Source organism: Prionailurus bengalensis, chromosome D1 (genome assembly GCF_016509475.1).
Source record: "Prionailurus bengalensis isolate Pbe53 chromosome D1, Fcat_Pben_1.1_paternal_pri, whole genome shotgun sequence".
Classification (NCBI taxonomy): Eukaryota; Metazoa; Chordata; class Mammalia; order Carnivora; family Felidae; genus Prionailurus; species Prionailurus bengalensis.
The window spans coordinates 115982342-116104466 of NC_057346.1; the positions used below are offsets into that span (position 1 = coordinate 115982342).

At 49.0% G+C, this 122125-nt stretch overlaps 6 protein-coding genes and 1 long non-coding RNA gene across 14 annotated transcripts; 3 read left to right on the forward strand and 4 right to left on the reverse strand.

Annotated features, from left to right (window-relative positions):
- The first annotated feature begins 7122 nt into the window (after nucleotides 1-7122).
- On the forward strand, nucleotides 7123-12341 carry LOC122484198. The gene is made up of 2 exons (XR_006297558.1): nucleotides 7123-10893; nucleotides 12180-12341. It is a non-coding gene; the product is annotated as an uncharacterized LOC122484198 (long non-coding RNA).
- Nucleotides 12342-12699: 358 nt separating this feature from the next.
- PSMD13 (proteasome 26S subunit, non-ATPase 13) lies at nucleotides 12700-25753 on the reverse strand. Its single transcript, XM_043582188.1, has 13 exons — nucleotides 25645-25753; nucleotides 23507-23585; nucleotides 20197-20231; nucleotides 20056-20111; nucleotides 19775-19818; nucleotides 19499-19585; nucleotides 17156-17327; nucleotides 16078-16157; nucleotides 15874-15999; nucleotides 14325-14387; nucleotides 14032-14112; nucleotides 13728-13844; nucleotides 12700-13160 (listed from the first exon to the last, which is right to left on the reverse strand). The coding sequence occupies exons 1-13, from the start codon at nucleotides 25737-25739 to the stop codon at nucleotides 13065-13067; spliced, it is 1131 nt and encodes a 376-aa protein (XP_043438123.1). The 5' UTR covers nucleotides 25740-25753; the 3' UTR covers nucleotides 12700-13064.
- A 301-nt stretch (nucleotides 25754-26054) lies between these two features.
- Nucleotides 26055-45337, forward strand: SIRT3 (sirtuin 3). Of its 7 annotated transcripts, XM_043582189.1 has the most exons (8): nucleotides 26298-26404; nucleotides 30400-30547; nucleotides 31797-31985; nucleotides 32081-32313; nucleotides 33879-33979; nucleotides 39159-39320; nucleotides 43155-43364; nucleotides 44806-45337. In XM_043582189.1, the coding sequence occupies exons 1-8, from the start codon at nucleotides 26350-26352 to the stop codon at nucleotides 44824-44826; spliced, it is 1119 nt and encodes a 372-aa protein (XP_043438124.1). In that variant the 5' UTR covers nucleotides 26298-26349; the 3' UTR covers nucleotides 44827-45337. The 7 variants fall into 7 exon arrangements, with proteins under 7 accessions (XP_043438129.1, XP_043438128.1, XP_043438130.1 ...); XM_043582190.1 differs by lacking the exon at nucleotides 31797-31985; XM_043582193.1 differs by lacking the exons at nucleotides 26298-26404; nucleotides 31797-31985; nucleotides 32081-32313 and adding an exon at nucleotides 26056-26168.
- Nucleotides 45338-45912: 575 nt separating this feature from the next.
- RIC8A (RIC8 guanine nucleotide exchange factor A) lies at nucleotides 45913-53118 on the reverse strand. The gene is made up of 10 exons (XM_043582186.1): nucleotides 51533-53118; nucleotides 51260-51307; nucleotides 50585-51172; nucleotides 50044-50135; nucleotides 49133-49283; nucleotides 47968-48063; nucleotides 47738-47882; nucleotides 47519-47663; nucleotides 47052-47171; nucleotides 45913-46700 (listed from the first exon to the last, which is right to left on the reverse strand). The coding sequence occupies exons 1-10, from the start codon at nucleotides 51848-51850 to the stop codon at nucleotides 46580-46582; spliced, it is 1824 nt and encodes a 607-aa protein (XP_043438121.1). The 5' UTR covers nucleotides 51851-53118; the 3' UTR covers nucleotides 45913-46579.
- Nucleotides 53119-53238: 120 nt separating this feature from the next.
- On the forward strand, nucleotides 53239-57542 carry BET1L (Bet1 golgi vesicular membrane trafficking protein like). Of its 2 annotated transcripts, XM_043582198.1 has the most exons (5): nucleotides 53280-53411; nucleotides 54551-54642; nucleotides 54922-54978; nucleotides 55122-55221; nucleotides 55675-57542. In XM_043582198.1, the coding sequence occupies exons 1-5, from the start codon at nucleotides 53393-53395 to the stop codon at nucleotides 55695-55697; spliced, it is 291 nt and encodes a 96-aa protein (XP_043438133.1). In that variant the 5' UTR covers nucleotides 53280-53392; the 3' UTR covers nucleotides 55698-57542. The 2 variants fall into 2 exon arrangements, with proteins under 2 accessions (XP_043438131.1, XP_043438133.1); XM_043582196.1 differs by having other exon boundaries at nucleotides 53239-53411; nucleotides 55122-57542.
- A 1204-nt stretch (nucleotides 57543-58746) lies between these two features.
- On the reverse strand, nucleotides 58747-62689 carry ODF3 (outer dense fiber of sperm tails 3). The gene is made up of 7 exons (XM_043582199.1): nucleotides 62498-62689; nucleotides 61980-62096; nucleotides 61379-61579; nucleotides 60932-61033; nucleotides 60631-60752; nucleotides 59696-59836; nucleotides 58747-59093 (listed from the first exon to the last, which is right to left on the reverse strand). The coding sequence occupies exons 2-7, from the start codon at nucleotides 62086-62088 to the stop codon at nucleotides 58998-59000; spliced, it is 771 nt and encodes a 256-aa protein (XP_043438134.1). The 5' UTR covers nucleotides 62089-62096; nucleotides 62498-62689; the 3' UTR covers nucleotides 58747-58997.
- Nucleotides 62690-63920: 1231 nt separating this feature from the next.
- SCGB1C1 (secretoglobin family 1C member 1) lies at nucleotides 63921-67152 on the reverse strand. The gene is made up of 2 exons (XM_043582200.1): nucleotides 65119-67152; nucleotides 63921-64512 (listed from the first exon to the last, which is right to left on the reverse strand). Exons 1-2 carry the CDS (start codon nucleotides 65171-65173, stop codon nucleotides 64268-64270), a joined length of 300 nt encoding a protein of 99 aa, XP_043438135.1. The 5' UTR covers nucleotides 65174-67152; the 3' UTR covers nucleotides 63921-64267.
- Nucleotides 67153-122125: the final 54973 nt, after the last annotated feature.

A 122125-nucleotide genomic window follows, 5' to 3' on the forward strand; every position in this document is an offset into this window, starting at 1 on the left:
TTTTTCATTATGGAAATTGATTATTTGTGTCTTCTTTTGTCTTGAATAGTTATACCTGAATTGTTTTTGGCTTTGTTAACCCTCTCTTGTCCATTTATTTTTTTAGTCTTATATATTTCTTTATCCCTTTTACTTTCTTGGAGCTTAATTTGCTATTTTTCCACCTAAATTGTTGAGAGGAATTCTTAGATCATTGGTTTTCAGTTTTTCTCCTTTTCTTTTTTTATTTAAAAGTTTTTTTTTAATGTTTACTTATTTTAGAGACAGTGAGACAGAGCACAAGTGGGGGAGGGGCAGAGAGAGCCGGAGACAGAACTGGAAGCCGGCTGCAGGCTCTGAATTTTCAGCACAGAGCCTGACGTGGGGCTCGAACCCACGAACCATGAGATCGTGACCTGAGCTGAAGTTGGACACTCAACCAGCTGAGCCACCCAGGCGCCCCAGTTTTTCTCCCTTTCTAATGTATATATTTAAAACCATAAATTTCCTTCAAGGCATGAGTTAGCTACATCTCACAAGTTTTCATATACTCTATTTTCATTATATTTTATTTTTCATTATTTTTTATTTATTTTTTTTTTTATTTATTTTTTTCAACGTTTACTTATTTTTGGGACAGAGAGAGACAGAGCATGAACGGGGGAGGGGCAGAGAGACAGGGAGACACAGAATCGGAAACAGGCTCCAGGCTCTGAGCCATCAGCCCAGAGCCTGACGCGGGGCTCGAACTCCCGGACCGCGAGATCGTGACCTGGCTGAAGTCGGACGCTTAACCGACTGCGCCACCCGGGCGCCCCCATTATTTTTTATTTTTAAATGTGTTTTTCATATATCCTTTTTCTTTTCTTTATGTTCACTTTTTTATTTTTGACAGAGAGAGAGACAGAGCATGAGTGTGGGAGGGGCAGAGAGAGAGAGAGGGAGACCCAGAATTCAAAGCAGGCTCCAGGCTCCAAGCTGTCAGCACAGAGCCCGACGCAGGACTCGAACTCACGGACCGTGAGATCATGACCTGAGCTAAAGTCGGAGGCTTAACTAACTGAGCCACCAAGGTGTCCCTCTTTTCCCCTCCCCTCCCCTCCCCTCCCTTTTCCCTTTTCCGTCTTCCCTTTTCCCTTTTCCCTTTCCTTTCAACCATTTAAAAATGTAAATAAACATTCTTTACTCACAGGAGATACCAGAATAAGATGTGGGCTGAGTTTTCTCAGGCCGTACATTGTTTGTCAGCCCTTGAGATGGCATGCAGTTTATGGCGCCCAGCTGGGCTCCTTTCCTCAGTGCGTGAGACTCGTCCATGCGGTAATGCGGCTTGGTAGTTTGTTCCTTTTCTGTTGCTGAGTAGTATCCCATTGTGATGTGATATGGTGTATGCTTTTTAACTTGCTTTGTTCATTTAATAACCAATGTGTTTTGGACATCTTTCCATGCTGGTGTATGTAAATATAGTTCATTCTTTTCACTGTCATCATTGTAGAGATGACCACAAGTTATCTAACCAGTGCCCTGCTAATGAAAACTGGATTATTCCCATCTTCCCCTACTATGACATTGCTCTACGAAACAACCCGATGCATGAAAATGTGTACAGTCAGGTCAAGAGCTTATTCATGTCACTTCCACTCAGAATCCTGTGGCCAACCCTAACAGCAGGAAGGGGTGGGAAATGTGCCGGGAGCCGATCCATCCAGCCTTCCTGATGGCACAGCCCGGGCAGCCGGCAGAAGGGCAACGCACAGCGACCCTCCGAATGGGAAGCTACTGGTATCCCTCCTCTTACTCATCATGGCCATCCCCATGGTCCAATTGGCACTGATGATTCAAAAGAAACCCGTGGGGGCAAACTCGGGGATATTTTCTGGGGATGACCCCCAGGACAAAAAAGAAACCTTATATCCAGCCGGTGCCACCCCCGCCTGCCCGTCCCCTACCCAAAGGAAGGATAGCCCCATATGTTTCCCAGCCAGGGAGGGGGGCAAACGGGTTCGAAAGCCCCACTCCGGCAACAAAGCAATGTCTCTATGGCTACGAGTTGCTCCAACCCCTAGGCCCACTTGGCCCCCAGGAGGCATTCCAGATGGTAACTGGACCCGGTGGGTTAAGGTACAGAATGGTTCATTAGTTCCCAGGTATACGTTGTCTCTCTGGGAGCGCATAAGGCGTGGGTTCCCAGCCCTCTTGGCTCCCTCCAGGCACCCCAGACCAAAGCGAATACTTTTGTTCCTTCTACCGCAAACAGTTCAAAGGAACAATTAAGAAGTCATGTCCCTGTAAACGTTCCACTCGTTCCACTCGAGGTGCTGAGAGCTAGATGACCTTTCACGAAAATAGCAAAGCAAATGCTTTATAGACTATAAATAAACGTAGATACATAATGAAAATAATATGAAGAAATTACTCGATAAGCAAAGGCCAGGAGGGAACGTTACAAGAAAATAACCATGAGGTTCCTTGATGGGCGATTACACAAAGGAACGTTTTTAGAATTAGATAAAGCCGAGAAGCGTAGGTGACGCACGCTACAAGGAAATCGCTAACAAATATAATGCCAGGCTTGCCACAGTAAAGCGGCCAGTCGGACACACTGCTGTCGTGTCCATTTGTTATTCTCGCCGATGCCGTTCATCCTTCGGGAACCCCTGGACCTGCTGGGGCTGGACTCCGGCAGAAATGCAGTCCAGCCGCGTACCCAGGAAGGCAGTTTGCTACGTTACTCATTAGAATTTTCTGTTGAGTTGGCTTTCTATTGCTATATACTTTGGGGATATACATCTGTCTCCCATGCACCCCTCTGAGGAACTACTTTTCCAGCTAGAGCACCATGCTGTTTGCAGTTTCTTTGCCTTTATTCTTACAGACTCTACTGGGGTCAGTGCCTTTTCCACACTCCCTTCAGTGAGATTGTTTCATATATGTAGAATATGATTAGATTCTTCTGTCACATACTGCATTCCGTCCTGGGAGTCCCTGACATCCTAATGATACTTTAAAATTTGCGTACGTTAGGGGCACCTGGGTGGCTCAGTTAGTTAAGCATCCGACTCTTAATCTCTGCTCAGGTCATGATCTCATGGTTCGTGAGTTTGAGCCCTGTGTCAGGCTCTGCACTGACCTGCGTAGAATTCTCTCTCCCTCTCTCTCTGCCTCTACCCTACTCATGCTCTCTCCCTGAAAATAAATAAATAAATAAGCTTAAAAAAATAAAATTTGCATACATTAATGTTCACTCTGTACTGTGAAGTTCTGTGAATTTTGACAAGTACATGTCATGTGTCCACTGACTGCCCAGGTCTTGGTTTCCAGTGCTAGTCAACCAATAAAAGGGATCAGGGCTCTCGGCTTATTTCAGGACTGGGGCAGAAAGTATGCAAGATGAGCCTGGAGCATTTTATCATGCGAGCAAGTAAGGAAGTATCCAGAACAAACAAATTGAAAAAAAACGAGCAAGCGCCATACTGATAAGGCTATGTATGCTAAAAGGACACAGGAGCCAAAAGAAGGAACTCTCAATGCCAAACCTGGAAAAATTTGAGCAACATAATAAAGTAGTATTGATTATAATCCAACACATAAAACAAAGCCCATGAGTTCATACTGATATAAATAACCGAATAAACAATAACAAGTGAATAAAAATAAAAAGTAATAATAAGTGGGAGACAATATCCCAGGCAAAAGAATTTAAAATAACTTCTGCAGATACTCCACCCTCAGGAGGTGGCGCTCTTTACGTGCAGGCTGTGCAGAGGGACCTCCTTCCAAAGAAAGCACAGGATGGGAGGGGGACACTGAGCAAACCGCGGTAGAGAAACCGACAAGCACACTGCAGCCCAGCACTCCGGGTCAGCATCACGGTGGCAAGTCAGGTGGATCTTGTGTACCTCTGACATGATGTGATGAAAATGGAACTTTGCCTCTGTGGTCATCCTCCCAGACCCCGTAGCCCCAGCCTAACCACGAGGAAAACAGACAAATTCCAATACTGGGGCATCCTACAATATGCCTGACCAGTCCTCCAATCTGTCAAGGTCATCAAAAACAAAGAAAGTCTGAGAAGATGTCACAGCCCCGAGGGGCCACAGGAGACATGACGACTGAATGTCATGGGGGTCCTGGGTAGGGTCCAGGGTGAAGTCCTGGAACAGGAAAAGGACATTAGAGGGAAACTGAGTAGATCTGAATAAAGTGTGGACTTTACTTAGTTTCTGATGATGCACCAATCGTGTCAGGGTTCTCCAGGGAAACAGAATTAACAGGGTATAGATGGTTATAGATATAGATTTATTATAAAGAACCGGCTCACATGATTGTGGAAACAGAATCCCCAAGATCTGTAGCCGACAAGCGGGAGACCCAGGAGACCTGGTGGTGAAGTTCCATTCTGAAAGCGGCAGGCTTGTAACCCTAAGAGAGCTGATGTTTCAGTTTGTATCTGAAGGCAAGAAAAGACCCATGTCCCAGATCAAACAGTCAGGCAGGAGGAGGGAAGGGACAGCATTAATAAGAAACCCACAGGGGGCCCTGGGTGGCTCAGTCGGTGAAGTGTTCTGGGCTCTGTGCTGACAGCTCAGAGCCTGGAGCCTGCTTTGTATTCTGTGTCTCCCTCTCTCTTGGCTTCCGCTGCTCACCTGCTCGCGCGCTCTCTCTCTGTCTCTCAAAAAAGAAAACAAAACAAACAAACCGGCACAAACAGCAAAACAAGGCTTCAACTGATTGGATGAGGCCCACCCACACTGGGAAGAGTTATCTTCATTCAGTCCACTGATTCACATGTCAATCTCATCTAGAAACACCCTCAGAGACACATTTGGAAAAACCTTTGATTGAATGTCTGGTCACTGTACTGCTCATTCAAGTTGAGACATAAAAGTAACCATCATGTAAGATGTTAATAATAGGGGGACTTGGATGTGGGTTATATGGGAACTCTGTACTATCTTCAGAATTTTTCTGTAAATCTAAAACTGTTCTTAAAAAATTACTTTTAAAACGCCAGAACAATTTGAGGGGTTCCTGGGTGGCTCAGCCAGGTAAGCATCTGACTCTTGATTTCGGCCCAGGTCATGATCTCACGGTTCTTGAGTTTGAGCCCCACTTGGGCTCTGTGCTGACAGTGTGGAGCCTGCTTGGGACTCAATCTCTCTCTCTCTCTCTCTCTCTCTGCCTCTCATCCACTTGTTCTCTCTTTCTCAAAAGTAAATAAATATTTTAAAAAAATAAATAAAATGCCAGAAAATTTTGAAATGAGAGATTCTCTTGCTGACCTTGAAGTAGCAAACAGGATGTTGTGAAGTACTTACAGAGGGAGTCATGTGGCAAGGATCTGAGGGAGGCCTCTAGGCGGTGAGGACAGTCTCCGGCCGGCAGCCGGCCAGCAGTCAGGACCTCAGCCCTACCCCGGCAAGGATCTGGATGCTGCCAACAAGCGGTGACCCCGGCGGAGGACCCTGGGCCTCAGACGGGAATTGTGGCCCTGTGACCCCTTGATGTCAGCTGGTGAGACCTGCACGAAGGACCAGCAACCCACACCTGGACAGCTGGCCCCGCAAACACGGAGACAGTGAGCGCCCTGTCCTGAGCTGCCAGGTTGGTGACGATTCGTTACACGGCAAGAGAAACTTACATGTCAGGGAACGATGGTATGAAATGTTCCTGCTGTTATCATCAATGACGTGTCTGGGCTGCATTAGGCATCGCTTAATATGGTGTGCATTAGAGAAAAGAAAGTGTAATAAAGTTTTATTTTCGCTGCCAAAGGTGAAAGGACAAAACACCTAAAGGGCTTCTCTTCTGGCACAGTTTTGCCCACTGTGTTAGTCAGGGTTCTACCTGAGAATCAGGACCAACAGGGTTTGTGTGTGTGTAGGGGGAGAGATGGGGTGGGGAGGATTTACTTTAAGAAATTGGCTCCTGTGATTGTGGAGACTTGGTAAGTCCAAACGGTGCAGGTGGGCTGGCAGTTTGAGTCCAAAGGCCATCTGCTGGCAGTTCCTTCTTGCTTGGGAAGGTCAGTTTTTGTTGTTATGGCCTTAAGTTGATTGGATGAGGCCCACCCACACCACGGAGAGTAATCTGCTTTACGTAAAGTCCACCCATTTAAATGTTAATCTCGCCCAAAAATCACCTTCACGGGGACATCCGGAATAATGTTGGACCAGGTATCTGGGCGTCATGGCCCACTTGAGCTGACACATAAAATGAGCGATCACACCAAGGACTGTGGGGGTGTGAGCTGCTGACTGCTGAGCACCAGTGTCTCTGTGCGTGTATCCCGCATTGGGTGGGCCTGAGAGCTGAGCTTCCGGGGAGTGAGTGCAAGAGTGGGATGTAGGAAGAGGCAGCTGCCCCCCCCCCCCCCCCCCCCCGGCAAGATTCTCTACCCCTGAACTACAAGTTTTCAGCAAATCCTGCTCTACTTAGTGGAAGTGTGTTTTTGTAGATAAAAGGAAAGGGCTGAGTTTTGCAGCCTGGGTGAGATTTATTTTAAAAAGTCTTTAATGTTTGTTTATTTTTGAGAGACAGAGCATGAGCAGGGGAGGGGCAGAGAGAGAGGGAGACACAGAATCTGAAGCAGGCTCCAGGCTCCGAGCTGTCAGCACAGAGCCCGACGCGGGGCTGGAACTCACAGACTGTGAGATCATGACCTGAGCCAAAGTCGAATGGTTATCCCACTGAGCCCTCTCAGGCGGCGGGGTGTACATTTAGTTTCGAATGAATAGCATGAAGCGTCCAGTTTTTATATAACATAAAATGGTTCTCAAACTTGTCTGTGCATCAGAATTTCCTGGGAAGATTATTGTAACAGGCCACTGGGACCATCACAGAATTTTTTTTTTTTTATGTTTATTTTTGAAAGAGACACAGAGAGAGAGAGAGCAAGTGGGGGAGAGGCAGAGAGAGAGGGGGGGACACTGAATCGGAAGCGGGCTCCAGGCTCTGAGCTGTCAGCACAGAGCCTGACAGGGGGCCTGAACCCATGAATCGTGAGATCGTGACCTGAGCCGAAGTCGGACGCTCAACCAACTGAGCCACCCAGGTGCCCCTAGAATTTCTAACAAGTTCCCAGGTGATGCTGCTGCTGCTGGTCCAGGGACCTTACTTTGAGAACCACTGTTTTATGTGATGAAATAGATTTCCAATGCAAGAAAAACAATATGCAAATGTTTGCGTGCATGTGCATTTTTTTTCTGGGTCCCTGAGGCTAAGAACCTTTGTCTCGCTGTCAGTGCCTCTCTGGTTTCTCCAGCAGCTGCTGTGGTTCCGAGTATGGACACAGGGTGGTGCCATGCGCCCACAGTGTCTACCCCAGACCTTGCAGGTGGCCTGGCAGCTTTGAGAGGGAGGGTGTGCACGGGTGTCCCCGGGGCAGCAGGGACAGGTGGAGGGCAGAGATAGGTACATGCTGGATGTGGCTGGATGAAGGACACGAGGCTGAGGATTCGGGAGACAGAGGTACTTCTGTGTTGCCTTCGGGAGCTCTTCCTGATGCTACTTCTGTCCAGGACAGGCCAGGGACAGGCCTGGCTTGTCCCGAACCCTGGGCCCGCTCCCTCTTCAAGCCATGGTTTCTCCTGCTGTTACAGGGGATTCATCCAACCCTCCAGCCCTCAGAGCCTTTTACTTTGTTGTTCAATACGACCCCCAACTTGGCCACCACGCCCTTCTCCACGGGTTGTCTCATTTCCTTCCAGGTGGAAGAAGGCAGCCCAGGACACAGGGCAGTGCTCTGCAGAAGCACTGTGGCCACAGAGCAATGAAGGTAGAGGCCATGCCAGGCTCCCCACCTCTGGTAGCATCTGTGTGGGGTCGGGGCGGCAGGGATCTGTGCAGGGTTTGTTTTGAACAGGTGGTTCTTGGGACTAAAAACCCAGTAAGGTTGAGGCCTGAAGCCCACCACTGCAGGTGGCGGAATCCCCGGAAGCTGTGTGAACACAGAAGCGAGGGAGGCAGGTTTGTGCTCCGGAAGGCTGGGAAGGTTAGGCATGGAGGGTATGGATGGAAAGGAGCTGAAGGCGAAAGCTGGCGTAGCATAAAAGTTTGAGGACATCTCTCTCCCTTGGAGGGCAGCCCCAGCTCCCCTGTCCCAGCCCTCACCAGGGCCTTTCTCATCTGGTGCTGGGCTGCCGTCCTGCAGCACAGTAGCACACGCCCCACCCCCCCACCCCCCCACCCCCGCCCTTACACCCCTGCCTCCTGAGCTGGGAAGGACGGAGAAGGCCTTCCTTACAACCACGCCTGGATGGTTGGGGACAGCAGGTCTTTTCTGTGAAAAAAGAAACACCGTAGGCTGGATGATTGATCATCTGACCCGCAGCCTTATTCCTGACTGGACCTATAATTAAAGGTTTAGGTGGAAGGGATTACTCTAGAGGAGGGGCAGAGCCCCCCACGGCCTAAGGCTGACATCGGGACCCAGCTGCTGGAGATAACATTCAGGACACACGCCCGCCTCCGGCTTCCAGGGACTTGGCTCCTCACTGGAAACCAAGGCACAGGGAGACAGTGGGAGGCGGGGTGGGGCGCCCAGAAAAGAGCCCCACAGTTGGAACGAGGGTGGTTTCCAGGGAAGGACAAAAGCGAAACTAGGATCCTCATGCGATGTATTCGGATCATCAACCCACCGCTTGTAGACAAGCGGATTGGGGTGTCATCATACCTGGTGAGGACGGTGACCGCAGCCGAGTCTGGGGGCTGAGGGACCGATGTGGTCAGATGGCCTGCTGCTTCTCGGCGACTGGCCTGTGCCCACACTGATCAGGTCTGGGCTGTGACCTTTACTGCCGTCCACAGTAATCAAGGTCCTGCTGACAGTAGAGTAAAGCCCTGCAGTTTCCTCTCTCAATCCAAGCTGATGCCGGCTGTGACATGAGAACTACACCTGTCCTCCCGACCCCATCCATCCAGGCCCCGCTCCCATCCCTCCTTTCCACACCCCAACCTATCCTTCCAACATTGACTGGAAATCTGCCAGGCCCCAACAGTTCTGTGATGAGCCCAACAATAGTCCTTGCCCTTATCGGGCTTGTATTCCAGCTACATAAGCAGACCACCAACCAATAAGATGTGTCTGAGGAGAGGTCGTTTGAACAGGGCCTGACTAATTTGGAAACATGAGGCTGAGGCACCAGTGTGGGTGGGAGTGAGGTGTGGCTGGGACCAGGCAGGCAGTGGTCAGACCCTTTAGGCCTTGGAGGCCATGAGAAGGAAGTGGGTAGAGTCTCTGGGGGGGGGGGGGGCTGCGCTGAGCAGTGACAGTGGCAGGCCCTGGTTGTTCCTGAAGGGCTGTCCTGGCCACTGTGTGGGACAGTCTCAGAGGACACATTCAAGGTTGTACGGGGGGAGGGTGGGGTGTGGTGATGTTGGTGACCTGGTGGAAGCGTGAGCACCCGAGGGAAACAAGGGTGGTGCTCAGACATTTGGGCTGAGCAGCTGGGAAGGGACAGGGTGGGGCACTCACTGTAGAGCCTCAGGAACCCCACCAAAGAGGGGGTAAGGGTTGGCGTCGGTACATCCTAAATATCGTGACTGATAAGCCGCCGGGGTACAAGGCCAGATGAGGCGTGAAGGTGGGTGAAGAGACAGTGAAAGTCCTGGGGCTGTCAGGGGTCACGCAAGATCCGGACAAGGCGGAAGGAAGAGCAGAGGCTCAGCATCCAGCAACCTAGGAGAGAAGGGCTGGAGAGGCCGCTGGGGACTTGACCTTGGCATGTGACCCCCTGGGGCTCAGGGCCACGGCACTCCTGGGCAACGGGAAGTGGGGTTGAGCAGCGGGTCGTATCTGGTCACTTCTGTTCTCTCGGAATCAGCAGCAGGGTCTCCAGTGAGGCGGAAGGGTTTGTACAGAGAGGAGGTGTGAAACAATCTCTCAGTAGAACAGATTTGCCAGGAGATGTTTGCTGTGGGAAGAAACGAGTGACCCATTCTCTGTAGAAGGGAAGAGAGGCAGGGAGGCTCTGAGCTCACACAGGGCTTGTGGGTGGGTTACAGGCCCACTACCCCAGGGTTGGTGGGCAGCGCGGACCCAGGACATTTGGCCCTGGGAGCCTTTACCTGCATGTGGGCCAGGAGGCAAGGGCCTGAGTGTTGCCCACCCCCCACCCCCACGCCACCTCCCTGTCCCCGAACTGGCGTGCACAAAGTATCTGCTGATCTACCGTGTGCCACGACTAGTGCAACGATGGTGCAATGGTGACTGTCTAGTCTCGGGACAAAGCTGTCAGCATTAGTGACAACGCCACTGAAATCAGCAGCCAGGCTGCTCTGACCCACCAGTGCCGCGCGCAGGTGGAGTGGGGCTGCATCGGTCACGGACGAGGAGGCTGGGCAGCTCCGCCGGGAACTCCCAAGTTAAGAGAACTTAAAAATAGCTCTATGCACCGTCCTGCCAGCTGACACCCCAGATATTTAAGGCTCACTCTGAAATGATGTCACTTTTCCATTCTTGCGCTCCCAAATTCCCTGACTTCCCTGGCCCTGCTTCTCCGAGCGCCTTTCTCAGAGGAATGAAGGCCTTCTCCAGGTGATGTCTGCCTGCGCTACACAGGGCCCGAAGACCTCGGGGGCCACGGCAGGGGCAGTGCTGGCAGCTGCCGGTCTGCGCGCTGGCTCTCCCCACTTCTGAGCGGGCGTGCTTTCTGCCAAAGCACCACGACGGGAGGGGACAGCTGCAGTGCTCCCTGCCCCCTCCCCCGGAGCTATAAAAAGCCCCAACACCCAAGTGAGCAGAGGACACGCCGAGCAGAAGTGCAGAACTTTGCTGGGCACGAGGAGCTCGGCTCAACGGCCATGCTGAGGTTAGCCTCCGCCAGCAGGCTGCTGCCAGCCCCCCGGAGCGGCTGGGTGCTTCCCAAGGCACACGTCTCCGCCAAGCCAGCCAGAACACCCACTTCTCCCATGGTAAGAACCTCCAGGGCAGCAGGGGGGCTGACCCGAGCAGGTGGAGTGGGCAGTCCTGCGCTGTTGTGAAAATGAGATAGGTTTGGGGGCAGGGCACAGAAGGCCAGGCTGGTAAAGGAGAGGGGGAATGTCCTCTCAGGGGTGCAGCTTCTGGAGGTAATCCTGGTGCTAGAACTCAGTCCGTGTCTGGGACAGTGTCCCCACTCCAGGAAGGGTCCTTGCGGTCACTACCTGAAGGCCAGGCTCCCAAAGCAGTCGGCGGAGTTAGTTAGGGGAGGGTTTGTTCTCAGGCCCCGACTCGCCTCCTGTCAAATGAGGGGTGCTAACCGCTGAGCTTGAAGGGCGCTCAGTGTCTACTCTGGCTTCACCACTACTGAAGGGGAAGAGTGGGCTGCCTGGAGGGTCAGGAAGCACAAGGGGAAACATGCACCCCAGTCACCCTGGGGCTGCAGGAGAGCAGACAACGACCTGTTTTCAGCGTCAATAAACCAAGGTCTAGAAGGTCATCTGCCCAAGGTCAGACCGTGGGTGTAGCCTAAGGGCCCAGCTCTGGGCTAGCGTCGCTGAGGCTGCTGGGAGTGAAGCGAAGAGGAAGAGTCCAGCCCGGCATCTGACTCTGTTTTAGGAACAGGGAGTGATGACTGGACCCAGGCTCTCCTTCCGGAGGAAACCAAGTGAAGGGGACCTATGGTTCTCCAGAACCTGGCTCCAGGTGTCCGTGCACACACCTGCACACAGAGCGGAAGGGGTCCCCTCTCCTCCATCCAGGCTTCTGAGCAGGACCACCATTTAGGGAAAAGGGCCCTGCAGTTGTTTACACAATCCGAACCTCTTCCATCCTGCACAGCACCGGACATGCTCTTGTCTCCTGGTAACTGGAAGTGAGGGTGCTTGTCACGCAAGGTCAGAAGGAGTTCAAGGTCGAGGGACACATGGCCTGGCCAGGGAGGCTCTTGGTGGGGGGGAAGGGGGCTAAGATGAGAGGTCCCGCTCCAGAGACTGGAGCCCAGGGCTGCTAGCCTGGTCTCCGCAGCAGCTGTCCAAACTGATGACTACGGTGGTCACTGCTGGCACCCGGCAGGCTTTTTCCATCTGACGCACAGGAAGTCTGGGGCTGGGCCAAGGGTCCCACCGGAGCAGAGGGGGTGGGGCAGGATGCCTGTAACTCTGGACCTGCTGCTCTGGTTAGGACCCGGGCACAGAGGGGCAGGTAATGGCCTTCCTCGATGCCCTGGGAACGACCCTGGTAACGGCCCAGTGCACTCACCCGTGCTTCCCTCACCCAGGAGCAAGCCATCGGGCTCTCGGTGATGTTCCTCAGCTTCCTGATTCCTGCAGGCTGGGTCTTACACCACCTGGAGAGCTACAAGAGAAGCTCGGCAGCATGAAGGCTCTGTGGTTCCAGCTCCAGGCACAGGATGATAGATCGCATTAAACCCTTCCCTTCACCTAGTGGCCACTGGTGATTCTTCTTTGTGAACGAGCACCCCCGCCCCCCGCACACTCAGCACGGGGCTGAGGGCTGGCTGGGTGGGCATCCAGCCCTGGCTGGGTGGGCATCGGGTGAACACCATGTCTGAGCCACAGCAGACAGGACTTGCTCTCTTGGCCACGGGGCCCACGGCCCTCTGCACCTGGCTCTGCCCTGTGCCCTGTGTGTGCAGAGACGCCCCTTGCCCAGGGCAGGAGTGGGGGGGCCGAGGCCCACTCCCCACCGAGCCCTATCTCCCATCTCCCGCGTTTTAATCTCTCCAGGCCCAGGCTTGACATCAAAGCTAAGACCGAGGAAAAGAGAACCACAAAAAGGACAAAACAAGTGCGTTTATTACAGGAACATTCTCAAACGACACCAGAGATATTCACACAGGTGGATGGGATGGAGACGAACTTCTGAGTGGTGTCCCCACGCACTCAGGGTGGCGCCTTCTCGCTCCTCGGGGCACGTGCAGGCTCGCGCCTGCCTGGTCACCAGAGACTGGTGACCCCTCCCCACTGCGGGCTACAGGAGACCTCTACAAAGGAGGCTTCTATCTGTGGCCGTGCACCCCATCGGTGACAGTCCTGTTCTCACGGCAGGAAGAACAGTTCCCGTTCCACAAACACAACCCCACCCCCCCACCCCCATTAAATGCAGATGGCCTCAGCTGCCACACACGGGCCAGGTGGGGGCGCTAGGTGAGGATGTCGTGGGCCTGGTGCTCCACCAGCATCTCCATGCTCCTGACGTCGGTGCACCAGAACTCCAGGCGGTCCTTCATGCCCGCGATCTGAGGCAAACCAGGACCACAGGGTGTTAGGACACTTGGGAATCACAGCACCCGACGGGGCGGCTGTACGTTTCCAGCCAGTTCTTTAGGGCAGCACTAATAAACAGGGCATCGGAGCTGGGGGAGTGGGCTACGTGAGACGGGCTTATCCCAGTCAATTCTTATCACCAGGACATTAAAAAAAACTTGCATGAAAGAAAACAGGCAAGAATAGAGGAAATCCACAGGATTAAATTTAAAGCAAATACGAACAAGATGGATCTGAGCTCAAACCACAGAACTAGGAACGCATTTGATCAGAGCACCAATTTGAGGATTAAAAGGCAGCACCAGCACAACCAGCCCTGTTATTATGATAAGCTTTTAAGTGCAGGGTTCAAACCCCAGGCTTGCACTAAATTAGGTTCTTTGAAAAACCCTCAGTCCCTACAGCAGTAAGATATTCTCTGAAATCCCTTTGTCAATACCGCTTTCTTCCTAAATGGCTGCCATCCAAGCGAAACTAAGACAGCACAGACACAATCCAAAACACCCACAAAGGTGAACTATGTATTCCAGTCACATTACCTGTTGCAAATCCAACACGCGGGGCTGCACCCAGGTCATGTGAACCCGCTTATCCACTTCATCAATACTGCCTTTCACCAGCCCCACCGAGAGCGCCTTCATCACCAGCAACTCCACCTGTGCAGAGAGGGGCTCGTGTAAGACACCCCGAGGCCTGCGAGTACACACCAGCTGGCCCTGAAATATGGGGGAACAAGACACTGTCTTTTGTGGTCTGGAGTCTAGGGAGCCGTGCTCACAGGAGCCCTGACCCGTCCAGGTAGCAGCTGTACCACTGGACCATCCTGAGTCCAACAACCTGTACCTCGTTCACGGTGATTTTAGCACTTTTGGCAATTTCTTCAAAAGTGAGTTGTCTGTGATTGGCAGGTCGTGTGAAAGTCATCTGAAAAAAAATTTTTGCTTGTTAACTACTTTTCCAAATAGAAATTGTCAGAGAACTGACTGATAGGAACGTTTTTGTCAATACTTGCTCTGAAAACCTAGATCTTATTAGTGAACCACACACTAAACTCTTCCTTTATGTAAGTCGTGTATCTCATTAAGAACACGCTTTCCACACTTAGCTTACGGCAGTCGTTCACACAGCCTGCTTACCTCCATGAGGCACAACAGCTGAATTTTCCTCAGAAGCTGGGCTTCATTGGCTGCCAAGTCAGGCTGTAAAGTAGAAAGCATCAGTTACCCAACCTGGGCTTTGAAATTCTACAACAGAGCGAACACAAAGAATCTTTGCAGGTCCAAACACCTTACGCTGAAGATCACGGAGGGTCACTTTTCTTAGGAAACCATTAGAAGGTGCACCCCGGAAATGTCATGCTCCCACACAAGGCATTTACGAGGTTTACAGACACCAGGGGGCACCTGGTTTACAGACACCAGGTGACTTGGCACAAAGAAAGGCAGGGAAGGACCCATCCTGTGCCTGAGCAAGTCCAAGTGTACTGCCTGCTCCGTCAGCTCTGTGTAAGGGGAGCCTCTGAGGAACACACTCCTTACGCTCCAGGGGCTTGTTCTGAACTGAAAGAGCAGGTTATTAATTTATAATGAAAACCGGCCTTATCATGAGAACCATGCCCTCTGCATGACCTGTAGTCACCCTACAGGTAGGTCACAGGTCACTGCTGAGCACAGAGACAAGAAAGGAGAAGGGGTTACCGGATTCAAACATTTAGGAACTCACACCCCAACACAGGCAGAGCCAGCAGGGAACTGGACAGGTCAGGCTCTTCAGAAAGAGCCCACTCGCCCCAGATGGGCTCTTGCTGCCTAGACAGGTGCCGCAGGCACACGGCTCTAGTTTTCTTAACTTTCTACGGCTAGCCATCTTTCTTTCCAAGCGGCACAATTTTTTCTTTCAGAGATCAAAATACAGACTACAGTTAGGATCGACTGGACTTGCTTTCTGCCTCTTCACAGTCCGTTTGTATCTACTCGGCTCTGTTATGTGTGAATTCTACAAGTTTATTTTGAACTTTGAGAAAACTGAAGCTTTAGAAAAGTACGAAACAGTAATACAACCATGATCCCTATCACTATGAACATTTTAGTGATTTTGCTTCTCACAGTTTCATTTGAAAAAGAATAAACTTACTATTAAAGCTCAGGTCCTTGTTAAACACCTCTCCTCCCTAATTCACACCTCCCAGAGGCTCCACTCCTTGCCCGGCGCCCTCTCCCCTGCTACCTCTTTTCCTCTGCATTGACTGCCCCGCCATCCCCTGCACTGACCCCTTCCTCCCGTCAACTGCTTCTGCCCTGCGCAGACCGTCCTGCCTTCCCTCACCCTGGGCTCTCCCCGACTCTCATCATTCACTCACTTGAGCCTCACATACCCTACTGCAATTCAGCAACATGCTAAAAGCTTCCTTTTCCTCTGCTGAATATACTCTTCTCATATTCTTCCCTTGGCTAAATTCCACTCACACCTAAGGTCAGAGACACTCCCCTATTCTATCAGAGTAGCTGAGTTACTACTCTAATTAGCCACTTAACCATCTGCTTAATCATCTGGCTCGTCTTAGTCTCCTGTCTCCCCAGCAGCTGGCGTGTAGAAGGTGCAAGTCAACATCTGTTAAATAAACAGACGCAAGGAAGGAGAGCCAGGAGCATGTAGGAGTGCTCAGCCGTCTTTCCCATGGCTGACCTGCTGGCCCCAGGAGGTCTTCAGGGTCTGGAATCTCTCTACGTTGCCACTGTTAAAGGCATAAAGGGTGTCAATCAGCCACTGGCGGTCGGTGTTCCTCAGTGATTCCAGCACGGGGTGCATGAGCTGTGAGGACGAGACAGTTAGCTGGCAAAGAAATCAGTCTCCCCCTTGTTAAGAAATCTGTGACCAGGGTCCACTTACGAGTTCTCCAAAGTTAAAAACTCCCTCGCCAAGAAGTCCTGCTAGTCCCAGCGTGAAAGCTCTCTCCTGCTGCTCAGACACTACGGCAACAACACATCTCCAGTGACACCCCAGTTACAAGAATCAGTCCTGCTTGGCTTTAAAACTCTCATGAAAAAGTAAAGAAACCATTCCCTGTAATGGTTATATCACAAAGCCTTAACGTTAGTCGTCTCTTTTAAAGTACCATATCAACTCAAGTTATACCTGGAACCGCATACACAGGTTTTGTGGGAAAGACATTCATTCACTTATTTCTACCTAAATAAGTGAATCGATTTACATTTTCAGCTCATCTACTTCCCGGAGTAGCAGGTTCCTTATGCCTCTGGTTTCCTATGGAAGTGATACCTCTCATTTATCTTAAAGTCCCCTCATTCAGCCTCTTTTCAGACTACAATCTTCCTTTCCCATACAACAACTCCCTATTCTCTTGACCACATTAGCTGTGCTTTCCAATATATTTTTCTTGAGCTGCAGGAACTGCATCTAAAAACTGCACTAACATCTTTAGGCGTCGCTGGTCTCCACGGCTTCAATGGTGTACTGTGAGAAACACCCAATGGTGTACTGTGAGAAACACCCAAGAGGCTCAAATTTCTTCTTTAAACACATACTCCTCGCACTTTCCCCAAAACTCATTGTTCATTTTGCTTTGAGAGTGATTTTCGTAAGTAAGTTATTCCCCTGGGTCTTGTGCGGTTTTTGGAACACGACTCTCAGGTATAGGGTGGCGGCGCGCCCTTCGTGCTGTAGGGGTCGAGGGACTTGCATTGCTGCGCTTCTCACCAAGGCCTCTGACTCAGAGAGCCGGGAAGACTGGGGAAGGGACGGTGAAGGGCTATAGGGTGCAGGCTCATCTCAACTCAACGCTGAAGGCAGACACCTGTAAAAACTAAGGCTCTCATGGCTCTTTCCAGCCTATCACCACGTGGGCTTTCCTCAACGAGGGATAGATACACTGGAGGAATTTCTGAGGCCTGCTACCACGCCCCGAGAGTGAGCTCCCACGACACGGACCCTAACGGCCCCATGTTACCTGGAAGATCCTTGATGTCGACACAGCCTAGAAACCGCAGAGCATCTTTGTAGTAGGATGCGTGGTTTCCGATTGTTTGATAGTATTTACTAGAGAGATCGTAGAAACGACTGTGAACTGATGTCACGCCAGGGAGGTTGTTGAGCATCTCTTCAACGTCTTCAATTGTCTCCTACGTGCAGGAAACAAGATCACCTTTCTTTGTAACTTAAGACATTTTTAAAGAAATGTATGACGAGATGAAAAGCATAAGCCACAAAGATTGATAGATTTGAGTACATTAAAATGGAAAACTTCAGTTCACCTAAAACACAGAAAAAAGAACGAAGACAAGCTATAGACTGGGAAAAGATATTTACTGCACGTGAAACCCACGAGGGCATATGGCCAAAGTTATATAAAGAACTCTTACGAAACAACAAGTGGCAAGCAACACAGAAAAAATGAGCAAAAGAAAAGATGTTAATGGCAATTTACAGAAGTGGAGACATGAATGGAGTGGTCAATAAACTACCAGCAATCAAGAAATGCAAATTAAACCCCCAATGAGATGGCATTTCACCTCCATCAGATCGCCAAGAATTAAGTGGTCTGAAAATACCAAGTGTCGAAGATACGGAGCTCTGCAAGTGCTCGTACGGTGCTAGGGGAGTGCGAGCTATCTTGGAGAAAAGTTTGGCAACATCTAGTAAAAGTGGAGGGTATACACCTTATACCTGTAGCCTCACCTCCAGGCATATGTCCCGGTGAGATTCTGCCCATGTACACAAGGAACCAGGCATAGAAATGCTGATAATTAACATCACTATTCGCAGTAGAAAAGAGAACCTTGAATCCCTTCCATAGGAAGGAGACTGGATATGCAGGCTATGAGACAGTTACACAGTGAGATACCAAACAGTAAAAACGAATTGGTCCCAGGCACCAACACGATGACTCAAACCTCACACTGAGCCACCAACTGGAAACAATACTACACATCACTTAGACCTGCACATCCCCATCTAGTGAGCATCAGGAAACACACAAGTACGAGGAACACCAAGCACGTGTGCGGGAGCACTGCTGGTGCAGGAGCGTGCACGGGGGCCCAGCAGCTCCATTCCCAGGTTGCTTCACTCCCTGGCTGGGCAGGGCACGTGGATGCCCACGACAGCATTCTTTATAGTACTTTATGGATTTCAACACGCCTTAAATATTTCCAAGCAAAATGTAGTAAGTATGAATGCAGGCTAGGACTGGGCAGGAATAAGAAAAAGTACAGGGACATCTGGGTGGCTCAGTCGGTTAAGCCTCCGACTTCGGCTCAGGTCACAATCAGGCTCGTGGGTTCAAGCCCTGCATCAGGCTCTGTGCTGACAGCTCAGAGCCTGGAACCTGCTTCAGATTCTGTGTCTCTCTCTCTCTCTGCCCCTCCCCTGCTCACTCTCTGTCTCTCAATAATAAATAAACATTGAAAAAAAATTAAAAAAAAAAAAAAAGAAACAATAAGTAGTATTATTTTAGGGCAATGAGAACATTAACACTTACCCTGATATTTTCTTTAATATTATGGTTACCAAAAAACCCCAAACCAAGACCAAAATAAACACATGTAGTCTCTGGTTCAACAAAGAGGACTGACAGCATAAGTTGGTCTCACTGCCACTCCTATCCACATCTGTCTCCCAAATTGCACTAAAATTAAAATAAAAAAGAGACGGGAAACTTAACAATGATGAGGAGGCAGAGAGGGCGGAGGAGCAGCGTACGATATGACCTGTCATGGTAAGTGGGCCGACACCCGGATAGTGAGAACCTGGGTGCCGGGGACAGTCTGAGGCTGTCTGGATGCGTCCTGCTGACGGCTGTGCTCACCCAGGACAGTGCTCTTTCAAGGGGAACAGGCCTCGTACCAGCAAGTTACCCTCAATAGTTTTGAAAAACAAAAACTACACACACAGAGTAATAGGGCAAAGAAGTGAAATGTCCACAATGGGAGTGTGAGGGAGGGGTATAGGAAAGTTCTTTGTGCTATTTTTGCAACTTTTCTAGAATTTAAAGTTACTTTAAAAGTTAAAATGGAAAAAAAGGATTTTTCTCCTACAGCTCCAAACAACTTTTTATTTATTTATTTTAAATGTTTATTAATTTTTGAGAGAAGGTGAGCACAGCAGGGACAGAAAGAGAGGGAGACAGAGGATCCAAAGCAGGCTCCGTGCTTTTAGCAGACAGCCCGATGCGGGGCTCAGACTCACGAACCATGAGACCTGAGCCCAAGTCGGACGCTCAACCGACTGAGCCACCCTGGTGCCCTTCTAAACAACTTTTTAAACCCAAGGGAATCTCTTATGGCAACCTTACCTTTGTAACCTGTAGGTCCCCGATGTTTAATTTCAGAGCTCCGATTGCGGTTTTACACAGGATCACTGCCTCATCACTGCTTTTCACCTGAAGACGTCAGAAACAAAAGAACCTGAGAAGTGTGGGCAGGAGACTAACAAAGCAAGGCCATCTGCGTACTGGCTTAACTGACATGATCAGAGACACAGTAGTCTCTAAAAGGTGTGCACAGCGACCACAGACACAAGCTGTAAGTCACACGTATTCTAAAAGTCTTGGCCCAGGCTTCACATTTACCTTTTCACGAGTCTTTTCCAGAAAAGTAAGAGCCACGTTGGGATCTAGAAAAGGCAGAACAATGTCAGAAGAACCACCATCATAGTATCTTTAGAGACCGGTTCCTACCAGTGAGGACACTTAGGTAGGATAACCTTTAGGGTTAGACCATAAATATAATAAAAACCTAACTTAGAATCTGGTATTTTCTATCAAAATGTAAAAGTTCAATTAACTTACATTTCAAAATAATTTGAATTACCACTTGGATCTGCTTCTTTATGAAATAAAGTCAGACTCACCAGTCATCTGTCTAACTACATGAAGAATGATTTCTACCAGGGACAAAGGATTCACCCTGAAATAAAAACCACCGGTTTTTTGAGTGTCAGTAGTATCAATGTTTCCATGTTCAAAGTCAAAAACTGACAAAGGTATTTTACCTGTGTTCAAATTCACTGATGAAGTTTTCATAAAGCTGTGGAACCAAAACATGCAAAGTAATTACAGGATGTCTTTCATTCTGCAAAATCAAACAACCAAAATGCCCACCATATAGCAGGTGTTGAAGAAATGTTTGCGAGTTGATAGGAGACCCATATTTGGGCTTATTAATTACGAATGGATTACTGAAGACAGCTGTGCTTTTTTTTTGGAATTAGATACCTGACCTATAAGGATCTCATAAAGACCAATTCCTATATTCTTTCTCCAAAGTACTCTAAGCAAAACTATCTGTTTAAAAGATTCACTAACTTTCAGATTTTAGAAGATTTTAGGCTATATTGCCAAATTTACAAGCCATTCAGCAAACACTTGATCACTTACTCAGACCTTTTGCCAGGTACTGCAGACACAGAATATGTAAAATAAAAGACAGGCTTTCAAGGATTTCTGGCTGAGGAGAGCAGACTCGTAAACAAAGAACTGGCAATATTGTGAGTTTACAAGCGAGGAAAAAAACAGCACACAGGTGGACCAACCCAAAGGAGAGGTTCCAAAAGTTATTCCAGAAATGGTGATAACTGAGTTTTAGGGAAGGAAGAGCAGTTAGACAGGCGAACAGATTTGGTACGGGGGAGGAGGCAGTTGGGAGAACATTCCAGCAGGAACAAACGTGTAGAAGCACTGAAGAAAACACTGCGCATGTGTTAGCAGCACTCTGATGGACACAGAATGGAAGGCACTGGGGCTTGTCCTTGCCCTGAGGTCAAACCTGAACCAGTGGAAACACATGATCACATTTCTGCTTTATAACAAGACTGGGGGGAAGGCGGGGGGAGGGAGGGAACAGAGTGAGGGAGCAACGGCAGTTAGGGTGGACAGAGGGTCTGAGAGGTTTGCTGGTCACAGGGAAGGGGAGCTAAATGACTTCTGAGCTATCTATGGCTGGGTAACTGGGCAAACGGAGCACCCCATGTGGGCAAAGTGGGAAGAGGGAGCCTCAAGATGAGGTCAACTTGGATAAGTAGAGTCCACAGTTCCTCTGGGTTATGAAGACAGAAAGATGGAAATGTCCCCGTGAAAGAAAATGTGGGTATATGCCCACACACTGTGGGATATTATTCAGCCATAAAAAGAAGGAAATCCTGCCATTTGTGACAACATGAATGAAACTGGAGGGTGTTTTGCTTAGTGAAATAAATTAGAGACAAATACTGTATGACCCACTTCTAAGTGGAATATTAAAAAAACTGACCTCATAGATAAAGAGAACAGATTGGTGGTTGACAGAGGCAGGGGGTCGGGGGGTGCAAGAAATGGGTGTGAAGGTGGTGAAAAGGTACAAACTTCCAGTCATAAGAGAATTCCTGGGGATGTAACTTATAGTATTGTAACTATAGTTAACAACACTGTGTTGTACGTTTGAAAGTTACTAAGAAAAGCAGATCGTAACAGTAGCCCTCACATGGGGTGCCTGGGTGGCTCAGCAGGTTGAGCATCTAACTCTCGATTTTGGCTTAGGTCTTGATCTCACAGTTTGTGGAATCGAGCCCCGTGTCAGGCTGTGTGCTGATAGCATGCAGCCTGCATGGGGTTCTCTCCCTCTTTCTGCCCCTTCCTCGCTTGTGCTCTCTCACTCTCAAAGTAAATAAACTTAAAAAAATGTCATCACAAGGAGAAAAAAAGTGTGAGATGGATGTTTAGTAGACTCACTGTGGTTATTTTCCATATAAACATATACCAAATCATTACGTTCTATACCTTAATAATAAAGAGAAATATGCCAATTATTTCTCAATAAAACCTGGTGCGGGGGGTATGTGTGTGTGGGTGGGAAATGTCCCTGAAGCAGCCAGTGAGTTATTTAAATCTGGCACCCAGCAAAGAGCCATCTAAATAAAATGGCTTTTTCATTACAAAGGACTATTTTAAAGATATCTTCTCCAATAAGAGAGTATTTTCAACTTTTCTGATACCCATTTTAATTTATGGAATTACCTAAACCACAAACCCCTCCAAAGAAAAAAGAAACTCAAAATTACTACTGGTGACTGCAAATTCATGAATACTATCTCTCTGAAAGTTAGCTGGGCTGGGTCCCAACAATTTTTAAAGGTTTACTTGCCCACTGAAATAGTAAACTCAAATCTGCTGACCTAAGTGCTACGTTACCATGGGGTTGAGGAAATATTTTGCTCCGGGTAGAAAGTGATTTAAAGACAAGAAAGCAAAGGTTGGAGAGGAATAATCATGAATGTCCATTGCTATGATATAGAACCTTAGGAAACAAATTGTAAGATAGCTCTAATTTATCATTTTTTCCACATAATCCAGAAGACAGAATGCCAAGCAAAATCTAGGTTTGCAGATGAATATAAGTTCCTTTGAGTAGTAAAATGTCCAATTGGCAGACATAAAACACAGGAAAATCTTTAGATCCCCAGTCGTGGAGTAAGAAGGTGGTAAGCTTCACTGTAAACACATATAAAGTAATGTATCCAGGGCCAATAACTCAAGTTATCACGAACTACCTTTTGGTTTCCATGCGGGCATAAATCTCGGATTCTTTCAGAATCCAAGAGAAAGGCATCAAAGAGAAAGATGTCAGCGAGAGATTTCCAAGAGGAAGAAACTACCAGTGAACAACTGGTGGGGGTTTGTCAGGGAGTGTGGGGAAGGCTGGGGCAGAGAATATTTTTCTTTCCTTTTTCTGTTGTCAAATGCTAAAAGTGCTACACTACAGAGGATTCCCCCCAAACCTCCCCACCTCCAAGTGAAGCAGGAAAGGGGCTCGATCTTCCACACTACCCAAGAGAAAGCCTCTGGGCAAGCAAGCAGAATCAGTGGGAGTGGAGGAAGAGGTGCGATCAACCGTTACCCGTAAGATTCCTGTGGTTATCTTCCACTACGTCCTACCCTACCCCCCAAACGATTCTGAACTTTCTATTTCTGAATAAGTTTCCAAAAGCACAGTAAGATACAGGGCATGCTATGCTATAAGACGGCATTTTAAGCTGGGATTTCAGAAGAAGTGAGACTGCGTTTGAAGCCTCTTCTACCACTTGTTAGCTGTGATATCTGGCAAATTACTCAATCCCTTAGTGTTAGCTTCTACATCAAGTAAGTAGGATTATCTCCCAAGTTGTCACGAGGAATAAACGAGTAAACGTACAAAGTCCTTATGAGACTACCCGACGTACAGTGACTGCTGAATAGTTACAGTGTGTTATTACTACAAAGCCCACCTATTATTTTTAAAAGTCCTTGAGCAAGTTTATATAGTCTGACCTAGCATGGCAGATCATTTACCTTAATGAGGCCATCTCCTTGGGCAAAGCATGGGTCCTGCACAAAATCAAGCACCTGAAGTGTCAGTTGATGCCACAACCTGAAAAACATAAGGCTCTTAAGACCTATGAACCAATATCCAGTCACAGACACCTTCAGCCTTGATGGTCCTATCACATAACACATATTAACTGGTTTCTATTTGAAACAGGAAGACAGCTAACACAGATGCTACTAAACCTGAGTTCCTCTCTTGGTTCTGCTGTTCAATGGTGATGTCACCCTGGAGAATATCTTAGATTACCTCAAAGAGTTATTGTGAGCTTTGACTGAAAACAAGAATTTGGGATCACACATATATAAGCTGAAATCCTGGCTCTTCTACTAAGTAGTTGAGCATCTCAGGGAAGGAGTTTAGGTGAAATTGTTTCCTCCCCTGTAAATGGGATGAATGAAGGATTAAATGGGCAACTGAAGGGCACCTGGGTGGCTCAGCTGATTAAGCATCCGACTCTGGATTTCGGCTCAGGTCATGATCTCAGGGTTCGTGAGTTCAAGCATCACATTGGGCTCTGTGCTGACAATGCAGAGCCTGCTGGGGATTCTCTCTCTTTCCTTCTCCCTCTGTTCCTCCCCCGCTTGTGTTCTCTCTCTCTCTCAAAATAAATAAACTTAAAAAAAATTAAAAAAGCAAATGGGAAAATCAATAAACCCTCTGGAAAAACGACAGTACATTCGAAACCAAACTCTAATTTAAAAAAAAAAATTTTTTTTTTTTTTACATTTATTTATTTTTGAGACAGAGAGGGACAGAGCATGAACGGGGGAGGGTCAGAGAGAGGGAGACACAGAATCTGAAACAGGCTCCAGGCTCTGAGCTGTCAGCACAGAGCCCGATGCGGGGCTCGAACTCACGGACCGTGAGATCATGACCTGAGCCGAAGTCGGTTGCCCAACCGACTGAGCCACCCAGGCGCCCCCCAAACTCTAATTTTTAAGAATGCACAAAAAAAAGAAAAAAGGAAAAAAAAAAAAGCTTTGAAAAATACAAAGTGCAATTATTTGCCAAACACTAAGAATTTTCTCTCAAAAACGCTAATAGCAGAAGGCCACTGAACATCATGCAAACATGTATTCATTTTCTTTTTTTTTTAATTTTTTTTAACATTTATTTATTTTTGAGACAGAGAGACACAGAGCATGAGCAGGGGAGGGTCAGAGAGAGAGGGAGACACAGAATCCGAAACAGGCTCCAGGCTCTGAGCTGTCAGCCCAGTGCCCGACGCGGGGCTCGAACTCATGGACTGCGAGATCATGACCTGAGCCGAAGTCGGATGCCCAACCAAGTGAGCCACCCAGGCGCCCCATGTATTCATTTTCTACGTAAAAGGCATTATGCTCAACGCTAGGGTTCTTAACAGGGAAGTTACCACAGCAAGTGTGCTCTCCTGTGGAACAATGCTAGCAAATTATTCTAGCCACTTAACAGGTCAGTGCTGAGCAACAGAGAATTTGTCATAAAACTCATCTCGTTATAAAACTCAAACTCAGAGCTCTTCTTAGGGCACAAAGCCCAAGATGAAGTGCAATGGCAAGTAGGAACCCGGAGTGGGGAGAAGCGGCTGAAAGCAGAGTGTAACCACTTGCAGAATCAAAAGGGGAAAAAACTAAAAGTGCACTTGTTTCTGGTTTATCCGCTGCAGACCGCTGAGAAACGGCACGGACGCCGTCGACTATACGGGCCAAGTGCAAGACACCAGGATCTGTTATTCGGCACGGATGGCAGCCTGACCCTGAAACGGTGTTTGCTTGTTTGACTGGAATCAAGGGCGGAAAGCCTTCAAAGCCCTGAACCCTTTTCATAAGAGCAGGGGAAGGGAGTTCAGAAACCCAAGTCCCAGCCCCTGGGTCAGGAAGGCAGGGAACCCTAGGCCCCAACACTGTGCCTATGGCTCTGCTCCTCAGTCCTCGGGGGCTGTCACCCCGTCTTCCTCCACAGCCTTGCCGCCCCGGGCTCCTCGGCGCACCTCCCCGGCCTAGCCTGCCCCCACTCTCCCCACACGGGTCTGGGCACCCTCAGTCCACAAGGTCCCGCCCCTCCCCGGCAGCCCCTCGCTCTCCCAGCACTGGGGCCCGGGGCCCCTCGGCTGGGCGCTCACTTCTTCGTGTAGAGCTCCTCCAGACGGTGCCACACGGCGGCCTGGCCGGGCCCGGAGCTCTGGCTCTGCTGCAGAAAGCCAGGTACGTCCTTCATGACGGCAGGAAGACCCTGGGACAGCCGCACTTCGGAGGTGTCAGCGCCGCGGGGATGGCCACCGGAAATGCTCACTCACTTCCGGCGCCGCGTCGCGCGAGGCAGGCCGGGAGCGTCCCCGCGGCCTGCGGCGCCCGCTGGTTGTCAGGGTAACCGCGCCCTTGCTTTGGAAGAAATTCTCTGCAGGGTTTATACCGGATTTCCCGCGCAGCTGGCTGTGCCCTTGAGTACGAGGGCCTGGTGGCTCTGTGATGGAGGGCCATCGACAGGCTTTGTGGCCTCGGCCTTTGTGACCAGCAGTTTCTCGTCCCAAACGGGGACCATAATAACAGTAACTTCCTGGACTAAGTGTAAATGTAACTCCTGGCGGTAGTAAGCGCTCGCCAAGTGTTACCATCACTCTCCTGATTGAAAACGGCGGGACAGCAGGTTAGAGAAATGCAGGCTCCTGGTTCGGTGTCCTGGGCCAGAGGCGGGAGCTCAGCAGGCTAGGAAGCCGCCCCCACCTGGCGTCCATCCCAACCGGGGCTCGCGGGGAGGGGCGCGCGGCGGAGGCGGACACGTGGCCCTCGGGGACAAGGTCGCGAGCGGGCGGCGGAGCAGCTGGGACATGGCACGGTGGGTTCGGCCTGCTCTTTGCGCGCTCAGGCTCTGGGGCCCGGCAGGTGAGTGGGCCTCGGTCGGTGGGCGCGGGCCGGCAGCCTCTGGGGTGGGGCGCGGCGGGCAGGGCCCAGGGTGGGGACGAGCACCTCCGCGCAGGCGAGTGGCTGCGGTTCAGTGCCCGGCGAGCGCGGGCGTCGTGCTTTCCTTGCGTGCGCGGCGGGGCACTGCAGAACCTGAAATGTCAAGTGTCTGTTCACGCAGCTCAGTGGATATTCCAGAGGCCGCCGTGGCATGTTTCTTGTTTCTTCTCACGGGATTAAAAAAATTTTTTAATGTTTATTTTTGAGAGAGGGAGAGAGAGAGAGAGAGAGAGAGAGAGCGAGAGAGAGAGCGCGCGAGCGCGTGCGATTAGGGGAGGGGCAGAGATAGAGACACAGAATCCGAAGCAGACGCCAGGCTCGGAGCTGTCAGCACAGAGCCTGATGCCGGGCTCGAACTCACCAATGGCAAGACCATGACCTGAGCCAAAGTCAGATGCTTAACCAACTGAACCACCCAGGCGCCCCTTCTCCTGGGTAGTTTTGATGTGTATAAGCAACACTTGTATGTTCATAGTTGACACTTTGTACCTTGCCTTTTATATTTAGCAATATGTCTTGGGAGTTACTTTCATCTCACACATAAACGCTTTCTCAGTCTTTTGTACTGATCTGTAGAATTCCTTTTTTTAATTTGTTTTTGTTTCTGTTTTTTTGTATGACTTTTTATTGGAACCACCAGATCTGCCCCAACGAAGAGCTCCCCAGGCCCTGTCGCGCCTTACAAGAAAGGGCTTTAGGGTCAAGGAGGAGGGAACTGTTGCTCCTGTCCCCACAGAGGGAGGTCAAGATCTAGCCTCCGCTTCTTGGTGACCATTCAGATTCCTCCCACTGCCTGTCCCTGCTGGGGAAACTGAGGATGCACCGCCCTGCCCTAGGTTGGGGGTGGGATCTGTAGAATTCCATTCTATTGATGCTTCATAATGTATTTAATAATTTTCTTATTTAAGTAGTTTGTAATATTTAGTTATTAGGAATAATGCCGAGGTTCATTGTACTCACTTTTTGGATAAACTCCTAGTAGTGGAAATCCGTCTAAAGATATATACATTTTTATTGTTCCCCATGCAGTAATTGTACATTTTGGGATCTTTGCTGTTAACCTTAAAAATAAAATGTTAGTTATTGCCAGCAAAATGGATTTATTCAGGAATAGCAGAGAACTCCAAATGAAGACTAGAAAGCTATGGCAAAACCATAGGCAAGTCCTAGGCACAGAGGAGAGAAATGGTGTTTTACAGAGGAAGGGGGATGGGGCTTGGGAAGTCCGTTACAAGCAAAAAGTCCTCCGAAATAAACTGGGGGGGGGGGGGGGCTGGAGTGTAGTGCTTCTCATTGGCTGGGCTGGGTTGGCCTCTCATTGGCTGGGTTGTTGGGGGAGAGGGAGGGGAGAAAACCCTCCTTCCTCACCCGGGGCTGTGAAGCCCAGGTTTTTTTCCCCATTGGGAATGCAAAGGGCTGCGGGGAGTGAGGGGGTGGGGTGGGGTGGGGGGAGTGAGGGGGTGGGGAGGGGGGAAGTGAGGGGTGCGTGTGAGAGCTCCTCCTGTTGGTCTCCACCGCGTGTCAGTCAGGTTTCCTTTACATCATTGCCTAGAAATTGAATATACATATGGGAATGTCTTAAAGGCCCACAGTTGTTAAGAAACTAACTTAAATGCCCAATAATGAATTAATACTTAAGTAATGGTACATCTACTTGATGCAACCTTACACAGCTACTAAATGTTGGTGAGGAGTTTAATAGATACCCAGGGGTTTTTAATTTATCCAAGAAACCTTTATTGTACTGGCCAGGTGTCCCACCAAAGTAACTCAGTTCTGACTCTACCTGCCTGAAGGAAGCACCACAGGTGAAGGACTCAGTCCCACAAGCCCGCCCCCAGTTCAGACGCCAATCCAGGTTGTCTCCTGTGCTTCTGACTCACCAGCTATTAATTGGTTTCCTTGACCCCCTCCTCTGGTTCTGTTAATTTGCTAGAGCAGCTCACAGAACTTGGAAGACAAGTTGACTTACTAGATTGCAGGTCTATTACAAAGAATATTAAAGGATATGAATGAACGGCCAGATGTAGAGATATATAGGGTGAGGTGTGCAAGGGTCCCTGGACCCTTCTGCACGTGAGTCACCAACCTGGAAGCCCTCAGGACCCCCTCCTTTTGCGTTTTGACGGAGGCTCCAAACCCTCTAATCATAGTTGGCTCCCCCTGGCACCCAGCCCCCATCCTTAGGGCTCTTCCAAAAGTCTCCTCATGGACACAAACCCAGTTGTGTAAAGGGGCTGTTTATGCGGAACAAGACACCCACTTCACCCTCATGGCTCCGAAGGGACTTCAGGAACTGAGGATGGGAGACCAACTGTTGTAACAAAAGATGTTCCCTTTTCTCTTAGAGACTCCAAGGGTTTGGGGATGAAGACCAAAAACATATTTATTATAAATCACAATGTTACAACTTTAAAAAAATTTTTTTAACGTTTATTTATTATTGAGAGACAGAGAGAGACAGAGCACGAGCATGGGAGGGGCAGAGAGAGGAGGAGACACAGAACCTGAAGGAGGCTCCAGGCTCTGAGCTGTTAGCACAGAGCCCGACGTGGGTCTCGAAGCTACAAACCCAGCGAGATCATGACCTGAGCCAAAGTCAGATGCCCAACTGACTGAGCCACCCAGGCGCCCCATATTACAACTTTTTAAATTCCTTTTGTATTTCTTATAATAAGCTGCATTTGGGAGGAATGTAGTAAATTTTTTGAAGGAAGACTGTAGGGGAAGAATTGTTTTAGATGCTGTGTAAAGTGGGGTGTTTAATAGGTAGAGCTTGAGCCAGATGATTTTCTTTTCTTCCCGACCATCTGGCCAGTTTTCTTTAGAAAATTTCCTTTGGAAACCTCCTCAACTTGCACTCAGAAGAACTGCTTGACAGGTGCTTTCATGCAAGTCTCCGATGCAGCAGACCGTCCTTTAGGGTCTGTGGGCATCTCTGCAGGAGTGTGGGGAGGAGGGGAAGCACTGTTCTCTACTGTATTTTCTGTACTTTCTGCTGGGAAAGATCTGCTATAGATCTTCTTAATAAGCAAGATTGTAAAGAATCATTTCCTGCTCTTGACTTGAGCCTCTGAGGCTCAGGGTGTTTGAGTGATGATGGGACATCAGAGCCAGGGCTCTGATTCTCCTTTGGGTGCCCTCAGCTCTGCACGCTTTCCTTTGTCATGTTCCTCGTTCCCTTTACTTACCTTTTAGAAATCTGTTCTTTTGAAAACCAAGATGATGCTTTGTATGCTGGGAGAGGCAACGACACAGAGGCAAGTGGACCGTGAGCAGCAAGCAAACCCCTGACCCCAGAGTGGAGTGTGCAAGGCAGCACAGGGTCACTGCAGGAGAGGAAGGGGTGTCAGTCTCCCTAAAAGGAGCAGGAGCCCGACGAGGGCAAAGTGATTGCTCACTGGGGTTCAGCAGTGGCTTCATGAAGGAGCCTGACATTTGGTCCTGGCCTTGCTGTGGGAGATTTGAACATGCTGAGGTGGAGAAAGGTCATTCAGGCAGGAGCTGATTTTAGGGCATATACAAGAGCTAGGGAGTCGGTTGTTTGGCTGAAACGGGGGGGGGGGGGTGGTATATAAGAGGGCATAGTGGGGGCTGAAAGTGTCACTGGGGTGGGTATGCTGTGCTAGGGTGGGGAACAGCTTCAGGGGAGACCTGAACTGGTTTCGTAAGGGGCAAAAGAACACAAAGACAACATGCAGGAGAGTAAGTTAGGGCCACACTCCTAGAAGATACACTCTGCATTGTCCTGATGTGTATCTGAGATGTGCTTTTAGGGTGCTTATTTCTTGCCTGTATCACAAAAGAGTAAAAGAAACACTCTCAGTTTCCTGTTTTTATGTCTGTATTCACTTTAGACTCATCACTCGTTTGGGGAGGGTTGTCGGTTCCATCTGTTGAATCTCTTTTCCCATCAGGGTGGAGGAGTCTCTATACGGAAGTCAGAGATGTCCCGGGGAAGGGTCATCAAGGGCCTTCCCCTGGAAGAACAGACGCGGTGGCCGCCAGCCTTTGGGGTGTGAGAAAGGCGTCCTGTGCAGTGGGGCTGGCAGCCCTGAACTCTGGGTGAGTTGCCAGGAGATGTAGGAGTCATGCAGCTCGGTTAGACGCCAAGCAGGGGCCTGAGCGGCAGATCAGTAAACCCGGGAGGCCTTACCAGGCCCATGTGAGGTGCGGCTCTGGTGCCCCATATTTCCCACAGCTGCAGCCTCGCCTCAGTGGGATGTGTTCAGACCGTGCTACCGGCTTTGTGTTAGTTGTATTGCTTTTTTTTTTCCTTCCTGTTGCTTTCTGAGCGTCCAAGTCCTGAGGCCTCGCTGGAGCCTGTGATTTGTTTATTGTGTCTGGCTCTTTTTTCCTATGGCAGACCATCTCCTATTCCTGATACTTAGCCCTGTGGGTGTTTTGGCTCCTGGCTTCTGCGGGTGACTTGAGAAGTCTTCCGGTGCTTTGCAGAGAGAGCCTGGGCTGAGTGTGCCCACCCCCTTACCTTGGTTGTGGGGTTCCTTTGGCAGCTGCATAATATGAGCAGCTTCCTGAACAGCTGCAGACGTTGAAGATCAAGTCTCTGTGGCAGTGTGAATCCCTAGCTGCCAGGGCATGTTTCTTTCTGGAATGGTCTCTAGAACCACTTTTCCTCCTGATAAGATTCGTTGTAAAGCCTGGGACATTTAGCTTTCTTTAAAGGTCACTGCCTGTTTGTCACATCTCGGGTATGCTACAGTGTATGGCTCTGCAGAGAGCATGTCCAGAGCCCCCCCCAGAGCCCCCACACCTCTGGTGAGCAACCCTCTTCTTTTCGCACTGGCATTGGGTAACAGGAGTTAAGACGTGACGCATTCCTTGTTTGCACAGGTCTGACCTGATTTTTTTTGCTCCCAAAGAAGTTTTGATTTTTTTTTTTTTTTTTTTGTTTTTTTTTTTTTTTTCAACGTTTATTTATTTTGGGGACAGAGAGAGACAGAGCATGAACGGGGGAGGGGCAGAGAGAGAGGGAGACACAGAATCGGAAGCAGGCTCCAGGCTCTGAGCCATCAGCCCAGAGCCTGACGCGGGGCTCGAACTCACGGAGCGCGAGATCGTGACCTGGCTGAAGTCGGACGCTTAACCGACTGCGCCACCCAGGCGCCCCAGAAGTTTTGATTTTTAAGTTGAGACTTCTTTCTCTTTCAGCCCAGTAGTCCTCGATGATGAGGAAGTGATCATCTGGGGGGACAGGAGGGAAGTGTATGGTCATTCTCCATGGTGGGGGTCATGGCAGGGCTAGCATGAGCTTGACTGTCACAGTCACCTGGCCACTCTCCTTTTCTGTCAGCATTACAGGTGGAAGAAGACCTATATCTTCTTCTGCTAGTGCCTCAAGCATCTTTGGAAGCGGAGGCAACGGCAAGGAGAAGCTTTTTCTCCAGGACATAGCTGAGCTGATTCGAGCCGGAGCCTGCCAGAAGGCAGTGGTCATGGTGGGGGCCGGCGTCAGCACGCCCAGCGGCATTCCGGACTTCAGGTGCCCTGCAGTGCCTAGCTAGATCCTCCCTCACCACCCTGGTCTGCTGCACGGCCCGCCTCACGGGGCTCAGGGCGTCTTGCCCCTCCTTGCAGGTCTCCAAGGAGCGGCCTGTACAGCAACCTGCAGCGGTACGACCTCCCATACCCTGAGGCCATTTTCGAGCTCACTTTCTTCCATCACAACCCCAAGCCCTTTTTCGCTCTGGCCAAGGAGCTGCACCCCGGGAGCTACAGGCCCAATGTCATACACTATTTCCTCCGCCTGCTCCACGACAAGGGGCTGCTTCTGCGGCTCTACACACAGAACATCGATGGGCTCGAGAGAGGTGAGCTCTCCACCTGTCCACGCCTCTTCTGCAGGGACCGCTTCTCCCCTCCCCTGTGACTCATTTCAAGCCGGCTTGTTTTGCTTCATCCCTGACAGAAATGTCCACTGTGTGTTTAAGGGCCACTGTCGGGACCTCGTTGGTGGACCTGATGTCTTGGCATACTTGTTGGGCTATGAGTTTTGGACAGAGCTAAAGGTGACAATTGAGAGCTTTAGTTTGCTAATCTGATATGACGATTTCTTTTTTTTTTAATTAAAAAATTTTTGTTAATGTTTATTTATTTTTGAGACAGAGACAGAGCGTGAGTGGGGGAGGGGGAGAGAGAGAGGGAGACACAGAATCCGAAGTGAGCTCCAGGCTCCGAGCTGGCAGCACAGAGCCCGACGCGGGGCTCGAACTCACGAGCCCCGAGATCGTGACCTGAGCCGAAGTCGGACGCTCAACCGACTGAGCCACCCAGGAGCTCCAGTGATGATTTATTTTTCAAGAAATTTATTGTGAAATGTTTTGAGCACAGAAAAGTAGAGAGAACGTAACGAGCCCTCACGTCCTCCTCACAGCCAGTCCTCACTTCATCTGTGTCTTCTTTCCCCCACCTTTTCTCTCACCCCGTTATTTTGAGCAGATCCCTCACATCATAAACTTAATCTGTAAACAATCTGTAAGTACTTCAGTGGGTAACTCTAGAAAATAAAGATTTAAAAATCATAACTACAATATCAAAGAAATCACTATTCATGCCTTAGAATTACCAAACTCTGTGTGTAATGATTTCCTGACTGTCCCGAGGGCGGCCACAACCAGTGATTCACAGATCGTACTGGCTGCTGACCGCATCTTAGAGAAGCATGGCTGAGCCTTTCTCTTATGGGCAGATTCCAACGAGTGCTGACTCTTAGTGAGCCAGCATCCGCTCAGCCAGGCTGCAGACATCTGGTGATTTGAAGAAAGTAGTCTCCTCAGCTCCAGGAAAATAATTCCTTGCCAGAAGGATTCTGCAGCTTGCAGCCCCATAGGCAGCAGTGGAACCCCTGTGGGGGCGACCTCTTCTTCTGGAGTTGCAGCAGGCAGGCCCGTGCGAAGGCGCGAGCTCTGGCTTGTGGGCTGTAGCGTATGGAGATTTATGACCATGGCGGGGATAGCGGAAGCCACTTGCAGCTGGGACTGTCTGTCCACCCACAGCCCAGAAGCTGACAGTGGGAACAGACAACTGTCATAATAAGTTACCTCTGTTTTTCTATAGTTTTTTGGAAACTGTCTTTGTACTGTTTTTTCACTTTTACTGGGTATCTGTAGAATAGAAAATGTTTTCCTAGTTATTAAATATAATTTTATCTGAACTTACATCAAACTTGTTGACAGGCCTCATTTTCACCTTGGTTTGGCTCCACCGGTGCTCATTCTGGTCAGTGGGGCGTCATCTGGAGGTGGTGGAGGCAGGGACACCAGGCTTGCACGAGGGCTGTGACTGCCTCTGGGGACCTGCCAGGCTCGGAGCCATGCTTGGGGGCCTGTGCACCCACCCCAGAGCCAGCAGCACTTTGCTTTGGCTTGAATTTCAGTGGCTGGCATCCCTGCCTCCAAGCTGGTTGAAGCTCACGGATCCTTTGCCTCTGCCACGTGCACTGTCTGCCGAAGGCCCTTCCCAGGGAAGGACGTTTGGGTGAGTTGTCATGCTGGCAGTTCTCTCCCTTCTGCACTCTGCGGTGGGAGTGATCTGGAGAAGTGACGTTTTATAAGCATTGTATTAGAAGAACAACAGAACAGTAATGGTGTGAAATGTTTTTCTTTATTTTTAAACTGGAAAAGTAATATATGCCTGTCAAAAATTAAGAGATATGTGGGGAGATAAGGCATATGTAGGGAAATGGGGAAAATGTATTTCCCTTCAGCCGATTCCTATAGCCCACTTTAACAGTTTGGTATGTAATGTTACAAGCCTTTAAAAAAAAGGGGAGGGGCGTGGCACCTGGGTGGCTCAGTCGATGAAGAGACTGACTCTTGATTTGGGCTTAGGCCATGATCTCATGGTTCATGAGTTCAAGCCCCTTGTCAGGCTCCGTGTGGAGCCTCCTTGGGATTCTCTCTCCCCCTTTCTCTCTGCCCCTCCCCCACTCCTCTCTCTCCCTCTTTCTCTCTCACAAAATAAATAAATAAGCTTTAAAAAAATAAAAAAAAAGGTATATATAAACATACATGACCATATCTATGTACCTACAACACACAGTGACAATTTTTTTTTTTTTTTTAGCTACAGGATTATTAACCTTAATCTACAACCTGCTCTGTTACAGAACAAAATTTCATGGGTTTATCGTGTCAATAACCACAGCTCCGCTTACTGTTTTTAGTAACTAGAGTAATACATTTAGCCATTCACCTACTGTGGGACATTTTTTGATGTTTGTGATTTTTACTATTAAAAATAATGCATCAGTGACACTGATGCTTATACCCTTGTGTACTTCTGGCAATATTTCTGTAGGATGGGTTTCTCAAAGTGCAATAGGACAAGCTGGAAAATTTTAAATAAAGATGAAGGTCTGAAATATTGATAAGGTATAGGGCCTTGTCTTTTCAATGATGTGAAATTCACATAACCGTAAAATTAAACATTTTTAAACCTGTTTTTTTTTTTAAGTTTATTTCTTTTTAAGAGAGAGAGAGAGAGAGAGAGCAAGAACAGGGGAGGGGCAGAGGGAGAGGGAGACACAGAATCCAAAGCAGGCTCCAGGCTCTGAGTTGTGTGCACAGAACCTGATGTGGGGCTCGAACTCACAAACTGTGAGATCATGACCTGAGCTGAAGTTGGATGTTTAACCAACTGAGCCACCCAGGCGCCCCCGTAAAATTAAACATTTTAAAGTATGTAATTCATTGGCATTTAATATATTCACAGTGTCGTGCAGACACCACCTCTGATTCCAGAACATTTTCATCACCGTAAAGGAAAACCCTTTACCCACTACTCAGTCAATGCTTCCCAGCACAATCCCTGGCAACCACTGATCCGTTTATCGTCTCCATGGTTTTGCCTTTTCCAGAATGTCAGAGTTGGACTCATACAGTGAGCAGCCTTTTCAGACTGACTTCCTGCACTTACTAAGATGCATTTACATTTCCTCCTTGTCTTTTCATGGCTTCATAGCTCATTTCTTTTTAGTGCTGAATAATATTCCCTTGTCTAGATGGACCACAGTTTATCCATTTATGTACTGAAGGGCACTTTGGTTGTTCCTAGGTTTTGGCATTTATTAATAAAGCTGCTATAAACATCTGTGTGCAGGTTTTTGTGTGGATATAAGTTTTTCAACTCATGTGGGTAAATACCAAGGAATCTGATTGCTGGCTTGTATTGTAAGAGCATGTTAGCTTAGTGCCTTCCAGTGTGGCTGTACCATTTTGCATTTCCACCAGCAATGATGAGAGCAGCATCTGGTGTTGTCAGAGTTCTAGAGTTTAGCTGTTGAGATAGGTGTGCGATGATATCATCTTATGCAATTCCATGATGACGTAAGTAATGGAATATCTTCTTTAAAAAAAAATTGTTTTTGTTTTGGAGAGAGAGCATGAAGTGAGGAGAGGGGCAGAGCGAATGTTAAGCAGACTGCGTGCTCAGCAGTGTGGAGCTTGATGTGGGGCTTGATCCCACGACCCTGGGATCATGACCTGAGCCGAAATCAAGAGTCTGATGCTCAATCGACTGAGTCACGTAGGCGCCCCATGGAATATTTTTTCAAATGCTCATTTGCTACCTGTATATCGTCTTTGGCGAGCTGTGTATTTAGTTCTTTGGCCCATGTTTTAATTAGGTTGCTGATTTTCTTATTGTTGAGTTTTAAGAATTTTTTGTGTATTTTGTATAGCAGTCCTTTATCAGAGAAGGATATCTGTGGAGGACAGGGAGAGACCAAAGAGGTGGCCACTCTAGGTGGCAGTTTAGTAAGTAAGAGAACTTATGTGCGAGGCTCCTCCTGGGCAGCAGCAAGACAACCAGATCCCTGCACCCACCTCCACATCTGACAGGTTTATAATGAGGCCTTAACTGGGCTCGGTCACGTCTACTGTGCACATCACCACCTCCAGGCTGTGTCCTCGAGCAGTCTCTGGGACGGGGAAGGCAAGTGGAACCCACGTTCCAAGGACGGGGGAGGGGGGAGTGAGGAGCTCCCAGGTGCCGGGTCCAGGCCACAGGTCAACTAGCAGTTTCGTCTTTTGATGACCTTCCCCAATACTCAGTGGTGATTTCTTGCAAGTATTCTAGCATCTTGCCAAAACTTAGGCATCTGTTTCTTTAAATCCCTTCCAGGATGTTCCTATTAGGATGCTTTCATCCAGTGTTTGGCCCGACCCTCACCAACACACATGTGGACCCATTGATATAAATCTGAGCACTCATATTAGTAAATTTGAATAACTATGTTAAATTCTTCAGCAAATTTATGGGGTCTCAGTCATTTTAGGAAACTCTTTCACTATGGCTCAAAACTCAGCCTTAATCCAGGCAACGTAAGCAATGTGGTGTTCTTCGGGACCCCCAGCAGAGTTTACTGTAGAGGGGTAGGTATTAATAGGCTTGGGAGAGGAGGGGTGAGGAGAAGTTTGGAGGGAAAAGGAAGCTCAGCAAAAGGGTTAGAATGAGAGATAGGTAGAGGGGGGTTGGGGACAGTGAGGAGAGAAGAGAGGGAAACTGTGCCAGAGGTGGGGCCTGAGCACAAGGCCACCCCACCTGTCAAGAGACAAAGAAGATGGGGAGGGGACAAGGCCTCAGAAGCCATGTGGACATCTTTCAATTGTTTGCCTGCCTCGGTTAGTTTACAAATAGTACTTTGCAAAAAGGCAGACTTTGAATCCAAAAACTGTTTGGAAGCCTCAAGGTATCAATGAAAATAAGCATCCAATTCAGTTTTGACAATTTTAGAGCCCATGGCTGTCCGATTGAGTTGTGAGGAAGGGAATTTTGGGGAGCTCGAAAGTTCCCCATAATGGCCATTGAAGTTGTAAATTGTTTTTTGTTAAGTTAGTCCATATAAGAATGCACATGAGGAGGGAGCACAGTTTTTAATCATGGAACCGGCAGGGCTCCCAGAAGAGTGGGGGCAGGGGCACCCTCAAAGCATTTTGATCACTGGGATCCCATTTCCCAGAGGCTTTTCTCCAGAGCCAAGAGGAAAATTCCTGAACAGCACAGCCCCAGTAGGAATAGCCGGGCTCTAGAAAGGAGTCAGACAAAGGCCACATGAGTACTCTCTGAAAGGATGAAGCCTTAGAGCAGGTCCTGAATAAAGCCTGGAGAGCTCAAAACAGAGAGTGAAGCACAAATCCGGGCAAAAACTCACATTCAAACCCCAGGGTTGGCTAGGAAGCAGTGAGCCCAGCTGGCGCTGAGGGTGCTGGCACCTGTTTGTTTGCTCACCAGCCTCAGTCGCTGGGTGGGGTTGGGGATGTGTGTGTGGGTCCTTCCTGCATCCCACTTCTGACACCTAGTAATGTTTTCCTTAAAAATAGCCCTTTCAGTTATTTTACCAGGGAAATGGGTTTATTCAGGAAGAGTAGAAAATTGCTATTTGGGACAAGCAAGCTATGACAAAACTGTAGGCGAGTCCAGCCAACAAAGGAGAGGGACATTATTTGATGGAGAGGAGGGAGGGAGTTTGGAGGGGCTGGAGAACCAGGTCATGGGGTTGATGTTGTCTTGCTCGCTGAGTCACTGGAGTGGTTGATTAGATGTAGGGGAGGTGGTGCATTTCTTCCCTGGTTGGGCCTGTCATTGGTGGTTCTCTCCTGTTGAGGGTTCTTCTGTTGGGTCTACAGTTGACACTTCTTTGTGTGATTGATGGTGAGTGGTATGGCTTCTTCCAGCCTCCTGAGTCCACATTAGCAAGGTCTCCCTGTATTAATTTTCATAATGCTCAGCTGTTTGTTGAAGAGGAGAAATTTGGTTGACTGTGCTTATGTGAGTCTGCTTCTAGGGTTTCTGGTCTGGTCCTTCACTAGTGCCACAGTCTTGATTCCTTTTTTTTTTTTTTTTTTTAAGTTTTTATTTAAATCCAGGTTAGGTAACACACAGAGTTATATTAGTTTCAGGTGTGCAATATAGTGATGAAACACTTCAATACATCGCCTGTTGCTCAACACGAATGTCCTTAATTCCCATCCCCTATTTAGCCCATCTCTCAAACCCCTCCCCTCTGGTAACCATCAGTGTGTTCTCTGTAGTCAAGAGTCTGTTTCTTGGCTTGCTCCCCCCCCTTTCTCCCTTTATTAAGAGCCATCTTTTATTTATTTGTTTTAAATTTATTTATTTATTTTGAGAGAGCACACATGACTGGGGGAGAGGCAGAGAGAGGGAGGGAGGCAGGCAGAGAGAGAGAGACAGACAGACAGACAGACAGACCCAAGCAGGCTCCACGCTGTCAGCATAGAGCCCAATGTGGGGCTCAAACTCACAAACTGTGAGATCATGACCTGAGCTGAAAACAGGAGTCAGATGCTTAACCAACTGAGCCACCCAGACACCCTAAGAGCCATCTTTTATTTATTTATTTATTTATTTATTTGTTTGTTTGTTTGTTTATTTATTTATAATTTATTTATTTTGGAGACAGAGCATGAGCAGGGGAGGGGCAGAGACAGAGGGAGACACAGAATCAGAAGCAGGCTCCAGGCTCTGAGCTGTCAGCACAGAGCCTGACGTGGGGCTTGAACTCACGGACTGTGAGATCATGACCTGAGCTGAAGTCAGACGCTCAACCGACGGAGCCACCCAGGTGTTCCAAGAGCCATCTCTTAAAGTGTGTTGTGATATCTTCCTTGGTTCATTTTCTATTTGTGTTACACAGGATGAAGTGATGGTGGACAGGATCCCCCGCTGTCCAGTCTGCACTGGCATCGTGAAGCCCGACATCGTGTTCTTTGGGGAGACACTGCCCCAGAGGTTCTTGCTACATGTGGTTGATTTCCCCATGGCAGATGTGCTGCTTATCCTCGGGACCTCCCTGGAGGTTTGTCCACAGGCCCAGTGGTGGGCTGAGTGTGTGGGGAGGAGGCTAGGAAGATAGGGTGGAAAAGGTGGGGCTGATGGGCCAGCTCCAGATGCTCTCAGAGCCCCCTGGTGTCCCAGATTCAGAAGATGAATGGGTTCATCTGGTGCGGAAGCAGAGGTATTCCCGGCCTAGGGAGTGGCAGCCTGGGCAGAATGGGGAGGAGGGAGGATGCTCAGCTTTGGAGGTGCTGTCAGTGTGGGTGGGGCACAGCATGTGAAGGGAAGGGAGAAGGGAGGGGTGTGGACAGATAGAGAGGGACAGACTTCCCAGGCCACATCACAGAGGCCAATTTTGTGCTAGAAGCAGTGATAGACTTGAAAGGATTGGACCAGGGACATAGCTTGTGCCTCTTGGGTCAGAGAGAGATTGTTGATGAGTGGGATGGGGATTGAAGCAAGATGTCCAGGAGGGCTAGTCCTCAAGAAGGCAGGGCTGTGGCTCAGAGCCTGGAGCCTGTTTCAGATTGTGTCTTCCTCTCTCTCTGACCCTCCCCCATTCATGCTCTGTCTCTCTCTGTCCCAAAAATAAATAAACTTTCAAAAAAAAAAAAAAAGTTAAAAAAAAAAAAGAAGGCAGGGCTGTGGGCACAGTCCGACCACGTGACTGAGAGAGGGCAGGGAGAGGGACTGGCTGCACCAGGGACAGGGGAGGGAGTGGTCTGGCTGTCTGTGGGTCCTCAGGGCATTTGTTGGTAAGGAGGAATTTAGAGGGAGGGTGCTGAGCTCAGTTCTGCACATGTGTGTTTGAGGTGCCTGGGAGAGACTCATGGACACATTCCAGAAGCTATTCTGCATCTGGATCTGGGGCTCAGGAACTTTGTAAAGGAATCAAGAGCAAAAATGAGACCCTGCAATGAGCTCCGCCTAATTGGATGTAGGCAGCAAGGGCCAGAAGGGCCAGAAAGGCCTGTATTCAGGGCCCGGGCAGCCACGGAGGCCTAGAGTGGTGTGCCCGCTGTTCCAGTGCTTTGGACAGACACAGTAAGATGGTGTAAGCAAGTGACACAGTTTTAGATGACAGCAGCTGGAGAAGTAACAAATGGGACAGGAAGGCTGGGAAGGGTTGTGAACTGGTCGTGATATCAACGTGGTTGGTTTGCACGGCCGAGTCAGGAAGGTGACCTTGGAGCTGAGGCCAGGGAGATGCAGGTGTCAGCTGAGGGTGTCTGGCGGTGGAAACTGCCCGTGACCAGCAGTGACAAAGGTCTGACCTCCCGACCCTGTGGGTGCTGTGTCGTGAGTGTGCCATGGCGCACGGTGAGGTGGTGGGAGAGCCAGTAGAGGCCTTGCAGGTGGTGTCCAGGTGGCGACAGTGGTTGGCCAGGTGACGCTGCAGAGGGCATTGGTGCCCAGGTGTTTAAAGGAACACTGGGTGGGAGAGTGTGGACCCCTGCAGGGCTCCGGGCTTGTGACCTGAGTGACCACAAGGATGGAGCTGGTTTCCTGAGACTGAGAAGCCTAGTGGGCAGGTTGGGGGATCTTGGCCTCCGGCACACCGATTCGAGGGCTGTTTTGGGCTGTCGAGTGGATGAGGGCGGTGGGCGGGTGGATTGCTGCATCTGGAGTCCAGGAAGGAGCAGAGGTATGACCTGGGGTGGCTCAGTGAGCAGCCGGATGCCCACCCTGGGCCTGGTTGGAGGGCTGGGCCTAGGGGACAGGCAGAGGGCCAGGGCCATGGTGCCAGCGGCATGTGGTGCTGAGTCTGGCTGCCCTGTGCTGGCTACTGGCGATGGACATTGGGGCCACCAGCCCTCTCGTAATTTTTTAAGTGAAATGAAAATAGCCTTTCTCTTTGATTCTAAAAGTACCACATGCTCGTTTTTAAAAATTTACACATTAGGTAGAGATGCAGAGTGAATTAAAGAATCTCTTCGGTTCTACCAGCACCGTGAGTGTTTTGCTGTGTCCTCACAGGCTTCTGCGCTGCACAGATGTGGTGATCTTAACCAGAAGTGCAGAGAGACCTAGCTTGTCAGCACCCCTAGTGTTCCTGACAAAAGCCGATACAAGGTTCCAGTCGGGAGCCCCAAAGCAGAGTGCTTGTCTGTAAGCACTGAGCGATCTGCAGTGTGGCTTAGACTTTATCTCATATGCCGCGTGGAGGAAATATTAATGCACTTGGTTATGGATCACCCCTCTGGATGTCACTGAGGTGTGACATAATATATGGTATATAAATCATGTGACGTTTTCTAAAATGTGAAATATTCTGAATTCTGGAACACACCCAGATCCAAGAGGTTTTCTTTTTTTTTTTTTTTACTTTAGGGAGAGAGAGTGCACACAAGTGGGAGAGGGGCAGAGGGAGAGAGGGAGAGAGAGAGAGAGAGAGAGAGAGAGAGTCTCAAACAGGTTCCATGCTCAGTGCAGATCCTGACGTGAGGCTCGATCCCATGAACTGGGAGATCGTGACCTGAGCCGAAATTAAGAGTTAGATGCTCAACTGACTGAGCCACCCAGGTGCCCCTGAGCCCTGAGAGTTTTAAGATAGGGATGACAGATGTATGACAAAATTTATTGTTGATGGGCAACAAAAATAGTAGATTTTATATTAAGAATGATGTAGTGAATAACCACATGTATACACATTTGCACATTCATGTGAGTACTTTTGTAGCAAAGAAATATTGAGAAGTTGCTTTCCAGAAAGATACACTAATTACATTGCCACCAACAGATGTGGGCCATTTTCCCACATCCTCACTGACAGCAAACATTACCTGTCTTTAATTTTTCATCCATGTGATTGGCTAGAAAGAAATAAGTGTGTATGTGAGAGAGAGAGAAAGGGAGGGGATATTTAACATGTCTGTAATTAAGAGTGAAGTTCGTCTTTTCATGTTTATTGATGACCGTGTTCTCGTGGGATTGCATATTTGTATCTCTTGTCCATTTTTCAATAAATTATTTTCTTAGTTGGTCTATAAATTAGCAATATAAATTCATTAAATAAAATGTTCATAAATTAGTTTAGCAATTAGAAATATAAACTATTTGTCACATGTTGTAAATATTTTTGCAGTTTGTTTACGATGATAAAGTTTAAAAAATTATTTTTCTGCATAGTATTTTTATGTAGATGATAATGTGACAGTATTACATAGTTAGGTCTGTCATGAGTTTCCTTTGTCTGATCTGACTTCACTATCAGGCCTGAAAAGTCCTTCCCTACCTTTACTTATGAACCCTAAACTTTCTTTAAGAACTATTTTGTTTACATTTAAACCTTTCACTCATTTGAAATTTTTTCAATGAAGGCAGGAGTTGAGCATTTTCGTCCCAGATAATGATCCAGTCTCAATACCATTTAATAATCTGTTTCTAATTTCTAATGGAAATTTCACTTGGAAGCAGCATGAAGAAGCCCAGAGTCACCGAGTTAGGACTCTCTGGAGGTCTGGATGGTGAGGGCTGTGGAAAAGTGGGGCACCCTCTCTGCTGGGCATGTCAGGAGCCCTCTGTGGGGCCAGATCCTTGCTCCCAGGGAGCGTGGGTGGCCCAACCAGATGCTGCTGGGAGGAGGGTAAGGTGGAGCATAGTTGCTGGAGCTCAGATGTGCCTGGGCAGAGAGACCCACAGAGGCCAAGACATGTGGGAGGCAGAAAGAGGGACGCGGGCAGGAGGGAGGCTCGGAAAGGGAGGAACCCGAGCATGGAGACTAAGCTGACAGTGTGACGGGAAGAAATGAAATAGGTGGTGAGTTTTCCCTGTACCCGAGGTCTTACTGTCAGTCTGTGTCCCGAGGGGCTCAGAGGGTGGGCACTGTGCTCCTCACTTTTGGGCAATTTTTCAGGTAGAACCTTTTGCCAGCTTGTCTGAGGCCGTGCGGAGCTCGGTGCCCCGACTGCTCATCAACCGGGACCTGGTGGGGCCCTTTGCTTGGCGTCCTCGCAGCAGGGACGTGGTCCAGCTGGGGGATATGGTTCACAGCGTGGAAAGGCTGGTGGAACTTCTAGGCTGGACAGAAGAGTTGCGGGACCTCATGCGGCAGGAAGCCGAGAAGGTACGGGGTGTGAGAGGGTCATCTCCAGGGCTGCCTTCCTCACTGCTTGGGGGTCTGGGCCCACCTGGTGTGGAACCCTGTCTGGCTAAAACAGAACTAGCAAATACTGGCTGTTCATCCCGTACCGGCCGCTGCCCAGGGCCACCTCCATGTGGACATGAAGAAGGGATGCTAGATGCCTGCTCTCCACTGGCAGAGCCGTGACTTGGTCCCGGCGGACTGGGGTTGTCCTCGCATCACAGAGCAGCATTGCCTTTTGTCCCTAAAATAAAGCGGCACCAAACAGCTCCAGGCCACGGTGTGGCTCTGAGCCCAAGTTTGAGGAGCTGAAGTCTGTGCCTGTGTGGTGTGGGATGAAGCCCGCCTCGGGGAGGCTTTCGGGAGATCATCAGTGTGAGAGCCGTTGGCCTGACAATGTGCTGAGGGTAGAAAGCCAAAGACCCTTGGTACCTTCCAGGTTTCAGACCTGTAACAAGTGAACTTTCAGAAAATGCAGTTTCCCATAAGAATCAGCATGTGTAGCCTTGATGTGAGAGGTTGTTTTCTAAAGGAGGCAGCATTAAGCATTTGAAGTCCGTTTGTCTCACAGAGACAATCATGTGACAGTGCCCAAAGGGGACGGGGCAGAGGTCTGGGGACAGCCTTACTCTTCAGCTGTGACTGCCTCAGGGCTCAGGGCCGTGGGTCAGGCCTTCCCCTCACCTCCACTGGCAATAGACCCAAGCAGCTGGTTTCTTACCAAGTTGAACCCAAGAGAGAAGAATAAGGCTTATTAAGGATAGGAGACTTCACACTTTGTTTCCACACGCAGTCGACATCATGGCCACGGTTTTTTCTAGCCTTCCACTCCAGAGTTTGGCTCAATGGCTAACATGTAGGCTGGCGTCACTCGTCATCTCAATTGAAATACCAGTTATGCTGCTCGGTCGTTTGAGGGAAGCAGAGAGTGCAGGTAGCGCTGAAGCGTGTACCTCACACGCTGAGAGGAGGGTAGATGCCCTGGTCAGACCCGCCTGGCCGCTTCCTGGCTCTGGCGCCCCACTTCCATACAGGAACAACACTAAGTCACGTGGCCCCGGGGATTTGACCTGTGCATTTTCTGGTCTTACAGAAATCTATGTAAAGTGGGTCCTGGTCTTAGGGGTTTATGTATTTAAAAAGAGGTGCCATCCAAGAGTAAACGTCAAGGGACGGGCTGCAGTCCAGTTTGGGTTGCTTTGTCAAATAGTGCATAATCTTGAGCACGTGAGCTCCAGAACATTTCACATGGTTACTTAAATGAAGCCCTCCATTTAGCCACCCACTTTTGCCCAGCCCTGCTGGCATCATGTTACTTTGGCTCAACAGCAGCACAGGCAGAGGCAGAAAAGCTTTTGTTTTATGATAGTTCAAACCCAGGCCCTGAGATCTGCAGGACTGATTTCCCTTCTTCGTGTTCCAGCTCAATGGACGGGACAGATAGGGTGATGGCTGGTCCCCCCACCACTCCCGGGACCAGAAATGGTTCCATGGAGTCACTGCCCACCGCTAAGGAAACAGTTTTGGCTGGACTGGAACCTGCGGCCTAAGGAAGAATGAGGCTGCCCAGGTCATGAGCTCTGTGCCGACCGGTCGTGTTGTGCTCACATCACAGGCCACCCGTCACACTGGCACCTTTCTGCTGTTCGGACTCTTCAGTCTGCTGAGGCTGACTGCAAAAGCTTTGACAGCTTGAACTCAAACAGACCAACGGAAAGCCCCGACTGGATCAGCCATGTGTCCAGGTCTCCATCTGAAGGGCTCGGCATCTCTGTCTGTTAGAAGGACCCAGTCTCTGGCTGAGTGGCCTTAGTCACTCCCAAGGCATGGTCCTGGGTCCCAAGTAATAGAATAGGGTCCTTTAGTATGTTGGTCTCCTTGGTAATGTTATTTTTAATTAAAGAAACTTTATTCATTTCTGGCATGAAATAAACTCTTTCGTCTCCTTAAGGGAATACAGGTGTTAACAGTGGCTGTAGAAAGGGGACCTTGAGGGGTATGTGGGCATTCCTCCCACTAGAATAACCCAAGGATGGAGAACGTGCCCCTGGATTCACCCTGGAGGTGAGCCCAGTGCCACTTCCCACGGAGCACCAGCACCCCTCGTGGAAGGGCGTCAGGCCATGTTCACTCTGCTCCGGCATCTAACCACCCCGTCCCCACTCTCCACCAGGCCTTCCCAATAATGCCTCTAGGATTGACATCTAAGTTATGGAAGGCCTTAAGTCATTTAGAAACCTTGGCTGGTCCCCAGCCAGACATGTTCTCAGGCCATACTTCCTGCGCCTGCACAGGCCCCTTCTGCTGGGGTTGCCCCAAGGCCCAGCATGGATAGCACCGCCAGGCACATCATCCTGACCCCTGGCTCCCACCCTGCGTGTGCTCCCTTGGGCGCTGTTTCACCACCTGCCACGCGTTTAAGAGAGTCCTCAGAGAGGGTCTGGTGGCCTCCACAAGAACAAAAGACATGAATGATGATCTAGGAAAAGGACTGAATTCTGAGAACAATGAAATTAATTCCTCACACACATTCTTGCTCGAAACTCTTTATTCCAAGATATTTCAGTGATGCTTTGTGGTACACGACAGAAATCCAGAGTTGTGGTTTTACGAGGTGCGTTTCCCTTCGTGTATTTGTCTACGCCAGTGGGAAGGCCAGGATTCCACTGTCACAACCAGTGAGAGCTTGGCTGCTGTGGACACTTATAGTAGAGTGCTGAGCGAGGACCAAGAACGCACAGGAGGCTCCCAGTCCTGAGCTCAGGGGGGACAGAAATAGAGCATACCTTGAAAGTATGTTTCTGACATTAGGATACAGGGTCCTAGCAAGTTCTTTTCCTGTCAGCTGCAGCGCCTGCCTGACACAGAAGCTCTGGGCCGGTATGCCAGCCCTGGACATGCTTGCCTGTGCATGTGCCCATGCTCAGCTCCTGCCCCCAGGCAGCAGCCTCTGCACACATCCTCTTGGCACACAAGACCACCTCATCTGTGGAGATCATGGTGGAGTTCCCAGAGTTGCAGCAGGACAAGGCCCTCACAGTCCTAAAGATAAAAAATTGGACCAGAGACAAACCATTAACAGAACTTTGGAAGTAAAGAGAAAAGGGTCTCCAAGCATGGCTTCCCTGGGTCACAGTCCCAAGGCCATCTCTGGAAGCAGCACCAGTTCTGAAGGGGGAACAGAAGAGTGGGTGTCCTCAGTCGGGGTCTGAGTCGGGTTCCGAGGAGAGCTGCCCTTCCATGGTCTCACAAATGGCATCCTGCAGGGATGTGAGCTGACCCCGGGGACTCATCCCCATAGGCTGGATGACTCTGTGCCTGTGGGGGAAAAGCATGGTGGGGAAGGGGCACGGCATGTGGGGCAGAAGTCGGGTTCACCCCTGGCCAAACAGGCCTGAATCCAAACTGCTACCCAGTGGCTTTGAGACCTTATGCACTCTAGAATTCTTATTTCTCCAGGTCTCAATTTTTGTCATCTACGAAACAAATGTAATACCAACCTCAAGTCTAATCCTTTCCTGGGGCATTTCCTGTTTCCGACCTTAGTAACACAGCCTTGCTAAGCCCAACTTTAACCCCACTTCCTGGCGCTCACAGGACCGGACATGGGTCCTGGGCTTCTGTTCTCCCTTCTCCCAGCTGTGGGCCCCTCCTTGACACAACACGTACCTGGAGAGCTTGTCAAACATGTTCACCAGCTTCATGGCCTCATGTTCCTTCTGCTCCTCTGTCATGCCCTCCATGGGGTTGGGCGGTTCTTCCTCCACCCTCCCGGTCACTGGGTTTATGCTGCTTCCCAGGGGAGGGATTGTGGGGAATGCATTAGCGACTCTCTAGGACAGGAGGCGGCTGCATGGGGTGGGTGGAAGCAGGGCAGCCACAAGAGGGCTCTTTCCAGGAGCAGCAAGGACCCAGCCCCTGCTCGGGGGATATCCTGGTCCCCCGACTGCCTGGCCCCACTCAGCCCACACTCACAAAACATCCTGACATCAAGACAGGTTACTTATGCGACCAGTGCCTGACTCCCAAAAAGTTCAGCCATCTGTCATCTTGTCCCACCCACCCTGCGAGTCCATATGGGTGTGGGAACAGGGACCAGGGTGAGTGAGAGGAGCCGAAGGTGTAGGGGCACACACCTGGCCTTGGCTTCTTTGTACTCCTCTGTGTCCGTGTCCTCGTCCTCCGAATACTGGCCCTCAGGCCGGCCCCCAGCCATGAGGCCCCTGGCAGCCAGGAGGCCAGCAGCGTTCCCGTAGCCCGTGTACTTGATGAATCGGGGCACTGAGAAGCAGGGCAGAGATCAGTGTGTGAGGTGGCTGGGAGGGATAGGCGCTGGGCCAGATCCTGCCACTCACCACTCTCCGAGCACAGGACAAACAGGAACTCAGCTGCCACTCTCTTCACGTCAGTATCCAGGTGCGTCATGAGGCGAACAAGCTTGTTCCGCAACAGCTCCCCGACCTCGGGCCGTGTCCTCACGTCCCGCAGTGGGGGCAGCACCTGGGGAGGCAGCCGTCCCTCAGCCTGGGCCTGCAGCAGCTGGGGTCTGTAAGCAGGGTCCCGCCCCGTCCCCTGTGCCCCATACCTGGGCCTTCAGGAACTTCCTTGCAGGGCGGTGCATGCGGGCACACTCCGTCAGCACGCTCAGCACGGGGGCCACGCTCTCTTTCAGCCTGTGCGTCTGCAGAGGAGCCTCTGTCACCGGGGCTGTGCCCCCACCTGACTTGAAGTGGGGGGGGGGGGGGCAAACACACACACACCAGACTGTCCTGGCAGGAGGCGCTCAGGAAGAGGTCTTGCCCTGGTTAGTCAGCTGAGGGGCCAAGACTGGGCACATTCTTGTGAATTTGTGTGAATTTCAAGAGGGCCACAAATGGAACTTAACGTAGGATGCACTCACATGCTCTGTGACCTGGGGCAAATAACTCATCTGCTCTCACTTCCTCGCCTACATACCAAGGTCGCACGGGAAATACAGAGCATTCAGTTATTAGCACACCACTGGCACATGACCTGTCCTCAGAAAACAACAGCCAAAACACAAAAAGAAAATCTCTACTCTGTGGGCTTCATGGATCCAGAGAGCTCCTGTCCTTCCCCGGCCTTCTCCCGAGTTATCTCCCTGGACCCCAACCCCAGCAGCAGCAGTGGTAGGGACAGTCACAGCCATCACATCCAATGCCAGGCGTTTGTACTCCAGCTCACAGCATATGTGTGCGATGTGGATTCTGGAGGTGTTCATCTAATCCCACTCCCTTGCACTCTGTAGCTTGTGTGATGTCTGTAAGCTCCCAGAGAAGCTGGTCAGAGGTCTGGCCAATGTCCTGTGTGCAGGCCCAAGAACCAGGGAGCCTCTGGCTCAAGATGCCTGTGGGTCCCTGCAGGGATGCTTGTTCCCACGGGCCACCTGTGTGCAGCAACACTGAAGTTCTACAGTCACAAGCAAGGGCTGGGGACTTCTCAGATCACTCAAAAGAGATCCACAAAGAGATCTAAAAGGTAAGTACTTTGTTTTAAAACTCGTGATAACCAACGAAATGAAAACCTTCAAATATGTGTGTGAGGGTCCCCATATTTCTCAGGGAGGAGGAGTCTGGTGGCTGGACCACAGAGCAGATGGAGAAATTGCCTGACTCACACTGTCAGTCTGATCTCCACTTACCAGTGGGTACCGTGAAAAAGCACGGACCACAGCTGCTGGGGAAAGTCAGAGCCACTGAGGTACCCACACGGTAGGTCCCTCTGCCCACCTGGTGCAGACGCTTTTCTAGGAAGCTGAGGAGGACATGAATCACATCCATGTTTGCTCCCAGGAACTCCAGGGAACCTTCGTGTGGCTCCAGGGTAAGAAGGACGTCCAGACACTTGAGGGGCAAATTTCCCAAGAGATTCACTGTGTGGCTGAAGACAGATGGGGGAGAGGGGCTTGGTAAGTCTGGTCCCCCTGCACAAGTACAACCCTTGGTGCCCCCTGCAGAGGCCACATGTGATGTGAACTAGCGTCCAGGGACTTAATGGCCAGCAAGAGGCCAGAACTTAGAGTAGGACTAACCTCAGAGGCTCATCCCACTCAGTGGGGTGAGTTCCCAAAGAAAGGGGCACCCTCTGTCTGGGTTGAAGCACCACAGACACTCTTGAAAGCCAGAACCTGAGGGTGCCTGGGTGGCTCAGTCAGTCAAGCGTCCGGCTTCAGCTCAGGTCATGATCTCACAGTTCGTGAGTTCAAGCCCCACATCGGGCTCTGTGCTGACAGCTCGGAGCCTGGAGCCTGCTTCAGATACTGTGTCTCCCTCTCGCTCTCACCTCCCCTGCTCATGCTCTGTCTCTCAAAGATAAATAAACATTAGAAAAAAATTAAAAAAAAAAAAGCAAGCCAGAACCTGCCTAAACACAGGTCATGGAGAAGAGGGGTGAGTAACCACGTTGCCCTGTAGATACCACACTGCCTGTTGCTACCACCCATGTTCCAGGGACACGTTCCTGTCCGCAGATCCAGACACTTGTCCTGATCACGTAGTACTGTAGAGACACACTGATGTCTGCTCCCAGCCAGACAGATGAAGACTCTCTAGGGTGGAGCCTAGCCCACAGCCAGAGCCGGGAAGCACTGTTCAGACACGCGAACACACTTCCCTTCCATCTCGAGAGGCCGCACCCTCACCCGTGAAACTCTTCTGTGCGGTCTCCAGCAGCAGCGACCATCATACAGTGCCGCAGGATAGTCCCCAGGTGCCGATAAAGGGCAGCATCTTCCTGACCAAAAAGAAAGGTGTTCTTGTGAGAGGAAGCACTGCTCCAGGATCATGTGCAGAGACCATGCATCTCCTCTACTTGCCCTCTTCTACTCTACCTTCAGAGTGTTTCTGTGACCAAGAACGTCACTAAGTCCTCTTGGGATGAAGTCACAGAGTAGCCACATGGTCACGGCCTCATGGTGGGAAATCTCCTACAGCCTCCCCACGCACCAAAAGCCCTCCTGCTAGGCTGGAAGAGCCAGACATGCCCTCCACCTCTCTCAGAAATCTTCTCCAAGGCTCCCTGCCCAAAATGTGCATCTCCTTGCCTCCTCCCGATAAGCTAAGAGCTCCACCTGCCCTCTCCCCATCTGATGCCCAGAAACTTGCCAGTATTCCTACAGGCAGACAGATCCAGGAAACGTCCACACCGCTAAGCTCTACCCACTGACTCAGGTCAGCCCTCACCTCATCCACTTCCCTCTTAATGGAGTCAAAGGTGATGTTGAAGAGCACTTTGAGGATCTCCATGGCCCGCTCAGTCTCCTGGGGAGGAAGGAGCTCAGGAGGGCCCCCATCAGGGGTCATTCCCAGTGTCAGCTCCAAGGCAGCAGTCAGCAGGCGCACCCCCTGCAACTCCTGAAACAGCTGCTGGCGCGCATCAGTGCGAAGTGCCGTGAGCAAGAAGAGGAGGCGCAAGTCAAAAAACTGGACTTCGTGTGGGAAGCTGCTCTTGTGATACAGCCCCACACGCTCTGCGAGCCTCACCACTAGGCGGGCTTCTGCGGCCAGCACCTGTGCCACCGGGCTGCTGAGCACGAGGTTGCACAGGCACTTAAGGGACTCGAGTACAACGTCCATGTCCAAAGGCTCAGGGACGGACCCCTCCAAGGCGATGCCAGCATAGGAGGCAAGTGCCTGCAGGCTCTGGCGGCTGGTGAAAGGCTCCAGGCAGCTGCGGTCTCTGGTCAGGATGCGGATGCTCTGCAGCCAGGTGACGCGGCGGGACGGTGGCAAGCCCCGCTCCAGAACCGCGACCAGCAGCTCCGCCAGTCTCTGTGGGCAGGAAGAAGAGCGGCTCCACCAGGCCCCTTTTCCCGGGACCTCCCATCCCTTCCCCTTTACCCCTCGGTCAGCACCCACCTTCCTGTCCTCCTGTTGGGCATCATCAAACGTGAAACTCTGGGAGTTCTGCAGAGAGACCCAGGGGCTCAGGGGCACAGATCCACACCAGGCAGGACCCGCGCTCCGTGGATGGGAAACAAACGGCGCCCCGCCCCACCCGCCCAGCGGCGAGCGCACCCGGACTCTCTCCCGGTAGCAACTCCTCACCGACTCGGCGCCCCGCCCGCCGCGCTCGCGCCCCACCCTGCCCCACCTCTTCTTTCGTGTACCACGTTCACGGCTCTCGCTCACCTCCCGGTTGTACGTGCGCAGAGCCTCCATAATCACATCCTCCTCTCCCGTCTCCACAGCATCCGCAACCACCCGGGGCTCCATGGCGCCCCCGGGATACCGCGCCGGGCGGGTGGGAGAGGCTTGGCTTTCCGACTCCAGGATGAGCCCGCTCGCTCCGCCCTGACTCGCCGCGCGGGGGAAGCCGGGATAGGGGTGCGCGGCGCCGCGGGGCGGGGCCAGGACTGCGCGCGGGGGAAGCCGGGACCGGCGTACGCGGCGCCGCGGGGCGAGGCCTGGGTTGTGCGCCGGGGAGGTCGGGACCGGCGTGCACGGCATCTCCCTCGGGGCTGTATTAGGGCTGCGCGCGGAGGAATCTGGGACGGGCACGCGCGGGGCTGTGGGGCGGGGCCGGGGCTGCCCTGGGAGAGGCCGGGATGGGCGTGCGCTGCGGCTCTGGGGTGTGTCAGGGCTGCGAGCTCCTTAAGGAGGTGAGACCTGGACCAGCTGACTGGAGCTTGAAGATTTTGCCCGGAGTTAGCTGGGGTTTCAAAGATCCTACTCGGTGATCGTCCGACTTTGGGGCCGAGTAGCCTCCGAACCCTACAGGGACCCCTGCTTCTCGGACTGGAATTCCCAGCAGGCGAGGACCTCAGCCCGCCCTACCAACCCCTCCCATCCACGCCCCTCTTGATGGACCGAACGAGTGGAAGTCGAGGGGAAAGTCCAGGTGGAAAAGAAAGGACTTTGCAGCCCGGAGACCACCTGATGTAGTAAACAGGGGTTTGAGTGCCTACTGCATGCAAGGTCCCTGCTTTCGTAGAGGTTGTGTTCCAAAGGTGAACACAAGGAAACACGGACAAATAAGACGCCGATAGGCAGCCATAGTCCTGTGATTTAAGAAAAAAGGCGGAGAGCCTGGTGGGCCGCAAAGGGATCTGATGAAATGCCACTTTTGGAGACTGGACGATAAGAAGTGATCTGGGGGAAGGTCATGCAAAACAAAAAGAGCAGATGGGAATGGTCGTGGTGGGAGAGAAGCAGGCCTCCTTGAAGCTTAAAGAAAGGGGAAAGTGGGGAGGGGTCAGGATGAAGGCAAAGCATTATCTTGTGCAGCAACTTCCTGGGTGTGTAACCCAGACACAGTCTGGCCTCGACTCAGCTTCCTCTATTGAAAAGCAGAGATGGTAGAAATTCTCGTTTCAGTGTGTTGTTAGGAGGACGAAATGACACAGAGCAAACGCTCCAGTAGGGTGGGGAGGTATCCACTGTGCAACAAGCCTATGTTGACTATCTCCTTCGCACTGCGCCCTCAGCGCCCGGGTGCAAAGGCAAGCGCCCGGTTCCTACTGTCCCCACTACCCCCACACTCTGACCCTTCGTCTGGTTCATTTTCCTTCAGAGTGCTTTCACCCCTGCATCTTCTGCAGCGCCCGCTCGCCCCAGGCCTTGATCTCCACTGTCCTACCGTCAGTAACCGGGGCCGGGACTCCCACCGCAGCCTGGCGGAGGCGGATGCCCATTGAGACCCCTTGCAGCCTATCTCGCCTGATAAAAGGCCTGGGAGCGCTGCCTACGGAGGACCTGGCCCCGCCTTCGGCGCGGTTGGCTGGTAGAAGTGTCTGTCAACGCAGTAATTGGCAGAGGAAAGCACCAACCAGCAAGCCGTCCCCAGAGCCGACGGCCCGTCCCCTCCCCTTGTCCGGCGGCGGAACAGACCTCAGGCGGGTTCGGCTCGTCACCCCGGCGGCCGGACCTCGGCCGGAAGTCGGCGTGCCCGGGCGGAAGGGGCAGGGCCGGAGGGCCCTTCCCGCTGCTGCGCCACGTCCGCGGAGGCTGTGGCCGTGCCGTTGACGGAGACCCCGGCCGGGGCCGGGAGCGATGGCTGACTGGGCGCGGGGTGAGCGCGGGGGAGCGAGCCGGATGGCGGCGCGGCCGGCCGTGGACGATGCGGCTGCCCGCTGGAGCCGCCTCCGCCCGCCCCTGCCCCGCTGAGTGGCCGCGGCGGGGAGAACTGCCGGCGGGCGGAGCCAGGCTGCGCGCGGGGGGAGGGGTCTCCGGGGCCCTGCAGGTGCTCCTGACCCTGCGAGGTCGTTCTGCCTGGGGCCTCTGGCGGGCCACGGGCCACAGGTCCCGGAAGCTGGCGTGGGAGAGGAGGCTTTTGCGTGGTGGGGTGGCCTAGGCTGGCCCGTTTGCCCTCGGGGAAGCCCCTGTTCTCATCTGGGATTGGGATGCTGATGGCCTGTGTCGCTGGGCTCTTGTAACTGTTAAGGGGTTAACGAACATGAAGTGGTTGGCAGGACGTTAACAGCCTTTCTTTTGGGGTTTGTATTCATCAGTGATTCCTAAGGCTGTGCCTCGGTGGCATATTAAGGCATCCTGGCCGCCGCAAAATTGCACTCCGAACTTGGGGGGAGATGGTTCCCACCCACCTGATGTGACAGATTCAGCATCACTAGTCATGGGTCAGGGCGTCCTGTAAGGTGTGGGGTGTAGAGGTGAGCAGACCTAGGGCCTGCACTCAGGATCGACCTCAGCCCCCACTTTTGGGTGTTGGGAGCTTTGCGAATTTGTTTCCTCTTTGGTCACTTGTCATCTCTTCAGAACCCAGTTCATGGGCCACCCCTGCCAGGGCCTTTCTGCTTCCCTCCTGGGTGCTCTTCCTGCCAGAAATAACTATCCTATCTATCCTTATGATGCCATCTGTGGAGGGATCGTGCAGGTTCTGTGACAATATCAGGAAGTGCTAGTAGGACTGTACCCCTTTGGGGTGCCTAGATATGTTTACAGGACGTGTGCTCACATGACAGGTGCTCACACGCACTATCCTTTACACAGCCCGTCATGTGTGACGTCCATGCACTGGATCCCGGGTTAGGGTTGGGCCCGCTCAACAGATGTGAGCTCAGTCCTCTGAGACTTCCAGCATGGCTGGGTGGGATTGGAGTGAGAGCCCTGAGGCCACAAAGGGCTGACATGCAGGGGTCAAGGGCAGTGCTCACAGGTGGATGCTCCCCCTCAGACTCTCCCTTCTCGCAGCTCAGAGCCCCGCCGCTGTGGAGGAGATTCTAGACCGGGAGAATAAGCGGATGGCCGACAACTTGGCTTCCAAGGTCACCAGGCTCAAATCGGTCAGTGGTGGTTGTCCCTTCACCTCCGCCTAGCACCCTGGAGTGGGGACCAGAGGGAGGGTAGAGGCTGGGAAGGGTTTCACGCAGTTCCCATCTTCCTTGTCGCATCCATGGCAGCATTCATCCGTGTGAGGTCCGGGTGACACCTGAATCCTGATCTCTGCTGGTGGTACTGTGTCTGGCAGAGTTGTTGGCAGGGTCTGCTGGTCTTACGGGGGGTCAGGCGCCATCCAGTGTCCCTTCTCTGGCCTGACCTTGCCCCCTCTGTGTCCTGACCAGCTGGCCCTGGACATCGATAGGGACGCAGAAGACCAGAACCGGTACCTGGACAGCATGGTAAGGGTCTGCAGTGTGCGCGGGCATCGCGGTCAGCTCTGCCCCACACCGCCTGCTGTGCAGGCTCCCAGCGTGCCTGCAGCACCTGCGTGTCGGTCGTGGAGATGCCCCCCTGTGTGACTGTGCTGGGATTCCTCCCTCAGGACTCGGATTTCACAAGCATGACAGGCCTGCTCACAGGGAGTGTGAAGCGCTTTTCCACAATGGCGAGGTCTGGGCGAGACAACCGGAAGCTTCTATGTGGTATGGCCGCAGGCCTGATCGTGGCCTTCTTCATCCTCTCGTATCTCCTGTCAAGGGCAAGGACATGAGCCACTAGGAACTGGCTTCTGTGAGTGCCCGGGGCAACCAGGGTCTCCCCCTGCCTGGTGTCCTGGGCTCCAGAAGACCTACGTACAAAATACTCCTTTGAAACGATGATCGTGGCTTGGGAATCTTTTTCCTGTGTGACTGGGAGTTCGTGGCTTCCTCTGACCCCGTGAGCTCATGTTGGCCGGTCCCATGTGTGTGAGGGTCTCTTTCCCTTGGAGAAGCCAAGGCCCAGCTCTCTGTACTGTTCCGGGTGTTAGAGGCTCTGGCAGAGCAGGTCTGACCTGAGCAGCTGGGAATCCTGGACATGGCTACCTGTGGCTAGCAGCCTTCCCCGGTTCCTTGGGGCTTTGGTGTTTTAAGGCTCTGTCCCGTCCTTGTCTCTAGGTGAGGTCACATCTGAGATCTGAGGTGCCTGGAGCTGACACAGGAAGGGGGTGTGGCTGTGAACTTTGAGCACCATTTCTACTCAGAGATGGCAGATACTCTTGGCTAGGGCTGCTGGGCATGGGTAGATCAATGTTGAGGGTTCCGCCCTGAGGCCTTGCCTGCCCTCCGGACCGTCGGGAAAGGGCAAGGGGCCGTGGATGAAGGAGTGGACTGCAACCTTGGCTGGTGGCCCTGGGCCCTCCCAGTCCTTCTGGATCTCACAGTCTTGTATCCAGGAGAAGAAACTCCCCGTTTTCTCAGGATTCGAGAGCTACCCAACACCAAAAGTGTATTTCCGCGAGACCAGACCTTTAGAAGCAGTTCTGTCTGGCATTTCAGAGTCAGGCAGTGTGTGTGTTGAGGGGGGCACCTTCTGTGGGTCAGGACAGGAGGCTTCCCTACAAGGACTCTCTTCGTAGGACCTGTGGGTCGCTTCTGGAGTGTCAGCAGGCAGCTTCCCATCCACCAAGCGAGGCCCTTTGACAGTGACTACCACCTTACTGTGGGGACACTTAGTTATTCTCGCATCCCTCTGCAGACTGCCCTCCATGCCCACCCACCGTTTGTTCCCTGGGCCCTCACGGCCCACTTGGCCAGCCCCATGTTCACACAAACCGAACCACAGGCCCAACTGGACCAGCGGCATCTCACCCGCTGGTGAGATGTGGTGAGGTGTCGGCACCCTTGCTTGTGCACAAATACATGTAAGAAACGACTCATGGGTTCTGTGTCCTTCCCTGTCTTCTGTCATCCCAGTTACTCCCCTTACTCCCTGAAGACTGTTGGCGCCCTGTCCACCTCCTTGCCCGGGTCACACACATTGACCACACATCAACTCTCTTGGCCCTACCTTGCTCTGGTCTCCAGCCCTGGGCCCTGCCCCTGTGGCACTGATGCCTGCCTCCCCTTCCAGCAGGATTGGCCTGTATCCTCATATGGTCATTCCATTGTACCTGCTGGCCCTCTCAGCCTCCTGGAGGAGGAGGATCCCACCTTCCTACTTCTGAGTGTTCTGTTCTGACTGCCTCTGCTCCTCCAGATGCTCGTTTCTCATCCAGTGAGGTCGGCTTACATGCCTCCGTGTCTCTGGGACTTCACTGTTTCCCCTTACTCCCTGGCATTCTCAGGCTCCCGTGGTCCTGCCTCCCTTCCCAGTCGCCACACTCTATGGCTTTGACTTAGTCCTCTGCTCATCTCACCTTAAATCTTGCCACGGGGGCGTGCCCACTGGCCACTGTGCTGGCAGCTGCCGAGGGCATTGCAGACACACCCTCACCCTGCATCCCCCACTCTGCCTGGGTTTGTGGTGCTGACTTCACTTTCTGAGAACATGCTCCATTGTGGCAGCCACACCACACTAAGCGAGCTGTGCCTGCTCGTCCTGCCATGGCAGGCTAGTTTCCATTCTGCACTTGGGTGGTCTTGCTGAGTGTTTTCTGCTGTCTCCCTGAGACCTCCAGCTGTAACGTTCTCTCCTAAAGTTTCCATCTCTGCTTCCAGCTATTTTGGGGTCTGGGTTTTAGTTCCTTTCTGATTGACCTTTTGGTCTCTCATTCTTGTTGCATTGGGATGGATTCCGTGAGGGGGGCCTGGCAATTCTGCCAACCTGTCAGAGGCTTCACCCTCTTCCTGCTCAGCCTTGTGCACTCAGCACCTACTTTTGTGCATAGGCGGGGTTTGCTGATGTTGGTGCCTGAGACTAGTAACCCAAGAAGGACCCGGGGACCCAGTCTGTGCCAAGGTAGCTGCCAGGCTCTATCCCGCAATTCAAGGACAAGGCATTTACCAATAAAAATTTGGAATAAACAGTTTCATGGTGGAGTAAACATTGTCTTTGGTGTCCTCATTTCTTTAGGTGCTTGAGAGTTTCATCTGGAACTGACTCAGTCCGCAGACAGGCCATGGACACTGCTGGTCCAGACCCCACTTCTTCCCTCTCTTGTTCTGCCTGGTCCCTGTACCCTCCCTCCCTCCCTCACTTGGCCCCCGCCGCCCTAGGCAGGTAGTCACAGGCTTACCACTTTCTCTGCCAAGTTTCTGTAACTCAGATAGGGTGATGATAGTATTACTCCCAAAGGTTAGATGAATAAATGTGAGGTGCTCAGAACACCGAACCTGATGTGGTTCCTGCTGGGCCAGGGTCAGCAGCCATATTGTGCTCTGTGTGGCTATGGCTGGCAGGCTCACGGGGACAGCAGGCAGGACCACCCATCTTGAGGTCCTCCGCGACCTCCCCAAGGTCAAGGTGAAATCCAGACTCCATTCCTCAAGGCCTGGCCTTAGACTCCAGGCGGCCTCTAGAAACGCCTGTTTTGGGCGTCACTCGGATACCCCCTTCCTGGTCCTTGTCCTCTTGTGCTTCCTGTGTTGCCTTTGCTGCATAACAGATCACCTTAAAACTTAGTCACTTATAGTAATTTTTGTCTTTGGATCACTGTGGTTGGAATTTGAGACCCGCATGGTGGGGACAGCTCTCTGCCTAGAACATTAAGGCTTCAGCTGGGAGACCCGAGGCCAGGGATGCTGTCACCTGAAGGCTTGCTCACATCCCCGCTGGTTGATGCTGGTGTGAGCTTGCGGTCCAGCTGTGCTGGCTGCCTGGGTGTTGATGTGGCCACACCACTTTTTGGGGGCACACCATGGTGTGAAGTGAGCGAAGCGAGGGGGATACACAGGCAGAAGCTGTTTCCTCTCTATGTCATGGCCTGGCGTCAGGAGTCACAGTATCACTTTATTCAGGGTGGTCACAGGCCCTAGTCCAGATTCAAGGTGGGGACCCAGATCTCATGGGTGAGAGTGAGTCATGCAGGCAGAAGACCACATAGGAGGGGATAGGTGCTTGTGTGACCATCCCTGGAGTGTACGATGAAATGCGAGGTGAAGGGCCCGAGGCAGAATTAGGAGGGTGGGCGCCCGAGGGTCCCAAGCCCTCCTCTCTGCTCAGACCCCAAGCCCTGGAAGCCAGGGTAGGACCCAACAGCCTATGTTGGGGGGGGGGGGGCGGCTTTCTGAAAAAGCTTGATTCTACTGTCAAGACAAACCCATTACTAATGGGATCTGTGGTTTATTAAACATGTGGGCACAGCAGGAAACAAGATTAGCAAATGGGAAAGCAGCATAGAAAAAATAACTGGTCACAACTGTCCAAACAGGTATGCTCTGCCCTACAGGCCAGGTTGGCCACAGCCCAGCTTGGGGAGGAGGCGTCCCTAGCCCACGGCCCAGATGTGGGAACATGATGTGCAGAGGCTGTGGGTGATGGGGTGCGGTGGGGGCCAGGGCTATTCCACATCCACATCCACCACGAGGGGCATCATGTAGTCAGAATGTTTGATGCCGAAGGTGACGATGGGGGCACAGGGCTTGGTCACTGTCACCTGGGGAGGAGAGGCTGTGAGAGGCTCTGGCACCCCTGCCCCTGCCTGACAGGTTCTGCCCTCCCTGGGGCTAGAGCTGCTGACAGTGGCTTCACTGTCCTTCCTCAGCCCTGGGCCAAGGTGACCAGCGCCAAAGCCACACTACTGGGTTTGGTCAGTGTTCTGCACACTAACTGTCACTGGTGTCTAGGGAGGCAGGACCTGCCAGCTGGGGAAATGGTATGTCAGGAAAGCCTAGCATTCTAGGGATGCATGGCCGCTGTGCCCCCCACAGGCTCACAGGCCCTTCCCCCCCCCCCCCCCCACTCTGGGCTTGCTTCCCAACTACTCCTCTGGCCTGTGCCTCCCCCTGCAACCAGGCTGTGCCCCTGCTGACTTCACACCCCCGAGATGTATCCCCCAACAACTCAACCACACAGGTTGGCCTGTGTTCCCGGCTTCCCAGGCTGTGCCCCATCACCCCCTCTGAGTGGTGCCCCTTCTCCCCCCCATGGGGTTGTGACCATCCCTATGCTCTCTGGGCCATGTCACCATCCCCACTCCCTCCTCACTGTAACTCCCCACCCCTCAGGCCACCCCTCTGGGCCCTGCTCTTCCTGGACCTTCTCAGGGCTGTGGGCTCCTGGTCCTGGCTTGAGGGTCTTGTCCCCTGGGGGCTCCACCCGGGCTGCCATGGTGTATTGTGGAGCCTTGAACTTCGTCACCTGCACATCCGTCTGGCGGTAGGCTGCAGGACCTGGGGTCTGGAAGGTGAAAGAGGCTCAGACAGGCTTGGCCTGCCAGGGCACGTGATCCCAAAGGGTAGGCGGCCAGCATCGGACAGTGCGTTTCAAGCCTTGAGTCACTGTGTGTCTGTGTGTCCAGGGGTCCCTTCTGTCTCCAGACAACAGTCACACTGTGGGATGACCTTCTCTGTGTGGGACATTACTCCTCTACTGAAGCCTCACCAAGGCGATGACACCTCAGTGTGTGTCAGTCCCAGGCTTGTCCCTTTGGTGTGTGCAGGAGAGGCCCCTTTGTAGCTGGGATTCTGTCCTGTGGGATTTGATGGCCGTGGGCTGGACTGGCGGGGTCAGCAGTGCTGTGAAACCACTTTGGAAGTCTCCCCAGGCTCCTCAACCTCCTGAACACATGGCCACCTCAGGGCCTTTGCACTGGCTGTTTCTGCAGCTGGAACCCTCCTCCCCCAAATATCTCACATTTTACTCCTCTCCTTCTTCTTATTTTCCTGCATGCCACCTTATCGAAGGCTGCTCCCACCCTCCCTGCAGCACTCCATAAATCCCTTCCTTGCTCCACTCCCCCGGCACTGTTGCTATCTCCGTCCTTGTCCATTGTCTGCCCTGCCTCACCCCAGGAATGTAACCTGGGGGTGCAGGGGACAGGGCGGTGCCATGCATGTGGCAGACACTGGAGGGTGAAGAGCTGATAGGTTTCACTCTGATGGGACTGGGTTCTGGGGAGGAAGGGCCAGATGGACTGTCTCTGGGGGATGAACAGTGCTGTGCCCTGGGGCGGGGGGGGGGGGGACCCTTGCCTTGTGAAGGTCATCACTGAAGCTGCCCAGCTTGCTGCGGCCTTTGATGGAGAAGGAGGGTTGGGACGCCTTGCCAACGGTGTGGGGCCCCATGACCACAGGCAGCATGTAGGCGGCAGGGCCTGTGGGGCGCACAGGCAGTGAGTCTCAGGTTGGACAGAATCCCGCATGCAGAGTCTCAGCTCCTTTCCTGAAGTTTGCCACTTCTAGGAGTGCAGCCATCAGGTTACCCCTGTCTCACCTCCCCACCCCCCGGGGTCCCCACCCTGGTTGGATGTTGGCTATCAGGGCTGGTGCACACCTGGGGTGCTGTCCACTCGGAAGGTCTTGGTTCGGGCAGAAATGGAGTGGCTGGGTGCTGAGTCAAACACGTGCTTGGCCGATTTCTCTGGAAAGTAGTCACCTGGCTCGGGAGAAGAGCGGAGGGCGTGCTGGGAGGGGATGGTGACCGAGATTGGCTAGGGGTATCCCGGAGTTGCAGGAGTGGGCAGGACAGGTGCAGCTTTGGAGGGGGAAGGGCAGAGTCTGGTGTGGGCCTGGTGTGGGGACGTAGGGCAAGAAAAGCCCAAGTTAGGACTGGGCTTGAGGGTCTCCGAGGCTGCTTTGGGCCTGATGGTGTCCCTCGAGAGGAAAAAGAGGGGACAGGAGAGCCAGGATGCCTGTGCTCCTTCACACCTTCACCTGGACGGGACGTGCAGTGGCCACCAGCAGGGTTGGGCAGGTCTGCGGCTGGGCCAGGCTCACTTACCGGGGCCAGGGGTCATGATGGTCTTGGTACAATAGCGCCCCAGGATGGAGTAGGCAGGGCCAAGGTCCTTGCCAGTCCTCAGTATCTTGGGGTTCACGCTGTAGCGGGGCCCTGGGGAGCAGTTCTCTGCCAGGAGCATGGGGGCCCCACGGAAACTGTAGGCTGGTGCACGCAGCTTGGTGGGCGTGTGCTTCACAAAGCCTGTGGGGCAGGGGTTCTGAGCAGCCCGGAGTAAGATGCCATCCTTCTCCCCACCCTATTGACCCCACAAGGGTTGAGGGGCTGGGAGTCAGGGATGAGCCCCCAGCCTTCCCAATGCCCTCCCTGCTCTGAGCCTCTCTCCAGGCCCACCCCCTGCCCCCACTCAGACCCTCCTTAGGCCCACCTCAAACTTTCCCTAGACCCTCCCCAGACCCACCCCAGGCCCACCCAGGCCCTCCCCAGACCCTCGTCAGACCTCCCCGACCCTCCCAGAACCTCCCCAGACCCGCCCCATGCCCTCCCAGACCCCCTCCAGACCCTCTCCGGGCCCATCCCGAGCCCACCTCAGAGCTGGCTTCTTCCCCTACCCCAGTCCCATCCCAGGCTCCCAGGCTCTTACCCGTGGTGGGTGGAATCAAGTACTTGGGTCCTGGGCTGCTGTAGAGGGCCATGATGGGCCCCCGGGGGCGATGGGGCCTCCAGGTGCCCACCCATACTTCCTCTGCCATGGCTGGCTCTGTCCATGGATGGAAGGGTGACCAGGTGCTGGGAAGTCCCAACTCCCCACCCTATCCCTGTCTTGTCCCCACTGGTGGGCAGAACTGCAGGCCACAGCCTCCTCAGTAAGGTCTTGAGCTGGGGCCTACACAGAGGTTATGCTTGGAGGAGTGGGCTTGCTCTGCCCTCACCAGCCTCCAAGAGGAGGAGCATTAGACCCTCATGCACAAGATGGGAAGGGCTGTCTCCTCCAGCCTCACTGACCACACTTCCCTGGCTCTGCAGGGGCTCTGGGTAGGTTCCTCCTATTCAGGGGATGCTGGGCACCACTGGGCAGGGAGTGGTGGGCAAAGGTGGAAAACTTCTTGGCTGAGGCTGTGCTGTGGGGCAGGGAGAGGGCCACTCCAGAGGGGCCCTTACCTCTTCAGTCCAGGAGCTGCACTCAGAGCAACCTATGGACCGGGCCTTCTTGGAGGTCGTCCCGTCGCACCGGCCTCAATGCCAGGCAGTTCCCAAAAAAGGGGCATGGAAAGGAAGGCCTTTCCCTCTCTCTCCTCTTCCCAGGGGGCTTGGAGAATTGGGTGGGGGTGGGGAGAGATCCTGGCCCCTGAGCTCTAGAATGCAGCTCTGTGGGACAGCAGGTTCTAGATCACTATCTGTATGATGAAGACAATGGCCTCTGCCCAGGGGACCCCCACCCTCACCAGGCATGGCTCAGGTCAGGACTTTGCTCTGCTCCTCACTATGGTGGGTAGGGCAGAGGCTTGGGGGGTGGGAAAAGGGACAGTGAGGTTCTGTACTGGAAGGTGAGGCCACAGGGCCCAGAGCTGGAGTGGCCAGAGAGCAAAGGTTGTGAGGGGCAGAGATGAACCTAGTCAGCCTTGCTTCCAGTGAAGACCACGGATCTGGGGAAACTGAGGCACAAGAAGGCTCCAGCAGTTGGGATCCTGGGTGAGGGTAGGGTCAGCGCTGGTTGGGGAGTTTGGGGGGTGGCGCTGAGCTGCTGCCCTTCTGCGGAACCTTTCCAGACCCTGCTCTCCCTCCTGTGCCACTGCTGGCCATGCCCGCCCCTCGACCACGGGTGTCCTCAAGACCAGGTGCACTTTCTTCTCCACTTTGTCAAGGTTCCTCTTGGGGATAGGGCTCGGGTCTGCACGTCTTCCAGACAGACTCTTTCCTTGGGTGACTTTAGGGGGAATGCTTTCAACCCCTGGACCTGTGCCAGGTGTATATTGTGGATATTTATTGTCTTGGAATGACAGTCTTCAGACGCAGAATGCCCCCAGCCTGACCTCCCGGTTCTAGCCTCATCGTCGGCCTAGGGCTCTTTGCCCTGCCTCCTCCGACGCACTGGTCCTGCACCCCACCGCTGCCTCTGTAGCCCTTCCTGCGTCCACTCCCCTGCCTGTCCGTCTTGCTCTGTCCGCCTACATGGGGGTCTGGTGGGTCTGCCCTCTGTGTGGGGCTACTTCTATGTGCATGCTCTGCGGATGTGACCCCGTGTCTGTGAATCCGCATATCCATGCGGTTGTGTCCCTGACTGTGGGGAGAGACAGGAGCCAGAGCCTGAGCTGCAGGAGGCTTTATTGATTGAAGAGTTTTATGATAAATTTACACGCGGAGAAGTGGTAATGGGGCAGTGTGGCCATTGCTGCTTGTGTAGCTGGTCCTGTGGCTGCTTGGAGACATGACTGGGGTCCGCTATGCATCATCTTGACTGCCCAGCACTTGCACCTGGAAGGCAGACAGGTGTGGGCCAAGAGGGTATCACCCATACCTGGTGTCACCCATACCTGGTGTCACCCATACCTGATCACCCATACCTGGGTATCACCAAGGGTATCACCTGTACCTGGTGATCGATAACTAGAGAGCCCCATCCTGTTGGGCAGGTAGGCCCAGGCCAGCCCCTGGAGGACCGTAGGCTCTGGCACACTTCAGCCAGTCCCCTCCTAGCAACGGCGGAAGTGGTGCGTACTTGTATGTGGGTGTGCCATATGCATGTATATGCTCTTAGGGGAGGCTGAGGCTGCTCTGGGGGAGTGAGGTCTGGGATGTCCACTTCTGCTGACTGAGGCAGGTCAAGGTGTCTGTGGGGTGGTGGCTGTATTGGGGTGATAATCAGGAGTCATAGCATTTGGTGGAGGGCTAGTGGGGCAGGGCTGTGTGTCCTGCTGGGGCTGCGGACCTTCAGGGAATGGGGTGACCCCCCCGCCCCCACCCCAGCCTTGGTACCAGCAGCTTGATCAGCTCCGCCTTGTGCATAGGCTGTAGGCCATCGATACAGGACTTGAGCTCCGTCAGTGCTGCCTTGGCATCTGCATTGACATCGTACTTGCCAAGAGGTCCCTCATATAGCTCCTCTGGGGACCCCACCAGCAGCGTTTGTAGGAAGTCCATGAAAAAGTCACTGTTGTCATCCCCGATGGCCAGCCCTGTGAGGTGGGGGCAAGGTGACACCAGCACAAGAGAATTCCATTCCAGCCCACCCCAGACCTCCCAGCACTCCAGCCTCGGCGGTGTCCAGAACTTCTGCATCAATGCCCACCTCACTTGCCCCAGGTGTGCCCCCATGATCACCCTGCCTCACCTCCCCCAGGTCTTACTCCATAATACCCCCTAACTCTACCTGGCCACAGACCCCTCCTGTCACCCCTAGCCTCGGCAGCGTCTCCCACTCTGGGGTTCCCTGGCATTACTAGGGAAGGGGCGGCAAGACCCTAATGTGGCTGGAATTCACCCTCTGAGTGAGGTTGGCTGACCTGGGGCTTGGAGGGTTGGGGTCAGGCTGGGCTGGGTTGGTGACATTGGGCTTGGTGACACTAGGGCTGGGGCAGAGGTTGGAGCTGGGCTGGGTGGGGACTGGGGTTGGCGGGAGCATCGGGGGCATCTGCCCACATCTGTGTTCTGTGATGGAGGCTGGTCGGGCACCTAGGAAGGCCGCCGCCCATCCTTGTGAGGGGCCTAGTGCCTGGGTTTTAGCCCCCCAGGTTCCTGTCTGCCCCCCACACATGGGCCCTGCTGGAAGCACACAGACTCACCGCAGGAGCAGAGCAGGGTGAGGGCCACCAGCAGGAGGGTGCTGCTCCCCTTCATGGCAGATAGCAGAGCTCCCTAAGGAGCTGCCTCTGCAGGCTTTATGCCCCACAGGCGGCACCTGGCCTGGGGGCGGGCCCAACCTGCCCGTCAAGACCTTGGCAGTGAGAGCACAAGTTGGACAGCCAGGGGTGTGTCCTCACCCTGGGCCCCCATGGGTGTCAAGGAGCAACAGGCTTGGGGTGCTGTGTGAGGGGCAGTCGGCTTGTGGTTGAGTTGAGGGGACGTGGGAGAAAGTCAGATGTGAGGTCGCTGAGGAAGAACAGTGGGGGCTGGGGCATCACGGGCCTCCGGCCATGCCTGGCTTGTGGCTGAGGGTGACAGGTTCTGGGGTTGGGCTCAAGCCTTTCTTTTTGGCTGGGAATCCCTGCTCTGCTCAACATGCCTCAACATGCCACTGGGGCAGGGGTAGGGGACTTCCTGGGCCTGAGAGTCTGGGTAGTGGGAGATGGGCCCAGGGCTGCAGGAGGCCCGAGTGGATAGCAGGGTCCAGGGGGTGGAGGTCGCCTCAGAGGGACTGAGGTGAGAGGAGTCAGGCCACGCCTGGGGACTGGTGGGATTATCCCATCACGGCAGGAAGCGAGGAAGGGTCACCCGAAACATATTTTCCTTCTATGGCAGGCGAGCCCCGGGAAGTGTAGGATTTGGGGGAGATGGTTCTATGTTAGAATGGAGATAGGAGACTGAGACACTTGGGCGGCCAACCAAACGGGCCCAGGAGCAGCTATTCCTGTGTGGGGCCTGGCCCCTCTCCTGTCCCCTGCTGCCACCTGGTGGTGACTGATGGCATCCTGCTGGACTGGCATGCTCACCCTCAGGGTGCCCGTGAGGACTCAGGGGTTTAGCCCCTGGCCAGCCCTGGGGGCTCCTCATTCAGACTTTGGAGGGAGGTGTGGGGGAGGCTTGATTACCAAGGTGACTTTGTCGCCCTGTCCCTCACTCACCTCCACCTGGTCCTGAGTCTGTCACAGACACCAGACCCTTGTCCTGTGTCCTCCTGAACACAGCTTCTCAGCCACGCAGGTGACTGCAATTCTCTTTGCTGGCACACAACAAAATCCAGAGGTGGTCTAACCTGTTCATACACATAATTCCAAAAATACAGGACAAATAATGTGTACTGAGATCACCTGTAACAAAACAATGTGGCTGCATCAGTGAGACTGTACTCAAGGCAATGTGGAGCCCCGGTCCCCAAAGGCCCCAGGGGTCGTGGCTTCTGGGATGGCCACTTGGCAGCCTAGTGGACACACAATGTTACATTAGTTTCAGGAGTACAACATAGTGATTCCACAATACTCTTACTCAGAGCTCCCATCTGTCCCGTACAAAGTTATTACAATGTGACCGGCTCTATTCCCTGCGCTGGGCTGTGCCCATCACCATCCTTCACTCACTGGTCTCTGGCTGCCTGTTGTGTCACCTGGGTGGATGTTTAAAAGTGCCAGCCCTGGACTTTGACGTAGCTCAGAAGCTGTGTCCCTGGGGGTACCACCTGGGCTTCTGTTGTTCTGAATCCCTCCAGATGATTCTGACCGTCAGGCTGGGCTCTAATGGAGACCAGTCCACCCAGCTTTAATTCCTCTTCTCCATTTTCCTCCCACCTCTCCAGAGTGTTGTCCTGCTGGAGGTGGACTGGGTACCCCTCTGGCTGCATTTGGATCGTGGCTTTTCTTCTTCCACAAACCCCAGCCCCTGGAAGCACAAGCTGTTAGCAGTTGCCCTGCAGCCTTTCCTGGGCAGTGTCGGCGACAGAATCTCCAACCATCTCACAGTTGATGAGGACTTGAGCAGTAGAGTCAGTCTTGCTCATTACCGATCGTGGTGACTTTGCTTGCACATACCTAATCCACCTAGGTTCTAACCCCCTTCTCCTGGCCACCTCACCTTCCCTTCCTTCAGTCAGCCACTGCCAAGCTCATTCCCTGGCCTCCACAACACCAATGGCTAGGTTCCTCCATTTCTAGTTCAAGTGCCCTCCCTCTGACTACGTCCTCTGTTCCTCAGCTTGCTGCCTCTGGTGCCCAGCCTGGCTGACCGTCACAGTGCACACACACTTCCATGCCCTGGATTCACGGCACCGCCATTATACCGCACCCCTCCCTTGCTTGCAGCTGTGCTCCCTCCCCTCTCTCCCCTCCCCCTAGTGCTGGATGACTCCACCTCTCTCCTTCCACCTACCGACTCAGCCAACCTCTTGTCAAGACTTCACCTTGGGCGGGTCCTTGGTGCTGCCCATGACTTCTAGGTCTCCAGGGTGGGTGTCCTCACATCCTTTGAGATGGCTGCTTATCACACCGCCCCTCTCATCTTACCTTCTGGGCCTTGACTTGTATCTCACTGAGAAACTGAAGAAATCAGAAGAGAAACTACACACGGTCCCGACACTGCATCTCTGTCTGCCTTTCTTTGCAGGCATATATCTGTGTGTCTTCATGTTGTATGCAAGGACCTGTCTTCACACACCAATGGCAATGCAACAAAGGCCTCCCCAATGGAGGACTTACTGCCCCTCTCTCTACAAATCAGGGTTTTATCTCTACCACGTCATGCATGTCAGCATTTATGATGCTCCAGCATCACCCGATTTCAAGCAAAACACAAGTGCCTCCTCTTACACTGGTGATGGAGCCTCCCCTGGGCCCTTCAGACTCCCGCTGCTCTGCCGATTCTGGTTCGGCGCCCCAGGAGGCTCCCAGCTTCCGTCTTCTGGTTGGGTTTGGCTAACAACTGGGGGCAAATAGGTTCAGCATCCATTAACATCCTCATTGCAGCAGTGTCTTCATTTGACGGAAAATTATATTTAAAATGTTCAATCAAAAAACTCCACATCTTACTGGTTCATAAGGTGTTTGGTTACAGTTTTCACAGATGTGCAAATGCCAAAATAATACTTGTTAATAATGGAATTCATGATCACAATCTGCATGAGCCTCTGTTCTTCTGGTTTTTAATTTTTATTTTATTAATGTTTATTTATTTCTGAGACAGAGCACGAGCGGGGGAGGGACAGAGAGAGAGGGAGACACAGAATCCGAAGCAGGCTCCAGGCTCTGAGCTGTCAGCATAGAGCCGGACGTGAGGCTCGAACTCACAGACCGTGAGTTCATGACCTGAGCCAAAGTCAGGTGCTTAACCAACTGAGCCACCCAGGCACCCCTGTTCCTCTGGTTTTTTAACACTTACGCGTGCTCTCTGACCTTATGTGTCTTAATGAAAATGCATGGCATTCTGTTCTTGCACGGAAATATTAATATCTTTAAATATTGAGGATATTAGATAAATCAGGGAGTCAGACTGTCTGATTCATGATGTTAATGAGCTGGGGCCACAATCCTTCATTTCTTGCCGAAACGCTAGGAGCCCATCCTCGTCAAGCATTCTCAGCTGGGCCCCTCCCCTTGATAACTACCCTATCTAAAAATGCATCACCAGTTGCTTATGATGAGCTTCCATTTTGTACAGAATAAAGAGAATAATCTTGAATTTAATGTGTCAGTTGTTAGGGAAGTCACAATTTTACTGCCTCTTTAAGCACACTGCTTGGGTCGGATGTTTTTCAGGCAAGACATTGTCATTAAAGAAGGCAGGGCTTTGACTAAGATCCTGGTGCAAGTTCATCATTCCAGGCAGCTGCTCCAGACCATTTTTCTCACTGCAGCCGTGCCGTCAGGGCTCGCCACACAAAGCTCAGTCTCCAAACTACACCTGTTGGCAATGTTGCTGTGCGTGGTTCAAATTGGTTCAGAGCTAACAGTTTTGTTGGCAATGAAGCTATAAACAAATTTCTCATTTTGCATCATCATCGTATTCAAATGACACATGCATTGTGTCATCCATAATAGTCCATCAGGCCATGCTGGAAAATCTTGGTAGTTTCATTTATTCTGACTTCTATCACTGAACTTCTATTTCACTAACCAGCTCCTTGATGTGCTGAGAAGTGGTGTCTTTGGAAAGTTGTGCCCAAGCTCTTTCTATGCCACAGACACACCCAATATTTTCAAGCGATGACTTTGGTGCTTCAAGCCTGTGACGCAGTCTTCCATGAACATGTCAGCCTTCATGTATACTTGTTTGGTAAGTTGGTATCAAGGTACCACTTTGTCAAGAACCTGAAAAGTACTGGTTTATGTATGTGAAATATTAAAAATCTGGTGCTGCCAGCTTCTCAACTTAATACTCTCTCTCTCAAGGAATTTAGTTTGGAACCAATTTACTTATGTTTTACCTGTGACTGTGGCTCCAGTGCCGATAGTCTCATTGCCTCAGCAGCTAGTCTGTCACCACAAGTAGCACACTGCAGTTTCACCCTTTTGCTGTTAATGAACATGGGACCAAGTAAACAAGAGACTGTTCTCCCAAGTTCAAAGAACACGAACTCTGCCTTTGTTTCTTTGGGATTGCTTTAACTGTCATCATGCGATTCACTCTTCCTGTCCCATTCAGAAAAGCGGCACCTATTCTTGGCAGTGGAAATCTCAGTGAATTGTGCTTTCCTAAGTTAGTGTTAAAGTAGAAATTAAAAAATAGACTTGAATCAAAAGATAATTAGTTTAAGAGAATACAGAGACAAATCATAGACTGGGAGAAAATATTTACAGAGAGATATATCTGATAAAGAATTGTTATCTAAAATATACAAAGAATTCTTTTTTAATTTTTTTTTCAACGTTTATTTATTTTTGGGACAGAGAGAGACAGAGCATGAACGGGGGAGGGGCAGAGAGAGAGGGAGACACAGAATTGGAAACAGGCTCCAGGCTCCGAGCCATCAGCCCAGAGCCCGACGCGGGGCTCGAACTCACGGACGGTGAGATCATGACCTGGCTGAAGTCGGACGCTTAACCGACTGCGCCACCCAGGCGCCCCTATACAAAGAATTCTTAAAACTCCACAGTAAGAAAACAACCTGGTTAAAAATTGGGCAAAAAATCTAAATGGGCATGCCATCAAAGAAGATGTACAGATGGCAGATGAAGAGAAGTTCAACATCATATGTCATTAAGAACATGCAAATTAAAACAATATGAGATGCGCCTACACACCTGTTAGAACAGCCAAAATCTCAAAACATAGACAACACCAAATTCTCTAAGAGCCAGGGTCAGGATCAGGGTTTAGAGTGTGGTGATGTCTTAGGGTGATTATCTGGGCGGCCTTCAAGAAGACAGACCTGGGGTCCTTGGATGCTATATCTGCCAGGGACCCCTTCAGGCAGCCAGTCCAAATTGGATCTGACTGTTCTAGGTCTAAAGTTGCTGCCTGACAATGAGAAAGAATGAAATCATGCCATTTGTATCAACGTGGATGGAACTGGAAGGTATTATGCTGAGTGAAATAAGTCAGTCAGAGAAAGACAGCTATCATATGTTTTCACTCATATGTGGATCTTGAGAAACTTAACAGAAGACCATGGGGAAGGAGAAGGGGAAAAATTACTTACAAACAGAGAGGGAGGGAGGCAAACTATAAGAGGCTCTTAAATACAGAGAACAAACTGAGGGTTGATGGGGTGTGGGGAGATGGGAAAGTGGGTGATGGGCATTGGGGAGGGCACTTGTTGGGATGAGCACTGGGTATTGTATGTGATGAACCATGGAGATCTACTCCCAAAACAAAGAGCACATTTTACACACTGTATGTTAATCAATTTGACAGTAAATTATATTAAAAAATAAATAGATAAATAAAAAATAAAGTTGCTGCCTGAGAAAGATTTTTGGGGTTGTATGCCTCCACCCAGAAGGCAAAGCAGACTAGCCCTGGTTCCACAGACTTGTAGGGCACAGGCTGCCCTCTGCAGGCCGAGGGGGTGTGTAGTGTGCAAGCTGGGCGGGTCCAGGGAGCTGGAACAGGGCAGCTGTAGGGACAGGCCATGCCTGTCCCAAGGAGCTGATTATTTGGGGGCACCAGACATCTGCCTGATTCCAAGACTTATCCTACTCAAATGCACACATTTCCCCTGAAGACAGAGCTGGAGAAAGGTGCACTGCCTTGCCAGCATCAGACTCCACAAACTTGCTGGGGTTTCCTCTGACAAAACAGCTGGGAGCACTGATTGCTGTGGAAGTCAGCATCCCCAGCATGCGGTCAGTTCAGATGTGGGCTGACCGATGCCAGTTTAAATCTGCCACTGTGAAATGATTTTGGGGGGTTCACTGCCTCCTTTCAAATGGTTATGCACTTTGGTGGGGGCAGTCTGAACTCCACTGACTTGTTGGGTCCTGGATGCACCAGGCTGGCTGATCAGTGTGTACTGTGCACGCATCTCCCACACAACTATTTACCCAGGGAATCTGTACAGAGAAAAGTTCAGGAGAAGACTGGTCTCAGGAGCGGGCATTTGAGGATGCATGGAATCTACCCATTTCCAAGCCTGAACCAACACAAATGACCTATTCTCTTGAAGGCTGAACTGGAGGAGAGTGGACCTCTTTGTCAGGATGCAGCTTGATTGACAGGCTTTGTTATTGTCCTATAAGAGATGCTTGTGAGACTTGAGGGTTGAAGAAGCAAGGGTTAGGGTTAGCGTTAGGGTTAGGTGTTATGGGTTAGGGTTAAAGTTAAGGTTAGGGGTTAGGATTAGGGTTAGGGATAGGGTTATGGTATGGTTATGGTTAGGGTTAGGGTTAGGTCCCAGGAGTCTCCAGGCACTGAACACACAGTGCAGGAAGGAGGGTCCCAGTCAGGATTAGAGTTTAGGTTCCAAGGCCACACAACTCTATGGGCCACTGGTCAGGTAGGCCTCAGGAATCCTCTTGGGCACATGCATCTGGGCCTTGGAATTGATATGGTGATGTTCCACTTTCCATGCTGATTATTTTGCACTGATTCTCGAGCCCGTGTGTGTATTGTTGTCAGACTTTGAAATTGGGTCCCCATCGGGAGAGAGCCTCTGCTAGGGTTAGGGTTCGGCCCGGGGAAGTCATCAGGGCCGAAGCGACTCCAGTTTCATGATTTCCCTCGAGGGGTGAATTGAGTGCCCATGTGAGGGTGTGGGTCTATTGTAGGGTTAGGATTAGAAATAGGTAAGGTTTAGGTTGAGGGTTATGGTTAGGATTACATTTAGGGGTACGGTGAGGTCCCAGGAGGCTCCAGGCACTGATGCCACAGGAAGGTGTGTGTCAGGTGCAGGGTGAGTGTTAAAGATGAAGTGAGGTTTAAGTTCAGGTGTATATTGAGCGTCACTGTTAAGATTAGGGTTTGGAGACAGGAGGCTCCTGGCACTATACCCCTAGTAGGACAATGGTCTCCCCACAGGGCTGAGTGGAGGGCTCTTGTGAGTGTCCCAGTCAGGCTGAGTTTGGGTGTCAGGGCCACTCCTCAGGCCTCATCAAGTCCCCTGTGAAGCTCCTTCTTGTCTTTGGTAATGACATGGTGATGTCCAATTTCCATGCCGAGTAATCCTCCTCTGCCTCTGGGCCCCAAGTCCGTCGTGTCCTCAGACTTAGGCATTGGGTCCCCATTGGGAGAAATCTTTCAAGGTTAAGTTTCGTTCCAGGGACATTGCCAAGGCCAAAGCGACACCAGTGCCGTAATCACCCTGGAGGGCTGAATGAGGGTCCATGCGCTGGTGTGGGTCAGGTGTAGGTTTAGGTTTAGAGTTGGGGTGAGGTTTAGGTTGAGCGGTATGCTGAGTGTCACGGTTAAGTTTAGGGTTAAGTCCCAGGAAGCTCTAAGCGCTGAAACTCCAGCAAGGTAGTGGTCTTCCCCAAGAATTGAGTGTAGGCCTCATTGGGTGGGCTGTTCAGACTTAGTCTTTGTGTGCCAGGGCCCGTGTGTGTCCCATCTTCAGTTGGGCCTCAGGAGCCCCCTGGTGCAGCTCCATGCGGGCATTGGAAATGTCATGATGATGTTCCCTGTTCCACGCCGAGTAATCCTGCACCTCTTCGGGCTCTTTGTTTGTGGTGTTCTCAGAGATAGGAATTGGGTCCCTTTCCAGAGAGATCCTTAACTAGGGTTAATGTTCGGTCCAGGGACTTCACCAGTGCCGAAGCAACCCCATTCCTGTGTGTTGTGAGCATTAGGGTTTGGGTTTGGGTTTGGTGTTAGGGGTTAGGGTTATGGTTAGGGTTGGTGTTAAGGGTTAGCGTTAGGGGTTAGAGTTAGGTTTATGCATTAGGGTTGGGTTTAGGGTTATGGTTAGGGGTTAGGGTTTGGAGTTAGAGTTAGGTTTAGGCGTTAGGTTTGGGCTTGGGTTAGGTTTAGGGTTAGGTTAAGGTTTGGATTTGAGAGTTAGGGTTATGGTTAGAGGTCTAGGGTTAAGGATAGGTGTTAGCGTTAGTGTTAGGGTTTGCTTTAGGTTTAGTGTTAAGGTTAGTTCTAGGTCTTGGGTTAGGGTTAGGGTTATGGGTTAGGAGTTGGAATAGGGGCTATTGGTAGGGCTAAGTGTTTGAATGTTACAGTTATGGTTATGGTTAGGTTTATGTTTATAGTTTTAGGTTTAGTGGGTAGAGTTCGAGCGTTAGAGTGAGGGTTTTCGGGTTTGAGTTATATGGTTATGGTTAGAGGGTTAGGGTTAAGGTTTTGGTTATTTCAGGTATGTTTTCCTTTACGGTTAGTTAGGTAGGGTTAGGTTTAGGGGGAAGGGTCGGGGCATGTTTTAGCGTTAGGGTTATTCTTGGGGTTAGGTGTTAGGTTTAGGTGTTGGGATTTGTGGTAGTGTTAGTGGTAGGGCTAGGGTAGGGAGTAGGTCATGCTTGCACTCTCAATTTGAGCCAGAGGTGTTCATTTGTGGAAACCACCCTTCTACTTCAAGGGGTTGTTCATGCTATGGCCCCAGTCTCTCTTCACTGGAATTGTTCTTGCCTCGCCCCATTTCAGCTTTGCTCTGGATTGTGTCACAGCGTCATTCCGCCTTCTCTCGGTATGGTAGGATTTCACGTACTGCCCCATCCCTTTTGGTGCCTTGGGTGCGTTCTCCCATGCGACCCTCCTCACCCTCTGCATGCAACGGTATTACCCATGTACCTCTCCACTGCTTCGATTGGCATTAGTGATGCCAGTATTAAATCTGATGTTTCATGAATGTCTCTTTTCACTCTCACAGCTGAAGGTAAGGGTTATGGTTAGGATCAATATTAGGTGTCAGTGTAAGGTTTATGTCATGGTCGCAATTCTCCCTTGGTGCGGGAGGGCTTCTTGAATGTGGCCCATCTGCACCCCTTTATCCACGATGTAGCAGTGATATTCCTTTTAATTCAGATGTTTTCTTTGGCGCCTGGGTGGCTCATTGGGTTAAGCCTCCCACTTCGTCTCGGGTCATGGTCTCTTGGTTTCTGGTTTGAGCCCTGGGTGGCCTCTGTGCTGGTGGCTCTGAATCTGGAGCCTGCTTCAGATACTGTCTGTCTCTCTCTCTTTCTGCCTATGCCCCACTTGTGTTCTTTGTCTCTTTCAAAAATTAATGCACCTAAAAGCATTTTCAATCCGATATTTCCTGGATGGCTCTTTACACTTTCATTGCTGAAGAAGCAGGCGTCTGTCTCGTCCATTGTTCTTTTGTTGTCTTTGGCATAGCTGACGACATATACGACATTTCTCCAGCCAGCCTCTGGGATGCGCAGCATTTCTTCTACCAGCCGGACACCTCTCATCCACTGTAACACTGCATTCCTCTAGCGCATCCCACATGCTCCCGGAAACTGGACTGTAACTATGGACGGTAGCACTGTCCCATAGTCTTCTGATGGTATTTCAGGAGGCTCTTCATTCACATCTTTGGTTACCTGAGTGTCTTCTGACATCTTCTTTCATTTTTCCACTAGGCCGCTGCTACGAGGCCCAAGGGGTACCCGAAGCAGAGAGGGATTCAGGAGCAGCGCAGCTACCACTTGGCTTCCACAAATGGTTGCCTTGGAACTCTTTATGGAAGAGAAGAAAACACCACCACCACCACTGTTTCATAACTCTGCACCGAATGTGGAGACAACAACCACCCACCCGCAAAAGGAAACTCTGGCAGGGTACATGTATCGAACCTATGGTGTTGGCCAAGTATTTTGGATCGATAAGTGAGGTTGTACTTTTGGTTGGTAAGTGTACATCTAATCCCTTGGAGGGGATATTATTCTCTGAGGTCACCGCAACCTAAATTGTTGGCCCGTGGGGAGATGTGTTGTCCCTATCGGTTGTATTGATGTAGTCTCTTTAGGCCAGTGAATTAAAGTTCCATAGGGTCTTGTCCTATTCCCGCCTCTTCACGGGAAGGTCCATTTCACTGATTGGAAGAGACAGTTAAACCCTCATGTGGCCATTCATATGAGTCACTATTTAGGGAACAAGTGATTATGCTACCTTTGCACGGTCAGGATACCATGACCGTTTCACGAATGTACCTGGGCAGGCAGGCAGGGCCTCTAAACTAGAAATGCTAGAGGTGACTTTATTGGTAAACACGTGGGATTTGTGTTTGCTGAGTTCCTTTTACTTCTTTTCATCTTTCCTTGATTGCCTATCTGTGTTGGGTCAACAATGGTTTGATATTGTCTTTACAGTTAGTTTATTTTTATCTTATGGTTAACTATCCATGGTTATCTGCTCTGATAGAAGCTGATGCAAGGACAAATACTTCTTGTTGCACATACTAGCATTATTGCTTCTGTTGTGAAATTCACCCAGTCGTAACTTAGGAGTTGGTTGTCTATTTTTGGTATTCAGATCTTAAGATCACATACCAGTGCCTGAGCCCTGCTATGAACGCTCATCGCCACAGCCCTAACAACCACCTACAGTATGCGAATCATATTTTTCGCCCTTCCAGGACAGCCTGATACACCTACTTGGCGATGCAGGGGTGTAATGTTCGAACCCCTTATCGGCGATGGACGGGTGTCATGCTAGCACTCCCCCATCAGCAAGGGAATAGTGATGCCACTACTAAATCTGACATTTCCTGAATAGCTTTCATCACTGTCAGAGCTGAAGAAGCAGTCATATGTTACAGTTAGGGTTAGGGTTAGGATTAGAGTTAGAGTTAGGGGTTAGGGTAAAGGTTAGGTCACACTTACATCCCCCCTTAGGTGCGGGAGGGAGGCACTCATGCACCTTGCCACCCCTCAGCATGGGAGGGGGTCATCCATGTGCTGAGCCCCCCTCAGCGAAGGAGTAGTGATGCCACTAAATCTGATGTTTCATGAATGGGTCTTTTCACTTTCATGGCTGAAGAAGCAGCATCTCTTATGATGAGGGTTAGGGTTTGGATTACCCTGAGGGTTAGGGTGAGGGTTAGGTCATGCTTGCACCCCCTGTTTGGCAAGGGAGGAAGGTCACACCTGACCCCCGCCACCCTCGTTGTGGAAGGGTGTTCAGGCATGCACCCCGCCCCCCGACCCCAGGAGGGAGTAGTGATGCCACTATTTAATGTGTCATTTTATGAATGGCTCTTTTCACTTTCACAGCTGAAGAAGCAGGCATCTCTTAAGGTAAGGGTTATGGTTAGGATTGCCGTTCATGGTTAGGGTAAGGGATAGGCCATGCCTGCACCCTCCCTTGGAGTGGGAGGGTGTTCACACATGTGCCACGCCCCCCTCATCTCGGGAGGGTGTTCACCAATACGACCCGGCCCCCTTCAGTGGGGGGTGGGTGTTGACGTATGCGCCTGCACCCCTCTGGTGTGCAAGGGTGTTTACCCATGGGCACCACAACCCTAGGCGAGGGAGGGCATTTGCCCATGCGCTCTGCCCTCCTTGGCTCGGGAGGGTGTTCAGTTATGTGCATGAACCCCCCCCCCCCCCCCCCCGCCCCTGGCGTGGGAGGTGGTTCACGCATGTGCCCTGCCCCCCCTGAGGCGCTGGAGGGGGTCACCTGTGCACAGCGCCACCACTCAGCAAGGGAGTAGTGATGCCACTATTAAATCTGTCGTTTCATGGATGTTTTCACTTTCACAGCTGAAGAAGCATGCATCTCTTAAGGTAAGGGGTAGGGTTTGCATTACAGTTAGGGGTTAAGATAAGGGTCAGGTCATGCTTGCTCCCCCCGCCCTCAGCGTGGGAAGGTTTCATGCATTACCCCACTATCCTCAGCATGGGGGGGTGTTCACCCTTTTGCCCCCCCCCCCGCAGAGTGGTAAAATACTGAAGCATGTGCTCCGCTCCACTTCTGCTGGGTAGGACTTTCACGCATGCACAGATCCTCCCTTCGGGACAGATTGTTCGCACATGTGCACCACCACCCCTTGGTGAGGGAGGGTGTTCACTCATCGGCACACCCCACCTCTGCCCGGGAGATGATTCATGCATGTGTCTTGCCCACCTCAGCATGGGAGGGTTTTTACGCATGTGCACAGCCCCCCCTTGGTATGGGAGGAGGTCACCCATGCTGAGGGCCACCCTTCAATGAGGGAATAGTGATACCACTATTAAATGTGACGTTTCATGAATGGTTCTTTTCACTTTCACAGCTGAAGTAGCAGAGAACTCTTAAGGTAAGGGTTAGGGTTAGCATTACCATTAACAGTTAGGGTAAGGGTTAGGTCATGCTTCCACACCCCCTCATCACCAGAGTGTATTCACGCAATAGCACCGCCCCTCGGAGCAGGAGAATATTTGCGCATGTGCCCCGCCCCCTTCAGCGTGGGACGGTGTTCACACATGCGCCCCATCCCCTTCCACCTGGAAGTGCGTTCACGCATTCGCACATTTGCACAACCCCCCTCCCCAAGGTGAGGGAGGGCATTGGCACATGTGCCCTGTCTCCCTCCGCATGGGAGGTGGTTCACACATGCTCCTCACCCCCTCGGCAAGAGAGGGTGTCACCCATGAACAGCGCCACCCCTCGGAGAGGGAGTAGTGTTGCCACTATTAAATGTGACATTTCATCAATGATTTTTTTCACTTTCACTTCACTGCTGAAGAAGCAGGCGTCACTTAAGGTAAGGGTTAGGGTAAGCATTACATTTGGGGTTTAGGGTAAGGGTAAGGGTTAGGTCATGCTTGCTCCCCCTCTCTGCACCAGAGGTGTTTCACTCATGCTCCCTGCCCCGCTTGGCACGTGAGGGTGTTCATGGGTGCGCACAGCCCTCCCTTGGGGTGGAAGGGTATTCTCACGCACAACCCTCCTTGGCGATGGAGGGCGTTTGTGCACGCACCCTGCCCCACTAGCGTGGGAGTTTGTTCTCGCGTGTGTAAGGCCCCACCTCCTGGCAGTAGGGCATTCACCTATGTGCACCCCCCCCCCCCGCTTTGGCATGGGAAGGTGTTGACCTATGTGCCTTGACACGTCAGCATGGGAGAATATTCACCCATCTGCCCTGACCCCTCTGTGCAGGAGCGTGTTCATGCATGCGCACAGCCCCCAGTCAGTGAGGGACGTATTCACGCATGCGCACAACAACCCCTCCATGAGGGAGGGCATTCACGCATGCGCCATGCATCCCTCCGCAAGGGAGATGGTTCAAGCACGTGCCCCATCCCCACTTTGGCACAGGAGGGTGTTGACCTATGCACCTCGCCCCTTCAGCGCTGGAGGGTGTTCATAGGTGTGCACAGCCCCCCTCATGGCGGAAGTGTGTTCACGCTTGTGAACAACCCCGGCTAGGGGAGGGATGGCGTTCGCTCATGGGCCCTGCCCAATACAGGGGGTGGGGGTGGGGGGGCTGTTCACACATGTGCACAGCTCTCCCTAAAGGGAGAAGGGTGTTCACGCATGCACAGAACTCTCGCTCTGCGAGGTAGGGCGTTTCCACATGCGCACAATGCGCCTCCTCAGCGAGGGAGGGCGTTCATGCATGCTCCATGCCCCCTACCGCAGGAGGCTGTACAGGCATGTGCACAGCACCCCCCCTCCCCACTGGCGGGTATTCACACATGCGCACAGCCTCCCTCAATGAGGGAAGGCATTTGCACATGTGCCCCCCTCCCCTGGGCAAGGAAGGGTGTTCAGGCATGCGTAGAACCACCACCTCAGTAAGGTAGGCCGTTCACGCATGCGCCCTGCCCCACTTAGCACAGGCGGTCGTTCAGGCTTCTGCCTGGCCCCCTGTCAGCGTGTGAGTCGGTCACCCACGCACAGCACCACCCCTCAGGGAGGACGTAGTGATGTCACTGTTAAATGTGATGTTGCATAAATGGTTCTTTTCACTTTCACAGCTGAAGGAACATGCATCTCTTAAGGTTATGTTTAGGGTTAACATTACCATCAGTGGTAGGGTAAGGATTTGATCAAGCTTCCTCCCCTGGGGCATGGATTTCCAAGCATTAGCATGTCTCCCTTTGGCACGGGAGCGTGTTCACCCGTGCGCCCAACCCCACTTTGGCACAGGAGCGTGTTGACCTATGCACCCCGCTCCCATATCGTGGGAGGCTATTCACGCCTGCGCACTGCCACCCCTAGGAACAGAAGGGTGTTCACACATGTGCACAAACCCTCTCATTGTGGGATGGTGTTTGCGCAGGCGCCCAGCCCTCTCCACAAGGGAGATGGTTCTCATATGCACCATGCCCCCTTGTCATGGCAGGGTGTTCAGGCATGCGAACAAGCCCCTCTCTATGGGGGGGGGGTGCTTTCGCGCATGTGCCCCGCAACTCTGCGGCGAGGGAGGGCGTTGACCTATGTTCCCTACTCCCCTCGCCAGGATTGTGTTCACGCATGTGCAAAGCCCCCCCCCCCCCCCCCCCCTCCCCGCGGAAGGGTGTTCAGGCATGCCCGCCCACAGCCTCCACTCTGTGAGGTAGACCGTTTGTACAGGCGCACAACCCTTCTTCAGCGAGGGAGAGCGTTCGCGCTTGGCCCCACTCACCTGGGCGGGACAGGTATTCACACATGCACAGAACCCCCCGTGGCTATGGAGGGCGTTCAAACATGCGCCCCACCCCACTTGACGCCAGAGGTGGTTCAGGATTCTGCTTTGCCTCTGGTTGGTGTGTGAGATGGTCACCCATGCACAGTGCCACCCTTCAGGGAGAGAGTAGTGATGTCATTATTAAATGTGATGTTTCAGGAATGGTTCTTTTCACTTTCACAGCTGAAGAAACACGCATCTCTTAAGGTAAGGGTTAGGGTTGGCACTGCCATAAGGGGTAGGGTAAGGCTTAGGTCATACTTCCTCCACCCTTGGTACGAAAGGTTTTCAAGCATTAGCGCGCCCCCCCTTTGGACAGGAGGGGGTTCACACATGCGCCCTCCCACGTCAAGGGAGGGGGTCACCGTTGCGCCATTGTCTCTGCGATGGAGGGGTGTTACTCATGTGCTCTCCCCAACCTCCGCGCGGGAGGGGATCACGCATGTGCCCCTTCTGCACCCCTTCATCGGCGATGTAGCGTTGATGTTCCTTTTAGGTCAGAAGTATTTTGCGCTGCCTCGGCTGCTCAGTGGATTAAGTGTCCCACTTTGGTTCAGGTCATGGTCTCACGGTTTGTGGGTTCGAACCCTCGCTTCGCCTCTGTGCTGATGGCTCTGAACATGAAGCCTGCTTCAAATACTGTGTCTCACTCTCTCTCTGCCCCTTCCTCATGTGTGTTCTGTCTCTCTCTCTCTCTCTCTCTCTCTCTCTCAAAAAAAAAAAATGAAGCTAAAAACATTTTAAAGCAGCTCCATCCGTCTACTTGTCTTCTTGTCCTATTCCCACCTCTTCACAGGAAGGTCCGTTTCACCCATTGGAAGAGAGTAAAACCCTCATGTGTCCATTCATATGAGTCACTATTTAGGGAACAAGTGATTATGCTACCTTTGCACGGTCAGGATACCACAGCCGTTTCACGAATGTCCCTGGGCAGGCAGGACCTCTAAAACTAGAAATGCTAGAGGTGATTTTATTGGTAAACAGGTTGGGGTTTGTGTTCACTGAGTTCCTTTTACTTCTTTTCATCTTTACTTGATTGCCCATCTGTGTTGGGTCAACAATTGGTTTGATATTGACTTTACAGTTAGGTTATTTTTATCTTATGGTTAACTATCTATGGTTATCCGCTCTGATAGAGCTTAGGCAAGGACAAATATTTCTTGTTGCACATACTAGCATTATTGCTTCTATTGTGAAATTCACCAGGTCTTAACTTAGGAGTTGGTTGTCTATTTTTGGTACTCAGATCTTAAGATCATATACCAGTGCCTGAGCCCTACTAGAAGGCTCATGGCCACATCACTAACATCTGCCTACAGTACGTGAATCATATTTTCGACCTTCTAGGACAGCCTACATCAGCAATGCAGGAGTCTGACGCTTGCAGCCCTTCTGTGCCCCTTCATCGGCCATGTAGATTTGTCACATCTGTGCCTCTTCCTGGGCCAGGTAGGGGTGAGCCACCTGTGCCCCTTCATGGGCTATGTAGGGATGAGCCGCGTGCCACCCTTCATGGGCCCTGTAGGGGTGTGCTGCCAGAACCCCTTCATGGCCACTATAGTATTTGTACTGTCTGTGGTTTCAGGGACCCACCTGGGGTCTCCGGACATATCCCCATGGATAACGGGGAGTTTCTGTAGTCGTGTTCCTCTGCATTACATCTCCCCACAAGAACCTCCTCTCCAGATAAATATTACAGGATCGGGAACCACTTTTATTTGCACTTTCTTCCTAGTGGAAACATCTTGCCTTTGCTTAGCACAGCCACTTTGCCCTCTCCGCCATCTCCTGGAGGTTCCCTTACCCTTGCACTGCTCTTCACTCACTGCTTTTGGGTGTGCTGTCTGCCTTCTGTTGCAGTCTTGCAACAATGGTAATTTGCACCATGAGTGGCCATGGAAACCACCTGGAAGTGGGACTCTGGGACTGGACTGCTCTTCTGTCTGGTAGACATACAAGTAGCTTCCTTGATGGCAGAAGTGGATACTGGTCATTGGTGGTAAGAGGTGATTTCACATTTGCTCACATTACCACTAGTGCTTGTGTGGAGTGATGGAGGACAGCACGCTGGAGGATCGCAGGTGGAGGTGTCACTGTGGCCATGGGGGGGGCAGTTAGAGAGCCTGTCTGGGGTCAGTTTTGGGTGTCTGGGGTATATGCAGGAAATAGGATAGTTGAAAACAAGGGAAAAACGTCAGAAAACGTATGGCCTCATGAGGTGAGTATCTTGTGTTTGTTGCCAAGAAAAGCAGCTCCCCCCTCTCTGAGGAATATAGTCATACCCCACCCCCCAGGACCCCTAGAGAAAAGGTTTCAATGGCTTCACGTAAGACAATACTGTCATGACCGAGAGCAGTGGTCTTCAGGCTCCACGTCTACCATCTGTGCTTACTTCCTGGAAAATGGCGGGATTCCAGTGTGCTCCAAATGGAGGTGTGGGATCAGGTCCACACATGATCAGGTGCCCATGCAGGGGAGTTGCAGGGTATTACCACTTCGCACTGGTAGGAGACAGGGGCACGAGTATGGAAGTGGGTGCAAAGAGTATTACACCAAAGAGGGTGACATACGATAGGCCAGACATGGATACACGGTTCTTCCTGCAGGAAATGTAATTTAATGTGTTGCCTGGAGAACTGGGAATGGTCATAATAATGACTCAATGGCTTCCTGCAGTCAACTAGGTTGAAATGCCAGAGCTTCCCTGACTTTCTCAGGGAAGGAAGACTCCAAAGTCCGAGGGAGATGGGAATGGGGGCCTGTTGTGTGCACACCTGCTCTTTTACCACAAACTTGGTAGCTTATTAGAACAAAATAATGTTCTCTCAGAGTTCTGGAGGCCAGGAACCCAAAATTAGCTTCACTGAGACTAAGGTGTCAGCAGGGCTGTACTCCCTTTGGAGACCCCAGGGCTCTGGGGGATGGTGTATCCCTTCCCTCTGGTAGCTCCCGGTGGCCACCAGCCTCCCTTGGCTTGTGACCACATCACCCCAGTCTGTCTCCATGGACACAGTGCCTCCTCTTTTGTCAAGTCTCCCTTTGCCTCTCTAAGGATGCTTGTGATTCCATCTACGGCTCACTCAGACAACGCAGGACTCAAAATCCTTAACTAGATCCCATCGATGGGAGTTAGATTCCAGGTATTAGGACTTGCTTTCTTTGAGGCCCATTGCCCAGCCTAGTACAATGTGTCCTTACATAGGGAGACAGCCAAACCATGCTATCCCCATATGGTGTGGTGATCACAGGTGAACAGTGCCAGGGCACGCACTGCTGAGAGACACTGCAGCAGGACTGAATCTCCGGAGAATTATGCCCAGAGGGGAAAAGCAAATCCTAAAAAGTCACATACTTTTTGATTTGATTTGTATAATATTCTCAAGGTGACAAAATCATAGATATGGAGAGTAGATGAGGGATTGCCAGGCATCACAGAGGTGATGGGTGCAGGAAGGAGGTGGGAATGTCTGCTGTAAGAGGACAACATGGGAGTCCCTATGGAGGGCTCGATGCTCTGTTTCTTGTGTGCATCAGTATTGAAATGCTGGCCATGATCCCGTTCTACAGGCATAGAGAACGTAGGGCATCTTTATCGTGTTTCCCAATCACAGACAGTCCCAGCAACCTCACAGCTGCCCACCTTGGTACATCTATCCCCACAGCTCTGGCTGGTGTCCCTTTACCACAGTTGAGTCATGTCCCTAAGGGAGGAAGCCATCTCTCATTAACATGCCTCCCACACCGCTTCCCTCTCTCCTGCACACCGGGGGTTTCCTAGGGACCTGGCCATCCTTTGCACCTGCAGCTGTTTCTCCCAGCCCACAGGGAGCAATCACTTCCCATCCAGCGCCACCTGTTTTGTCTTCCTATGCCTAGCATTGCACGTGCCGGTGCCTTCAGACCTTCCCTCGTTGTCTCTGTCAACTGAGTCTGAGTGAGCTTCCTCTCCCACTCGTCCCTAGTTCTCATCTCATTAATGAACGACACTCACATCACTGAAGCTCACAGTGAAGTCTCAACCCCCAGTATGTGGACTATGTGGCACCATTTTACGGACACACTTGATTACTCCCTTTCTTTAAAAATTACTTCCTTCCTCCTCCCACCACCCAGGCCGCGGCTCACCAGTGCCCGTGTTGGTTGGTCTTCATCTTCTTCCTGCCCCCGATCTGCTTTCAGTCCACGCTTACTCTGGTGTGATCTCAGCCAGCTTCAGGCTTCTATCTACCAGCAGCTGGGGCCTCCAAGTCTTTATGCCCTGCCCCCAGCTCTTCATGTCTCCAGATGCCTGACTCCAACTGTGCACCACACAGGTGCTACCCTCCCCAGACTCTGCTACCTCCCTGTAGGCATCTCCACTTCCCCTCCCCTTGTTTACTGGGCTGCTGCCATACTGTCCCCTCCCTGCTCCCTGAGAATGTCAGGCACATACTCCTGCTTCAGGTCTTTGCACTCACTTTGCCTCTCTCTTTCAGGAATATACTTCCACGTGCCAACATGACATACTCCCTCATTTCCGTCATATCTTTGCTGTGACATCACCTGCTCAGTGGAGTCTCTGCTAGCTCTCTATCTAAAACTGAAAACTGCTCCTTCCCCTACCTGAACACCTGCTTTCTCTTGCCCACATTCCTTTTCTTCCGGGCCCTTGGCATCATCTGTTTTTCTTTCTTGCTTGCTGTCTGTTGCCTGCTTCAGTCCCTGCCAGAATGTTGGCTCCATGGGGTCCACAGACCAAACTAGCTTTGTTTAGGGCTGTTTCCTTAGGGCCCTGGAACAATGCCTAACTCCTTCAAAAGCTCAAACACCATCCACTGAGCAAATAAATGTTGGGATTTAGTATTAGTTTGCTGGGTCCACCATCACAAAGTACCACAGACTGTGTGGCTTAAGCAACAGAAATTGATTTATTCCGCTGAAAAAGCAGAATTAGTTAGTAGGTATATCTTGCTGCTCCTAGAGAGGAATTGTCCATGCTCCTGCCTGAGGCCAGACCCTCCATCGTTACATTAGATCCCATTATATTCATGACCTTCAATTCTTTCCCCCTTCCTTAGGATGTTGGCAGCTCTCACCTCCTTGGCATGGTCAACTTTCCCCTCTTGACTGCATCATTCCCCAAAGCATATAAACATGTTGTTTTTCCCCTAAGAAAACTATTCCTCTCCTGATCCCAAGGGTCATTCTTAGATACCATTCCATGTTTCTGTTCCCCTTTCTCTGCCAAAACCAGAGATACGTTCATTTTTTCCAGTTTCTCTAATCCATGATCTCTAGAAGCTAGTCAAATTAGGCTTCTTTTTTTCAACTTCACCAAAGACCTCCATATTGCTAAGTCCCTTGGGCAATACTAGACTTCTTTCTTTATTCTTGGTCTTCATCTTACTTGACCTATCAATAATATTTATATCAATGCAAATGTTCACTGTTAGGGACTGAATGTTTATGTCCTACCCTAAATTTATATGTTAAAACTCTACTCCCCAATATGATGGTGTTGGGAGGTGGGACGTTCGGGAAGTAATTAGGATTAGATGCGGTCATGAGGATGATGTCCTTAGGGATGGGATTAGTGCCCTTGTAATGAGTTATGAGAGAGTCTGCCTCCTTTCTCTGCTTCTGCCACATGAGGATACAAAGAGAAATCTGCACCCCAGAAGAGAGCTCTCACCAGAACCTGAACAAGATGCTCCTTGATCTTGGACTTCTAGACTCCAGAGCTTTGAGAAATAAGTTTGTTTAGTTTATAAGCCACCCATGTGTGGTATTCTGTTATATTAATCAGAACTAAGACACTCTCCTTGAATAAGCTTCATCATTTAGCTTGCAATATACCACATCGATCAAGTCCCGTCTACCTCAACGTTTTCTTTGCTGGTTCCTGTTGTCTCCCCAAACCCTAAATATTGGAGGCTCCACGTCTCAATCCTTACATATCTTCTTTTCGCTGTTATCACTCTCCTAAATACCTTTTCCCCTGATGACCCTCAGATTTAAATCACCAGCCCAGACCTCCCCGTGAACTGCCATCTCCTATTTTTCCACTTGATGCCCTTGCTTGTATGTCTAACAAACGTCTCAAACACATTATATTCAAAATCGTGATCCTCTTACAACCTTCTCATTCCAAAGTCCTCTTCCCATAGTAAATATAAATTCTGGGGCACCTGGGTGTCTCAGTTGGTTAGGCGTCTGACTTCAGCTCAGGTCATGATCTCGTGGTCCATGAGTTCAAGCCCCACTTCGGTCACTGTGCTGACAGCTCAGAGCCTGGAACCTGCTTTGGAGTCTGTGTCTCCATCTCTCTGCATCTCTCTCACTCACACTCTGTCTCTCTTTCTCTCTCTCTCAAAAATAAATAAGGATTAAAAAAAGTTTTAAAAATATATAAATTCTATTTTTCCAGGTGTTGGGTTTTAATATCTTGGAGTTTTTTTTTTGACTCCCCCTTTGTTTTATACTCTACCCTCATATCCAGTCTGTTAGCAGGTACTGTTTGCCATACTTTTAAAATATATCTAAATCAAACTCCTTTTCATCCTCTCTGAAATTACCACCCTGGACCAAGCTACCACCATTCTTCATCTAGAGCATTGTAGCTGCCTTCTCATTGTTTCCTGCTTTATCCCTCTTTGACTCATAATTTTATTATTATTATTTTTTAACAGAGAAGCCAAAATGGTCCTTTAAAACTGAAGTATGACTATGTGACTCTTCCACTCACAATTCTGCATTGTCTTCCAGCTCTCTTGGAATAAAACCTAAAGTCATTACCCTGTGGCTTATGCGATCTTATATTATCTGCCCCATCCTTGCTAGTCTTTGATCTTAGATGCTTGACCTGAATTTTTCTTGCTTTATTGAGATATAATTGACAAATTATATTATGTGGGTTCAAGATGTACAATGTGATGATTTGGTACACATATATATTGTGAAATATATATTACCACAGTAAGGTTGGTCAACACATTCAACACCTCACACTGTTACCTGTTTGTGTATGTGGGGTTGGGGGTGGTAAAAATACTTACTCTATTAGCAACTCTCAAATATAGAGTACAGTGTTGTGAACCATTGTCTCCATGCTGCACAATCCCCAGAACTTACTCATCTTGTACTTGAAGGTTTGTGCACTTTGACCAACATCTTTCCATCCCTAGCCTTTGGCAATCACCAATTTGCTCTTGGTTTCTATGAGTGAATATGACTTTTTTAGATTCACAAATAAGTGGTATTATACAAGCCTTGTCTTTCTCTGTCTGACTTATTTCACTTAGCATAATACACTCAAGGTCCATCCATGTTGTCACATATAGGAGGATTTCCTTTGTTATGGCTGAATAATATTTAATTATATATATGATATTCATAATTACATATCATATATCCATATTATATATGATATATATCATATGATATGACATATCATATTATATATATAAAACACACACACATATAGATGTGTGTACACACACACACACACACACACACACACCACATCTTTATCCATTCATGTCTTGGCTATTTTGAGTAATGCTGCAGTGAACATGTAGGGGTGGATATCTCTTTGAGGTATTGATTTTGTTTCCCAAGAGAATAAACAGATTTGGTTGTACATCCAGAATGGGTTTGCTGGATCATATGGTAGTTCTATTTGTTTAAGTTTGTTTGTTTGTTTGTTTGTTTATGCCATCTCTACACCCAGCGTGGGACTCAAACTCATGATCCTGAGATCAAGAGTTGGGTGCTCCACTGACCGAGTCAGCCAAGTGCCCTGGTAGTTCTATTTGCAATATTTGGAGGATCCTCTATACTGTTTGCCATAGTGGGCATACTAATTTATATTCTTACCAGCAGTGCACAAAGGTTCCCTTTTCTGTACGTTCTCACCAACACTTGTTATCACTTGTCTTTTTTAATAATAAGAATCCTAACAGGTGTGAGACCATATCTCATTGTGATTTTGATTTGCACTTTCCTGATGTTAGTGATGTGGAGCACCTTTCATGTACCTGTAGGCCATTGTGTGTCTTTGGAAACATCTTTGGGAAAATGTCTGTTTAAGTTCTTTGCCCATTTTTAAATTGGATTATTTGTGGGTTCTGCTACTGAGTGATAGGAGTTCTTTATATATTTTGGATATTAACCCCTAATTGGACATATGATTTGCAAATATTTCCTCTCACTCTGTAGGTTCACATTTGATTTTGTTGACAATTTCCTTTGCTGTGAGATGCTCCTTAGTTTCATGCAGTGCCACTTGTTTATTTAATTTTTATTGCTTGTGCTTTTGGTGTCACATCCAAAAAATGTTGTCAAGACCAATATTAAGGGGCTTTTCCTGTTGGTTTTCTTCTAGGAGTTTTACAGTTTCATGTACAACATTTAAGTACTTTGAGTTAATTTTTGTGACTAGTATAAATGTGAGTTCAATTTCATCCTTCTGCATGTAGCTAGTCAGTTTTTCCAGCGCCATTTATGGGAGAGACTGTCCGTTACCCATTATATATTCTTGCCTTCTTTGTTATAAGTTAATTGACCACATATGCGTGGGTTTATTTTGGGGCTATTTGTTCTTTTGGCCTATGTGTCTTTTTTTTTTATGCCAGTACCATAATGTTTTGAGTGCTGTAACTTTGCAATACAATTTCAATCAGGAAGCATGATGCCTCTAGCTTTATATACTTCCTCAAATTGATTTGCCTATTTGGAATCTTTTGTGGTTCCATACTGACACAGAACCAGGCTGGAACTCTGGAGGAAAATCCAAGCGGCACTCGGAGATCTTTGTGGATCGGAGATTTATTTAACACTGGTGGGCTCAAAGGAGACTGTTTCTCCAAAAATCTGAGCGCCGAATGCAAATGGGGAGGGTAATTTATAGTCATCAACTTCCACATCTGTGGGGGCTTTCCCGTGAGCAGCAAACAAAGGAAGAAGAACACAGAGGAGGGACCTCCAAGCCAGAGACCAGAGTCTGTTTTAGCCCCATCAGCCATCTTTGGCATACTTTATTCACTTCTGCAACAATACAAATTTTAGAGCTGTTTTTTTCTATTTATGTGAAAATGCCATTGGAACCTTGATAGAGATTGCATTGACCTACAGATGGCTTTAGGTACTGTGGACATTTCAATGGTATTAATTCTTCTGATTCATGAACATAGGATATCTTTTCATTTATTTCTGTCTTCATTAATTTTTCATCAAAGTTTTATAAGTTTCCGTGTACAGCCCACTATCTCCAGAAGTGTGGGTGCTACTGGATCCTATAGAATATGTAGATCCTTCAAATGGCCCTGTGGCCTATAGAGGAAATGGGGGAAATTTCCTCTAATGCCTAATATACAGACAGGTATAGTTGGGGAAACCCACACAAAGGAACTCAAGTTGCTATTCAACCCAATACTGACACCATCTAGATGGAAACAGGAACAAGCTAAGCAGTCACTGGGCTGAACTCAGAGGGGTTTCACTGGTAATCACTCATGAGCTCTAGTAATTAACCCTTTGCACTGACAAGTAGACTGTTCTAAAGAGATTAACCTAGAATTTAGACACTGGGAAGCCAAAGGGCAGATTATCATAACTAAGCCCTGTGGTATCAGGATATGGTATCAGGACATTTGGGCTCACCTGCAAGAGCCTGATGTGATCCTCACTGTTTTCCAAGTCCTGGCTCATGAAGCACTGGTTGGTAGAAAGGAAAAATGGAATATTAAAGCAGCAGATTAAATTTTAATGGGGGAAACCACGTTGGTCCGGTGTACCAATGTGCTGTCACAGGCTTTAATGCATTCGAATGATCAAACATTATGCTCCGTGGCTCCATATGCCAGACTGGGGACTCCTGCTGAGCCACCCAATGCTATAAAGGTATAGAAGTCTAGGGAGATAGTTATGGCCCCCACTCTCACTGTGGATTAATATGCTATGCTGCTGAGAACACCAAAATGTGTTATCTACTGGAATTTGCCATGGGATGTCCCATAGGATAGGTGAGTTACTTTGTACCCCTGGGCGAGGGGGATCAACTCAGTCTCTACTGGGATCCTGTTGTTCTGCTGAAAGTGAGACCTGTGAAAATTCACTATACCTGTAATGCAGCATACCCCAGTGAACACGGGGAGGGGAGAACATGGGGGTCCTAGTGTGGCATATTCTGCCCCAGTCTATCTCCTCATGCCTGACAGTGCTGCTTCCCCCTGCCAACATGTATGGCATGCACAACCACATTAAGTTCCTAAAACTGCTGGTGTCCCTCTCCTTCAAGGCCATAATGCACTGACTCCCCCTGGAAATCAGGAGGCTGATCCCTAGTCTGGGTGTAAGCCCTAGCAACTGACTCTGCAGTACCTACAGCAGGTTAAGTGCAACTACTGTAGAGGCTTGGATTAGATGGAATGGCATATTGCCAGGATTTGCCCTTAAAATACAGTGAGTTGGTAAATGTAGTAACAGGATATACTATGCTTCTTTCTTTCTTTCTTTCTTTCTTTCTTTCTTTCTTTCTTTCCATCCTGGTGGAACCTTTGTGATTTCTCTATATAATAAGATCATGTTATTTGGAAATGGGTCATTTTACTTCTTCCTTCCTGATTTGGAAGCTTTTTATTTCTTTTTCTTGCCTGCTTGCTGTGGTAGGACTTCCAATACTACGTTGAATAGAAGTGGTGAGAGTAGACACCCTTGTCTTGCTCCTGATCTTATAGCAAAAGCTTTCAGCTTTGACTACTGAATGTGATATTCGCTGTGGGCTTGTCATAAATGGACTTTATTATGTTGAAGTAAATTCCTTTTATGCCAAATTTATTGAGAGTTTAGAATTTTAAGTTCTTTTTCATATAAGTCCTCCAAGTCCCTGGGTAAGTGCTCAAATGTGGCCTGGGTAAGAAAACACTGACATCAGCAGCCAAGGTGACCTTGTGTTGTGCTTTTATTCTGTGAATGAACTGGCACTAAATGCTGTCCCTCCATAATTCTTCCTAACCCCATTGGAGAAGACTCTGGGGCCAGATTCTCCCTCCTGGTTCCAAGGTCCCTGGGTGACTCCTTATTCCTGTACAAAAACTAGGACAAAGAGGTCAGGGGGGGACACTCCTGTGGCCCAGGTGTCCATCTCTGCCTGGCTTTCCCATGCCCTGATGGAGGGTAAAGCCAGGGCCAGAGCTATTGAGGTGGATGGGGAAGGGGGAAAGAACCAAAGGCAGCCCAGAGTGGTGATTCCACTTGTTTGCAAGATCGTGGCTCACCACTCCATCCACCATCCCATGGATCTGCTGCCTCTTCTGCCCCTGGATGCTGCTACTGCTTCCAGGCTCCAGCCTACACCAGCACAGGTAAGTGAGGGTATTGCCCTTTGGGGACTCATGAGTCCTGCAGGACTCCTCCAGCTCTTTCCAGGGGTTCCCAGTCCCGCATTTCTTCCATGGTGCCCAGGAGCTCCGTTCCTCAGCCCTTCATAGGGGCCCCCGCTCATGCACCCCTCTCAGGGCCCAGGAATCCCTCAGCCTTGCCAGGGGCCCAGAACCCCACCCGCCCACCCACACACACTCTCCCTCTCTCTCGTTACTCTATTCCAATTCATTGAGTTAAATACTGTACTTGCATGACTAATAAGTATATGAAAAATGATGCTCAGCTTCATTAGTATTCAGAGATAAGCAAATGAAAACAATGAGATACGATCTGATTTGTTACCCACGTCTGCAAATCCAAGATAGCTCCTTACTATATCTGCATTCCAGCCACCAGGAAAAGAAGCAAGGAAATGGAGGGCAAAGGGGGAACCCTTTCCTTTTAAAAGGGTATGAGAGATGCAGATGCACACATGACCACATCTCATCCCATGGCCCCTAGCTTGGTGAAATGACTACACATGACTATACCTCAGAGCCTTCTGAGCATCTGGGGATGTGTGCTCTTTGCAAGGGTTCCAAACCTAGGGTTTCTATTACTGTAGAAGGAACAGTGAAAGAATACAGAATGGACAGCAGGCATGCTCTGTCACAAGGGTCACAAGTGGCATGCTTAAGTGCATTTTCTTAAACTCTCAGACTTCTGTGGGGATTCCAACACTCTGTATTCTTAGTCTATTTGGTTGTGAAAAAAATTTGCTGCTCAGATTTGTCATTTCAAAAATAGACCAAAAATAGCTTTGGAAAGAAGAAAAAGGTATGCATGCAAATGTTCTTTTAGGAAACTATTTAGTCCAGTGTCTAATTACTTGAAGCTTTTTGGGGGCACCTGGGTGGCTCAGTTGGTTAAGCATCAGACTTCGGCTCAGGTCATGATCTCATGGTTTGTGAGTTCAAACCCCGCGTCGGGCTCTGTGCCGACAGCTTGGAACCTGGATCCTGCTTTGGATTCTGTGTCTCATTCTCTCTCTGCCCCTCTCCCACTTGTGCTCTGTCTCTCTCTGTCTCTCAAAAATAAATACATGTAAAAGAAAAAATTAAAAAAATTACTTGATGCTTTATAAACATGTACCTTTCATGGAGCTTTTGAAGTAATGTTATCTGAAGTCTTATAAAGTGGAACTAATAGATAGGTCACACCCTGGGGATTGATGGCAGCCAACTACTTACAGTTAAAATCAGTTCTCTTTCTGTGTATGATATTCCATTATTTACTAATGGCTTTATCTTTTCCATTCTTTTCACCCTAAAGCAACAATAATAACCCCCCCCAAAAAAACCCCAAACTTTATTTTTTTTTCAATATATGAAATTTATTCTCAAATTGGTTTCCATACAACACCTAGTGCTCATCCCAAAAGGTGCCCTCCTCAATACCCATCACCCACCCTCCCCTCCCTCCCACCCCCCATCAACCCTCAGTTTGTTCTCAGTTTTTAACAGTCTCTTATGCTTTGGCTCTCTCCCACTCTAACCTCTTTTTTTTTTTTCCTTCCCCTCCCCCATGGGTTTCTGTTAAGTTTCTCAAGATCCACATAAGAGTGAAACCATATGGTATCTGTCTTTCTTTGTATGGCTTATTTCACTTAGCATCACACTCTCCAGTTCCATCCACGTTGCTATAAAAGGCCATATTTCATTCTTTCTCATTGCCACGTAGTATTCCATTGTGTATATAAACCACAATTTCTTTATCCATTCATCAGTTGATGGACATTTAGGCTCTTTCCACAATTTGGCTATTGTTGAGAGTGCTGCTATAAACATTGGGGTACAAGTGCCCCTATGCATCAGTACCCCTGTATCCCTTGGGTAAATTCCTAGCAGTGCTATTGCTGGGTCATAGGGTAGGTCTATTTTTAATTTTCTGAGGAACCTCCACACTGCTTTCCAGAGTGGCTGCACCAATTTGCATTCCCACCAACAGTGCAAGAGGGTTCCCGTTTCTCCACATCCTCTCTAGCATCTATAGTCTCCTGATTTGTTCATTTTGGCCACTCTAACTGGCGTGAGGTGATATCTGAGTGTGGTTTTGATTTGTATTTCCCTGATAAGGAGCGACAAAAACCCAAACTTTAAATCTCTTTGCATGCTGTTACAAGAATTTTCAACACCTCTTTAGTGTCAACACAATCTCTGGAAAATAAATGGGCATTTGAAAAATCAGTTAATTGCTTAATTGAATACAAAGTAGAATATTTTCTTTGTGGTAATTGGATCTTCCCAATTGATTTGAAATGCCATAATGTCTTCTGACAGGCTACTTCCTCTAATTATCCAAGAAACAGAATGATCAGGGTTATCAATTTAAAAGAAGCCTAATTTCTTTATTCACAAGCATTTTAGTCTCCAACCTTCAAGGGAACATCTTAACATTCTGAAAGAATAAACAATGAAAGAATCAAGAGACCTGTTGCCACTTATGACTCACAACAAATAGAAGAAAGCAAGAAAATGAGAGTGAGTGGGGAGAAAGGTAAACCAAGAGAGGGAGAGCTTGATATGAGGTGAGGAGATGTTACCCATTGGGGCCAGTATTAGGGTTCATGATTTTGTAACCACCCAAGTTCAGCAGGACCCGTATCCTCAACCAGCTGCTGGAACAGGGATAAATACCACTTTCCGTTATGCTTCCTCTCTGCTCTCCCCCGGCCCAAATGTAGATATGTGGGTAAAATCAGTCTAAAGTTTATATTTCTTTGGAAGAATGCATAAAAGGGAGAAGAGTATAGGAAGTGGTAATACTGTCTGTTCACTGGGGTGTGTGGGCTGTCTGTCAGAGTCAACGCCCAGGGCTGGATAGCAGATTTATTATACAGAGATGGATCTAATTATAGCCAGAGAAACATAGCTTCTCTCAGGTGACATATGTCCTTGCCTGTGCCCTGGGCTCTGAAATATGTGTTTGTGTTCATGAATTTGTCTATCCTTTCCCCACTCTTCAGAAATCTTGGGAGATGGTCAGCAGGAATGGGCAGGTACAAGAGGCGCAAAAATGAAAAAGGATCAAGAGAAGGCATGAGCACCAATGGTTGACAAAGACAGTGTAGGGGGTTGAATTGTGTCCCATAAAAAGAAATATTCACTAGGACTCAAGCAAAAGAGGGCAAGAAATTGGAAGGAGCTGAAATACAGGTAGTAGTGTTCAGTGAAAAAAACTAAAAAGAAGCTTTTTTGGGGATCAAAAGGTTTTCTATGAAAAAAAGAAATGGAGTGAATGGTATACAAGGGCTTTAAAAAATTAAGATTTCCAATATGATTTAGCACTTCAGTCTATATGAAGGTGTAATTTGATTTATTTTTTTGTTTATTTATTTATTTATTTATTTTTGAGGGTTAGGGTTAGAGGTCAGAGAGAGAGGGAGACAGAATACCAAACAGGCTTCGCACTGTCAGCATGGAGCCTGAATCAGGGCTCTATCTCATGAATCATGAGATCATGACTTCTGCTGAAATCAAGAATCAGACACTTAACTAACTGAGCCACGCAGACACACCTGAAGATATAATTTGATTTAAAATTAAACATTAAATTATTTTTTAACAAAACTGAGAGAGATTGAGATTCAAGTCCTAACCCTAACCTAACTTCTCTTGAAGTAGTAAGTGTGTGTGTTTGTGTGTGTGCTCGTGTTCCCACCTCAGCCCTGTTAAAAATTGTGAAAAAGTGCAAATGGATTTGAAGGACCATTTGTGGGTGATGGAAAATTTCTAAAAGTGGATTGCAGTGATGGCTCAGAAAGTTAAATTACAATTTTTAACAAGTCTTGAATTATACCTCAATGAAACTATAAAAAGAAAAGAAAGCTAAGATAAAAATTTTCCATACATGGTATATCTTGAGAGCATTCATATACTTTGTCTACATATTAATAAGATATCTTTGTGGTTAGCTGCAAGTTAAAATTTAAAAATCATTTACATACTCTGGGCATGACTCCACCACAGTACTTCTACTCCTTTCCTCTGCATGCTTTAAAATTGCCTTACAGCAGCAGAAAACCCTCATAATGATTCACATAAGTAACTAATCTGTATGTTTAAGTACATATTTAAAATCTCTGCTCCTGGGTTATGTTGTATATTTGGATGAATAGAAAAATTCATTTTTTAGTTCTGGCCTTTTAATATCTTTAACATGTAGATCTCTCCATGAAGAGTAAGAGCTCATAAACCCACTTTTAAAAATTATTTATTTATTTATTATTTTTTTCAAGTTTATTTATTTTAGACAGACAGAGCATGAGCAGGGGAGGGCAGAGAGAGAGGGAGACACAGAATCCGAAGCAGGCTCCAGGCTCTGAGCCGTCAGCACACAGCCTGACGTGGGACTCGAACTCACGAACCGCGAGATCATGACCTGAGCCGAAGTCAGACGCTCAACCAACTGAACCACCCAGGCGCCCCATAAACCCACATTTTAAATTTGGATAATATTTTTAGCATTTACTTTGATTATAAACCTTTTTTCCTCCAAAGATAGTACATGGTGCAGCATATTTTTACTAATCAGAATCCCTCATCAGGTAAGTCAGAACATTGGGAAGCAGATGAGTCTTGTGTGGTAGAGCACTTCCGCCTCTTAGGTCTAGGTGGGACTCCTTGTGATAAACTCTGCACTTGGACAAGTTACAAGTTACTTAAGCTCTATATGCCTTTTCTTAATGTGTAGATTTGAAATAAAACTTTCACATAAAGATTTTGTGAGGATTCAATGGGTTTGACATCAGTAACATAAAGGGAGAAAATGGTACTAAAACTCCCATAGCCAATTGTGCTTGTCAAAGAGTGCTTATCATAATACATTTTAGTAAAACTAAATCTCTGTTCTTGTATTTACAGATACAGCCAGGAAAGAGGGGAAAAAACAAAGTCTGAAGACTCTGGTTAGTGCCGTTAAATTTAAGATCTGAAGCAGGGAGATAGCACGTTTTTAATAAAGAATCAGATATAGTAGCTATTAAACATTCCAAGAGATAAAGTAGAGGGATTAAAGGTTTGTTTAAGACAAGCATGTTTAATATTCTATTCTATTCTATTCTGTTTGTGTTATTGCAGTGTAACTGAGTTTTCAATTCCCAAGCCTTCCTTAGCTTGCTACACAAACCAAGACTGTGTAAATAGTTTGAGAGGAAATCAAGTAAAGGAGCAGAGTTCCATCCCTGGCTTTGTATGGATCAGAAACAACAGCTACAGAGACAAACAATATCAAACACTCAGGAGTATGAGCCTGGGGCTCGTTCCTGTTGAACACAAGCCCCAGGGAAGTACATTGAACTTCTTAGAGTGTAGATGGTTCCATCCATCATGTTTAGACCCCAAACTGGGAGAATTGAGTTATAGATGGAATAATACATAAAATACTTAGTGCAGTGGCTGATATAAACATTATGTCTCTCTCTCTCTCTCGATAGATAGATAGATACATACATGTATACATAAATATTCAATTGAGCCTAATTATTCATGATTCCATATTTGCAAATTCACCAACTTACTCAAATTTATTGTAGCCCCAAATCATTACTTGTGGCATTTTTGCAATCATCTGTGGACATGCACAGAACAACAAAAGAATTGATTCACCCAATGAACATATTCCCAGCCCAGGATGAACAAGGTAATTCTCTGCCGTCTTGTTTCAGTCCTCATACTATAAATAAATATCCTTGTATACTTTAGTGTTATGTTTTTTGTATTTTAGTTATTTTTATTTTGATATCAGTGTTTAAATGGCCCCCATTAGTGCTGAACTGTTGTCTAGTGTATCTAGGCAAAGAAGGCTGTAATGTTTACTAGCCTTGACAAAGAAAATATACGTGTTAGATAAGTGTTGTCCAGTTATGAGTTATAGTGCTGTTGCCCATGATTTTGGTGTTAAAGAATCAACATATATTAACTAAGGTCTGCATTGAGGCACTTCAACACAACCCTGATATTAACCACCCAGGGTCCAGCATCATGCTCCACAGATTAACAGGTGGTCCCCAACAACACTGCTCTTACTTCAGACCCCACCCACAAATTTGGGTGCACATATGTGGAAATCAACAAGAGTCACTTCAGAAATATGGCAGAGGGGGCGCCTGGGTGGTGCAGTCGGTTAAGCGTCTGACTTCAGCCAGGTCACGATCTTGCGGTCCGTGAGTTCGAGCCCCGCATCAGGCTCTGGGCTGATGGCTCAGAGCCTGGAGCCTGTTTCCGATTCTGTGTCTCCCTCTCTCTCTGCCCCTCCCCCGTTCATGCTCTGTCTCTCTCTGTCCCAAAAATAAATAAACGTTGAAAAAAAATTAAAAAAATATGGCAGAGTGCATGGCTATGAGCCAGGTGCTATCTTTGACATTACTGGAGGGCTGTGAATAGATACTTGCAGTAAAGAGGGAAATCAGGGAGCTCACAGAAGTTTGCTTTTGTTTTGTTTTGTTTGAGAAAGGAGGCATGAGGGGCGCCTGGGTGGCGCAGTCGGTTAAGCGTCCGACTTCAGCCAGGTCACGATCTCGCGGTCCGTGAGTTCGAGTCCCGCATCGGGCTCTGGGCTGATGGCCCGGAGCCTGGAGCCTGTTTCCGATTCTGTGTCTCCCTCTCTCTCTGCCCCTCCCCTGTTCATGCTCTGTCTCTCTCTGTCCCAAAAATAAATAAAAAACGTTGGAAAAAAAAAATTTTTTAAAAAGAAAGGAGGCATGAATAATAATAATTCCAGAAATGGCTACAGAATACCTATCACCTCCTGGCCTAAAGTTATATAGGTTTGAAAACAAAGCAGTCATCAGTTGCATTCAATGTCTTCTTCTGAAAAAATAAGGAGGTATGCAGTGTTTTTGGAAGGATTACTATAAACAGTTTAAGAATATTGAAATACTGGATGTTATTTGTAGATTTGCTATGTGGAAGCTTTTAATATGTTGTCTTCTATCCATGGTTTAACTCAAAAACATGTGAGTATAATATTTCTAAAGAGTCAAATATTAAAGCCCTATTATAAAAGCAAAATGTCTACAAATGATGTGAAGAAAAAAATAAAAATTAAGCAGTCAGGAAAAGCTACATAGCGTATGTTTGCATAGATATTGTGCACGAGTCTGATTAATCATCCTACTTAAGGTGACACAAAATCACCATAAACCTAGAAAACTGGAAATTAGGGATAAGCCCCTAGACTACTTTGGATAAATAAAGTGCAGAGTGCTAGATGTCATTGTTGAAAAGATTTCTTTAATATTTATTTATTTTTGAAAGAGAAAGAGAGAGAGCGAGAGAGAGAGAGAGAGAGCGCATGATTGGGGGATGGGCAGAGAGAGAGGAAGGCACAGAATCCAAAGCAGACTCCAGGCTCTAAGCTGTCAGTACAGAGCCCAACACGGGGCTCAAATTCACAAACCATGAGATTATGACCTAAGCCAAAGTCAGTCACTTAACTGACTGAGCTGCCCAGGCTCCCCTAGATGCCATTCTTAAAAAAGAAGATATATAAATTTCATTTTCCCTAAGAAATAATTTTAGAACAAATTAACAGGGTAAAAACCTCAGGGGAAAATAAATGGGAAATGCAGAGGAAAAGGAAATTATGAAGTAAACAGATATTCTTTTTCTTGAGAGAGAGAGAGAGAGAGTTGGGGAGAAGGAGAGAGTGAGAATCTTAAGCAGGCTCCATGCTCATCACACAGCCCAACACTGGGCTCAATCCCATGACCCTGTGATCATACTGGAGCCAAAATCAAGAGTTGGACCAACTGAGCCACCTATGTGCCCCAGTAAACAGACATTCTTCCTCAGATTTTTTACCTTTACTGGTATTGTTACACTACTAATAGAAGAATATAGTAGTGAGAAAATGGAAATTAATAAATAAATGTGAAACTCTAATTTACAAAAACTAAACTCCAGCTAAACTGACAATAAAACAATACATTCAAGATCAAATAGTATCTTAGAAATAAGTAACTCCTGCACCTAAAAACTGAGCTGAATATTTAAGATGGAGGGGTAGTATGGAGACCCTGAGCTTGTTTCCTCCCTGAAACACAGCCAGATCAGCATCAAACCATTTTGAACAAATAGGAAATTGATTTGAGGATTAACACAACAACCTACATAATTTTATCCAGAGATCTTGGCAGATATGTGGTGAGGAGAAGTGAACAGGGGTGGGGGGGGGGAGCGAGGAGGGTAGGGAGTCACAGAAGGCAGGGAACCTTTTTTGCATAGAGAGGCAGGAGAAAGAGTGAAAAATGGATAGAGTGCTGCATGCTGGGATCATGCAAGAAAAGCACTTCTCCTGAAAGTATCAGGAGAGAAAGATTGAAAACCTCCCAGGCAACTGGACAAGAACTCTGTTCCCCAAAATCTTTGACAGGGAAAAGAAGAGAGTTTCAATACCACCAAGATTCTATAAACAGTGGAGTGCAGAGTCTGACATTCCAGAGCTCAGTACCTGGTGGTGCTCTGGTGAGGAAATAGGGTGAATCCCCAGGAGCAGACAGCTGAGTCTGAAGGATCCATGTGCCACATGGGGAGAAACCATTCCCTTGCTTGGAGAGCATTTGGTAGAGACCAGAGGGCGTCCCTACAGACAAAGGTCTTGGCAGACCCCGGAGAGCAGCTATGTTTGCAGGTATTGGGACAAAGACGTCAGAATGCAGCAAAACTTGGTGCTGTGTGTTGTGATTTACCATAAATTCTGAGACTCTCCTGCTGCTGCACCATCACATGAATATTTTCTGGAGCAAGCCAGCACACAGCCATTGCTCGTGAGACCCTCCCCCAGAGAATCTGGGTCTAAGCCATGGGGGTGTCTAAAGTGTGAGGTTTTGAAACATAGCCCCATCTGAAGTAAAACTCTGGAGGCAGGTGCTCCCTGCCATGCAGACAGCTTGGACACAGACAGGAAAGAGCAAAAATTTTTTATTCTATTTTATTTTCTTTAGTTTTTTAATTCTATTTTATTATTTAAAATTTAAAAAAATATATTTGTTTCAACTTTTTTTCCTTTCTCCCCCTCCCCCCCCTTTGCTATCAAGTTTCTCTCAACAAGCATACTAGGATCTAGCTTCCTTTATTTGATTCTTTTGGTTTTCTTTTTAATTTTTTTTTTACTTTGTCTTTTAGTTTTTAATTTTTTTCTTCCTCCAAAACGACAAGATGGAGGAATTCAGCCAAAAGAAAAAAGAGGAAGAAATGATGGCCAGGGATTTAATCAACACAGATATAAGTAAGATGTCTGAACTAGAATTTAAAACCACTATTATAAGAATAATAGTTGGGGTTGAAGAAAGGATAGAAGATACCAGAGAATCCCTTATTGCAGATATAAAATAACTAAAATCTAGTCAGGTGGAAATTAAAAATGCTATAACCTAGCATGTAATTTTGAATGATTGCCATGATGGCAAGGATGGATGAAGCATAGCAGTGAATCAGTGATATAGAAAGTAAAATTTTGGAAAATAATGAAGCTGAAAAAAAAAGAGGGAAACAAAGGAAAAAGATCATGATACAAGACTGAGAGAATACAGTGACTTATTAAAGGGAAATAACATTTGTATCACAGGAGTCCCAAAAGATGAAGAGAGAGAAAAATGGGACAGAAGGTTTAGGTGACCAAGTTATAGCTGAAAACTTACCTAATCTGGGGAAGGACACAAACATCAAAATCCAAGAATCACAAAGAACCCCCCTTTAGATTCAACAAAACAGACAATCACCAAGGCATATCATAGTAAAATTCATAAAATACACAGACAAGGAAAGAATCATGAAAGCAGCAAGGGAATAAAAGTCCTTCACCTAAAAGAGAACACAAATCATGTTTGAAGCAGATATTTCCACAGAAACTTGGAAGGACAGAGGGAGTGGCAGGATATATTCAGCAGGCTGAATTAGAAAACCATGCCACCAAGAATTATTTATCCAGCAAGGCTGTCATTCAGAATAGAAGAAGAGATGAAGAGTTTCCAAGACAAGCAAAAACTAAAGGAGTCTGTGACCACGGAACCAGACCTACAAGAAATTTTAAGGGGGATTGTCGAGTGGAGAAAATCAAAACAAACAAACAAACAAACAAACGAAACCCCAAAAGACCAAAAGCAGCAAAGACTAGAAAGGACCAAAATCACCAACTGTACAGGAGACAGAGTGACACTATATTTGTATCTTTCAATAATCACTCTGAATGTAAATGGACTAAATGTTTCAATCAAAAAGACATATGATATCAGAATGAATAAAAAAACAGGATCTATTTATATTCTCCCCACAAGAGACTCATTGTAGACCTAAAGACACCAGTAGATTTAAACTGAGGGGATGGAGAACCATATATCATGCTAATGGACATCAAAAGAAAGCCCAAGTAGCCATACTTATATCAGACAAACTAGATTTTTTTAAAAAGACTGTAACAAGAGATGGAGGGTATTATATCATAACGAAGGGGTCTATCCACCAAGAGGACCTTACCATTGTAAATAATTATTCTCCCAACCAAGAGCATCCAAATATATAAATCAGTCACTAACAAACATAAAGAAACTCATTGATAATGATACAAAAATAGTAGTGGACTTTAGCACCCCACTTACAACAATAGACATATCATCTAAGCAGAAAATCAACAAGGAAACAGACTTTGAGTGACACGCTAGACCAGATGGAATTAACAGATATATTCAGAACATTTCACCCCAAATCAGCAGAAGCCGAGCACTCTTCTCAAGTGTACATGGAACATTCTCCAGAATAGATAACATACTGGGTCACAAAACAGCCCTCAACAAGTACAAAAAGATCTAGATCATACCATGGGTTTTTTCAGACCACAACACTATGAAACCTGAATTCAACCACAAGAAAAAATTTGGAAGGACCACGAATACTTGGAGGTTAAGGAACATCCTACTAAAGAGTGAATGGGCCAACCAAGAAGTTAAAGAGGAAATAAAAAAGTACATGGAAGCCAATGAAAATGAAAACACAACAGTCCAAAACTTTTGGGATGCAGCAAAGGGGGTCATAAGAGGGAAGTATATAGCAATCCAGACCTTCCTTCCTAAAGAAGGAAGAAATGTCTCAAATGCACATCTAATCTTACACCTAAAAAAGCTGGAAAAGAAGAGCAAATAAAGCCACAAACCAGGGGAAATAGGGGAAATAGGGGAAATAATAAAAATTAGAGCAGAAATAAGTGATCTCAAAATAATATATTTTTTAAAAAGTGGAAGATATCAATGAAACTAGGAGCTGGTTTTATGAAAGAAAGAAGTAACAAAATTGAATAACCCCTAGCCAGGTTTATCAAAAGCAATAGGAAAGGACCCAAATAAATAAAATCACAAATGAAAAAGGAGAGATCACAACCAACACAGCAGAAAAAGAAAGAATAATAAGAGAATATTATGAGCAATTATGTGAAAACAAATTGGGTAATCTGGAAGAAAAGGATAAATTCCTAGAAACATAAACTAACAAAACGGAAAGAGGAAGAAATAGAAAATTTGAGTGGAGCCATAACCAGTAAATAAATTGAATCAGTAATAAAAAATCTCCTAACAAACAAGAGTCCAGGGCCACATGGCTTCCCAGGGGAATTCTACCAAACAATTAAAGAATTAATGCCTATTCTTTTGAAGCTGTTTCCACAAATAGAAATGGAAAGTAAACTTCTAAACTCATTCTGTGAGACCAGCATTACCTTGGTTCCAAATCCGGACAAAGACCCCACTAAAGAGGAGAACTACAGACAAATTTCCCTAATGAACATGGATGCAAAAATGCTCAACAAGATACTAGCAAATTGAATCCAACAATGCAGTAAAAGAATTATTCACCACGCTCAAGTAGGATTTATTCCTGGGCTGCAGGGATGGTTCAGTATCTGCAAGTCAATCAACATGGTACACCACATTAATAAAAAAAGGATAAGAAGGAGAAAAATCGTTTGACAAAATACAGCATCTTTTCTTGATAAAAACCCTCAAGAAAGTAGGGAAAGAAGGAACATACCTGTAATCACCCACCGACCCCCTGCCTTCCTGCATTCACCCACTTGCCCCATTGGATACACTGACCTGCCCACCTGCACACACCCACCGGTCCCACTGCATGTACCCAAACACCTTCATTCCCCCTGCAGGCACCCACCTTCCCCCTGCAGGCACCCACCTGCCCTTGCATGTATCCATCACCCCCACCCCACCTTCAAGCACACACCTGTCTCCTGTGTGCACCCACCCTGCTTCACTCCTCTGGACTCACCCGCCTTTCCCCCATGCATAACCATCTGTCCCCTGCCCCTCTGCAAGCACCCACCTACTCCTGCATGCACCCACCTAACCCTAACCCACCTTCCCCCGTGGCCCCGCTGAACACACACGCCTGCTTCATTGCACACACCCACCTGTCCCTTGCACACATCTGTGAGCCCTCCCTGCAATCACCCACCTGCACCCTGCCCCCCTGCATGCACCCAACTGCCTCATTCCTTCTGCACACACCCACTTGCCCCCTCCACGCACTCACAGTCCTTCCTCTCCCTTCATGCACCCACTGGCCCCCCTGCATGCACCCTCCTGCCCTCTGCACACACCCAGGGGCTGCTATCCCACATGTCCCTCTGGGACCTCCTTGCCCCAGTTACAGGGAAAAGATGAGGCTAAGCAGTCCTGGGGATACCCAGTTCATCCAGAGGAAAATCCAGGGGTACCACTTCCCATGGAGGAAGAAGGGGTTCCCAGGCCTGCAGCAGGTGTGGCCAAGCCCCTGACGTGCCTGAGAGGCTGCACAACACAACTGGAGCCAGGGAAGCTCTCATCTAAGTTGGAACATGAAGAGTAGAATTTCTCTCAGGATCTTCCTGGATTCAGGTCCTACGTTGCTGGAGGTTTATCTCAGGGGAAAGCCCATGTGTGGAACTTCTGACTTGTCCCGTAATGTTCTCCCTGGAGGGAAGGTATGCATGGGTGACGAGGTCCCTGGTGGTGGGCGGCTTTGGGGCCTACAGGTGGGCGCTGCTTTGCCCTCAGCGGTGCTCTGCTCCTCTGCCATCTCCCTTCTCCAGGTGTCCATGAAACAAGCAGGGAAATGGAATTGCTGGTGAAGAGGCTGCCTCCCCCTACTTGCTTGGAACCGTCAGGCCTGACACTCATGGGATCACTAATGTCTGGTCATCACCTGCCCGAACTCTGTGACAATGACTTTTCTTGTTGTGACCTACTTTAGTATTCCTGAGACTTTCACTCACTGTACAACCATGATTGATTTAAAGATCACAAAGGGCTCTAATCTGGGCAGTTTTTCTATGTGGCTTCTATAATTTAGTGTTTTCAGTCTGCGTTCATGTTGTGACATGTTTTAGTACTTCAGTCATGACTTTAATTGTGGGTCAATTTACAAAAGATAATAGTGGCCATTTAAAAGATTTTAGGTCTACAGTGTATAACACTAAGTATATTCCCATGTGCACACATCACCACCTTTCACCTTGAGAATGTTTCAATTTTGGCCTAGTGAAAGTGAAGATAAGAGTTAGGGTGAGCCTTGAGTCACTGGAGAGAATGGTTAATGAGTTTAGCTGGGGCACAAGATCCAAGGAGAATCCTGTTGTCCAGAAGACTCATTAGGGAGAGCACTAGACTCAGTAATGGAGTTTATGGGTTCAAACTTAGAGGTAGAAGACCTTGAGAGAGCTAAGGTTTAGGATCAGGGTACGTTCTGAATTCAGATACGCGGTTTGCAAATATTTTCACCCAGTTTGTGGCTTGTCTTTTGGTTCTTTGAACAAGGTTTATCACAGTAGAAGTTTTAATTTTATAAGGTCCATGTTATCAATTTTTCTCTTTTTTGGATTGGTATTTATGTTTGTGTTTTATTTTTTTAATGTTAATTTATATTGAGATCAGCACTGTCTGCACAGAGCCCAATGTGGGATCGCAATCCTGTGATCAATGACCTGAGTGGAAATTAAGAGTCAGACGCTTAACCGACTGAGCCACCCAGGTGCTGCTTATGTTTCTATTCCATTTTATTACTGTATGTATTTATGTATGTATGTGCATACAAATAGTGCAAAAAGGTGATTTTATTGAAGCATGGGGACAGGGCCCGTGGACGGGAAGAGATGCCCCAGTGCCATGAGGAGACTGGTTATATACTACGGAGTTGGAGGAGGTAAAGTCCTGGGGAAGTTTCCTGTGAGACTTTCGTATGCTAAAGAAGACTCCCAGGATACTGGAAGCCTAACTATTGTCAAGCAAAGGTTGACTCTCCCCCTAGCAAAGCATCAGTGTTCAGACAGTAGGGAGGTCCTGGAGAAATATCTTACTATGCCAGCCTCAAGTATTTGCCAATGGGCTGCAGGTTATAAGGAAATTTAATTTTATCTGCCATTTCCCTCTGCCTCTTTTTCCCACATCATTCCCCCCTGCCCAATTTTGACCCTAAAATCTTTAAGGTTCCTGAGGGGGGAAGGTCTTCTCTTCTGCAACTTCTTTGTGCTGAATAGGGGCATAGCGACGTCCCCACCTACGGGTCAACATTGGTCAGTTGGGGGAGGTATTTATACATAGGAGTTACCACAGGCAGAGGCAGCCAATCCGAGGTAGACAACATATATGAACCTCCTTGAGGAGAAAGGATCATCGGTCTTCTAGAAGTTATGGCTGTGAAGGAGTCTTGGCACCTCTCTCCTCGGCTTCCTCAGGACCTGCTGTGCGGATTTTGGCGGGGACGTGGTGCTGCGCGGCCACGATGACATAACCTCGCCTCCTCAGAACCCGGTGTGGAAGCTTGCTGGGAGGTGCGGCCGTGTCCACGCTTACTGGAGCCCCGCCTCCTCAGAACAGCTGTGAAAGTTTCAGGAGGCGTGGGGTCGCCTCCTCAGGACCAGCTGTGGAGGCTTCTGGAGGACGTGGGGCCGCGAACATAGGGGCCGCGAACAAGGTCTCCTCAGGATCTGCTACGGAGGAATCGGGAGGACGAGAACTCGCATCCACGCCGATAAGAACCCGGCCTCCGCAGGACCCACTGTGGAGGATTCCGGAGGGCGTGGAGCCGCGTCCACAGGGACAGGAACGCAGACTCCTCAGGACCCGCGGCGGGAGGAGCAGGTGAGGAGAAAGCGAGGCCTGGGGAGGAGTTGCTTCCTGAGCATGGACGCTGAGGGGGTCGCTGTTCAGGAACCCGCGGGGGAAGGGTCCGGCGCGGCTTCCTGCGCAGCGACCTGGAGTCCCCAGCGGGGCTGTGCGCGAGGCTGTCGGGTCTTCCCTCTCCGGGCTCTGGGGCCGCGCGTTCGTGTTTGTGTTTGTGTTCGTGTTTGTGTTTGTGCTCCGCGCCGACTGGGTTCCCGCCGCGTCCTCACGCCGTTCGCGTTCTGGGAGCAAGTGCCTGGGCGGTGCTCGCGCTCCTGCCGTTCTGGCCGTGCGGGGTGCCTCCCACTTCCGCGCGCGGTGCCTCCCACTTCCGCGCGCGGGTCCTAAGTCTGCCCCGTGTCTGCTACGGCGTCGTGGGGACTTCGATGCCGATCGCCCCGGATCTGCAGATCGCTCGCGCAGGACGGCCGTGGTCACAGGATCGATCCCTCCACACCCAGGAGCTCAGAGTAGCTTTCCATCCCTGTGTGTCTTCATCCATTTCTGTCCCCAGTGTCCTGTCCTCGGAGAGCAGGCCTGTCACCTCCTTGCTTAAATTTCCTCCTGGGCACTTCGTTCCTCCTAATGCGGTTGTAAATGGGACCGTCTCTTCATTTTGCTTTCCGATGGGTCGTCATGAGTGTGTAGATGTGCACGTGGTGTTTGTGTATTGATCTCGTATGCTACGAGTGCACTTATTTCTTAGTTCTGTTAACCTTAAATATGACACTGGCGGGTTTTCTCAGCAAAAATGGGCTTATTTGGGAAGAAGAGAGTATTTGTCCTCCTGTGACTGGCGTATTTCACTCAGCATAATGACTGCAAGGTTCCGTCCACGTTGTAGCTGGTTGTAGCAGAATTCCCACCCTTTGTAAGTAAGGCTGAGCCATATTCCATTGTGTATAGACCACATTTTGTTTATTCCTCTGTCAACGGTCACTTGGGTTGCTTCCCTCTTGTGGCTGTTGTGAAGAAGCTGCTATGAATGCGGGAACATGAATATCTGCTCCAGGCTTTGCTTTCAATTTCTGGGTGTGTGTGTGCAGAGGTGGAGTTCTGTGTTAACTTTCTGAGAACCCCTATCCTGTTCTCTACAGCCGCACCATGTTACTTTAGTCCTTTGTATGACAGAATGATATTGCTGTTTATGGGTCTACCCCAGTTTTTTTTTTGCCCATTCACCCACTGATGGGCATTTGCATAGGTTCTATCATTTGGCTACTGTGAACAGTGCTGCTGTGTATGTTTCTACTTGTGCTCTTTTTGTAAACTACTGTTTTCAGCTCTTCAGGATACACATCTAGGATTAGAATTGTGGAGCCAAATGGTAATTCTGTGTTTTTATCTTTCTGAAGAAATGCCACACTATTTTACATATAGGCTCCACCATTTTACATGAACACAAGCACGACTTAAGGGTTCCAATTTCTCAACATCTTTGCCAACATTTGTTATTTTGTAGTTTTCTTGATTATAGAAATTTTAGTGCATGTAAAAGGGTATCTAACTATGGTTTAAATCCTCATTTCCATAAGGACTAATGATGTTTAACATCTTTTCATGTCTATTCACCATAGAGTTATGTCTATTCACCATAGGGTTATGGTCTTTCTGGGGAAAGGTATATCCAATTCCTTTGTCCATTTTAAAAATTTTGTGTGTGTGTGTGTGTGTGTTTTGATGAGTTGTACAAGCTCTTTATATATACTGTATAAGAGACTCTTACCAGACAAATAATGTGCAAATAGTTTCTTCCATTCTAGGTATTGTCTTTTCACTTTTGGGATAGCACCTTTTGATGTACAAAGGTTTTTAATGTTGAAGCTAAATTGGTCTTTCTTTCCTTGCTTGTGCTTTGGTGTCAGCTCTAAGAGCATTGTTAAACTCAATGCTCATGAAGATTTATCTCCATTTATTTCTTCTAGAGTTTATAAGTTTACCTCTTACATTTAAGCTTTTGATCCACTTTGAGTTAATGTTTGTATTTGGTGTGAGGGTAAGGGTCCAATTTCATTCCTCTGACCACGGATGGCCAATTGTCTAGCATGCTTTTTGCAAAGACCATTGTTCCCCCAATGTCATGTTGTCTGCCCTTGTCAAAATTCAGTTGACCATAGATGAAAGGGTGTATTTCTGGGTTTTTAATTAAATCCCACTGATCTGGGTATTTGTTTATTGCAGTATCACAGTGTTTATTTACTGTTACTTTGTTTGAAGATTTGAAGTTGGGAAGTATGAGCTTCTACCTTTGAGTTTTTCGATTGTTTTGTTTATTTTGTGGTCCCTTGATTTTCCATATGACTGTTAGGATGAGCTTGTGCATTTCTTCTCAGAGGCCTTTGTGAATTTTCCTGGGCATCACATTGAAACTACATGTTGCGGGAGGGGTTTTGCAAGATGGCGGCTTAGGAGGACGCTGGGCTCACCGCACGTCCTGCTGATCACTTAGATTCCATCTACACCTGCCTAAATAACCCAGAAAACTGCCAGAGGATTAGCAGAACGGAGTCGCCGGAGCCAAACGCAGACGAGAGGCCCACGGAAGAGGGTAGGAAGGGCGGCGAGGCGGTGCGCGCTCCACGGACTGGCGGGAGGGAGCCGGGGCAGAGGGGCGGCTCGCCGGCCAAGCAGAGCCCCCGAGTCTGGCTTGCAAAAGCGGAGGGGCCTGACGGACTGTGTTCCCACAACAAGTGCGACTTAGCGTCTGGGAGGTCATAAGTTAACAGCTCTGCTCAGAAAGCGGGAAGGCTGGAGGACAAAGGGAGGGAGAGCTGCTGAGCCCCCTGACAACAGAGCTCAGTTTGGTGGGGAACAAAGGCGCTCGCCAGCGCCATCTCCCCCGCCCATCCCCCAGCCAAAATCCCAAAGAGAACCAGTTCCTGCCAGGGAACTTGCTCACTCCGCGCAAACACCCAACTCTGCGCTTCTGCGGAGCCAAACCTCCGGCAGCGGATCTGACTCCCTCCCGCTGCCACAGGGCCCCTCCTGAAGTGGATCACCTAAGGAGAAGCGATCTAAGCCTGCTCCTCCTGCCCCCGTGCACCTTGCCTACCCACCCCAGCTAATACGCCAGATCCCCAGCATCACAAGCCTGGCAGGGTGCAAGTAGCCCAGACGAGCCACACCACCCCACAGTGAATCCCGCCCCTAGGAGAAGGGAAGAGAAGGCACACACCAGTCTGACTGTGGCCCCAGCGGTGGGCTGGGGGCAGACATCAGGTCTGACTGCGGCCCCGCCCACCAACTCCAGTTATACACCACAGCACAGGGGAAGTGCCCTGCAGGTCCTCACCACGCCAGGGACTATCCAAAATGACCAAGCGGAAGAATTCCCCTCAGAAGAATCTCCAGGAAATAACAACAGCTAATGAGCTGATCAAAAAGGATTTAAATAATATAACAGAAAGTGAATTTAGAATAATAGTCATAAAATTAATCGCTGGGCTTGAAAACAGTATACAGGACAGCAGAGAATCTCTTGCTACAGAGATCAAGGGACTAAGGAACAGTCACGAGGAGCTGAAAAACGCTTTAAACGAAATGCATAACAAAATGGAAACCACCACAGCTCGGCTTGAAGAGGCAGAGGAGAGAATAGGTGAACTAGAAGATAAAGTTATGGAAAAAGAGGAAGCTGAGAAAAAGAGAGATAAAAAAATCCAGGAGTATGAGGGGAAAATTAGAGAACTAAGTGATACACTAAAAAGAAATAATATACGCATAATTGGTATCCCAGAGGAGGAAGAGAGAGGGAAAGGTGCTGAAGGGGTACTTGAAGAAATAATAGCTGAGAACTTCCCTGAACTGGGGAAGGAAAAAGGCATTGAAATCCAAGAGGCACAGAGAACTCCCTTCAGACGTAACTTGAATCGATCTTCTGCACGACATATCATAGTGAAACTGGCAAAATACAAGGATAAAGAGAAAATTCTGAAAGCAGCAAGGGGTAAACGTGCCCTCACATATAAAGGGAGACCTATAAGACTCGTGACTGATCTCTCTTTTGAAACTTGGCAGGCCAGAAAGAATTGGCACGAGATTTTCAGGGTGCTAGACAGAAAAAATATGCAGTGAAGAATCCTTTATCCAGCAAGTCTGTCATTTAGAATAGAAGGAGAGATAAAGGTCTTCCCAAACAAACAAAAACTGAAGGAATTTGTCACCACTAAACCAGCCCTACAAGAGATCCTAAGGGGGACCCTGTGAGACAAAGTCCCAGAGACATCACTACAAGCATAAAACATACAGACATCACAATGACTCTAAACCCGTATCTTTCTATAATAACACTGAATGTAAATGGATTAAATGCGCCAACCAAAAGACATAGGGTATCAGAATGGATAAAAAAACAAGACCCATCTATTTGCTGTCTACAAGAGACTCATTTTAGACCTGAGGACACCTTTAGATTGAGAGTGAGGGGATGGAGAACTATTTATCATGCGACTGGAAGCCAAAAGAAAGCTGGAGTAGCCATACTTATATCAGACAAACTAGACTTTAAATTAAAGGCTGTAACAAGAGATGAAGAAGGACATTATATAATAGTTACAGGGTCTATCCATCAGGAAGAGCTAACAATTTTAAATGTCTATGCGCCGAATACCGGAGCCCCCAAATATATAAAACAATTACTCATAAACATAAGCAACCTTATTGATAAGAATGTGGTAATTGCAGGGGACTTTAACACCCCACTTACAGAAATGGATAGATCATCTAGACACACGGTCAATAAAGAAACAAGGGCCCTGAATGAGACATTGGATCAGATGGACTTGACAGATATATTTAGAACTCTGCATCCCAAAGCAACAGAATATACTTTCTTCTCGAGTGCACATGGAACATTCTCCAAGATAGATCATATACTGGGTCACAAAACAGCCCTTCATAAGTTTACAAGAATTGAAATTATACCATGCTTACTTTCAGACCACAATGCTATGAAGCTTGAAATCAACCACAGGAAAAAGTCTGGAAAACCTCCAAAAGCATGGAGGTTAAAGAACACCCTACTAACGAATGAGTGGGTCAACCAGGCAATTAGAGAAGAAATTAAAAAATATATGGAAACAAACGAAAATGAAAATACAACAATCCAAATGCTTTGGGACGCAGCAAAGGCAGTCCTGAGAGGAAAATACATTGCAATCCAGGCCTATCTCAAGAAACAAGAAAAATCCCAAATACAAAATCTAACAGCACACCTAAAGGAACTAGAAGCAGAACAGCAAAGGCAGCCTAAACCCAGCAGAAGAAGAGAAATAATAAAGATCAGAGCAGAAATAAACAATATAGAATCTAAAAAAACTGTAGAGCAGATCAACGAAACCAAGAGTTGGTTTTTTGAAAAAATAAACAAAATTGACAAACCTCTAGCCAGGCTTCTCAAAAAGAAAAGGGAGATGACCCAAATAGATAAAATCATGAATGAAAATGGAATTATTACAACCAATCCCTCAGAGATACAAACAATTATCAGGGAATACTATGAAAAATTATATGCCAACAAATTGGACAACCTGGAAGAAATGGACAAATTCCTGAACACCCACACTCTTCCAAAACTCAATCAGGAGGAAATAGAAAGCTTGAACAGACCCATAACCAGCGAAGAAATTGAATCGGTTATCAAAAATCTCCCAACAAATAAGAGTCCAGGACCAGATGGCTTCCCAGGGGAGTTCTACCAGACGTTTAAAGCAGAGATAATACCTATCCTTCTCAAGCTATTCCAAGAAATAGAAAGGGAAGGAAAACTTCCAGACTCATTCTATGAAGCCAGTATTACTTTGATTCCTAAACCAGACAGAGACCCAGTAAAAAAGAGAACTACAGGCCAATATCCCTGATGAATATGGATGCAAAAATTCTCAATAAGATACTAGCAAATCGAATTCAACGGCATATAAAAAGAATTATTCACCATGATCAAGTGGGATTCATTCCTGGGATGCAGGGCTGGTTCAACATTCGCAAATCAATCAACGTGATACATCACATTAACAAAAAAAAAAGAGAAGAACCATATGATCCTGTCAATCGATGCAGAAAAGGCCTTCGACAAAATCCAGCACCCTTTCTTAATAAAAACCCTTGAGAAAGTCGGGATAGAAGGAACATACTTAAAGATCATAAAAGCCATTTATGAAAAGCCCACAGCTAACATCATCCTCAACGGGGAAAAACTGAGAGCTTTTTCCCTGAGATCAGGATGCCCACTCTCACCGCTGCTGTTTAACATAGTGCTGGAAGTTCTAGCATCAGCAATCAGACAACAAAAGGAAATCAAAGGCATCAAAATTGGCAAAGATGAAGTCAAGCTTTCGCTTTTTGCAGATGACATGATATTATACATGGAAAATCCGATAGACTCCACCAAAAGTCTGCTAGAACTGATACAGGAATTCAGCAAAGTTGCAGGATACAAAATCAATGTACAGAAATCAGTTGCATTCTTATACACTAACAATGAAGCAACAGAAAGACAAATAAAGAAACTGATCCCATTCACAATTGCACCAAGAAGCATAAAATACCTAGGAATAAATCTAACCAAAGATGTAAAGGATCTGTATGCTGAAAACTATAGAAAGCTTATGAAGGAAATTGAAGAAGATTTAAAGAAATGGAAAGACATTCCCTGCTCATGGATTGGAAAAATAAATATTGTCAAAATGTCAATACTACCCAAAGCTATCTACACATTCAATGCAATCCCAATCAAAATTGCACCAGCATTCTTCTCGAAACTAGAACAAGCAATCCTAAAATTCATATGGAACCACAAAAGGCCCCGAATAGCCAAAGGAATTTTGAAGAAGAAGACCAAAGCAGGAGGCATCACAATCCCAGACTTTAGCCTCTACTACAAAGCTGTCATCATCAAGACAGCATGGTATTGGCACAAAAACAGACACATAGACCAATGGAATAGAATAGAAACCCCAGAACTAGACCCACAAACGTATGGCCAACTCATCTTTGACAAAGCAGGAAAGAACATCCAATGGAAAAAAGACAGCCTCTTTAACAAATGGTGCTGGGAGAACTGGACAGCAACATGCAGAAGGTTGAAACTAGACCACTTTCTCACACCATTCACAAAAATAAACTCAAAATGGATAAAGGACCTAAATGTGAGACAGGAAACCATCAAAACCTTAGAGGAGAAAGCAGGAAAAGACCTCTCTGACCTCAGCCGTAGCAATCTCTTACTCGACACATCCCCAAAGGCAAGGGAATTAAAAGCAAAAGTGAATTACTGGGACCTTATGAAGATAAAAAGCTTCTGCACAGCAAAGGAAACAACCAACAAAACTAAAAGGCAACCAACGGAATGGGAAAAGATATTCGCAAATGACCTATCGGACAAAGGGCTAGTATCCAAAATCTATAAAGAGCTCACCAAACTCCACACCCGAAAAACAAATAACCCAGTGAAGAAATGGGCAGAAAACATGAATAGACACTTCTCTAAAGAAGACATCCGGATGGCCAACAGGCACATGAAAAGATGTTCAGCGTCGCTCCTTATCAGGGAAATACAAATCAAAACCACACTCAGGTATCACCTCACGCCAGTCAGAGTGGCCAAAATGAACAAATCAGGAGACTATAGATGCTGGAGAGGATGTGGAGAAACGGGAACCCTCTTGCACTGTTGGTGGGAATGCAAATTGGTGCAGCCGCTCTGGAAAGCAGTGTGGAGGTTCCTCAGAAAATTAAAAATAGACCTACCCTATGACCCAGCAATAGCACTGCTAGGAATTTATCCAAGGGATACAGGAGTACTGATGCATAGGGCCACTTGTACCCCAATGTTCATAGCAGCACTCTCAACAATAGCCAAATTATGGAAAGAGCCTAAATGTCCATCAACTGATGAATGGATAAAGAAATTGTGGTTTATATACACAATGGAATATTACGTGGCAATGAGAAAAAATGAAATATGGCCTTTTGTAGCAACGTGGATGGAACTGGAGAGTGTGATGCTAAGTGAAATAAGCCATACAGAGAAAGACAGATACCATATGGTTTCACTCTTATGTGGATCCTGAGAAACTTAACAGGAACCCATGGGGGAGGGGAAGGAAAAAAAAAAAAGAGGTTAGAATGGGAGAGAGCCAAAGCATAAGAGACTGTTAAAAACTGAGAACAAACTGAGGGTTGATGGGGGGTGGGAGGGAGGAGAGGGTGGGTGATGGGTATTGAGGAGGGCACCTTTTGGGATGAGCACTGGGTGTTGTATGGAAACCAATTTGTCAATAAATTTCATTAAAAAAATAAATAAAAAAGAAGAAAAAAAAAGAAACTACATGTTGCATTCTGTACTATCACCATATAGCAGTAGTACATCTTAGATTGTCTTTAATTTCTTTCCACTGTGGTTTTTATATCTATTCCCAAGTATCTTATTGATGTTGATGTTACCTAAAATGGAATTGCTTTCTTAAATTTTCTTCATAAGAGTCATTACTAGCATATACAAATAAGTGAAATATTTGTGCATCAATATTTTGCCCTGTAACTTTCCTGAATTAGGTGACTAACTCCAATCATTTGTTGATTTTTTAGGAGGTTCTTTATATAAGATGATGTCATCTCTGGTTTCTGAATAGATGTAGTTCTACCTTTTCCTTTCACATGTGGATACACTTTTTCTTTTCTCATTGCTCTGGGTAGAACTTTCAGTACAATATTGAGTAATGAGTGCAAAGCCTTTATGTTGGCCTTGTCCCTGGTACCAGAGGAAACATTACAGTCTTGAAACTTGAGAATGAAGTTTGCTGTGGGTTTATTAAACAAATTACTCTTTATTCCAAATTTCTTGGGTCTATATCATGAACCAGCATTGGATTTTCTTTAGAGTATTTTCTGTATCAATATGATCACATGTTTTCATTTAAAAAATTGTGGTGCGTAACAATGCTTGGTTTCAGTGTGTTGAGTCACCCTTGAATGTCTGGAGTAGACTTGCTTATGGTGTGCAGTACTTTTATGTGTTTTGGTTTTATATCGCTGTATTCTCTGGAGGATTCTTAGATATGTATTTAAGGGATACAGATATGTTTTTTTTCGTGTTTTGTGATGTATTGATGTTATATAACTGGAAAATGTATTAGGGTTTAAAGAACTATGGCTGTGTCTAGAATAAGTTATGGGGATGGGATTAGAATGGGTAAAAGGTTAAAGTTACACTATGGGTTATGGTCAAAGAAAAAAGATAAAGTTAGGGGTTAAGGGTCAGAATCTGCCTTAAGAACAGGTGAGTAATATAAGAATCAAGGTGAATGTAAGTCAGGGTATAAAGTAAGGGTAAAAGGTCAGGATCAGGGTCAGGATCACGGTGAGAGTTTAGAGGATAGGGTTAGGGTGAGGGTGAGGGTTAGGGTTAGGGGTTAGGGTTAGGGTTAGGGTTAGGGTTAGGGTTAGGGTTAGGGTTAGGGTTAGGGTTAGGGTTAGGGTTAGGGTTAGGGTTAGGGTTAGGGTTAGGGTTAGGGTTAGGGTTAGGGTTAGGGTTAGGGTTAGGGTTAGGGTTAGGGTTAGGGTTAGGGTTAGGGTTAGGGTTAGGGTTAGGGTTAGGGTTAGGGTTAGGGTTAGGGTTAGGGTTAGGGTTAGGGTTAGGGTTAGGGTTAGGGTTAGGGTTAGGGTTAGGGTTAGGGTTAGGGTTAGGGTTAGGGTTAGGGTTAGGGTTAGGGTTAGGGTTAGGGTTAGGGTTAGGGTTAGGGTTAGGGTTAGGGTTAGGGTTAGGGTTAGGGTTAGGGTTAGGGTTAGGGTTAGGGTTAGGGTTAGGGTTAGGGTTAGGGTTAGGGTTAGGGTTAGGGTTAGGGTTAGGGTTAGGGTTAGGGTTAGGGTTAGGGTTAGGGTTAGGGTTAGGGTTAGGGTTAGGGTTAGGGTTAGGGTTAGGGTTAGGGTTAGGGTTAGGGTTAGGGTTAGGGTTAGGGTTAGGGTTAGGGTTAGGGTTAGGGTTAGGGTTAGGGTTAGGGTTAGGGTTAGGGTTAGGGTTAGGGTTAGGGTTAGGGTTAGGGTTAGGGTTAGGGTTAGGGTTAGGGTTAGGGTTAGGGTTAGGGTTAGGGTTAGGGTTAGGGTTAGGGTTAGGGTTAGGGTTAGGGTTAGGGTTAGGGTTAGGGTTAGGGTTAGGGTTAGGGTTAGGGTTAGGGTTAGGGTTAGGGTTAGGGTTAGGGTTAGGGTTAGGGTTAGGGTTAGGGTTAGGGTTAGGGTTAGGGTTAGGGTTAGGGTTAGGGTTAGGGTTAGGGTTAGGGTTAGGGTTAGGGTTAGGGTTAGGGTTAGGGTTAGGGTTAGGGTTAGGGTTAGGGTTAGGGTTAGGGTTAGGGTTAGGGTTAGGGTTAGGGTTAGGGTTAGGGTTAGGGTTAGGGTTAGGGTTAGGGTTAGGGTTAGGGTTAGGGTTAGGGTTAGGGTTAGGGTTAGGGTTAGGGTTAGGGTTAGGGTTAGGGTTAGGGTTAGGGTTAGGGTTAGGGTTAGGGTTAGGGTTAGGGTTAGGGTTAGGGTTAGGGTTAGGGTTAGGGTTAGGGTTAGGGTTAGGGTTAGGGTTAGGGTTAGGGTTAGGGTTAGGGTTAGGGTTAGGGTTAGGGTTAGGGTTAGGGTTAGGGTTAGGGTTAGGGTTAGGGTTAGGGTTAGGGTTAGGGTTAGGGTTAGGGTTAGGGTTAGGGTTAGGGTTAGGGTTAGGGTTAGGGTTAGGGTTAGGGTTAGGGTTAGGGTTAGGGTTAGGGTTAGGGCTAGGGCTAGGGCTAGGGCTAGGGCTAGGGCTAGGGCTAGGGCTAGGGCTAGGGCTAGGGTTAGGGTTAGGGTTAGGGTTAGGGTTAGGGTTAGGGTTAGGGTTAGGGTTAGGGTTAGGGTTAGGGTTAGGGTTAGGGTTAGGGTTAGGGTTAGGGTTAGGGTTAGGGTTAGGGTTAGGGTTAGGGTTAGGGTTAGGGTTAGGGTTAGGGTTAGGGTTAGGGTTAGGGTTAGGGTTAGGGTTAGGGTTAGGGTTAGGGTTAGGGTTAGGGTTAGGGTTAGGGTTAGGGTTAGGGTTAGGGTTAGGGTTAGGGTTAGGGTTAGGGTTAGGGTTAGGGTTAGGGTTAGGGTTAGGGTTAGGGTTAGGGTTAGGGTTAGGGTTAGGGTTAGGGTTAGGGTTAGGGTTAGGGTTAGGGTTAGGGTTAGGGTTAGGGTTAGGGTTAGGGTTAGGGTTAGGGTTAGGGTTAGGGTTAGGGTTAGGGTTAGGGTTAGGGTTAGGGTTAGGGTTAGGGTTAGGGTTAGGGTTAGGGTTAGGGTTAGGGTTAGGGTTAGGGTTAGGGTTAGGGTTAGGGTTAGGGTTAGGGTTAGGGTTAGGGTTAGGGTTAGGGTTAGGGTTAGGGTTAGGGTTAGGGTTAGGGTTAGGGTTAGGGTTAGGGTTAGGGTTAGGGTTAGGGTTAGGGTTAGGGTTAGGGTTAGGGTTAGGGTTAGGGTTAGGGTTAGGGTTAGGGTTAGGGTTAGGGTTAGGGTTAGGGTTAGGGTTAGGGTTAGGGTTAGGGTTAGGGTTAGGGTTAGGGTTAGGGTTAGGGTTAGGGTTAGGGTTAGGGTTAGGGTTAGGGTTAGGGTTAGGGTTAGGGTTAGGGTTAGGGTTAGGGTTAGGGTTAGGGTTAGGGTTAGGGTTAGGGTTAGGGCTAGGGTTAGGGCTAGGGCTAGGGTTAGGGTTAGGGTTAGGGTTAGGGCTAGGGCTAGGGCTAGGGTTAGGGTTAGGGTTAGGGTTAGGGTTAGGGTTAGGGTTAGGGTTAGGGTTAGGGTTAGGGTTAGGGTTAGGGTTAGGGTTAGGGTTAGGGTTAGGGTTAGGGTTAGGGTTAGGGTTAGGGTTAGGGTTAGGGTTAGGGTTAGGGTTAGGGTTAGGGTTAGGGTTAGGGTTAGGGTTAGGGTTAGGGTTAGGGTTAGGGTTAGGGTTAGGGTTAGGGTTAGGGTTAGGGTTAGGGTTAGGGTTAGGGTTAGGGTTAGGGTTAGGGTTAGGGTTAGGGTTAGGGTTAGGGTTAGGGTTAGGGTTAGGGTTAGGGTTAGGGTTAGGGTTAGGGTTAGGGTTAGGGTTAGGGTTAGGGTTAGGGTTAGGGTTAGGGTTAGGGTTAGGGTTAGGGTTAGGGTTAGGGTTAGGGTTAGGGTTAGGGTTAGGGTTAGGGTTAGGGTTAGGGTTAGGGTTAGGGTTAGGGTTAGGGTTAGGGTTAGGGTTAGGGTTAGGGTTAGGGTTAGGGTTAGGGTTAGGGTTAGGGTTAGGGTTAGGGTTAGGGTTAGGGTTAGGGTTAGGGTTAGGGTTAGGGTTAGGGTTAGGGTTAGGGTTAGGGTTAGGGTTAGGGTTAGGGTTAGGGTTAGGGTTAGGGTTAGGGTTAGGGTTAGGGTTAGGGTTAGGGTTAGGGTTAGGGTTAGGGTTAGGGTTAGGGTTAGGGTTAGGGTTAGGGTTAGGGTTAGGGTTAGGGTTAGGGTTAGGGTTAGGGTTAGGGTTAGGGTTAGGGTTAGGGTTAGGGTTAGGGTTAGGGTTAGGGTTAGGGTTAGGGTTAGGGTTAGGGTTAGGGTTAGGGTTAGGGTTAGGGTTAGGGTTAGGGTTAGGGTTAGGGTTAGGGTTAGGGTTAGGGTTAGGGTTAGGGTTAGGGTTAGGGTTAGGGTTAGGGTTAGGGTTAGGGTTAGGGTTAGGGTTAGGGTTAGGGTTAGGGTTAGGGTTAGGGTTAGGGTTAGGGTTAGGGTTAGGGTTAGGGTTAGGGTTAGGGTTAGGGTTAGGGTTAGGGTTAGGGTTAGGGTTAGGGTTAGGGTTAGGGTTAGGGTTAGGGTTAGGGTTAGGGTTAGGGTTAGGGTTAGGGTTAGGGTTAGGGTTAGGGTTAGGGTTAGGGTTAGGGTTAGGGTTAGGGTTAGGGTTAGGGTTAGGGTTAGGGTTAGGGTTAGGGTTAGGGTTAGGGTTAGGGTTAGGGTTAGGGTTAGGGTTAGGGTTAGGGTTAGGGTTAGGGTTAGGGTTAGGGTTAGGGTTAGGGTTAGGGTTAGGGTTAGGGTTAGGGTTAGGGTTAGGGTTAGGGTTAGGGTTAGGGTTAGGGTTAGGGTTAGGGTTAGGGTTAGGGTTAGGGTTAGGGTTAGGGTTAGGGTTAGGGTTAGGGTTAGGGTTAGGGTTAGGGTTAGGGTTAGGGTTAGGGTTAGGGTTAGGGTTAGGGTTAGGGTTAGGGTTAGGGTTAGGGTTAGGGTTAGGGTTAGGGTTAGGGTTAGGGTTAGGGTTAGGGTTAGGGTTAGGGTTAGGGTTAGGGTTAGGGTTAGGGTTAGGGTTAGGGTTAGGGTTAGGGTTAGGGTTAGGGTTAGGGTTAGGGTTAGGGTTAGGGTTAGGGTTAGGGTTAGGGTTAGGGTTAGGGTTAGGGTTAGGGTTAGGGTTAGGGTTAGGGTTAGGGTTAGGGTTAGGGTTAGGGTTAGGGTTAGGGTTAGGGTTAGGGTTAGGGTTAGGGTTAGGGTTAGGGTTAGGGTTAGGGTTAGGGTTAGGGTTAGGGTTAGGGTTAGGGTTAGGGTTAGGGTTAGGGTTAGGGTTAGGGTTAGGGTTAGGGTTAGGGTTAGGGTTAGGGTTAGGGTTAGGGTTAGGGTTAGGGTTAGGGTTAGGGTTAGGGTTAGGGTTAGGGTTAGGGTTAGGGTTAGGGTTAGGGTTAGGGTTAGGGTTAGGGTTAGGGTTAGGGTTAGGGTTAGGGTTAGGGTTAGGGTTAGGGTTAGGGTTAGGGTTAGGGTTAGGGTTAGGGTTAGGGTTAGGGTTAGGGTTAGGGTTAGGGTTAGGGTTAGGGTTAGGGTTAGGGTTAGGGTTAGGGTTAGGGTTAGGGTTAGGGTTAGGGTTAGGGTTAGGGTTAGGGTTAGGGTTAGGGTTAGGGTTAGGGTTAGGGTTAGGGTTAGGGTTAGGGTTAGGGTTAGGGTTAGGGTTAGGGTTAGGGTTAGGGTTAGGGTTAGGGTTAGGGTTAGGGTTAGGGTTAGGGTTAGGGTTAGGGTTAGGGTTAGGGTTAGGGTTAGGGTTAGGGTTAGGGTTAGGGTTAGGGTTAGGGTTAGGGTTAGGGTTAGGGTTAGGGTTAGGGTTAGGGTTAGGGTTAGGGTTAGGGTTAGGGTTAGGGTTAGGGTTAGGGTTAGGGTTAGGGTTAGGGTTAGGGTTAGGGTTAGGGTTAGGGTTAGGGTTAGGGTTAGGGTTAGGGTTAGGGTTAGGGTTAGGGTTAGGGTTAGGGTTAGGGTTAGGGTTAGGGTTAGGGTTAGGGTTAGGGTTAGGGTTAGGGTTAGGGTTAGGGTTAGGGTTAGGGTTAGGGTTAGGGTTAGGGTTAGGGTTAGGGTTAGGGTTAGGGTTAGGGTTAGGGTTAGGGTTAGGGTTAGGGTTAGGGTTAGGGTTAGGGTTAGGGTTAGGGTTAGGGTTAGGGTTAGGGTTAGGGTTAGGGTTAGGGTTAGGGTTAGGGTTAGGGTTAGGGTTAGGGTTAGGGTTAGGGTTAGGGTTAGGGTTAGGGTTAGGGTTAGGGTTAGGGTTAGGGTTAGGGTTAGGGTTAGGGTTAGGGTTAGGGTTAGGGTTAGGGTTAGGGTTAGGGTTAGGGTTAGGGTTAGGGTTAGGGTTAGGGTTAGGGTTAGGGTTAGGGTTAGGGTTAGGGTTAGGGTTAGGGTTAGGGTTAGGGTTAGGGTTAGGGTTAGGGTTAGGGTTAGGGTTAGGGTTAGGGTTAGGGTTAGGGTTAGGGTTAGGGTTAGGGTTAGGGTTAGGGTTAGGGTTAGGGTTAGGGTTAGGGTTAGGGTTAGGGTTAGGGTTAGGGTTAGGGTTAGGGTTAGGGTTAGGGTTAGGGTTAGGGTTAGGGTTAGGGTTAGGGTTAGGGTTAGGGTTAGGGTTAGGGTTAGGGTTAGGGTTAGGGTTAGGGTTAGGGTTAGGGTTAGGGTTAGGGTTAGGGTTAGGGTTAGGGTTAGGGTTAGGGTTAGGGTTAGGGTTAGGGTTAGGGTTAGGGTTAGGGTTAGGGTTAGGGTTAGGGTTAGGGTTAGGGTTAGGGTTAGGGTTAGGGTTAGGGTTAGGGTTAGGGTTAGGGTTAGGGTTAGGGTTAGGGTTAGGGTTAGGGTTAGGGTTAGGGTTAGGGTTAGGGTTAGGGTTAGGGTTAGGGTTAGGGTTAGGGTTAGGGTTAGGGTTAGGGTTAGGGTTAGGGTTAGGGTTAGGGTTAGGGTTAGGGTTAGGGTTAGGGTTAGGGTTAGGGTTAGGGTTAGGGTTAGGGTTAGGGTTAGGGTTAGGGTTAGGGTTAGGGTTAGGGTTAGGGTTAGGGTTAGGGTTAGGGTTAGGGTTAGGGTTAGGGTTAGGGTTAGGGTTAGGGTTAGGGTTAGGGTTAGGGTTAGGGTTAGGGTTAGGGTTAGGGTTAGGGTTAGGGTTAGGGTTAGGGTTAGGGTTAGGGTTAGGGTTAGGGTTAGGGTTAGGGTTAGGGTTAGGGTTAGGGTTAGGGTTAGGGTTAGGGTTAGGGTTAGGGTTAGGGTTAGGGTTAGGGTTAGGGTTAGGGTTAGGGTTAGGGTTAGGGTTAGGGTTAGGGTTAGGGTTAGGGTTAGGGTTAGGGTTAGGGTTAGGGTTAGGGTTAGGGTTAGGGTTAGGGTTAGGGTTAGGGTTAGGGTTAGGGTTAGGGTTAGGGTTAGGGTTAGGGTTAGGGTTAGGGTT

Bases quoted from the DNA above. Each gene is read 5' to 3' on its own strand.
- ODF3 (XM_043582199.1), bottom strand. From the start codon at position 62,088: ATGGCAGAGGAAGTATGGGTGGGCACCTGGAGGCCCCATCGCCCCCGG. The intron at 59,837-60,630 runs GCAAGGGTCCCC...TTCACCTTCCAG, and splicing joins TCAGTGATGACCTTCACAAG to ACCCCAGGTCCTGCAGCCTA. The intron at 59,094-59,695 runs GTCCAGGAAGAG...TCTCCTCCCCAG, and splicing joins GAGCCCACAGCCCTGAGAAG to GTGACAGTGACCAAGCCCTG.
- PSMD13 (XM_043582188.1), bottom strand. From the start codon at position 25,739: ATGAAGGACGTACCTGGCTTTCTGCAGCAGAGCCAGAGCTCCGGGCCC. The intron at 19,586-19,774 runs GTAAATGTGAAG...TGACGTCTTCAG, and splicing joins TGGAAAAGACTCGTGAAAAG to GTGAAAAGCAGTGATGAGGC. The intron at 16,158-17,155 runs GTAACATGGGGC...TTGTTGCCGTAG, and splicing joins CGACATCAAGGATCTTCCAG to TGTCTGAGCAGCAGGAGAGA.
- SCGB1C1 (XM_043582200.1), bottom strand. From the start codon at position 65,173: ATGAAGGGGAGCAGCACCCTCCTGCTGGTGGCCCTCACCCTGCTCTGC. The intron at 64,513-65,118 runs GTGAGTCTGTGT...CCCACCTCACAG, and splicing joins CACCCTGCTCTGCTCCTGCG to GGCTGGCCATCGGGGATGAC.
- SIRT3 (XM_043582189.1), top strand. From the start codon at position 26,350: ATGGCACGGTGGGTTCGGCCTGCTCTTTGCGCGCTCAGGCTCTGGGGC. The intron at 26,405-30,399 runs GTGAGTGGGCCT...TTTTCCCATCAG, and splicing joins CAGGCTCTGGGGCCCGGCAG to GGTGGAGGAGTCTCTATACG. The intron at 31,986-32,080 runs GTGCCCTGCAGT...CCCTCCTTGCAG, and splicing joins AGCGGCATTCCGGACTTCAG to GTCTCCAAGGAGCGGCCTGT.
- BET1L (XM_043582196.1), top strand. The intron at 54,643-54,921 runs GTCAGTGGTGGT...TGTCCTGACCAG, and splicing joins AGGTCACCAGGCTCAAATCG to CTGGCCCTGGACATCGATAG. The intron at 54,979-55,121 runs GTAAGGGTCTGC...TTCCTCCCTCAG, and splicing joins ACCGGTACCTGGACAGCATG to GACTCGGATTTCACAAGCAT.
- RIC8A (XM_043582186.1), bottom strand. From the start codon at position 51,850: ATGCCGTGCACGCCGGTCCCGACCTCCCCGGCGCACAACCCAGGCCTC. The intron at 50,136-50,584 runs GTGAGGGCTGAC...CTTTTTGGTCAG, and splicing joins TTAAGAGGGAAGTGGATGAG to GAAGATGCTGCCCTTTATCG. The intron at 46,701-47,051 runs GTACGTGTTGTG...TTTCCCCCACAG, and splicing joins ATGTTTGACAAGCTCTCCAG to GCACAGAGTCATCCAGCCTA.